The following is a 136,943-nucleotide window of genomic DNA, read 5'->3' on the forward strand; positions in this document are numbered from 1 at the left end:
TATCTGCAAGTGATAAGACGCAGGTGGCTAGCAAGTTAAATCTAAGCATTAGGGCTGGTGACTTCCTGTCAGGGACCAACTCACATCCTGTTACCTCTCCTTCTACTAAATATTGCAGTTTGGCATGGGAAGGTTTTTATTGTTACAGGAAGGTGTGTGTTGCTTAAGATGACAGATAAGGGCAAGTCACGAGAAACATTACAATGTGTTTTTGGAAACTAAAAATGGACTCCATAAGCCTAATAAAATACACAAAATATGGAATAAAACTAAATATCATATGTTCAATTAACTTTTTCTTAAATGGTTCCTATCTCAGACTTAGCATATACTATATGTATCATTTGGCATTATTTATTTAACAGCCTTCGGTTCATTCTCGAGCCACTTTATGGATGAACGCTCTGTAGGAAGATCAATCTTGGCCTAGATAGGTCCACCAGGTTCTTCTCTGCTGTTATTTTGACTATATCAAGCCATCGGGTTGCTCGTCTTTCTCTTTGCCTTGTTTCTTCTATTCTTCCGACCTTGATGTCCTTCTCCAGAGATCCGCATATGTGTCCAAAGTATGCAAGTCATGACTTGGTGATCCATGCTTCAAGTGACATGTCTGGCTTGATTTGTTCCAAAATTGCTTCTCCAGCACCACATTTTGAAGGTGTTGATTCTTCTTCTGTTTTGTTTCTTTATCATCTACCTTTCACATCCATTGCAAACAAATTTGTAGACATGAGATAGAAGAACAGATTGATTACTGATGTGCACCTACCACAATCTTCTTGGACCTACATCGATCACAAGAACGGAACCCCATCTTTCCACCAGAAATAGTGAGATTGTGGTGCAAGTTCTACTCACCACTACTGAAGCATGCTTTATTGACTATTTCCAGAACTCTCATTAAAGTGAATAGAGGAATCCCCACATGGGCATGCACCTCTCCATCCCCAGTGGCATCTTTCTTGTTATAGGAGAAGATCCCAAAAGTAGGATCAGCATCTATTAGACATTTAAGCACACCTTACAACTTTTGAGGAACAGAAAGAGGGACACTGTATGTGGCATGTGTAGCGTGCCACAACAAATTTTGATCATGCCCCTGAACACACCCAAATCGATGCCCATTTACCATTTCTTTCTACCCTGGATGGAGGAGATGTCAAAGGGCTGTTAGCAGCGAGGGACACTCAGCAGACACCCGAGACTGCAGGGCGTAGACCCAAATCCGGGACTGTCCACTTTATCCAGTACTATTGGGACTAGAGATGAGCAGATGGATTCCTGAGTTCTCTGGTCCAGGTCATTGGTACTGGTTGACCCTTTAAGATGTCATGGTATTTTTTAAGTGGTTGCCAGGCGCCTCATGTGCCGATCTCAAAGTTGTTAAACCTGTTTTCTATAGTCAATCTCTAATGATCAGCGGCTGTCAGATATCCTATGTGCCACCTATCTCAGAGTAGAAAAAAATTACAGATAGGAAATTTCAACCTATTCCTATATTCAATAATCAGATTGTTAGTAGATCCTAAAAAATGGATTATCTAATAAGGCTGTTTTAAGGCTATGGTCATTAAAATGTTTTTTTTTGCACCATAGTAAGGGCCACTATACTCAACAGATTAAAGTCAGACGAACACTCCGATTGTGGCGTGACCAGATGACTAACTGGGGTATGTGGACCTCCTAACTCTCCCCAACAAATAATTTCTGGAAAGAGACAGGGATTAGGTATATGGAAGTTCAATGCCCAATCCTTTTGTTTTCAGAGAAGATAAGACACTGCCAGAGCTGTCCAACTATGGCTTTCTCCTCTTTCCTGTCAGAAGTTTTTTGCTATGTAGTCTACTAGCAGCATAATGTAGGGGCTAAGTCCCTGATTCCAGTGATGTGTCACTTGCTGATCTGCATGCTGATACAATCACAATATAGCTTGGAAGGCTGAGCTGTGTATAACCACACCCACATCGCTGATTGGCAGCTTTCTGTGTCCACTGTGCATAAGCTGCCAATCAGTGGTGAGGGTGTGGTTACACAGAGCAGCAGGACTAGGAGACACGAGACACCTAGTCCTCCAGTGAGAATCTTTTTTTGATAAAACACTGATTTTATTTAAATAGCAACAAACAGCCTAGTAAGTGACACGTCGATGGAATCAGGATCTCTACTCCTACATCATGCAACTCTCGGATTACACAGCAAAAACCTGCTGACAGATTCCCTTTAAGAGAATGGATAGAGATAGTCCAAGAACAAAAATCTAAAAGTTCACAACTGGGTCCCCGACAGCCAGAAAGTTATAGAATATCAACTCAATATGGTATAACCTACTTTTTTTGCATTAAAAATTAGAGATCATAAAAAAAATTCTGGGAAATGATCTCAATACTTTCACAAAACATATTTTTAACCTAAGGCTTCTGCAAATCTTTGAATTCCGTGCTTTGGAATTAAAAAAAGGAAGTTGATTTTCAAAATACCAGCCAGAGAGATCCCGTTTGGCAGCCGTGAAGAATTTTGTCTCCCCGAATGCCAATATAAAAAGGATTCACCCACTCACGTGCTGATTCCGAGCTCAGATAGTCTTCAGCATCCTTTGCCCGGGGGAATAGGAATGAAGAATGCAGTCTGGAATGTAGCTGACAACTTACTATATGTGTGTGATGTCTGGGTCTAGGATTCCCCCTTACTCTGTAAATTGGGGATATTATTTGTTTTGTTTTTCCCAGAATTAAATGCCCCCCGAGGTATCATCACCATAAACAATTCTGCCGCACAAATAGACCTAAGACCTCATAATGTCCATAAACAGTATCACCGGATATTATGCAAAAGCGGGATATTTTGTCACCTGCTTCCACCCCCTACCCCCTCACGCTTCTACAACTGCTCGGCTTTCGTCTCAGTTATTTCCTTTGGTTCCTTTAGAACGTTATTGTTACGCTGTATACATTTACGGAGAAAAGTGTTTTTTCCTGTTAAGTCATGTGCAGCTGCTGGAAAGGGGAAGATCCAAGGCCTTCCAGAAAAGTCAGCGTTTGAGTATACGGCAGTATTTTCCTTCTCTGCTGTTCCCCAGGGTTGGAGGATTAGAGGAGTGCCAGCTTTTTCACGTGTTACTGGTCTTATAGTGCATCAAGTACGGAAAATTCAGCCATTACTCTGCTTTATAAGTTATTATGATTAATCAGTGGAGTACACAGAAGAGAGTGGTCTCGTGGCAAAGTCAAGAATGGGCCACCAGGACAGAAGGACCTGGTATTTGTTTCCATCTCTATGTCCTTTCCATAACACTTGGGGTAATTACCACTGCCTTATTTGCAAAAATAAAATGCATTTCCACACTTACCAACATTTTAAAAGCCAAAAGGGGCATGTTTAAGCCATGGCCTGTCCCATGACTACCCTTAGGAATGCCCACTTTTGGCCGGTATTGTCCCAAAGCTTACTCGTTTTTGACTCACAGTAAAATTAGGACTTTTGGCGAGTATACAGTTCCTCTGGAAAAGGGATGAGTCTAAAGGGACATCCTACTCAGTGATTGAAAGCTATCTCTGCATCCAAAGTCATACAGGGAAGACTGTCAGTCACTAGTAGGACCACCTACTGGACTCATATAGATAGAACACCAGGAACTTCAATAAATAAACCCATTCCAACAAAAATGTTCCTCAATCTGATCAGTTCCTCCTGCTCTCCTGCCTGCAGATCAGATACTATTTTCAACATGGCAGGTTCTCTTTAACTTGTCACCCTCTCTTTTTCAGGGGACAGTTCCTCTTCAACAGTATTTTGTCAGCTGAAATTGGTACTAAATGTTCTTTCCCTTATCCAGTCGCATGCACAACCTGTTCTGAATGTCCATGTCTCTCTTATGCATGTATGCAGACAGACAGGAGAGCAAGAGCAAGAGACAAAGACAACTACCACTTTCTGTAATCCGTCTCGGCTTCTTTGTTGCTTGAGACTGATTATACTTAACAACAGACAGTAACAGTAATTTAGACAGAAAGGAGACACCTGGTGTCCAACACTTTTCGGAGGCTGAAAGTATAATTTTTGGGTAAACAATGCAGTTTTGTTAATGCACTGACCATCAGATGAGTTTGTGGTTATCAAGGTGACAGGAGTAGAGCCCAAAGACATACAGAAGCAACCCACCCAGAATGATACCAGAAGCTCTAAAAGGGTATTTGGAAATTAACTTTTTTTCATGAGAGATTCTCTTTAGAGGGCTATAACATAATATATAACCTATATAACAGACTATATATTATTTTATAACAGTCTGTACCCTGCATTGTGCATGTCTTTAGACCTCTAAAAAAAAGTAGTAAGTGATTTTAGCCCCGATATTGTCAAAACCGAAGAACGTGTATAATGATATGGCCTGCAACAATCTTGGCCTTCTCAACCATACAATAGAGAGCTCACTCTCCGGGTCGCTTCTGTGATATCTATGAGAAAGCCCCTGGTAGACATCTCTGGCAGCCTCTTATCTCTAGAGGACAAATGGATCAGGGGTCCGAATTCAGGCATGCCGGATCGTTAACTTCCCAGACAAACATCAGTCCAGCATCGCCATACACATTAGACGGTCGGCTATGGGTCGGTTAGAGTTATAGTGACAAAAAATGTATAATTGGTGGAGAAAGATTGAACTTGATAGACCTAAGTATTTTTTCAACCTATGTAACCCATCAATATCAGTGGGTTCATCCGATGTTACGACGTTAAGTGTATGGGGGGCTTAAAGAGGTTGGCCACTACTTTTTTTATTGATGTCCTATCCTTAAGAAAAGCTATGATCGTGGTGGTGTGTCTCTTGTCACATCCATTGATCAAATGTTGCTGTTGCCATCGGTGGCCAAAAGTTCTCGAACGCTGCCAGAACACGTCAGCTCCATCAATTCTATAATTTTCATGACCAGGTGTTGCACATTCATCTGAACAGTGAGCGGATTTGTAGTACCCGGTCATGGCTACTATAATTTTGATGGAGCTGCTGGGTTCCAGTAGCATCCAATCCAAGAACTTCCATCTTGCACCCCCACTGATGAAATATTGATAAGGATAGGCCATCAATAAAAATGTCGTGGGCAACCCTGTGCACACATTTAGACCCCAAAAGACAAAAAAGTTGGTAAGGTGGAAACTGATGACACAAATGGAGTAGATCCCACCATGCATGTTTATTTCTTGTCAGTTTATTTGTGGCCTGCAAAGCATTATCTGTAAGGAAAAGGGTTTTTTGGAGGATTTTCCTATTTCCAGGAATAATTTCCCTCTAACATGAAGATAAAAATAAAAAAATAAGTTCTCCACTTATGGTTTATGAACGTTCCAGACATATCAGGTTACCTGGAAGATTAGAAGTTCATGTAGATTTCAGTCTTATCTCTCTAATCTGAGATATTCTACAATGTCCCAAATGACATACAATTTTGACGAAACAAGAAATGTCAAAGACCGCCGAGGAAGTGTCTACTATGAATAGCGAGCCCACTACCCTCAACATTTCCGTCAACATCCTACAGACCTTGAATGATGAGAAAAATGCAACCAGAAATAGACTGATAGGACATTCTGATGTTCACAGTTTTTTACGACTCTATGAGCTAAAATAAGCTGAAAAGAACAGAACAATAAGGAACAATTCTGTTAGACATGGTCCTGTAGTCGTTTTGGAACAATTACGGGGAACTGTTATATTTTACCAATTCTATTCGTAGCAGAAAGAGTCATTTTTGTTGGCATTTATTCAAGCAAATTTTTTTTTTACTGTTGATGTCAAATCATCACTATATTAATATTTGTAATGTTATAAGAAAAGTAATGGCAAATCAAAACTAAATCTTTTTTTTAAATTGGTTTAACATCCAAGATAACTCATGATAGGTCTTCAAACAAAATTAAGGATGGAGTAGATTGAGAACATGCTGTCTTTTTTTGGGGTTTTTTCCCCACTGGTTAAACATTCTGGTTTGACATGTTCTTATTTGGAACATTTGGGAGCAGAACTGACTTTTTGATCATTTTTTGTTCAGGTGGAAACAAGGTGGGAATTTTTTAGGCTGCTATGTCAACACAAGCATCAACCAGAAGGAGTGCCAGAAGTGACATGTTGCTAACCACTTAGAGGCTGTGGTCACTTATGAGTACAGTATCCATGGGGGTTAAACTGACTAAACTAAAACTAAAGCTACATTTGACAGCATCAGTTAGCTACATAGTGAGTGTAATAATTTTTTTTATGCGTTAAAGAACAGTGGCAGAATGGGGACATATATATCAGGATGGGGACATATATAACAGGATGAGCATAGAATGGGGGACATATATACCAGGATGGGAGACATTATACCAGGATGGGCACAGAATGGGAGACATACTGTATATACCAGGATGGGAGACATATATACTAGGATGGAGGACATGTATACCAGGATGGGCACAGAATGGGGGCACATATATACCAGGATGTGGGACATATAAACCAGGATGAGAGACATATATACCAGGTTGGGCAACATATATACCGGAAGGGAGACATATTCCAGGATGGGGGACATATATACCAGGATGGGCAGAGAACGGGGGGCATATATACCAGCATGGAAGACATAAATACAAGGATGAGTCCAGGAAGGGAGACATATATACCAGGATAGGAGACATATATACCAGGATGGGAGATATATATTAAAATGGGCACAGAATGGGGGACATACAGGTGCTTCTCACAAAATTAGAATATCATCAAAAAGTTTATTTACTTCAGTTCTTCAATACAAAAAGTGAAACTGAAACTCATATATTATATATTTATTTTCTTTATTTTACTCACTTATATGGCGCTATTAATTCCACAGCGCTTTACAAACATTATTGACACTGTCCCCATTGGGGCTCACAATCTAGATTACCTATCAGTATGTCTTTGGAATGTGTGAGGAAACCAGAGAACCAGGAGGAAACCCACGCAAATACTGGGAGAACATTCAAACTCCTTGCAGATGGTGTTCTTGGTGGGACATGAACCCAGGACCCCAGCGCTGCAAGGCTGCAGTGCTAACCACTGAGCCACCGTGATGCCCGGTGATTCATTACACAGTGATCAATTTCAAGTGTTTATTTCTGGTAATGTTGATGATTATGGCTTACAGCCAACGAAAGCCCAAAAGTCATTACAATAATTAACAAAAAAACACCTGCAAAGGCTTCCTAAGCATGTAAAAAGGTCCCTTAGTCTGTTTCAGTAGCTCCACAATCATGGGGAAGACTGCTGACTTGACAGATGTCCAGAAGGCAGTCATTGACACACTCCACAAGGAGGAGAAGTTGAGTGGAAGGAAAAAGTGTGGTAGAAAAAGGTGCACAAGCAACCGGGATAACGGCAGTCTTGAAAGGATTGTTAAGAAAAGGCCATTCAAAAATTTGGGGGAGATTCACAAGGAGTGGCCTGCTGCTGGAGACATTGCTTCAAGAGCCACCACACACAGACGTATCCAGGACATGGGCTACAAGTGTCACATTCCTTGTATCAAGCCACTCATGACCAAGAGACAACGCCAGAAATGTCTTCCCTGGGCCAAGGAGAAAAAGAACTGGACTGTTGCTCAAGGGTCCAAGGTGTTGTTTTCAGATGAAAGTAAATTTTGCATTTCATTTGGAAATCAAGGTCCCAGAGTCTAGAGGAAGAGTGGGGAGGCCAAAATCCAAGCTGCTGGAGGTCTAGTGTGAAGTTTCCACAATCTGTGATGGTTTGGGGAGCCGTGTCATCTGCTGGTGAAGGTCCACTGTGTTTTATCAAGACCAAAATCAGCGCAGCCATCTACCGGGAAATTTTAGAGCACTGCATGCTTCCCTCTGCTGACAAGCTTTTTGGAGATGGAAATTTCATTCTCCAGCAGGACTTGGCACCTGCCCACACTGCCAAAATCACCAATACCTGGTTTACAAACAACAGGATCACTGTGCTTGATTGGCCAGCAAACTCGTCTGACCTTAACCCCATAGAGGATCTATGGAGTATTGTCAAGAGGAAGATGGGAGACAGCAGACCCAACAATGCAGACAAGCTGAAGGCTGCTATCAAAGCAACCTGGGCCTCCATAACACCTCAGCAGTGCCACAGGTTACTCGCCTTCATGCCACACTATATTGATGCAGTAATTGATGCAAAAGGAGCCCCGACCAAGTATTGAGTGCATTTACTGAACATACATTTCAATAGGCCAACATTTTGGATTTTACAATCATTTTTCAAGCTGGTGTTCTAAAGTTTTCTCTTTTACTGAGATAATAAATTTTGGGTTTTCATTGGCTGTAAGCCATAATCATCAACATTAACAGAAATAAACACTTGAAATAGATCACTCTGTAATGACACTATATAATATACGAGTTTCACTTTTTGTATTGAAAAACGGAAATAAATTAACTTTTTGATGATATTCTAATTTTGCGAGAAGCAGCTGTATATACCAGGATGGGAGACATGTATGTGGGGGTAGTTACATCACTGGAAAGCATCCTCTGAGTTTGGACTCTTGTGGGAATAGGACATGAAGATAGATTACCCAAGGGAAGCAACTCCTTTGATAAAAAATTAAAAATAACTGACGTTCCCAAACAAATGAGATCTTTGTGCCAATTTATGTGGATATCAAAAGCTTCACTCCTAAAGTCCTAGGTGTTTTCCAGGGTAGGATACATCTGATGGGAATGTGCATTTTATCCCTGTATTTCCTTGTCTTCTAATTTTAAGGATAAGTTTAACTTTATAATAATATATACACAAATAAAGCCTAAAGGGTTGTCACACATCTATAACCCTTAATATTCGTTATCACTATTTTATATTAGCATTTAATTTAGTTTATCAAATTTTTATATTACTTTATTCATTTAGCTTTATCAAATTTTAAATATATTTTTCTAATTTTACAATAAAAGCTTCAATGTTTTAAAATTGGTAGGACAGGTGGTATGTATTGATCACCAGTACAAGGTATTTTCAGATGCCCAGGCAGATGCGGTAAAAACACACATACAGTGGCATGTAAAAGTTTGAGCACCCCTGGTCAAAATTACTGCTATTGTGAACTATTAAGCAAGTTGAAGATGAAATGATCTCTAAGAGGCCTAAGGTTAAAGATGACACATTTCCTTTGCATATTAGGCAAAACAATATACTGTATATACTCGAGTATAAGCCGAGATTTTCAGCCCTTTTTTTATTCTGAAAGTGCCCCTCTCGGCTTATACTCAAGTCATTGTCTCAGGTTGTCAGCGGGGGAGGGGGAGCGGCAGCTGTTCATCATACTCACCTGCTCCCGACGCGTCTCTGCACATCCCTGCTTCTCCAGCGCCTACAGCTCTTCCTGTGTTCAGCGGTCATGTGGTACCGCTCATTAAAGTAATGAATATGGATGCGACTCCGCTCCCATAGGGGTGCAGTCGCATATTCATTACTTTAATGAGCGGTACCAGTGACCGCTGAACACAGGAACAAGCTGCAGGTGCCATCGCATCGGAGAAGCAGGGACCGCGCCGGGAGGGTGAGTATAATGGGGGAGGTGAGCCATGCGATATTCACCTGTCCCTGTTCCACCGCCGCGCGCCGCTCCGTCTTCCGCATCCTCTGGCTGTGACGTTCAGGTCAGAGGGCGCAATGACATGTTTAGTGTGCGCGCCACCCTCTGCCTGAACCGTCACTGCAGAGAGACGGAAGACAGAGCAGCACGCGGCGGTGGAATGGGGACAGGTGAATATCGCAAGTGTCGGTGTCCCCGCCTGCTCAGGACAAGAGGTGAGTATGTCATTTTTTTTAAATCGCAGCATATGGGGCAAATGTTTTTATGGCGCATCTTATGGGGCCATTATCAACCTTAATGCAGCATTATATTGGACAAATGTTTCTATGGAGCATCTTATGGGGCCATAATCAACCTTTGTGCAGCATTATATGGGGCAAATGTTTCTATGGAGCATCTTATGAGGCCATAATCAACCTTAATGCAGCATTATATGGGGCAAATGTTTCTATCGAGCATCTTATGGAGCCATAGTCAACCTTTATGCAGCATTATACGGGGCAAATGTTTCTATGGAACATCTTATGGGGCCATAATAAACCTTTGTGCAGCATTATATGGAGCATATTTTTGTATGAAGCATCTTATGGGGCCCATCATAAACTTTATGGAGCATTATATGGGGCGTATTTTGTATGGGGCCCATCATGAACTGTATGGAGCATTATATGGGGTTCCTGATTCAATATGGATATTCAAAAACACTTAACCTACTGATGTCTCAGTTTTACTTTTATTGGTATCTATTTTTATTTTTGAAATTTACCAGTAGCTGCTGCATTTCCCACCCTAGGCTTATACTCGAGTCATTAAGTTTTCCCAGTTTTTTGTGGCAAAATTAGGGGTCTCGGCTAAGGCTTATACTCGAGTATATACGGTATATATTTTCATCTTTTACATTTAAAAAATTACAAAAGGCACCTTGCATGGCTAGTACCAAGTGACACCCCCTTTTGCAAGTATCACAGCTTGTAAACACTTTTTGTAGTCAGACAACAGTCTTTCAATTCTTGTTTGATGGATATTCATCCATTCTTCCTTGGAGAATTCTTCCAGTTCTGTGAGATTCCTGGATCGTCTTGCAGGAACTGCTATTTTGAGGACTGTGAGGACCATTGTAAAATCTTCAGCTTTTGGCTTTTGAAGTCGTCTACTGTGGATTGTGACATGTTTAAGACAACTAATATCCATTTAGAGAAGTCATCCTCCTGAACAAGCCATAACACCAACAGGTTAATCAACCCCTTTCCGACATCGGGCGTAATAGTACGCTGATGTTGAACTTCCTGTTTGGTGTGGGCTCCAGCCCTGAGCCCGCACCTTTCTGGGCACATGACAGCTGATATACACAGCTGACAAGTGCCCACAACAGCCGCAGGTGGAATCGCGATCCACCCGCGGCTGATAACTAATTAAATGCTGCACGCCGGAAATCCCGCCCATCGGTGACCCCCGTCACGTGATCTCGGGTCATCGATGGATTGGCATGACAACCAGAGGCCTCCAGAAGACCTCTATGGTTGTCATAGTCATATTGCTATGACCGCCGACCAGCAGTCGGCGCTCATGGCAAGCGAGCATTTCTGCTACATACAGCTGATCTGATCATCGCCTGTATGTAGCAGAGCCTATAGCACACCTGCAACTTCTAGTCTCCCATAGAGACTATTGAAGCATGCAAAAAGTAAAAAAAATGTTTTTAAAAAAATCTAAAAGTTCAAATCACCCCTCTTTCACCCTATTCAAAATAAAACAATGAAAAAAAAATCAAATATACACATATTTGGTATCGCCGCATTCAGAATCGCCTGTTCTATCAACATAAAAAAATAATTAACCCTTAATTAAACTGCGAAGTGAGAAAAAAAATCAAAATGCCAGAATTACTTTTTTTGGTCGCCGCAACATTGCATTAAAATACAATAACGGGCGATCAAAAAATCATATCTGCTCCAAAGTGGTATCATTGAAAACATCAGCTCAGCACGCAAAAAATAAGCCCTCACCCAACCCGAGAATTGGAAAAATGGAGACGCTACGAGTAACAGAAAATGGCGCCATTTTTTATTTTTAACAAACTTTGGATTTTTTTTTCACCACTTAGATAAAAAGGAACCTAGGCATGTTTGGTGTCTATGAACTGGTAATGACCTGGAGAATCATAATCGAAGGTAAGTTTTAGCATTTAGTGAACAAGGTAAAAGAAAAAAATACTGTTTAATTGCACTTTTTTTGCAATTTCACTTCACTTGGAATATTTTTCCAAATTATGTTTTATTTTGCTGCAACACAGCACTTTTGAATAAAACATAGATGGCAGCAATAATGCAGCCAGTGTTTAATTCATGCTACCTATGGTTAAGGCAGCTTGAATCAACTGACAAGTTCTCTTTAAGGAAATACCTCCCTCCATTTTGGAAGTTCAGGGTACATGGAGGACCTGTGCGATTTATTGTTAGAAAGTTAAAGGGGTATTCTCAAGTTGTCTTGAGCAGCTCACAGTTCTGCCATGTCCATACTTCCTAGCTGCTTTGGGGGCATAAGATACTCCTCCTTCACTGACAGTTCTGGTTGGGAGCTCCATCCTGCTGCTGTCCGTCAGTGCCTGTTCTGAGTCTACACTGTTATCAGTGTTATCTAGATTTGCATACAAGGATTACAGAGGATTTGAACAAGCACACAGCTCAGGAAAGTGAGAGCCATGATTAGGAGAACTGCTCTGGAAACTTCTGATGCGACGGGAGAGGGGTTCCAGAAGATTTTTATTTTACAGAACTGATAAGTACCCTGTCAGAAACTGATAGGAAGGTGAAGGGAGGCCAAAAGCTAATTGCTGTTTAAAAATCAATGGGCTGAAGATGTTAGGAGTTAACGCCTCTCCTGGAATGTAACTACTGCACATGCTCAGAAAGGTTCTTCTAGCCTAGCTCCACAGAAACAAGCTGTGCACTATGTAAGATAAAAGCTCTCACAGCAGAAGAATGAAAACAGAATGAAAAAGCAAGTCAATAGCAAACTTGCTTATTTTCATACTGTTTAAGTAAAGCAATTTAATATCATGAGAATACACCCTTAAGGAACTTACATGTCTGATTTTACACTGCAGTTTCTTGTGTTCTTCTTGAGATAAGCTGCCACCAGACATGTCTTGCACTGACTCTCTCATAGAGAGCACAGGAGTGCTAAGCAGAGAGAGAGATGGCAAAGATAGCTGCCATCATTGGGCCGACAGTGTGTATGGGGTTCATGCCTGTCCTTGCGCTGTTTCTTAAATTATAGCTTATCCACAAGTGAATGCGACTGGTCTGCAATACTTGACATAGCTTATGGTTGCACATGGCTCTGTTTCGGGACAAAAATCAGATTTTTTTATAATACGGCAATATATGGTACTTTAACAATTCCCTTATAGATAGTTTGGTATCTACAGGAACAATGAGAGTCTATGAAAACTATATCTATGGGCAGATAAATCTATATGGAGCCAATATGTCAGTACACAAAGGCTATGCAGCACTTTAGCTGTACAGGATCCTTTGCACAAAGATATTTTTCGGGTAGGGGGTATTTTTTCATGCATATAAAGTCCTATAAAGCATGCCAAGAAATATTCTTTTGGATAGGTACGAAAGTGTTGTAAATGTAAAAATTAAACTGCAAAATGTGAACACAGCCTAAAACTAAACATATATTTAGAGAGGATTATGTAGCATTTGAATCCATGGGGATCTAATGAAGATTCCAGGAAATCCAGCATGCAGTATTTTTCCATCGGCGTTATGCATATCAGCAGCACTGTGTGTTTCAGCAGAAATTGATAATGCGAGCGAAAATACGGCACTATTTCTGTACCATGGGTAATACCAGCCATAAAACCTCATTTCCTGGCTTTTCCCATTAATAAGCTTTCTGTTCATGGAGAGCACGGTAATTACACGATAAAAAGGCTGTAAAGTCCAATTTCCTAATCTTGTATCACAAACATTTTCCTGATGGGATTGTGTCTTTCCTTCCTCTCTCTCTTACCGGCCCGATTCTTCGAACAAAGGTCTTCCCTATTTTCAACCCATGCAACTCAACAACGTGTGCTTGTTCAGAATGTCCGACCTTTTATTCTTTTTTGCTTTTCATTAGCAAAGGTCTTGGTAAGAAGAATGTCATTGTTTTGTAGCTGCCTCTGGAATATATTAAGATCTTTTTTTTTTAGAGTAAAATTTTCAGATTAGTGTCAAGGACATTGAAAAGTTCAACTCAACGATCGGAAATCCAGATGACAGTGGAAGAAGAAACAAAATAGGCTTAGAGATTAGACAGAAACGTGGAACATGGCTAAAATTAACCAGAACACACATTTAGCTAAGATGCATTGGATACAGGGTTGAAAGTTGAAAAAGAAGTATATTTTTCTTTTCCTTCATGGAGAATATCCCTTGCGAAACTCTAATTTATGTAATTCGTTAAAGAGATTGTCCACCTGGGACAATCCATTTTTGTTAGAAGGGCACACAAAAAGCTAATTATATGGTTCCACCTTGTGTTCCCCATACCTAGACACAATAATGGTCCTCAAGGATCCAGAAGGAGACAAATCCATTTGCAGTTGACTTTAGAACCAATCACTTACTATTAGGATTTATTTATTTTAAGCTGATTTAAGAAAAATCTTCAACTGACAGCTAAGTCTCTTGAGTCCCCTATACACCAGGACACCAAGCACCCATGTGTTCTCTATGAGAGCGATAACTCTGGCAGTGGCTAATCTCTGAGAGGAAGAAGAGAATCGGCCAAGAAAGTCAACAGGTCAAATCCTTCTCTCTTCCGACATCATCTGTTTGGAGGAGAGTCCAGAAGCCACCACAATGGATGGTCGCGGATCCCTTCAAAATTGTTGGGTTTGGTGGACTTTTATCTAATGTGCATGAGGGCCTCCAACTTTTTTTTTTCAGTAGATGGAAAGTCTCGTTATGGTATTGGCAGTAGACCGTAAAAGAGGCCTACAATTGCTTCAATCCTTAGGACTATATCTATGTCATGGTCTGATTCATTTTCTAAAGCAGGAAAGAGTATAATTATTTTGAAGATGCAAATATCCCAATTTAGGTCACCAACAGCAAAATGTAAAATTGTCAAGTTTCCCGAGCAAAATATTCAGAGATGTTTGGGTTCATGTCTAACTAAATCAAGCAGAAGACAAGACGGTATACTTTTCACAAAGCTCCTCTTTCATGGATCCAACAGTGGATTATCGTGCCACCAGTACGGCAAAATTCCGGTCTCCAACTGTGAGTTCTGCAATTTGCTTGAGCCACAGACGTCTATTTTCATGACTCAGAAGCCATATTAATAGTTATTTAAGAGGATATTATAACTTTAGGCTGCAGGAAAGCTTACGAAAATAGCTACAGGAACAGAAAAATAATACAAATATATACATACATCACATAATCCGTATAGAAAGTGCATATAAAATGATATATTACTGTCTGAATGCGGTTCCATTTCCAATTTCTATTAATGGATATCCTACAAATGCAAACAGGAACTTGTCCACTCTAGACTGGAAGAGAAACTTGGGCCACTATCATTAATAACGTCGGGAGCATCAGGGGTCATGTAAGTGGGCAATGACATTTTTTGTAAATCAGTCTGATTAAGACTAGACATGACTTCTGCTGCATGTTGGAACGTGGCAGAAACTGTTATATAGGAGTGTGTGTGGGGCAAAGTGGAGCATGCTGGACAATACTGGAGTGAAACCAGTAGCATTGAGTGCATCATATTCTCCAACATGGTGGATACCAATTGAAGAAAATAACGTAACTCATGAACTACACCAGTCGCTACTTTAAAACCTACCTGCCTTTTTCCTACTCTCCTGAAAGAGTGCCATAGAAACACTCAAAAAAATGAATATAAGCATTTCGATGTCAAAACGACTTGCTTTGCATATGTTCAGTCTTTTGATCGTCTTTGCAAATTTCAAACAATGCAAAGCTGTAAAAAGAAGCGACTTGACCATTCTTCTGGTTCCCATAGGCGTACCCTCCCAAAAATGATGCACGGCAGAGGGCGCGTTGACTCTTCCTTCACCATTACAGCCTATGGCACCGTTGGCGAATAGGTCCGAGCTCCGTTTTGCACGGAGCATGGACGTAAACTCTGACGGGACCACTGAATGGGTGCAGAAACGTAATGTGGAAGCTCCCTTAGCTGACTTTTTTATTTTTTATTTTGCTGACCAGAGATCCCCATTTTCATGATCTGTGGTGGTCCCAGAAGTGGTCTCCTGTTGCCATCACTAGGGAGCCGAGAATCTTTTTAATATATTAAATTGAATATAAAAATAATATAAGACCAAAAAGTCAAAATATTCTATAGAAACAAGAGCAACAAAAAATAACAAAACCTTAAAGGACATCAACCTTGTACTTAGCGTGACAAGAAACCTAGGGAATTCTTTGTGTTGCCCTTAAGAGATGAATTTGATTGCAAACTTAATTTTAACGATCAACTTCCTTTCATTTTTCCCAAGCAGTAATAAACCTTATTTAGCTTTATATCATCAAATTGGTTTTCTGATCTGTGTTAAAGTCTTCTTAATGTGGGTCTTTCTCCCATGATATCTTACATTGTAAGGTCCGTGGGAAGTAGATTTCCAAATGGGAACGTGTCAAGGCACAGAAAAAGCAATAGAGAAATATTACCGACAACCTTATACTCTTACATTTTACTTTACTAATGTTTGCGTTCTAAATTGACTTACATCTAGGGCACAGTAGAGATAGGTAAATCTTTTGAATTTTTAATCCGCCATTTTCCCCCAATATTTGACTTGCCGCAAATTAAAACAACTGCGAAGCCCCCAATTGCACTGAAAAGACAAGAGTACCACTCTGAGGTCTCCTAGGACTCAGGGCCGGTTTTAGGCAAAGTGGGGCCCTAGGCAAAGTTTAAAATGGGGCCCCAAATGCTAACATATTGCACGTCACACAGAAGCATTTCGGTTGTATTTACCTGCGCTGATCTCAGGCCGCTAAACGAGTGTGATCGACAATACTGAAGTCGTTGGACGCTTGTTTCCCGGCCTCTTTCCACCATCTGAGAAAGAATGATGGGACAGAACCATCACTAATAGATCACTAACAGATCACCATACAGTATCATGTTATCAGCAGCACATCTACAGTTTACATAGGGTGATGTGCTGCTGAGAACAATGATTTTTATTCCGGCATAAACAATCCAATCACCCAATGAATATGCAGCATTTTACTTGTTTAGTAAAATACACCCCATAGTCCTCCATATAATATAATGTGCTCCACAGTCCTCCATATAGTATAATACACTCTTCATAGTCCTCCATATATTAAAATGCACACGCCATAGTCCTCCATATAGTATACAGCAGAGCCCACAGTAGTATACAGTAGAGCCCCCAGGGGTATACAGCAGAGCCCCCAGGGGTATACAGCAGAGCCCCCAGGGGTATACAGCAGAGCCCCCAGTAGTATACAGCACAGCCCCCAGTAATATACAGCAGAGCCCCCAGTAATATACAGCAGAGCCCCCAGGGGTATACAGCAGAGCCCCCAGGGGTATACAGCAGAGCCCCCAGGGGTATACAGCAGAGCCCCCAGTAGTATACAGCACAGCCCCCAGTAATATACAGCAGAGCCCCCAGTAATATACAGCAGAGCCCCCAGGGGTATACAGCAGAGCCCCCAGGGGTATACAGCAGAGCCCCCAGTAGTATACAGCACAGCCCCCAGTAATATACAGCAGAGCCCCCAGTAATATACAGCAGAGCCCCCAGTAATATACAGCAGAGCCCCCAGGGGTATACAGCAGAGCCCCCAGGGGTATACAGCAGAGCCCCCAGTAGTATACAGCACAGCCCCCAGTAATATACAGCAGAGCCCCCAGTAATATACAGCAGAGCCCCCAGGGGTATACAGCAGAGCCCCCAGGGGTATACAGCAGACCCCAGGGGTATACAGCAGAGCCCCCAGGGGTATACAGCAGAGCCCCCAGGGGTATACAGCACAGCCCCCAGGGGTATACAGCACAGCCCCCAGTGGTATACAGCAGAGCCCCCAGGGGTATACAGCAGAGCCCCCAGGGGTATACAGCAGAGCCCCCAGTAGTATACAGCACAGCCCCCAGTGGTGTACAGCAGTGCCCCCAGGGGTATACAGCAGAGCCCCCAGTAGTATACAGCACAGCCCCCAGGGGTATACAGCAGAGCCCCCAGGGGTATACAGCAGAGCCCCCAGGGGTATACAGCACAGCCCCCAGGGGTATACAGCACAGCCCCCAGTGGTATACAGCAGAGCCCCCAGGGGTATACAGCAGAGCCCCCAGGGGTATACAGCAGAGCCCCCAGTAGTATACAGCACAGCCCCCAGTGGTGTACAGCAGTGCCCCCAGGGGTATACAGCAGAGCCCCCAGTAGTATACAGCACAGCCCCCAGTGGTGTACACCACAGCTCACATCCCCCCCTCTCCTCTCCTCTCCCCTCCTCCCCTCTCCTCTCCCCGTCCAGTAAAAAGAAAAAAAAAAAACACAAGCTCCTCACCTCTCCACACGTGCCCGCGCTGCTCCTGTGTCGGCGGCTGCAGCTGCTCTGCCTGGGACACAGTGAGTGCGCGCGCACCCGCTGTGTCAGAGGCAGAGCGGGGAATGATGGGAGAGGGGGCGTCAGGTGACGCTCTCTCCTCCATCATTGCTTTGAACTGTACCGGCAGATGCCGGTACAGTTCAATGCGGCGGGGGAGTCAGCGCTGGCGGCAGGCGGGCCCCCTGCCTCACAGGGGCCCGGGGCCCCATAGCGGCTGCGTGATTTGCCGCTAGCTGGGGGCCCCTGGGGGAGTGGGGGCCCCAGGCAGCTGCCTGGTCTGCCTGCCCCTAACGCCGGCCCTGCTAGGACTGTAATGAACCCTTTCCAAGCTCTTTCTTTCAAGCACAGTTTTAGTACGGTTAAAGTGGCTTTAACATACAGTGCTCCAGTATAAGTAAGTACACCCTCTTTGAAAAGCAAGATTTTAATTAATATCTCACGGAACACAAGATTTATTTGAAAAATTTTCACAGGACTGAGTTGAATAGAAAAGAATGTAGCCCATAACATATGAAAGTAAATTTAATAACATTTATTTCAAAATCTTCAAAAACAGCTACCGTATATCTAGTATTCTGTATGCTCCTCCCATGAATTTTAAGGATAGCACTAAGTCTTTTAGGCATATTGTCAACATTTTGCAATATCTACTGTATATGTGATGAACCCGCACCTCGCCTCTCCACAGGACGTCACTATTAGGGACCAGGCGGTATGATCTCCTCACCTGCACCAACATTACATTCCGCACCCCTGGGGACATGTAGGGTCATCTTGGTACAGTTTCCACAGACACCCCCTGTCCACATGGGCCCAGAGAGGCACAAGGGTGAAATGATGTGGCCCACGCAATCACCGATGTGGCACCATACTCGCTCACAACACTGACAGGCTGGAAGGCCCCTTTCACTAGCATCAGTGAAACAGAGCGCTGCTGGCCCGGCAGGACTGCCACCAGTTCCTCATCAGATATAAGCCCGGTCCGGGATTATATCAGGCCAGAAAAAAGTCAGTTTCCATTCTTTAAAGAAGCAGTCTCATCAAAATGTTTATCTTATTAATATATTAAATGCATCATAATTTCTAGCACTGTGTACTTACAATTGCTCATTTTGCCTTTCTACCCAGATAATTATTCTCTTTTCCATTAGGTCTGTGACTTCACATGATTAATAACTGACGAGCTGAATCCTTCTAAGCTTTATGTAGAAACAGGAGGTCAATTTTCCCTGCGTGAGTTATCACTGATAAAGTCCCAGGCGAGGAGGAGGAGCAGCTGAGTCAGGACGTGAAGAGGGGAATAATTTCTGCAGGGTCAAGACACTTCCTCTTTCCACAAAGAGCAGAGAAAAGAGAAGAATGAGCTGGGTAGAAAGGTAAAATGAGCAACTGTAAGTGCACAGTGCCATATAATATGATGATAGCAATATATTGAGGAAAAAAACTTTGACTGGAGGAGGGTTCCTTTAAGAACAACCCATTTTAGAGCCTGGGTGCTGGATGGAGAATGATGATTGACAACTTGTCTTTTCAGAATTCCCCATAAGGCTAAGTTCAAACTGGGAAGTTTTGCTGCGTTTTTTTTCCTGTAGCAAAACCTGAGTGCTTATCAGGAAAGAAGCTGTGGCAAAAACAAAGGTTTTGCTGCATTTTTGGTGCCGTTTTTGGCATGTTTTACGGAGTAATGGGAGCATCTTCTCTTTTGATATAGAGCAGTACATCTGTGAATTCATGATATCATCAATGAAATGAAGCACCCGGAGACCAAGAGCACTCATGCAGCGCCACATAAGGACACTGTCACCACCATGCTTCACTGTAGGCACCATGATTTTTTCCACAAATATCATAATCTTTGTCCCCATTGGGGCTCACAATCTAAATTCCTTATCAGTATGTCTTTTGAGTGTGGAGGAAAAGCACATCATCTAGAGGAAACCCATGCAAACTTTTTGCATTTGTTGTCATTGGTAGGATTCAAACCCAGGATTCCAGTGCTACAAGGCTATAGTACTAACCATAAAGCCACCATAGTAATAACCACTGAGGCAATGAGTTTATTTGAAGGAACTAGATGAAGCATTGATTTATTGAGTATTGTATTAACGTTCAGTATTCCTCCAAGGCTAGCTACCCGCTAAGTTTTCTTTTAGAATCAATATATTACCTTTATGAATGTTATTGTATGATTTAGATTTGTTTATAGCGACAGTTTTAAAGACAGTGTTCAACAGTGAATGGGGGCTTGTAGACTGGAGAAGGGGGTCTCTAACTTCATAAAACTCGGAATTCGTCAGTCTTGTGTAGTCAGTTTTGTGGTACTAAATATGATAAGATCTGCTGGGTCCTTTTTACTTTGACTTTTGTGTTACTTTTTGCCCTTTCTCGAGATTCCTACATTATCAGTTACTTGATCAAATGCAGAAAAAAAAACTGATAAGAAATAAAAACAAAGTTCCTTTCTGAGACAAGGAATGTCAGCAAATTACAGGAATGTTGGGACACGACCCGGAATGTCTCCCAATGTTATAAATCTTGTAATATGCCATAGATGAATCCTATTACATATAGATATGTTTTTGTATAAGAAAAGTGGGGACGTTGTCCCTGACAAGACGTTTGAGTGATGTTTTCCTTTTCCTTCCGAAGTGTCACATACAGTACGTCTAGTCTGCAACTCAGGAAGGAGTTCCTTGTCCTATGGGGGTTGTGTGGAGCTCATATCTTAGGTTATATTATTCTACAAGATCCTGTAATATTACGTCTGATAAGATCTGAGAGTGTGTCAAGGTTCTACTGACCTCTGGTTCTCTGTCTCAAATAAATGGATGTGCCAAAAATACTGATATTAAAGTGTATTTTCAGGAATGTGTTCATTCACCAGAAAGTGGCGTTCCTTCGATGATCCATATGTGATCAGTGGAGATCTAAATACTAAGATCTCCACTGATCAGCAGCTGAGAAAGACTGGGCTACAGAGGTGGACACATCCACATGTACCGATGAGCCACCGCGCTTCATCATAATAGGGATGCCCCTTATTTTGCTACTTAATGGCGTTCTTACGGGTTATCCTCCCCCACTTATCACACATTGATGGCCCGATCAACAGAGCAGAGCAGCAGAGAAGGAACTGCATGGTCAACATGACATCACAGGAGGTAGGAGAATCACCGGCAGAAACAGTCCATGACCGATCTGACCTGGGAGAGATCATCGCCGAGCAGCACCGGCAGGCAGTTAGCAACTACCTGTCGATAAGAGGTTAGGTAAAGAAAATTCCCAGATAACGCTTTTAATTTCATTACATTATCACAATATTGATCACAAGTTCAAGTCCCCTATGGGGACTAAAAGAAAAAAGTTACGTTTATTTAAAAAAAAAGTTTTAAAAAATATTAAATACTTATAGGGGTTGTCCGTTCTAATACTACAAGTCTACAGCCACTCCATGTGACTGCAGACTTGTGAATCCTTACATCATGCGCACTGCGCGCTGTGAAGATACCCTGATGCCGGCGTCGGGAGAGGAAGGCGCATGAAAGCAAGTAAGCGATTTACATACATGTTGTCACATGCCAACTAGACTGTTTCCAACCTCACTGATTGCAAATGTCTAGTCGGAATATAGGCTGCAGTATGCAAATTGCTTACTTGCAGTCAAATGAGCACACGCTCCCAGCACAGACATCAGAGAATCCTCCCAACGTGCAGTGTGAGGACTCACAAGTCTGCAGTCACATAGCCTAATGCTGGACAACCCCTTTAAAGAAACATAAACGTTTAAAGTCCCCCTTTTTTTCAACACCAAAATTAAAAAATAAACAAATTTAGTATCACCAAATCTAGAAAGATCCAATCTGTAAAGACATAAGATTATTAAACCACTAGGATACATGCCAGAAAGAAAAAAAAAATCAATACATCAAGGAAAAAACAAAAACACACACATACATATATACACTGCTCAAAAAAATAAAGGGAACACTTAAACAACAGAAACTAAGTCCAAATAAATCAAACTTCTGTGAAATCAAACTGTCCACTTAGGAAGCAACACTGATTGACAATCCATTTCACATGCTGTTGTGCAAATCGAACAGACAACAGATGGAAATTATTGGCAATTATCAAGACACACTCAATAAAGGAGTGGTTCTGCAGGTGGGGACCACAGACCACATCTCAGTACCAATGCTTTCTGGCTGATGTTTTGGTCACTTTTGAATGTTGGTTGTGCTTTCACACTCGTGGTAGCATGAGATGGACTCTACAACCCACACAAGTGGCTCAGGTAGTGTAGCTCATCCAGGATGGCACATCAATGCGAGTTGTGGCAAGAAGGTTTGCTGTGTCTGTCAGCGTAGTGTCCAGAGGCTGGAGGTGCTACCAGGAGACAGGCCAACACCAGGAGATGTGGAAGGGGCCATAGGAGGGCATCAACCCAGCAGCATGACCGCTACCTCTGCCTTTGTGCAAGGAGGAACAGGATGAGCACTGCCAGAACCTTGCAAAATGACCTCCAGCAGGCCACAAATGTGCATGTGTCTGCACAAACGGTTAGAAACCGACTCCATGAGGATTGTCGGAGTGCCCGACGTCCACAGATGGGGGTTGTGCTCACAGCTCAACACCGTGCAGGACGCTTGGTATTTGCAACAGAACACCAGGATTGGCAAATTTGCTGCTGGCACCCTGTGCGCTTCACAGATGAAAGCAGGTTCACACTGAGCACATGTGACAGAGTCTGGAGACTTCGTGGAGAGTTATCTGCTGCTTGCACAATCCTTCAGCATGACCGGTTTGGCAGTGGGTCAGTAATGGTGTGGGGTGGCATTTCTTTGGAGGGCTGCACAGCCTTCCATGTGCTCACCAGAGGTAGCCTGACTGCCATTAGGTACCGAGATGAGATCCTCAGACCCCTTGTGAGACCATATGCTGGTGCGGTTAGCCCTGGGTTCCTCCTAATGCAGGACAATGCCAGACTTCATGTGACTGGAGAGTGTGTCAGCATTTCCTGCAAGATGAAGGCATTGAAGCTATGGACTGGCCCGCCCGTTCCCAAGACCTGAATCCGATTGAGCACATCTGGGACATCATGTCTTGCACCATCCACCAACGTCACGTTGCACCACAGACTGTCCAGGAGTTGGCAGATGCTTTAGTCCAGGTCTGGGAGGAGATCCCTCAGGAGACCATCCACCGCCTCATCAGGAGCATGCCCAGGCATTGTAGGGAAATTATACAGGCAAGTGGAGGCCACACACACTACTGAGCATCATTTCCTTGTCTTGAGGCATTTCCACTGAAGTTGGATCAGCCTGTAACTTCATTTTCCACTTTGATTTTGAGCATCATTCCAACTCCAGACCTACGTGGGATATTAGAAACAAAACCTCAGATACAGAAACCATAACTACATAGAAAATAGTCCTGTCTGGATCATCCAGGACTCATCGGGATAGTACCCTGAGATACTTCAAACTCAAACAGAACCAAAAAACACGAAGTATTATACCTCATAGAAATATAAAAGTATATATGTTTATTATTAAATATACAGAAAAAACAAACAAAACAAAAATAATTACAATCCAGAAAAATAGGCAATAATTATCACAGAGTCATATGAATATTGAGAACTGGGTGCACCAGAACCAGTGTTGCACCATGGACAAAGAGGGGAATCTATAATTTAAAGTGCCAATGCTTAATATACCACAGTAATAGGTATGATAACAGAGTAGGAAGGGATATACCCTATGGTCAAGTGACCGTCATCCTAACAATATAAGAGAGCTAGTCTCATGCTGTCCTCTTACCCTTCTCCTTGTCCATGTGTGGCAACACGCGCCCCTACGCGCGTTTCGCCAACAGCTTCGTCGTTGTTTTTTGGTTCTACGTGGGATATTAGTTGTGATTTACGTTGATCATATTTAGGTTCTATTGTTCATAATACATTCCACTATGTAATGAATAAAGATTTACAACTGGAATATTTCATTCAGTGATATCTAGGATGTGGGATTTTAGTGTTCCTTTTATGTTTTTGAGCAGTGTATATTACCCTATTAGCGATGGAACAGTTGTATTTTTTCAAACTCTACACCCATAAAAAAAAGTTTCAATTTTTCCATATATATAAGGTAGAAGGTGTCATTCAAAACTACAACTCCTGACAACAACAAAAACAAATGCTCATGCAGCTGTATCAATGGAAAAATAAAAACAAAGTCACGTCTCTGGAAAGAATAATCTAAAGCAAAAAATAATGGCTGCAGCTCGAAGGGGTTAAATTCTGGCTTAAAACGTGCTGTATGCCCCGTCCCCCGGAAAGCAGATAGGTGACAGATCAAATTGGTCATCTTCTGATTCTCCTCCAGTCTCAGCAATGAACTCCTTGGTCATGTCTCCCACGTCTTCATTTGTTTTTTATTTTGCTGAATAAAGAATTACTGACGACGTCTGAATGAATCAGAGCCTGGAGCTAATCTCCAAACCTGCAGCTGTCACGTTCCTCACTCTCCGCACGTTGGGACGCAGGATATCCATTATTCAGTCTCACCTTTGTTCTACATATTTTTGGATTTTCTCAGTTTCTCTTATTAGTTCAGTTTGCAATTGACAAAATCTGTTTCCTTCTTTCGTATAATAGCGACATTTGGGGCCGGTAAAAAAAACCCAAAACATTTATTTATTGAGTGCCCTCAGATCACCCAGAGGAAAAATTTGGAGATTTTTTGTGGGAAAGAAAACAATGTAGACAGTAATGGACAATAAAGACTATTTATAATGAAGAATACTTTTAAGAGAAGGAAATGTTCTAAAACCATTAAGCGTATGTCCCGATGCAACGTATTTTCGGTAGAAAAAAAAATCGGCACACATCTTTTTCAGGTGAGTTTGCTCCATAATCCACCTGAGAAAGCACCCAGAAAATTCTCAAAAAATATAAACTTTTCTATGTAAAGACAACTTGCCATACATATGGTCAGTCTCTTGAAAGAAACACGGCAAGTCGTTAAAGAAAAAGACCTGACCGTTCTTCAGGCTTTAACCCCTTCATGACCCAGCCTATTTTGGCCTTAATGACCTTGCCATTTTTTGCAATTCTGACCAGTGTCCCTTTATGAGGTAATAACTCAGAAACGCTTCAACGGATCCTTGCGGTTCTGAGATTTTTTTATCGTGACATATTGGGCTTCATGTTAGTGGTAAATTTAGGTCGATAATTTCTGAGTTTATTTGTGAAAAAAACGGAAATTTGGCGAAAAATTTGAAAATTTTGCAATTTTCACATTTTGAATTTTTATTCTGTTAAACCAGAGTTATGTGACACAAAATAGTTAATAAATAACATTTCCCACATGTCTACTTTACATCAGCACAATTTTGGAAACAATTTTTTTTTTTGCTAGGAAGTTATAAGGGTTAAAATTTGACCAGTGATTTCTCATTTTTACAACAAAATTTACAAAACCATTTTTTTTAGGGACCACCTCACATTTGAAGTCAGTTTGAGGGTTCTATATGGCTGAAAATACCCAAAAGTGACACCATTCTAAAAACTGCACCCCTCAAGGTGCTCAAAACCACATTCGAGAAGTTTATTAACCCTTCAGGTGTTTCACAGCAGCAGAAGCAACATGGAGGGGAAAAATTAACATTTAACTTTTTAGTCACAAAAATGATCTTTTCGCAACAATTTTTTTATTTTCCCAAGGGTAAAAGGAGAAACTGGACCACGAATGTTGTTGTCCAATTTGTCCTGAGTACGCTGATACCTCATATGTGGGGGTAAACCACTGTTTGGGCGCACGGCAGGGCTCGGAAGGGAAGGAGCGCCATTTGAATTTTTGAATGAAAAATTGGCTCCAATCTTTAGCGGACACCATGTCGTGTTTGGAGAGCCCCCGTGTGCCTAAACATTGGAGCTCCCCCACAAGTGACCCCATTTTGGAAACTAGACCCCCCAAGGAACTTATCTAGAAGCATAGTGAGCACTTTAAACCCCCAGGTGCTTCACAAATTAATCCGTAAAAATGAAAAAGTACTTTTTTTTCACACAAAATTTATTTTAGCCTCAATTTTTTCATTTTCACATGGGCAACAGGATAAAATGGATCCTAAAATTTGTTGGGCAATTTCTCCTGAGTACGCCAATACCTCATATGTGGGGGTAAACTACTGTTTGGGCACATGGTAAGGCTCGGAAGGGAAGGAGCGCCATTTGACTTTTTGAATGAAAAATTATCTCCATCGTTAGCGGACACCATGTCAGGTTTGGAGAGCCGCCCCTGTGTGCCTAAACATTGGAGCTCCCCCACAAGTGACCCCATTTTGGAAACTAGACCCCCCAAGGAACTTATCTAGATGCATAGTGAGCACTTTAAACCCTCAGGTGCTTCACAAATTGATCCGTAAAAATGAAAAAGTACTTTTTTTTCACACAAAATTTCTTTTAGCCTCAATTTTTTCATTTTCACATGGGCAACAGGATAAAATGGATCCTAAAATTTGTTGGGCAATTTCTCCTGAGTACGCCGATACCTCATATGTGGGGGTAAACCACTGTTTGGGTGCACGGCAAGGCTCGGAAGGGAAGGCGCGCCATTTGACTTTTTGAATGAAAAATTGGCTCCAATCTTTAGCGGACACCATGTCGTGTTTGGAGAGCCCCCGTGTGCCTAAACATTGGAGCTCCCCCACAAGTGACCCCATTTTGGAAACTAGACCCCCCAAGGAACTTATCTAGAAGCATAGTGAGCACTTTAAACCCCCAGGTGCTTCACAAATTAATCCGTAAAAATGAAAAAGTACTTTTTTTTCACACAAAATTTATTTTAGCCTCAATTTTTTCATTTTCACATGGGCAACAGGATAAAATGGATCCTAAAATTTGTTGGGCAATTTCTCCTGAGTACGCCAATACCTCATATGTGGGGGTAAACTACTGTTTGGGCACATGGTAAGGCTCGGAAGGGAAGGAGCGCCATTTGACTTTTTGAATGAAAAATTATCTCCATCGTTAGCGGACACCATGTCAGGTTTGGAGAGCCGCGCCTGTGTGCCTAAACATTGGAGCTCCCCCACAAGTGACCCCATTTTGGAAACTAGACCCCCCAAGGAACTTATCTAGATGCATAGTGAGCACTTTAAACCCTCAGGTGCTTCACAAATTGATCCGTAAAAATGAAAAAGTACTTTTTTTTCACACAAAATTTCTTTTAGCCTCAATTTTTTCATTTTCACATGGGCAACAGGATAAAATGGATCCTAAAATTTGTTGGGCAATTTCTCCTGAGTACGCCGATACCTCATATGTGGGGGTAAACCACTGTTTGGGTGCACGGCAAGGCTCGGAAGGGAAGGCGCGCCATTTGACTTTTTGAATGAAAAATTGGCTCCAATCTTTAGCGGACACCATGTCGTGTTTGGAGAGCCCCCGTGTGCCTAAACATTGGAGCTCCCCCACAAGTGACCCCATTTTGGAAACTAGACCCCCCAAGGAACTTATCTAGAAGCATAGTGAGCACTTTAAACCCCCAGGTGCTTCACAAATTAATCCGTAAAAATGAAAAAGTACTTTTTTTTCACACAAAATTTATTTTAGCCTCAATTTTTTCATTTTCACATGGGCAACAGGATAAAATGGATCCTAAAATTTGTTGGGCAATTTCTCCTGAGTACGCCAATACCTCATATGTGGGGGTAAACTACTGTTTGGGCACATGGTAAGGCTCGGAAGGGAAGGAGCGCCATTTGACTTTTTGAATGAAAAATTATCTCCATCGTTAGCGGACACCATGTCAGGTTTGGAGAGCCGCCCCTGTGTGCCTAAACATTGGAGCTCCCCCACAAGTGACCCCATTTTGGAAACTAGACCCCCCAAGGAACTTATCTAGATGCATAGTGAGCACTTTAAACACTCAGGTGCTTCACAAATTGATCCGTAAAAATGAAAAAGTACTTTTTTTTCACACAAAATTTCTTTTAGCCTCAATTTTTTCATTTTCACATGGGCAACAGGATAAAATGGATCCTAAAATTTGTTGGGCAATTTCTCCTGAGTACGCCGATACCTCATATGTGGGGGTAAACCACTGTTTGGGTGCACGGCAAGGCTCGGAAGGGAAGGCGCGCCATTTGACTTTTTGAATGGAAAATTAGCTCCAATCGTTAGTGGACACCATGTCGCGTTTGGAGAGCCCCTGTGTGCCTAAACATTGGAGCTCCCCTACAAGTGACCCCATTTTGGAAAGTAGACCCCCCAAGGAACTAATCTAGATGCATAGTGAGCACTTAAAACCCCCAGGTGCTTCACAGAAGTTTATAACGCAGAGCCATGAAAATAAAAAAATTATTTTTCTTTCCTCAAAAATGATTTTTAGCCCGGAGTTTTTTATTTTCCCAAGGATAATAGGAGAAATTGGACCCCAAATGTTGTTGTCCAGTTTGTCCTGAGTACGATGATACCCCTTATGTGGGGGTAAACCACTGTTTGGGCCCACGGCAGGGCTCGGAAGGGAAGGCACGCCATTTGGCTTTTTGAATGGAAAATTAGCTTCAATCATTAGCGGACACCATGTCGCGTTTGGAGAGCCCCTGTGTGCCTAAACATTGGAGCTCCCGCACAAGTGACCCCATTTTGGAAACTAGACCTCCCAAGGAACTAATCTAGATGTGTGGTGAGCACTTTGAACCCCCAAGTGCTTCACAGAAGTTTATAACGCAGAGCCATGAAAATAAAAAATTATTTTTCTTTCCTCAAAAATGATTTTTTAACCCACAATTTTTTATTTTCCCAAGGGTAACAGGAGAAATTGGACCCCAAAAGTTGTTGTGCAGTTTCTCCTGAGTACGCTGATACCCCATATGTTGGGGTAAACCACTGTTTTGGCACACGTTGGGGATCGGAAGGGAAGTAGTGACGTTTTGAAATGCAGACTTTAATGGAATGCTCTGCGGGCGTCACGTTGCGTTTGCAGAGCCCCTGATGTGCCTAAACAGTAGGAACTCCCCACAAGTGACCCCACTTTGGAAACTAGACCCCCAAGGGAACTTATCTAGATGTGTGGTGAGCACTTTGAACCCCCAAGTGCTTCACAGAAGTTTATAACGCAGAGCCGTGAAAATAATAAATGTGTTTTCTTTCCTCAAAAATATTTTATTAGCCCAGAATTTTTAAATTTTTCCAAGGGTAACAGGAAAAATTTGACCCCAAAAGTTGTTGTCCAGTTTCTCCTGAGTACGCTGATACCCCATATGTGGGGGTAAACCACTGTTTGGGCACACGTCAGGGCTCGGAAGGGAAGTAGTGACATTTGAAATGCAGACTTTGATGGAATGGTCTTCGGGCCTCACATTGCATTTGCAGAGCCCCTGATGTGCCTAAACAGTAGAAACACCCCACAAGTGACCCCATTTTGGAAACTAGACCCCAAAAGGATCTTATCTAGATGTGTGGTGAGCACTTTCAACCCCCAAGTGCTTCACATAAGTTTATAACGTAGAGCCGTGAAAATAAAAAATAATTGTTCTTTCCTCAAAAATTATGTTTTAGCAAGTAATTTTTTATATTTGCAAGGGTAACAGGAGAAATTGGACCCCAATAGTTGTTGCCCAGTTTGTCCTGAGTACGGTGGTATCCCATATGTGGGGGTAAACCACTGTTTGGGCGCACGTCGGGGCTTGGAAGGGAGGGCGCACCATTTGACTTTTTGAACGCAAGATTGGCTGGAATCAATGGTGGCGCCATGTTGCGTTTGGAGACCCCTGATGTGCCTAAACAGTGGAAACCCCTCAATTCTAACTTCAACACTAACCCCAACACACCCCTAACCCTAATCCCAACTGTAGCCATAACCCTAATCACAACCCTAACCCCAACACACCCCTAACCACAACCCTAACCCCAACACACCCGTAACCCTAAATCCAACCCTAACCCTAATCCTAACTCTAATCCCAACCCTACCCACAACTGTAACCCCAACACAACCCTAAACCTATCCTTAACCCTAACCACAAGCCTAATCTTAACCCTATTTCCAACCCTAGCCCTAATTCCAACCCTAAGGGTACCGTCTCACATAACGATTTACCAACGATCACGACCAGCGATACGACCTGGCCGTGATCGTTGGAAACTCGTTGTGTGGTCACTGGGGAGCTGTCACACAGACCGCTCTCCAGCGACCAACGATGCCAAGGTCCCGTACAGTGAGAGCAGAGCGCAGCGGTGACGTCACTGCTGTGCTGTGCTCTCACTTTCCGGCCGACAGACAGTCAGAGCGGGAAGCAGACGGCAAGGGACCTGAAGGACACCGAAATCTGAGTATGTATGTTTTTTTTTTTACTTTTACGCTGGTAACCACGGTAAACATCGGGTTACTAAGCGCGGCCCTGCGCTTAGTAACCCGATGTTTACCCTGATTACAAGCGAACGCATCGCTGGATCGCTGTCACAACGATCCAGCGATGACAGCGGGAGATCCAGCGACGAAAGAAAGTTCCAAACGATCTGCTACGACGTACGATTCTCAGCAGGGTCCCTGATCGCTGCTGCGTGTCAGACACAGCGATATCATATGGATATCGCTGGAACGTCACGGGTCGTACCGTCGTAGCGATCAAAGTGCCACTGTGAGACGGTACCCTAACTCTAATTCCAACCCTAAGGCTATGTGCCCACTTTGCGGATTCGTGTGAGATTTTTCCGCACCATTTTTGAAAAATCCGCAGGTAAAAGGCACTGCGTTTTACCTACGGATTTACAGCGGATTTACAGTGTTTTTTTGTGCGGATTCCTATTGAGGAACAGGTGTAAAACACTGCGGAATCCGCACAAAATTGACATGCTGCGGAAAATACAACACAGCGTTTCCGCACGGTATTTTCCGCACCATGGGCACAGCGGATTTGGTTTTCCATAGGTGTACATGGCACTGTAAACCTGATGGAAAACTGCTACGAATTCGCAGCGGCCAATCCGCTGCGGATCCGCGGCCAATCCGCTGCGGATCCGCGGCCAATCCGCTGCGGATCCGCGGCCAATCCGCGGCCAATCCACTGCGGATCCGCGGCAATCCGCTGCGGATTCGCAGCCAAATCCGCACTGTGTGCACATGCCCTAACCCTAACCCTACCCCTAATTCTAACCCTAATTCTAACCCTAGTTCTAACCCTAACCCTAGTAGAAAAAAAATATATATTTTATTTATTTTTATTATTGTCCCTATGGGGGTGATAAAGGGGGGTCATTTACTTTTTTTTTTATTTTGATCACTGTGATAGGCTATATCGCAGTGATCAAAATACATCTGAAACGAATCTGCCAGCCGGCAGATTCGGCGGGCGCAGTGCGTATGCGCCCGCCATTTTGGAAGATGGCGGCGCCCATGGAGAAGCCGGACGGACACCGGGAGGCCCGGTAAGTATGAAAGGGGGGTGATCGGATCACGGGGGGGGGGGGACCGGAGCACAGGGAGGGGGGACCGGAGCACGGGGGGAGCGGACAGGAGGACGGAGGAGCGGACAGGACGACTTAGGGGGGCGGACCACGTAATGGAGCACTGGGGAGGAGATCGGTGGGTGTGGGGGGGGACAGATTAGGTTTTCCAGCCATGGCCGATGATATTGCAGCATCGGCCATGGCTGGATTGTAATATTTCACCGTTTTTTTGGGTGAAATATTACAAATCGCTCTGATTGGCAGTTTCACTTTCAACAGCCAATCAGAGCGATCGTAGCCACGAGGGGGTGAAGCACCACTCCCCCTGTTCCTGGAGATCGGGTGAAATTGGAGTTAACCCTTTCACCCGATCTGCAGGAGCGCGATCCCTCCATGACGCATACGCTGCGTCACAGGTCGGATTGGCACCGACTTTCATGACACAGCGTATGCGTCAAAGGTCGGGAAGGGGTTAAAAAAAATTACCAAAAAGACACGCCAAGACAAAAGATGTAATTATCAGAAGGCATCTTCCTCCTGAAAAAAAATCACAGAGTTTTCAAATGTGTATAGAGTATCCTAATATGATTTTCACCCATTATAGCCTTCAGGGATGGTCACATGTCTATGTTTTATTCCTTGCAGACCATGTGTCCATGCAAAAATTATGGTAATATGTCCGTTTTTGCTGGTATCATGGATGAAAATAATATAAAGTTAAAGGGGTTGTCCTAGACCAGCGTTCCCCAACTCCGCTCCTCAAGAGCCACCAACTGGTCATGTTTTCAGGATTTCCTTAGTATTGCCCAGGTGATTGACTTGTTGCCTGTGCAAGTTTCTGCAATTATCACCTGAGCAATACAATGGAAATCCTGAAAACCTGACCTGTTGGTGGCTCTTGAGGAGCGGAGTAGGAGAACACTGTCTTAGACTAACATTTTCATGATTGATATCGGCTCACTTGATGAAGTGGATTTTAGAAGCCGTGGTTCAGAGAGAACAGCACGGTCCAGAGGCGATGATGCAGTGGATATGGACAGCAAGTGGATCAACGAGGACCAGGACAGCATGCAGGACAGGAGATGGGGAAGAGAAGATGGAAGTAGTAGAAGCAGTTAGAGTTCGGTTATATACAGGAACAGCTGAGAAGAAGTATATGAAATTGGGTATCCTGAGGTAGGAATACATTTAAAGAAGTTGTCCGGACTTATGGTACAAGTCTGCAGTCACTATGTGTCACACTTCGAGGATGCAGGTGCTTGATCACAAGTTTGCAATTTGCATACGTATGGTCACATGCTGACTAGACGTACATGCAAGTGTATTTAGTGAGGTCGGACACATCTAGTTGGAATGTGGCCAGAAGTATGCAAACCGCATACTTGTGGTCCCATGACTGCCAGCTCCGACACCTGAGAATCATTACAGCACGTTGTGAGGATTCACATGTCTACACTCACATCGAGTGACTACAGACTTGCACCATAAGGCCGACAACCCCTTTATCCGAATGAATACTAGAGACGTATCGGCAATCTGAAACTTGCAGCAGTAACACTGGTAGCCAATGGATTAGCAGAGATGTTGGTGCTATCACGTATTTTTCTAGCGGAAAGGAGTTTGCAATTTGTAGTTAGATTCAGCGCAGTAGAGAAAGAAATCTCAACAGGACTCACTGATCTGAGCTAGTTGTAGTAGTAGTTGGATGCTGGAATGCAGACAAGAGTTATAGGAAAGATAATTAGCAAGTTGCCTTCAGCAATGTCTGAAGGAAAATTAAGCTAACTCCTGCAAAAGCATGTGGTAGAAAGGTGCTATAATTTCCTGAACACTCAGGCAAATCAAGGGTGCCTTAGTCAGCCTGAAAAGAACTTGTGTGATAACATAATAGGTGCTTGCCAGGTTACGAAGTTCACAGGGAACCTGCCATAGGAGAAGGGAGCAAGGCCCGGTGCTGGAGCTGGGACTGGGAAGTAACAATGACCTACCGGTAGTATAGATCACCAATGGGAAACTGGAGGGCATTCAACACCCAGTACCTCCATGATGGACTCATATCTATTCTACCAGTACAAGGACGTAAGCATTGTATGGAGCATAACACCACAGGTCCAGACATAGTTTAGTGCCTGCTGCCCAGTTCTGCAGTTTATATCTTTCCGTTATTATTGATTATGATATAAAAGTAAAAGATCACATAGCGCATATGCCCGGTGATGTAAAGGGCAGCAAATTCTGTCACTCAAGACTGAAATTCCTCTATTGTATAGTTGTCTCATTGCCAAATGGGGCCATGCTAGAAATTTCCTTGGCCTATTTGGACAGTTATGTCTTGGAATTGCATTATAGGGAGTCCATCATGATGGACTGATGGACTTGATTTCTTAGGTCAAGTTCTACTGGACCTATGAGAAATCAATCCAAGTAGCAAACTATTGTTTCCAAAGTCAAGTCCAGTTCAACTGGACCTGTGGGACCTACGAGTGTCCCTGGAGTGGATATTTCTTTGTATATGAACTTGAGTGAGACGTATGGCTTGAGAATTGTCCAGGAGGCGGTAATATTGTTTTGATATCATAGTACTTGTCTTCTGAGAATAGACTGAAGAGGGAATACTCATCTGCATGGTCAATGTAAATGTCCTCAAGTTCTTTGTCCCTGGGGGGCAGATACGGATATAGCTTCCAGACCCGGCTTCCAGGTTTTATTGTCTGTTTTGGCTTTGAATACTTTGAGTTTCTATTGTGGAGCGTACCCATCATGTTAATCCCCAGTCATACATTTTCTTCTTACCTGAATGAGTGAGTGTGTTACTGGTAGAAGAACAAAGTAAAACCTTCACAATTCTTTGAAAAGTCCCAAGAACTTCACAAAAATAACAAAATTAAGAGCATTGCATAATGGTTTTGGTGTTCAATGTAACTGGGACTTTCCCGCATGTCGTCTTTATTCTCAGATGACCACATCCTATTTTATAGGCAGTTACGTCTCATGATATTGGTGATTAAATAATCCCTTCTTAAATGAATTGTCCACTTCTTGGATACCCCCTTCTTAAAACAATCAGAGCCCCATTGAAACAGCTTATACTCACCTCCCGGAGCGGCACCATTCCAGCAATGGCGGTGCCTCATCTAATGGTACTCACTTGACATTGTTATCTCACATGACCACTGCAGTCAATCAGTGGTCACTAATAGGCTGCTTCACTAGCACTTCAATCAGACTGAACTCAGGTGTCCAGAGGAGGCATGAACGCTGCAGCCAATTAGAGGGCACTGATTGGCTGCAGCACTCAAGAGACAACAGAATGTCTGCGCAATGCCAGCAGACATGATATTGACATCCCTGGATAGGCACCAATCCAGTAGGTGAGCGTACTCTGAGTTTATTTTCAATGAGCCCTGTTTTATTTAAAAAGATATTGTCCAAGTAGTGGACCATCCCTTTAAGATATATCTATATAATAATATATATATATTCCTAGAGAAAGAACCAATCCAAACAACAATCACTTAACCATGACTGTGGTTAGGGTTGAAGTAGTCAGCTGACCCAAGGAATTTTGAGCCCTGGTCTCGAGTTAGAAAACCTACCCCCTAGATCAGGGAATTGCTTAGAGGCCAAGCTACAAAAAATGCAGAAATGCAACATTTTGGGTAGGTTGATTAGCTTGAGTAAATTGCCACCAAATACCCAGGGTTAGGAAGTGGCTAGATCATACAAAACTAGGAGGTGGAACCAAGGAGTAATCAAGTTGTTGTTAAACGAGCCGAGGGTTAGGCAAAAAGGACCGACAAGTCTAGGATGTGGTACTGTGGCGCTATCATAAGGGTAGTCAAGCAAGTTGTCTTCAAAACAGGAATAACAATGCAATGCAGAGGCCTGTGAAAAGCTTTTGCAAAAATGAAGTTGGCAACCCAATCTACAGGATTGCCATATCTTTTGGAATGGGCTATGGTTGTGATGGAAATACTTTCAGAGTTGTAGCATGTGAGATGTGTCCCAGGTGGAGGTACTGGAGCGCCCCCAGTAGGGCTATGGGGTATTCGGTACCGGGTCCTTCGGTTCTCAGTGGGGATGTCACGGTGGCTGACCCGGTCCGTGGTCCTAGGGACGTCCGTTATAAATGGGGGAAAGGTTTTTAAAAGGATAATGTGGTATTCGGTCAGGGTGACCGACGCTGCTTAGGCGTCCGCTGGGGTGATGTGATGGCAGCTGGATGGTATACCTTCCCACAGGTGAAGTGTATCCCCAGGGCTTTCCAGAGTTTAGATAGTGGATGATAACGAGGACACAAGGTTGCAGTCTCTTTACCTTTACTGAAGGCTTCAGCATCCACAGTCCAGGGTACAAAACACAGGGTAGGCAGAGTCCGGCCGGTCTGAAGGCAAATCCAGAGTCCCCTTATCCATGTGGAAATCAGTAGCCTTCCTCTAGCACCTGGATGTTGTAGTACCTCCCTGCTGAGCTTCTCGGTAAGGTCCTCACAACTATTGTAGATGTAATGTCTCTTTCTCTCTGTCCCCTGATGGATAGGATAGGACAAACCCATATGACTGATGGCCTGAGGCTTTTTACAGGGACTCTAGCACGCCCCAGCCCCCACAAGTTGCCACCGTGCCTCCTGGGTATAAGGTCAGGCAGCTAACGTGGAATTAACTGTCCTGCCGGTCTCTGAAGTAAAGCGTAGAGATCCTTACGCCCTCGGTGTTCCGGCTACCGGATTCTGCGCCTCAGAAGGAGGCAGCATTTTGCAGGGCAGAACTCCTTCTGGTTTCCTCTCCTTGTGCTATTACTTCGTTTCTCACCCTCCGCAACACATTTCTCTTTTGTGTCCCTTTCTTAGGATGCTGCCACACGTGGGGCAGGCACAGCTCCGTGGCCTTCTATCTAGGCCTCTGACAGGATCCCATCCCTGCCAGGGACCCACTACTTGAAAGGAGCTCAGATAGCAGCTTACTGGGTGAAGCCCAGCTCGCTTCTGCCTAACTTCCTGTCCAGACTACCAGTTTTACCTAATTGTGAGGAGTGCCCTAATAGATAGGAGCGTAGCTCCCCCTGGCGGCCTGGAGTGTGAAGTGTGTTGTGTGGTTTGTGATACCTGGTAAAGAGATCTCCTTTATTGCCTTCAGACATAACATCACTCCCCCTGGTGGAAGAATGACATTACTGCAATGACCCGGACTCTGGGGCGCTGCAGTACCATCCCACTAAAGCCAGACCCTGGTTCGGTGGCCAGGTTAGTAATCCAAGGCTAGTGGTGTGACTTGAAACTTGTTGGCTCCAGTGCAAAATCTCTAACAGGGCTCAGAAATATTTCAGGTCTTTAATAATGTTGGACATCTTACAAGGGCCAAAGGGACCTTTTGGGCCACCTTAGGCTCCAGGGCCTGGGTGCCACTTCAACCCTTATACCTACCATACTTGTGTCACTGTCCAGACACACTGGACAAAATCCCTGCCAAAAGCCACCTACGTGCCAGCATTTCCGGCTCCTCTTGTGATTGTGGCTATGGGTCCTGGTTACCACGTTGCTCCATGTTAAGGTGCTGTATGGACTAAAATAGATTTTCTTTTCTTTTTTTATGTTATGGGGATGACTGAATGAAACAGCATTCTAACAATTACTTGGTATTGCAAAGACTCCAATTTAATACCCTGCGAGAAATATGCAGACAGTAGACCCGTCTGGCTCCTATTTGAAACCCTTTCCCTGCCAGAGGCGTGGAATGAGGACCACTGCAAAGCATTCCAAGACCTTATAAGAAAACATTCAATTAATGAGCAGGGTTTCTATATCTTTGAGAAAAAAAGGTTAATCTTGTTAATCTCAATGATAAAGATTTGCCGGAGCAAACATTGAAAATCTCCAATATGATGTATAAATTTCTAACTGTAAAGTAGGGAATTTGATCAATATCTTGGAACTTTCAGTTCTTGCTCCGAAATGTGCACACGACCGATTTTCTTGTACGAGCGTTATCAGTTATTTCACAGAGAGTACTCGTACCTATGATAATCTATGGGGCTATGCACATGTCCAATTTTTTTCTTGGACCGACTGGTCTGTGGAAAAAAATTGGAGACGTATCCGATTTTGATTAGAGCATTGGATAAAAATGTCTATATGAGTCTATTGGTCCGTGAAAAAAATCGGATGACATCCCAATATTGTTAGATTTCCATGGACTAACAGAATGAAAAAGTTGGAGAAACTTTTTTCTCTCTCTCTCTCTCTGCGAGAAAAACTGATGTCACTCTGATCAAATTCTGATCAGAATAATCGGACAATTTTTTTACATCAGTCGTGTGAACATTCCCTTAAACCTCACTTTGACGCTTGTTTTTTTCACATTTGTGAAGAAAAAGGACTGTTTGGTCCGTGTTTCAGTTTTTACCATTAGTGTTTCATCAATGATTTTCTCACATGCAAAAAAAAAATGTGTAAATCGTCTCCTGTCTACAACCTTTGATTTTCACAGACCCGTAGACTTTTTTGGGTAATTTTGATCCGTAACGGAAAAACGTACATGTATCCATGATTTTTTCTGCAGACAATCAGTCTGCAAAAAAACAAGGACGTTTAAACAGCCTCATAGGATATAACAGGTATTTGTTCTATCGGTGGAAAACACAGAGAACATGTACAAGTGCTTCTCACAAAATTAGAGTATCATCAAAAAGTTAATTTATTTCAGTTCTTCAATACAAAAAGTGAAACTCCTATATTATATAGAATCATTACAAACAGAGTGATGTATTTCAAGTGTTTATTTCTGTTAATGTTGATGATTATGGCTTACAGCCAATGAAAAGCCAAAAGTCATCATCTTAGTAAATTAGAATACTTTATAACACCAGCTTGAAAAAATGATTTTAAAATCTAAGACATTTGGTCTACAGTACAGACCAAAAGTTTGGACACACATTCTCATTTAAAGATTTTTCTGTATTTTCATGACTATGAAAATTGTACATTCACACTGAAGGCATCAAAACTATAAATTAACACATGTGGAATTCTATACTTAACAAAAAAGTGTGAAACAACTGAAATTATATCTTATATTCTAGGTTCTTCAAAGTAGCCACCTTTTGATTTGATGACTGCTTTGCACACTCTTGGCATTCTCTTGATGAGCTTCAAGAGGTAGTCATCGGGAATGGTTTTCACATCACAGGTGTGCCCTGTCAGGTTTAATAAGTGGGATTTCTTGCCTTATAAATGGGGTTGGGACCATCAGTTGTGTTGTGCAGAAGTCTGGTGGATACACAGCTGATAGTCCTACTGAATAGACTGTTAGAATTTGTATTATGGCAAGAAAAAAGCAGCTAAGTAAAGAAAAACGAGTGGCCATCATTGCTTTAAGAAATGAAGGTCAGTCAGTCTGAAAAATTGGGTAAACTTTGAAAGTGTCCCCAAGTGCAGTGTCAAAAACCATCAAGCGCTACAAAGAAACTGTCTCACATAAGGACAGCCCCAGGAAAGGAAAAACAAGAGTCACCTCTGCTTCTGAGGATAAGTTTAGCTGAGTCACCAGCCTCAGAAATCGCAGGTTAACAGCAGCTCAGATTAGAGACCAGGTCAATGCCACACAGAGTTCAAGCAGCAGACACATCACTACAACAACTGTTAAGAGGAGACTTTGTGCAGCAGTCCTTCATAATAAAATAGCTGCTAGGAAACCACTGCTAAGGACAGGCAACAAGCAGAAGAGACTTGTTTGGGCTAAAAACCACAAGGAATGGACATTAGACCAGTGGAAATCTGTGCTTTGGTCTGATGAGTCTGATGAGTTTGTGCGATGCAGAAAAGGTGAATGAATGGACTCTACATGCCTGGTTCCCACCGTGAAGCATGGAGGAGGTGTGATGGTGTGAGAGTGCTTTGCTGGTGACACTGTTGGGGATTTATTCAAGGTTGAAGGCATACTGAACCAACATGGCTACCACAGCATCTTGCAGCGGCATGCTATTCCATCCGGTTTGCATTTAGTTGGACCATCATTTATTTTTCAACAGGACAATGACCCCAAACACACCTCCAGGCTGTGTAAGGGTTATTTGACCAAGAAGGAGAGTGATGGGTGCTACGCCAGATGACCTGGCCTCCACAGTCACCAGACCTGAACCCAATCAAGATGGTTTGGGGTGAGCTGGACCGCAGAGTGAAGGCAAAAGGGCCAACAAGTGCTAAGCATCTCTGGGAACTCCTTCAAGATTGTTGGAAGACCAGTCCCGTTGACTACCTCTTGAAGCTCATCAAGAGAATGCCAAGAGTGTGCAAAGTAGTCATCAAAGCAAAAGGTGGCTACTTTGAAGAACCTAGAATATAAGACATAATTTCAGTTGTTTCACACTTTTTTGTTAAGTATATAATTCCACATGTGTTAATTCACAGTTTTGATGCCGTCAGTGTGAATGTACAATTTTCATAGTCATGAAAATACAGAAAAATCTTTAAATGAGAAGGTGTGTCCAAACTTTTGGTCTGTACTTTATGTTCAGTAAATGCACTCAATACTTGGTCGGGGCTCCTTTTGCATCAATTACTGCATCAATGCAGCATGGCATGAATGTGATCAGCTAATGTGGCACTGCTGAGGTGTTATGGAAGCCAAGGTTACTTTGATAGCAGCCTTCAGCTCTTCTGCATTGTTTGGTGTCTCTCATCGGGCTGAACTGTGGTGATCTCGGTGAGATTTTCACGGTGCTAGCGGGGATTTCACAGAGGTCACTGCAGTTCAGCGCGGCTGGGAAACAGCCTCAGTAACCGGCAGTAACTTCTATTACGACACTGCTAGTCACTGTTTATCCCCCAGACATGGATTACGGCGTGGAACAGAACGTCAGAGAGGTGAGGGATATTGTTTTTTATTTTTGCTTTCTTACAGGAGACGAGGGATTCAGTGGAATTAGGTGTTAGGTGAGTATAACTGTATTTGTTATTTTTAAATAAAAAAGTAAAACTGTTTTTTGCTTTATTTCTAATATAGGCATTTATTCTGGCTGTGTCTTTATTTACCATACAACTATAGAATTAGTAATGGATAGTTGTCTTATAAACACTTCTGCATTAGTAATCCGTGGGCTTCATGTCACCAGACAATACAAAGGTGACATCAACCACACAAATATGAACCTCACTTGCCATCGCTACAGGGCAAGTGGGTGGAACCAGACAAAGTGCCAGAATTGGCGCATCTAATAGATGTGCCTTTTCTGGGCGGCTGCTATTTTTAGGCTGGGGGGGGGAATATCCATGGCCTCTTACCAGCCTGAGACTACTAGACCCTGGCTGTTTGCTTTAGCAAGGCTGGTTGTAAAAAATGGGTGGGGACCACATGCCATTTTTTTTTAAATTATTTATTTAAATAATTAAAAAATACGGCATGGGGACCCATCTATTCTTAATAACCAGCCTTGCTGAAGCTGACAGCGGGTTGCAGCCCCCCGCTGTGGGTTTTGCCTGGCTGGTTATTAAAAATATGGGGAACCCACGCCGTTTTTTAATTTAAGTTCGGTGTTCAGGAGGCTGATCTTGAACAGTAACGCAGTCTTCCTGGTGAAGTCTGTGTTCGGTGTCCGTGCCCGAACAGTAGGTGTTCGGTACAGACGTTGAACTTTACTGTTTGGGTTTGTCTTCTCTAGTGAAAAGGAAGAAAATTGCTAATGTAAAATAATGTTATTAGGTCTGATCCAAGTGAATATTTGGTTATGCACAGAGTAGAGGTAAAATTATAATATACCTCCAAGCCATCCGAAATCCAGCCCCGATCTGAATTTGGGGAGCTGTCTCGCTGTCCCTGGAAGACGGAGGTATGTCCTGACATCAGCTGTGTCTGCCCTAAGGTCACATGCCCTTTCACACGAGCTGATGGAAACGCATGGGGGGGTGAATAATTATTAACATGATCCAACAATCTCCAGTTTTCACATTTGTTTACAGCACATTCCCTGTTTTCATGAAGAGAACAATTTGTGAATTTCATGACGGCAACAATCGAGTGATCAGCCAACGTATGAGTGCTTTGCTCATTTTTCGGTGGACCGCTGCCATGTTGACATTGGTCAATGATCAGGAACAAACGTTCCGATAACCTACATAGAAAAGCCTTTAGATTACATTTATATTTATCATTCTAAATCAAAAGTTAACGAGGGCCATTTTGATGAAGTTGAAAACAGTAAAAATGGTGCCACACAAGTATCCTTCATGAATCAAAATGTCACACATGATGATATATCTGTAGATGACATGAAAACACGGCAGAATCCTGTGGATCTAAACATGTGTGACAAGAATCCCCACACCCACCCCACCCTTAGAAGATTGTTTGTATTCACTTTTTGGGATTTTCATTTCAAGCCATGGAAACAAAGTATCCCAAGGGAGGTAACAAGTCTGCATAGGTGGGAAACCCGGCCGTGCCTGCCAGACTACATTTTTTATTAACGTAAGTCATTATCTTTTTCTAGTAGAAATTATAAGCTGATCCATCAATGATGAGTGATCATGCAGGAGGAAGACTGTACGTGACTATCTGCACCTCAACGTGTTCTTCAATGTTATCGTGGAAACTATAGCGAGCACATGATGGGGTCAGTCCAGTGGAAACACAAAGATGTCCTTTTTTTCTCCATTTCTACTGAAAAGACAAAAATTACCTTATTTACCTCTTAAGCTTTGGAGGCCCCAAAAGTTCCTTTGGCCCAATACCATTAAAGACTCGTGATGGTTGAGCTGCTGAAAATTTTGCATTGGGACATGGGAGCTTTGTAAATTAAGCAAAAAATAAATTCCCATAGTGCCATAACTTTTAAACAAAAATACTTTATTAAAGATAACCTGTCATCAGGTCACTTTTAGTTCTTTTGTTATTCCTTCTGAGCATTCCGTTTGCTTTAAAAAAAAAAAAAAATCCACCATACAGTTCCAAAGATATAATACTTTGTATTTAGTCCTCTTGGGATCCTCTGGGGCGTGTCCTTGGGCTACTCTGCATTATTACCCTGTAAGGCACGCCCCCTAGTAAAGAACATAAACATTTTCACTAAACAAAATGGTCCATGTCTTTAGAGCCGTATTAAAAAAATAAAAAAAAATAAAGAGAAGAATACTCAGGGCAGCAATGGGTTAAAAGCAAAAACCTGGCAGTCTTTTAACTTCTGAGATAATAGAGAGGATTTTCACATTTAGGACCTTTAACTACTCATTATCTAAATTAGATACGGCCCACAAAGAGCTTTTCTCACTGTGGAGGACCTAGCAAATTCACCAGTTATATTGACTGCCCATTCATTTTAATAGGAACGGTGTAGTGTGCAATTTCTCCTGTGGTGGCGCTGCAGGTAAATTGAACAGGCATAGTACACTGCAATACCACGGTGGTGCAGGGTACCAAACAAATGCTCCAGCGATCAGAAGGTCGTGTCCTAAAATAACAAAAAAAGTAGGAAAAAAGTAAAATAAAATGTTAAAAAATATATATATATACAGTATTTCCCCAAATTTCTTAAAAGCTTAACATAAAAAAAGTATTTAAAAAGTTTGGTAATACCAACCCATATTGCAAAATGATCCAGTTTTTTAACCAACACCATGAAGACATCATCAAACAAATAAAACAAAATCTAAACTATTTTGGTGTTTTGATAATGCAAAAGCAATAAAGCCTACACAAAATATATATATATATATATATATATATATATATATATATATATCTATATATATAATTGTCTAAGGGTTTTTCCGTCTGTCTGTCTGTCTTTCTGTCTGTCTGTCTTTCTGTCTGTCTGTCTGTCTGTCTGTCTGTCTGTCCTGGAAATCCCGCGTCTCTGATTGGCTGAGGCCGCCAGGCCTCGACCAATCAGAGATGAGCACAGCATGGCGACGATGATGTCATAATGGAAATCCCGTGTCTCAGATTGGTCGAGGCCGCAAGGCCTCGACCAATCAGCGACGGGCACAGTATCGACGTAGATGTCATAATGGTTGCCATGGCGACGATGATGTCATAAAGGTTGCCTCGACCAATCAGCGACGGGCACAGTCTGCCGCAAATTCTGGAATCATCATTGTCCATATACTACGGGGACATGCATATTCTAGAATACCCGATGCGTTAGAATCGGGCCACAGTCTAGTATATATATATACACACACTGCTCAAAAAGAAAGGGAGCACTAAAATACCACATCCTAGATATCTCTGAATGAAATGAAATATTCCAGTTGCAAACTTTTATTCATTGCATAGTGGAATGTGTTCAGAACAATAAAACATAACAATTATAAATGTAAATCAAAATGAATATGCCATGGAGGTCTGGATTTGAAATGATACTCAAAATCAAAGTGAAAAATCAAATTACAGGCTGATCCAACTTCAGTGGAAATGCCTCATGACAAGGAAAAGATGCTCAGTAGTGTGTGTGGCCTCCACGTGCCTGTATGACTTCCCTACTGTACAACGCCTGGGCATGCTCCTAATGAGGCGGCGGATGGTCTGAGGGATCTCCTCCCAGACCAGGACTAAAGCATCCGCCAACTCCTGGTCAGTCTGTGGTGCAACGTGACGTTGGTGGATGGTGCGAGACATGATGTCCCAGATGTGTTCAATCGGATTCAGGTCTGGGGAATGGGCAGGCCACTCCATAGCTTCAATGCCTTCATCTTGCAGGAACTGCTGACACACTCCAGCCACATGAGGTCTGGCATTGTCCTGTGTTAGGAGGAACCCAGGGCCAACCACACCAGCATATGGTCTCACAAGCGGTCTGAGCATCTCATCTCGGTACCTAATGGCAGTCAGGCTACCTCTGGCCTGGCGAGCACATGGAGGGCTGTACGGCCCTCCAAAGAAATGCCACCCCACACCATTACTGACCCACTGCCAAACCGGTCATGCTGAAGGATGTTGCAGGCAGCAGATCGCTCTCCACGGCGTCTCAAGACTCTGTCATGTCTGTCACATGTGCTCAGTGTGAACCTGCTTTCATCTGTGAAGAGCACAGGGCGCCAGTGGCGAATTTACCAATTCTGGTGTTCTATGGCAATTGCCAAGCGTCTTGCATGGTGTTGGGCTGTGAGCACAACCCCATTTGTGGATGTCGTGCACTCAGACCATCCTCATGGAGTCGGTTTCTAACCATTTGTGCAGACATATGCACATTTGTGGTCTGCTGGAGGTCATTTTGCAGGGTTCTGGCAGTGCTCCTCCTGTTCCTCCTTGCACAAAGGCGGAGGTAGTGGTCCTGCTGCTGCGTTGTTGCCCTCCTACGGCCCCCTGCACGTCTCCTGGTGTACTGGCCTGTCTCCTGGTAGCGCCTCCAGACTCTGGACACTACGCTGACACAGCAAACCTTCTTGCCACAGCTCACATTGACGTGTCATCCTGGATGAGCTGCACTACCTGAGCCACTTGTGTGGGTTGTAGAGTCCGTCTCATGCTACCATGAGTGTGAAAGCACAACCAACATTCAAAAGTGACCAAAACATCAGCCAGAAAGCATTGGTGCTGAGATGTGGTCTGTGGTCCCCACCTGCAGAACCACTCCTTTATTGAGGGTGTCTTGATAATTGCCAATAATTTCCATCTGTTGTCTATTCCTTTTGCACTACAGCATGTGAAATTGATTGTCAATCAATGTTGCTTCCTAAGTGGACAGTTTGATTTTTCCTTCCGTATAAAAATGTTAAAAAATTAACGTTTTCAATACATTTTATGTCCCCCAAAAATGGTACTAATATAAACACAACTTAATCTGTTTTAACTACAAGAGTGACCTGAGCTTAATAGATGGATCAGACTTGGCGTTCACTACAATGTAGGTCTGTAACCTTTCCTTCACTGTCTGTTTTAGATTAATGTGATATCCTCCTGTCTGTGCCTTAAGGAGATTCCCAATTTATTTCATTCAGAGGCTAAGAATTACCGGCATTGTGACCTGTCTTATGTCCAGGCATTCAGTACATTGCAAACATTGGCTCTGATTTCGGATGCTGTGCCCCTTCCCGTAGACTTATAAGCTGCCAATCATATTAAGGGACTACCCCGCTTACCGACTGGCGTCCTACGTGCCCCCGGCAGTGTAGACTGTTCCAGGTCAATGAGGACCCTGGCACGAAGATTACAATTTCAATGCAAGAGAGATTTGGAGAAAAATTGAATTAACTATATGAGATACCGAGTCAAGTAGAGCTTCAGCTAAAAATAATAAAAAATATAGGAAAAAAATAGAATATTTGAGAAGTAAAATACTAAATAGATGTCCTACAATTAGACTCTTGGCCATAGATGCAACAATTTTTGAAATGTCATAATACTTGGACCATCTATAGAAGATCAAAAACCAATTCTTGAAGCTTTCAAAGGGACCCAGGATGGGGACATATATTACTGGTAGGGACAAGGATGGGGACATTACACCAGCAAGCACCCAGGATAGGGACATTATTACAGTAAAGGGCTCAGGATGGTGAACACTATAGCAGGAAGGGGGCCAGGTTAAAGGACATTATACCAATAAGGGCCCCAAGATGTTGGACATAATTACTGCAAGGGGCCCAGGTTGGGGACATTACACCAAGGTAGAGGACATTATTACTGAAAGGGGCTCAAGATGGGGGAAACTATAACAGCAAGCACCCAGGGTAGGGACATTATTACAGGAAGGAGCTCTGGATGGGGGACACTATAACAGGAAGCGCCCAGGGTAGGGACATTATTACAGGAAGGGGATCAGGATGGGGAACACTATAGCAGGAAGGGGCCAACATAGGGCACAGTGTACCAGTAAGAGGCCCAAGATGTTGGACATTACTACTGCAAGGGACCCAGCATTGAGGACATTATACCAGTAAGGGGACTATGATTAGTACAGAATGGGAGACATTATTAAGGTATGGGGGGAAGCAACATGTATACTTTTATAGAAATTAGAACACTACAGGGTCTAATACATCTGATCAACATGCAAGTGGGGGCCCAGCCCTGGTGCAAATTTTGTATTAAAGCCCATTGGACTCTAGATACGCCACTGTACAGATCACTCTAAAGTTTGGTCAGATTTTCATCAGTTTTTCCCTCATGAAAAAAACTGTTTCACTACCTTCTATCTATCAGTCCGTGAAAAGCGGACAAGACTCGGATGGCAAATGTTTTAACTTGATTATGTCTGCGCAGTATTGCCAGATAAAACTACAGATCACTACAAAACGACAAAAATCATTTTTAGATGCTTTGTGCGATATTAGTTTTTACAGGGTAGTTACCGTAAGTAAAAAAAATGTAGCTAAAAAGTCAAAAATCCTAATAATTCAGTTTATTACATCCTACAATCTTGGCACCAGGGGCTATAAATTTGGCACCAATCGATTATTCTTTTTTTTAACAAAGTGTGGACTAAATGTGCTTTTTTTCATGATGTAGGCATCTGTTCAAAACCTTATAATTTTGTGAAAATTGATCTTTAAAAAATAATGATACTAATGCATGCAACTGATAATACAGTTGTAAATGTCTATCTAAATCTCCCTCAGTAGGGGTGTTACAGGAGTCTGAAGGGCCCCGTCGCAAGATTTGGACTGGACCCCCCATCCTGATATATAAATATATATATGTCCCTCATCCTGTTTTATATATATACTAGATGGCAGCCCGATTCTAAAGAATCGGGAGTCTAGAATCCATATATACTTTATTTATTCAAATGTAAAAATAATACAATTAATAAATAATAGTAAGAAAGAACAAAAAATGGCTGCACTCACCAGCTCTTGACAATTCTTGTTATTTAAGGTACAGTTACACAGGATCCATGAACATGCTTATGAGGGGAGTGATGAAAGACATCAGACAACAACTTTGCGTGTTGTGGCAAATGCCACAACAACGGTTCTTTGCTTAAGAACAATAATGTAAATAATAAATAATATGTATCAATAACTATGTATATTGGTATGTTCTATGACATTTTAAAATATTTCATTATTATGTGGAAAAGCTCTTAGTACCCATACTGGCGCATACTTGTGTGCCCATCAGGTATTTTCACAGTAAAATTTTCACAGGTGGGGCCCCTCGTCCTCCGATTTGGTGGGCGGGGACCCTCGGCCTCCGATTTGGTGGGCGGGGACCCTCGGCCTCCGATTTGGTGGGCGGGGACCCTCGGCCTCCGATTTGGTGGGCGGGGACCCTCGGCCTCCGATTTGGTGGGCGGGGCCCCTCGGCCTCCGATTTGGTGGGCGGGGCCCCTCGGCCTCCGATGTGGTGGTCGGGGCCCCTCGGCCTCCGCTTTGGTGGGCGGGGCCGGGCCCCTCGGCCTCCGCTTTGGTGGGCGGGGCCGCTCGGCCTTCGATTTGGTGGGCGGGGCTCCTCGGCCTCCGATTTGGTTGGCGGGGCCCCTCGGCCTCCGATTTGGTTGGCGGGGCCCCTCGGCCTCCGATTTGGTGTGTGCTCTGCCTGGGGCCACTGTGCTCTGCCTGGGGCCCCATATGCTGCCTGGGGCCCCTGTGCTCTGCCTGGGGCCCCATATGCTGCCTGGGGCCCCTGTGCTCTGCCTGGGGCCCCATGTTCTGCCTGGGGCCCCTGTGCTCTGCCTGGGGCCACTGTGCTCTGCCTGGGGCCCCATGTTCTGCCTGGGGCCACTGTGCTCTGCCTGGGGCCCCATAAGCTGCCTGGGGCCCCTGTGCTCTGCCTGGGACCACTGTGCTCTGCCTGGGGCCCCATATGCTGCCTGGGGCCTTTGTGCTCTGCCTGGGGCCACTGTGCTCTGCCTGGGGCCCCATATGCTGCCTGGGGCCACTGTGCTCTGCCTGGGGCCCCTGTGCTCTGCCTGGGGCCCCATGTTCTGCCTGGGGCCCCTGTGCTCTGCCTGGGGCCACTGTGCTCTGCCTGGGGCCCCATATGCTGCCTGGGGCCCCTGTGCTCTGCCGGGGGCCCCATATGCTGCCTGGGGCCCCTGTGCTCTGCCTGGGGCCCCATGTTCTGCCTGGGGCCCCTGTGCTCTGCCTGGGGCCACTGTGCTCTGCCTGGGGCCCCATATGCTGCCTGGGGCCCCTGTGCTCTGCCTGGGACCCCATATGCTGCCTGGGGCCCCTGTGCTCTGCCTGGGGCCCCTGTGCTCTGCCTGGGGCCCCTGTGCTCTGCCTGGGGCCCCTGTGCTCTGCCTGGGGCCCCATGTTCTGCCTGGGGCCCCTGTGCTCTGCCTGGGGCCACTGTGCTCTGCCTGGGGCCCCATATGCTGCCTGGGGCCCCTGTGCTCTGCCTGGGGCCACATATGCTGCCTGGGGCCCCTGTGCTCTGCCTGGGGCCACTGTGCTCTGCCTGGGGCCCCATAGGCTGCCTGGGGCCCCTGTGCTCTGCCTGGGGCCACTGTGCTCTGCCTGGGGCCCCATATGCTGCCTGGGGCCCCTGTGCTCTGCCTGGGTGTAGGACACTGGTGACGTCACTTATCTCCGGACATTAGCTCCGGACATTAGCTCCGGACATTATCTCCGGACATTATCTCCGGACAAAGCCACGGAAGTTGGCACAAATTGCAGGAAGTAGTATTCTAGGCAATTATATATTAGATTCCAACTTAAAATATGTATTTAACTAGATGGCAGCCCGATTCTAAAGAATCGGGAGTCTAGAATCCATATATACTTTATTTATTCAAATGTAAGAATAATACAATTAATAAATAATAGTAAGAAAGAACAAAAAATGGCTGCACTCACCAGCTCTTGAAAATTCTTGACAGTACGGCACATTTCTGATTGGTCGCTCGCGGCAGGCGGCAACCAATCAGATAAGTGCCGCGCACCACGAAGGCATATATCTTTGTCCACCCTGAGCGGGTGTAGGACGCTGGTGACGTCACTTATCTCCGGACATTATCTCCGGACAAAGCCACGGAAGTTGGCACAAATTGCCGGAAGTAGTATTCTAGGCAATTATATATTAGATTTTAATGTTATCAGTGTTTACCTTTGAACGTTTATATTGTATTGTCCTGTCACCAGCCATGTGTACGATTATCGGCCGAAAGCCTCTCTGGAACCAATAATCACCCCATGTAAAGGTATCTTTATAAGTTAAAGATTCAGAATACTATGACTTTTATCATATCCTGAACAGTCAAGTTTTTTATGAACCGTTAAGGTTTTCTGGTTGAAGTAAAAAAAACTCTGAGTGTTTACAGTTTGAAACCATAAAATGTTGAAAAATTATGTCATTCTTGAGTATATCACTCAATGGTGCTCATAAACGTGTCAAATTTGATCTATAATATACTTTAATATACGTTACTTTAATCTTTAATATACTTAAGAACAGGGCCCCAGACATCACACAGGGGGTCTGAAACACCGCACAGTGGTCCAAAATATCGCTGTGCTCTGCCTGGGGCCCCATATGCTGCCTGGGGCCCCTGTGCTCTGCCTGGGGCCCCATATGCTGCCTGGGGCCCCTGTGCTCTGCCTGGGCCCCTGTGCTCTGCCTGGGGCCCCATGTTCTGCCTGGGGCCCCTGTGCTCTGCCTGGGGCCACTGTGCTCTGCCTGGGGCCCCATAGGCTGCCTGGGGCCCCTGTGCTCTGCCTGGGGCCCCATAGGCTGCCTGGGGCCCCTGTGCTCTACCTGGGACCACTGTGCTCTGCCTGGGGCCCCATATGCTGCCTGGGGCCCCTGTGCTCTGCCTGGGACACCATGTTCTGCCTGGGGCCACTGTGCTCTGCCTGGGGCCCCTGTGCTCTGCCTGGGACCACTGTGCTCTGCCTGGGGCCCCATATGCTGCCTGGGGCCCCTGTGCTCTGCCTGGGGCCACTGTGCTCTGCCTGGGGCCCCATATGCTGCCTGGGGCCCCTGTGCTCTGCCTGGGGCCACATATGCTGCCTGGGGCCCCTGTGCTCTGCCTGGGGCCCCTGTGCTCTGCCTGGGGCCCCATGTTCTGCCTGGGGCCACTGTGCTCTGCCTGGGGCCCCATGTTCTGCCTGGGGCCACTGTGCTCTGCCTGGGGCCCCATAAGCTGCCTGGGGCCCCTGTGCTCTGCCTGGGACCACTGTGCTCTGCCTGGGGCCCCATATGCTGCCTGGGGCCCCTGTGCTCTGCCTGGGGCCACTGTGCTCTGCCTGGGGCCCCATATGCTGCCTGGGGCCACTGTGCTCTGCCTGGGGCCCCATATGCTGCCTGGGGCCCCTGTGCTCTGCCTGGGGCCCCATATGCTGCCTGGGGCCCCTGTGCTCTGCCTGGGGCCCCTGTGCTCTGCCTGGGGCCCCATGTTCTGCCTGGGGCCCCTGTGCTCTGCCTGGGGCCACTGTGCTCTGCCTGGGGCCCCATATGCTGCCTGGGGCCCCTGTGCTCTGCCTGGGGCCCCATATGCTGCCTGGGGCCCCTGTGCTCTGCCTGGGGCCCCTGTGCTCTGCCTGGGGCCCCATGTTCTGCCTGGGGCCCCTGTGCTCTGCCTGGGGCCACTGTGCTCTGCCTGGGGCCCCATATGCTGCCTGGGGCCCCTGTGCTCTGCCTGGGGCCCCATATGCTGCCTGGGGCCCCTGTGCTCTGCCTGGGGCCCCTGTGCTCTGCCTGGGGCCCCTGTGCTCTGCCTGGGGCCCCATGTTCTGCCTGGGGCCCCTGTGCTCTGCCTGGGGCCCCATATGCTGCCTGGGGCCCCTGTGCTCTGCCTGGGGCCCCATATGCTGCCTGGGGCCCCTGTGCTCTGCCTGGGGCCACTGTGCTCTGCCTGGGGCCCCATATGCTGCCTGGGGCCCCTGTGCTCTGCCTGGGGCCACTGTGCTCTGCCTGGGGCCCCATATGCTGCCTGGGGCCCCTGTGCTCTGCCTGGGTGTAGGACACTGGTGACGTCACTTATCTCCGGACATTAGCTCCAGACATTAGCTCCGGACATTATCTCTGGACATTAGCTCCGGACATTATCTCCGGACATTAGCTCCGGACAAAGCCACGGAAGTTGGCACAAATTGCAGGAAGTAGTATTCTAGGCAATTATATATTAGATATATATATAAACACATACCCAACATCGTGATACATATATATCCCCCATCCTGGTATATATGTCCCTCTTTCTGGCCTCATCCTGGTATATACAGCTGCTTCTCACAAAATTAGAATATCAGCAAAAAGTTAATTTATTTCAGTTCTTCAATACAAAAAGTGAAACTCCTATTATATAGAGTCATTGCAGAGTGATCTATTTCAAGTGTTTACTTCTGTTAATGTTGATGATTATGGCTTAGAGCCAATGAGAACCCAAAAGTCATTATCTCAGTAAATTAGAATACTTTATAACACCAGCTTGAAAAATTATTTTTAAATCTGAAATGTTGGCCTACTGAAATGTATGTTCAGTAAATGCACTCAATACTTGGTCGGGCTCCTTTTGCATCAATTACTGCATCAATGCGGCGTGGCATGGAGGCGATCAGTCTGTGGCACTGCTGAGGTGTTATGGAAGCCCAGGTTGCTTTGATAGCAGCCTTCAGCTCATCTGCATTGTTGGGTCTGGTGTCTCATCTTCCTCTTGACAATACTCCATAGATTCTCTATGGGGTTAAGGTCAGGCGAGTTTGCTGCCAATCACGCAGAGTGATACTGTTGTTTGTAAACCAGGTATTGGTACTCTTGGATGTGTGGACAGGTCCTGGTGGAGGATGACATTTCCACATTGCCGCTTGTCAGCAGAGGGAAGCATAAAGTGCTCTAAAATTTCCTGGTAGATGGCCGTGATGACTTTGCTCTTGATAAAACACAGTGGACTAACACCAGCAGATGACATGGCTCCCCAAACCATCACTGATGTGGAAACTTCACACACGACCTCCAGCAGCTTGGATTGTGGCCTCTCCACTCTTCCTCCAGACTCTGGGACCTTGATTTCCAAATGAAATGCAAAATTTTCTTCCATCTGAAAACAACACCTCGGACCACTGACAACAGTCCAGTTCTTCTTCTCCTTGGCCCAGGTAAGACGCTTCTGGCGTTGTCTATTGGTCATGAGTGACTTGACACAAGGAATGTGACACTTGTAGTCCATGTCCTGGATACGTCTGTGTCTGGTGGCTCTTGAAGCAATGACTGCAGCAGCAAGTCCACTCCTTATTAATCTCCCCCAGTGATTCAGTGCTGGACCAGGGGAAGCAGAAGTTCCTCCTCTGTTTGTTATTTGAAGTATTTTAGAGCATTTGGGGTCCACTGCCCTGAAAGCAGAAATAGCCTTTACCCGGGTGAAGAATCACAAATGCACAACATTTTATTGCAAATATTTCCAAGGGTAAATATTTTTTCGATTGCATGCAGCCTTCTTCACCCGAGTGTCTCAACAATAAACCAATACTGATCGCCACCATCGTGTCCTCTGCTCGGCAGAGCCTGATCATTATGTGCACAAGACAATGCAAACACATTTAATGAGTGATTTTATTGCTGAGGTGTGAACTATTGACAGGGGAATTACAATTTGTACACCAGCATTCAGCTTTATGATTGTTCTCTATTTGTCCAACAATGTCAAATTGACCTGCTACTTTCATATTATACGAACTATCTACTTACACAGTATGCACAAAAGTATTAGGACCCCTACACATTACACCTAGAGGAGCGTTTGTGACCTTCCACTCCAAATCCATTGGCATCAATATGGAGTTTGTAGCAAACTTTCTAGCTAAGATAGGTTCCACTCTTCTAAGAAGGCTTTGTACAAGTAATGTGTGATCCATCACTGCCCAGTACACGTCTCCCCCAGAGTCCAGTGTTGGCGGCTTTACACCACTCCATCCTACAATCAGCATTGTGCTTGGTGATGTACGGCTGCATGCAGCTGCTCGGCCATGAAGCTCCCGGCGGGGTGCAGTGTTTGTGCTGATGCAGAGGCGTAGCTAGGGTTTCAACTTAGGGGGGGCGAAACATCTGAGTGGGCCCCTAACCAGCTAACCCTGATTACAGCTACAGTTGCGCACTTATTGTGAATATAGGGGAACCTCAGAATATGACCGCACTGTTATTGAAAATAAATCTATATACAAAAACGAACATTGACTCTACCGCCATATTGGACCATATGCACAATAATAATGTCCCCTTAGTTCCCCCATGTACTGCTCCATTATACACAGTATCGTGAACTTAAAGCTTCCCTATACACAGTCTAAGGCTCCCACAGCTCCCCTATACACAGTATGATGATTCTATAACTCCCCTGTACACCGTATGATGTTCCCACTGCTTCCCTTTACACAATATGATGTTCCCACTGCTCCCCTCTACACAGTATACCACTGCTCCCCTAGATAGTATGAGCCCAATGCTCCCCTATACACAGTATAATGCTGACAGAAATCCACTATAGAAAGTATAATGCCCCCCAGAGCTCCCCTATATACAGTGTAATGGGCCAACAGCTTCCATATGCATTCACAGTTCCCTATACACAGTATGATGGGCCTGCAGCTCCCGTCAAACAGTATGATGTCCCTCATAATTCCCCTGTACACAGTATGATGGGCCGACAGCTCCCTTATACACAGTATGATGGGCCCACAGCTTCCTTATACACAGTATGATGGGCCCACAGCTTCCTTATACACAGTATGATGGGCCCACAGCTTCCTTATACACAGTATGATGGGCCCACAGCTTCCTTATACACAGTATGATGGGCCCACAGCTTCCTTATACACAGTATGATGGGCCCACAGCTCCCGTATACACAGTATGATGGGCCCACAGCTCCCTTATACACAGTATGATGGGCCCACAGCTTCCTTATACACAGTATGATGGGCCCACAGCTTCCTTATACACAGTATGATGGGCCCACAGCTTCCTTATACACAGTATGATGGGCCCACAGCTTCCTTATACACAGTATGATGGGCCCACAGCTCCCGTATACACAGTATGATGGGCCCACAGCTCCCTTATACACAGTATGATGGGCCCACAGCTTACTTATACACAGTATGATGGGCCCACAGCTCCCTTATACACAGTATGATGGGTTTGCAGCTCCCTTACACACAGTATGATGGGCCCACAGCTTCCTTATACACAGTATGATGGGCCCGCAGCTCCCTTATACATAGTATGATTGGCCTGCAGCTCCCTTATACACAGTATGATGGGCTCGCAGCTCCCTTACACACAGTATGATGGGCCCACAGCTCCCTTATACACAGTATGATGTGTGCACAGCTTCCTTATACACAGTATGATGGGCCCACAGCTCCCTTATACACAGTATGATGGGCTCGCAGCTCCCTTATACACAGTGTGATGGGCCCGCAGCTCTCTTATACACTGTCTGATGGGCCTGCAGCTCCCTTATACACAGTATGATGTGTGCACAGCTCCCTTACACACAGTATGATGGCCTCACAGCTCCCTTATACACAGTATGATGGGCTCACAGCTCCCTTATACACAGTATGATGGGCCCGCAGCTCCCATATACACAGTATGATGTGTGCACAGCTTCCTTATACACAGTATGATGAACTCCCAGCTCCCTTATACACAGTATGATGGGCCCGCAGCTCCCTTATACACAGTATGATGGGCTCGCAGCTCCCTTATACACAGTGTGATGGGCCCGCAGCTCTCTTATACACTGTCTGATGGGCCTGCAGCTCCCTTATACACAGTATGATGTGTGCACAGCTCCCTTACACACAGTATGATGGCCTCACAGCTCCCTTATACACAGTATGATGGGCTCACAGCTCCCTTATACACAGTATGATGGGCCCGCAGCTCCCATATACACAGTATGATGTGTGCACAGCTTCCTTATACACAGTATGATGAACTCCCAGCTCCCTTATACACAGTATGATGGGCCCGCAGCTCCCATATACACAGTATGATGTGTGCACAGCTTCCTTATACACAGTATGATGAACTCCCAGCTCCCTTATACACAGTATGATGGGCCCGCAGCTCCCGTACAAACAGTATGATTGGCCCGCAGCTCCCTTATACATAGTATGATTGGCCTGCAGCTCCCGTATACACAGTATGATGGACCCGCAGTTCCCTTTTACACAGTATGATGGACCCGCAGCTCTGTTATACACAGTATGATTGGCCCACAGCTTCCTTATACATAGTATGATTGGCCTGCAGCTCCCTTATACACAGTATGATGGACCCGCAGCTCCCATATACACAGTATGATGGACCCGCAGCTCCCATATACACAGTATGATGGACCCGCAGCTCCCTTATACACAGTATGATGGACCCGCAGCTCCCATATACACAGTATGATGGACCCGCAGCTCCCTTATACACAGTATGGAGGACCCGCAGCTCCCTTATACACAGTATGATTGGCCCACAGCTTCCTTGTACATAGTATGATTGGCCTGCAGCTCCCTTATACACAGTATGATGGACCCGCAGCTCCCCTATACACAGTATGATTGGCCCACAGCTTCCTTATACATAGTATGATTGGCCCGCAGCTCCCTTATACACAGTATGATGGGCCCGCAGCTCCCTTATACACAGTATGATTGGCCCGCAGCTCCCTTATACACAGTATGATTAGCCCGCAGCTCCCTTATTCACAGTATGATTGGCCCGCAGCTCCCTTATACACAGTATGATGGACCCGCAGCTCCCTTATACACAGTATGATTGGCCCGCAGCTCCCATATACACAGTATGATGGGCCCGCAGCTCCCTTATACACAGTATGATGGGCCCGCAGCTCCCTTATACACAGTATGATGGGCCCGCAGCTCCCTTATACACAGTATGATTGGCCCGCAGCTCCCTTATTCACAGTATGATTGGCCCGCAGCTCCCTTATACACAGTATGATGGACCCGCAGCTCCCTTATACACAGTATGATGGGCCCGCAGCTCCCTTATACACAGTATGATTGGCCCACAGCTCCCTTATACACAGTATGATGGGCCCACAGCTCCCTTATACACAGTATGATGGGCCTGCAACTCCCGTATACACAGTATGATGGGCCCACAGCTCCCTTATACACAGTATGATGGGCCCGCAGCTCCCTTATACACAGTATGATGGACCCGCAGCTCCCGTATACACAGTATACGCCGTATTTTCTGCACCATGTGCACTGCGGATTTGGTTTTCCATAGGTTTACATGGCACTGTAAACCAGACGGAAAACTGCTGCAAATCCGCAGCGGCCAATCTGCACCGTGTGCACATAGCCTGAGAGTGAGAAGGAGGCCAGAACGAGGCTCCCACAGACTCGCATTGATTAGTGACCTCTGCGCTGCTCCATGAAACACTGGAGCCTCGGACAGGCCACAAACTGCAGGAGACGGAGCCGAGCAGAGACAAAAACAGATGAAAACGCCGGAAGGTGAGTATCAGACAGGGGGCAGGGGACGGGGATTTTCAGCACCGCTCCAGCAATGAAATAAAAAATAATGCTGGAGTGGTGCTGTAAATGTGATGCAGCTCTTGGTTACTGTATGCGGGCTCCTTATACTAATACTCATAAAAGACCCAGGTGGTACGTATCAAAAGCCCCCTACCCCCCATCTCCAGCCTCCCCAGACAGCAAATATTACATGTGATGGATCACATATAATATCATAACTAAACATTATAATATTCAGCCCCCAGTGACCTGTCCCCCTCCCCCACCTTCTGCCCTCACAGCCCCCATCATCTCACATCCACCTCTCAGTGCCCTGACCCCCCTCACCCACCTTCTGCCCTCACAATACCCCAACGGTCTCACATTCACCCCCCAGTACCCTGTCCCCCCTCACTCACTTTCAGCCCCCACAATACCCCAACGGTCTCACAGTGACATACCTGAATTTAATAAACCTAATAAGTCCCATCCCCAGCACTTACTGATAAAGTTTGCACTGCAGGCAGGACCAGGAAGTGTGAGTGAAATGCAAGCTGTGGGCACTAGGACCCAGCGTGCCTGAGCCAATCCCAGCGTGCACAGAGGGAAGAATGCTGCAGCCGGGGAAAAGCTTCATGATCAGGTCAGACGGGCGAAACCATTCACTGCAGGGGGGAGACTGCAGCCGGCCACTGTGCTAGTGCTAGTAGGCTGCAGAGTCTCCATCAGACGGGAGCAGACATTATACTGCTCTGCTCCTATGCGGTGTTCTGCCCTGGCTCCCAGTGGGCCCCTTCATGTGACAGGGCCCGGGGCGATGGCCCCCTCTGCCCCCCCAGTAGCTACGCTACTAGCTGATGGTAATACCAGACGAGGTATGGACTCTGCAGTTATGAGGTCAGCAGAACGTTGGTGACTTTTCTGCCCTCTGCTTCTCAGCACTTAGTGACTTAGTGACCCCACTCTGTAATGTTACTTCTACTTCTCCATAATATCACTCACAGGTGATGGGGATATACAGGACCACGTTGGTATCAGTGAGCTCTTTACCATCAACCATTATTTCATATGCTACACACTCAGGGCGAGGGGCCGGCTGTTATATACCGGGGGTGAGGGGCCAAATGTTATATACTGGGAACAAGGGGCCATATGTTATACACTGTGGGCTAGTGGCCGGATGTTATACACCAGGGGTGAGGGGCCAAATGTTATATACTGGGAACAAGGGGCCAGATGTTATACACAATGGGCTAGTGGCCGGATGTTATACACCAGGGGTGAGGGGACAGATGTTATATACCGGGGCAAGGGGCCAGATGTTATACACCGTGGGCTAGTGGAAAGATGTTATACACCAGGGGTGAGGGGACAGATGTTATATACCGGGGCAAGGGGCCAGATGTTATACACTGTGGGCTAGTGGCCGGCTGTTATATACCAGGGGTGAGGGGCCAAATGTTATATACTGGGAACAAGGGGCCATATGTTATACACTGTGGGCTAGTGGCCGGATGTTATACACCAGGGGTGAGGGGCCAAATGTTATATACTGGGAACAAGGGGCCAGATGTTATACACAATGGGCTAGTGGCCGGATGTTATACACCAGGGGTGAGGGGACAGATGTTATATACCGGGGCAAGGGGCCAGATGTTATACACCGTGGGCTAGTGGAAAGATGTTATACACCAGGGTGAGGGACAGGGTGTTATATACCGTCAGGGTGAGGGGACAGATGTTATATACCATGGACTAGTGGCCAGATGTTAATCACAGGGGCAAGGGGCCAGATGTTATACACCAGGGTGAGGGACATGATGTTATATACTGGTGGTGAGGGGCCGGATGTTATACTCCGTGGGCGAGGAACTGGATTTATATAAGGGTGGTGAGGGGCCGGATGTTATATACCGGGGATGAGGAGCCAGATGTTATACTCCGTGGGCGAGGGACTGGATGTTATGTCCCAATGGCAATGGAATGAAAATACTTAATTTAGTTATTAAGACATGTGTCCCAATACTTTTGTTCATTGTCTATCAATCTACGGTATTTATTTTGCTACCCATCCATAATAATCAGACATTCATTTAAACATAATTTCTTTTATGGATTTTTTATTTTCAGATGGTACTCCCCAAAGCTATCACAATATGTTCACACATCCTTTTTTTCTGCAGATCACTTAACTGCTTTGCTGTGTAGATAGGAACAGAATGAGCAGAGTCATCTCATAATTTCATCTCATCCCATGGCACTTCTCTGTCAATTGACTGCCATTTATTTCCGTTGTCATAAAACGGATACACCCCGCCATATTGTCTATACAGGATGTAAGTGTGTGTCTCCAATGTCGCTACCTGCAGGGAAGTTTTCAAAAATGCCAAATAAATGTAAGTAACATATCACGACAGAGCAGCATGTGGATCACCCATAGAGATGGCTCAGTGCTCAGTTTCCAATGTAATGAGTGCTAAGAAAAGCATTTCCACTGACAAATGGACATGTTGGGCTTTGTAGCCTTGCTGGAAAGCCTCAGGTTGGTAGCCACAGGGGATACAACACTTGGGGGGAGACATGGCTTCTTACATCCCAATATGCTGAGATCTACTTCAAAGAGACGTATGGTTATTTTACCTTAAAGACAAAGATGGTAGGAAATGGAGAAAGTCATCAATCGCCTACACACAAGTGGGATGAGTGGGACTCCGGCAATTATATAACATGGTCCTACTGTAAAGCTTATGTTCATCCATATATAATGGCTGTCTCTATTTTGTGTAGTCAACAACAGGCAATTTCATTCCATAACATGTTCGTTCCGTCCACTGGGAGCCGAGCTGCTTAACGATAAGGATCATCATGTACTTAATGTTTCTCAAAACAAGAACATTTACGGCAGCAATGTCTTGTTGGTTGGAGGGGCAATCATACCCAATTATATATAGTGTTCTACCTTAATTTTCTACATTCAGCGGGGGTATGGTTTTAACGTTTTTATTATACTGAATGGTAGGGAGGATTCGTCAACTCTAATGACCAGTCTGTTTTCGTAAATATTTGCACAATTTTTGTCTTGTACCGATCCGGCAAAATTCATTTAGAGCAGGGTGTTAACCATTGATCTTGGGCAGTGTTCCTTCAATCCCTCACATTGTACAATAAGGGATCTAGTGAAACATCCAAGTGACCTGAAGACACTCACACTTGACATTATTTTGTACTTTTCCAGGAGAAACCATAGAAAGGAACAGCACAACGTAAAAGTAGATTCGGAATATAAAATCAGGAACAAACGAGGGAACCAAACAGAAACCAACGTTTCCATTTTTATATTAATTAGTTCGACACCTGTTTCAATACTGAAATTTTTGTTTTCTGTTTTGCATCATTTTTGTTCCATTTTGAACAGATCCATTTTTAATAGAAGGGTCTCTAGTTTTTCGGCAATGCATAGTGCTCGAAAATGGATCCGTTAAAGGTAAGTTGTATTAATAATTATTGATTATACTGTATACCGTAATCAATGTTTTTGAAAGATAATTAAATGTACCACTTTTTTAGTTTTGTATTTATACATTTTTACTTTAATCACTGGGGGCTGTCATTTTCTTTTGGGGGTGTGTAACTGTCTGAGCACGACAGTTATACACCTCAAATATTGCAGCCCCTGGACATAAGAACCTGCAGTTGGACGGTGATCGTATCTTTTGCATTGAGGCCACTTCTCCTGCCTCTTAGCTGTGACCTGGGCACGCCCCGTTGGCTGTCCAGGTCATAGCTGTTGGGGGGAAGTGGAGCCCACAACATATACTGTGGACTCCACAAGGATGGTCATGATCTCCTCCATCATCGCATGCAAATTGTGAATGAAGTGTCATAGCACTACTTATTAGCACTCCTTCAGTGAGGCCTACCAGAGGATTCTCCTGTTCCCCTGTGGGTCAGTCCGAGCCTATATGTGAGGGGAAGGCCCCTTTTCAGGTCAAATCAAAGAGACGCTAAGAAACATGCTTTGCACAGTTGACTATTCATTGAGTGGGTGCTACTTTCTAGTACGTTTCCGATGTAGCAACTCATGTAGAGAAAATATAAAGATTTTACCTAACCCCTAGGTTTCTACAGGCAGGACCCATGGCCATAAGTTGATGTAAAAAAAGTTGTCTTGATGTTCTAGCTTTTGATGTTCTAGCTTTTTACAAAAGGAACAGGAAAAGGAGCCATATAGGTTGACCCCATTTAAATTAGCTGGATAGTAATTGAAAGTTAAGTGCAAACATTTCAACTCTACGTAAAGTGGCTCCCAAAAAATTGGAGACCTCCTGGAGTGGTGCATGCTGAACATTCCCAAACCTTGCCTGTAAAGCCAAGATGCAAAGTCATTAGACAGAGCTCCAATGTCCAAATGAGCATACAGAGGGCATTAAAAAGCGTGAAGGGGGCATATAGTTTCAAACAATGAGGCATAGTTATAAGAAAAATGGAGGCCTACCGGAAAAACAAAAAGTTGTTAAATATCGTAAAGTGCCCTTTAGTAACAGAGCATGATAGTAAAATGTTTTACGGAGTTTCTCAAAAACTAATATAGTCTCACTTCTAAGGACTCATTCAGACATCCGTGGCAATCAGTCCAAACGCAGACCGTCAAAGCACGGACTGTCCGCGGGTCTCCTGATCTGAGTGTGACAGTCTCGTATATTTCTACATGTGTTAATGTGAGACTCCATTTGTAAAGAGGACCCCCCTAGGTCCGGATGGGTGCATAGACTGGCAGTATGGCACGTGGGAAAGAGGACATGGCATACTCAGGAATCTTGGAAGCAGCAAAACTGTTGAAGTAGAAATCGGCAGAGGAAGAAGCAGGTTAAAGGGAACCTGTCACCCCCAAAATCGAGGGTGAGCTAAGCCCACCAGCATCAGGGGCTTATCTACAGCATTTTGAAATGCTGTAGATAAGCCCTCGATGTATCCTGAAAGATGAGAAAAAGAGGTTAAATTATACTCACCCAGGGGCGGTCCCGGTCCGGTCACACGGGCGTCGCGGTTCCGGTCCGGTGCCTCCCATCTTCATCAGATGACGTCCTCTTCTTGTCTTCACGCTGCGGCACCAGCGCAGGCATACTTTGTCTGCACTGTTGAGGGCAGAGCAAAGTACTGCAGTGCGCAGGCGCTGGGCCTCTCTGACCTTTCCCGTGAAGACCAGAAGAGGACGTCATCCTATGAAGATAGGAGGCCCCAGACTGGACCGCGACGCCCATCGGATCGGACCGCCCGCCCAGGTGAGTATAATATAACCTCTTTTTCTCATCTTTTAGGATACATCGGGGCTTATCTACAGCATTACAGAATGCTGTAGATAAGCCCCTGATGCCGGTGGCCTTAGCTCACCTTCGATTTTGGGGGTGACAGGTTCCCTTTAAAGCACGGACACCAAACTAAGGACTAGAATCTCAATCCTAAGAAACAGGTGTGTGTCCTTGCAGCGCCCCAGAGTCCTGGTCGTTGCAGTAATGTAGCTCTTCCACCAGGGGGAGTGATGTTACGTCTGATGGTACTAAAGGAGTTCACCTGACCAGGTATCACAGTTACACACTACACTTCACACTCTAGTCCACCAGGGGGAGCAAAGGTTCTATGTACTAGGCCACTCCTCATAGACGGGTAAAACTGGTGGGTTGGATAGGAAGTTAGACAGAAGCTGCCTGGGTTTGACCCAGAGAGGACCTGTCAGGCAGACAGGGGGAGAAGGAGGAACATCTGAGCTGCAGACAGAGGGTCCCTGTCAGGGGTGGGATCCTGACAGAGGCCAAGCACGAGATAGAACGTTACGGAGCTGCGCCTGCACTTCATAGCGGCAGCATCCTAAGAAAGGACACGAAGCGAAGTATATTGTGGAGAGTGAGAAACGAGATCACAGCACAAGGAGATAATACCGGGAGGAGTCTTGCCTTAGGACCGGCAACATCCTTCTGAGGCGCGTAGCCGGAACACAGAGGGAGTAATAGGCTCCACGCATTACTTCAGAGACCGGCAGGGCAGTTAATTCCAAGTTGGCTGCCCGACCTTAATACCTATGAAGACAACGGAGGCAAATTGTGGGAGAGGGGCGTCTCTAGGGTCCCTATAAAATAACTCCAGGCCTACCCCATCATACGGGTTGTCCTATCCATATCATCTGGGGGACAGAGAGAGAGAACATCAGAAACATCCATGAAAGTTGTGAGGACTATCCCGTGGTGCTCAGCAGGGAGGTACTACAACACACAGGCGCTAGTAGGAAGGCTGCTGATTTCCACCTGCAAAGGGAACTCTGGATGTGCCTTCGGACCGGCCGGATTCAGCCAGCCCTGTGAACGGTACTCTGGACTGTGGATGCTGAAGTCTTCAGTAAAAGGTAAAGAGACTGCAACCTTTGTGTCCTCGTTATTCATTGCGCCGTACATCGTCCACCATCACCACCTACACATCTGGGAAGCCCTGGGGACATACTTCACCTGTGGGAAGGTACACCTTCTAGCTGCCATTCCATCACCCCAGCGGACCCCTAGCAGCGTCGGTCACCCTGACCGAATACCACAGGTGGCGTCATGAACACCGTACAAACAACTATACCTTTAATTGGGCGCCCCTCAGAAGGGCCACGGACCGGGACGGGCCACCGTGATATCCCCAGGACTGACAGAGACAGACCCGGTACCGAGTACCCCGCTGCCCTTACGCGTGGGGGAGCTCCATCCTTATGGGCCTTAGATAGGATCATGGAGGTTATGTCACTGTGCCACACCAGGCAATCTGCAAACCCTGACGTGGAGCACAAAAGAGGGCAGAGGATCAAGGTGAAGGTAGCAGAGCTCAAGATAACCAGGATAGGTGTAAGGTTGTCACACTCATGTCAGGAGATCTATGGCCAGTCGGCGCATTGTGGTCCGATACCCGACTATCCCGATATCAGACCCGATATCAGACGTGAAACGTCTGAATGAGCCTTTATTGACCATTTTGCAAAAATGCCTTTCAAAACTTGATCGAAAAATTATAAAATCTAATAATATCGTACTTTGTCTCCAGCTCTAATTTCAGGTTTCCTAATACATAAAATATGCCCCTCTCAAAGTCTGTGAGGATCCCGGTGGCTCCAAACCCTGCCAGCCCAAATTGTGAAAATGGTGATAATTGCCATCACATCAACCAGCAAGAACATCTCCAGCTTCAAAAATAACCAAGAGCGCTCTGTATGCAGTTGGCAACCCCGGTGTCTGCAAATAGCAAAGAGCTTCTAAGAGATTTTTTTCCAGTTTCGGATGGAGATTAAACAAACCACTTATGTTTCCACAAGTAAATCGCCTGAATGTGATTATGAGGATCCTGCTCAAGTAGCGGTGGAAAATAGCCCTAGAAACGAGGAGCCACCTGCTCTACAATCACTGCTTAAATATTGTCTTTCTGCTGTACGTCGAGAGGCAGGTGCTGCATCTACAGACTGTTTCCATTCTAGGACATTATTATTTGTAACCCTACATCCAATATATTGTTAATGCCTTCGGCCTAAAAAAGCGACCACATTACTGTGTGATGGTGGGAAGCAGGACCTGATAGCAGCCTTCTGCCGTGTCAGTGGGGGTTATAACTGATCCAGACATGGTCTGTGACTGCGGAGCATCATTTACCCCTTGTAGACCCCTATTTCCCAGTCCAGTGTCTCCTTCCTCACCAGCAGGAGTTAACGTCTCCCCTACCTCCAATCCTCCCGTTTCTCTGATCTCGTCATGAGCAATGGTTGTATCTCTGCTGGCTCAAGGTGGCACTGGGAAGCCGGAGCCCGACGACTGGCCTCCAAAGCCGTCATGGGAGCGTTCATCGCTGGCCCCTGGTGCATGGGGGTCTTAACTGGCCGAGGACCCATCTGGAGAGGTGATCTGGCCGGTAATATGAGATGCCTGGCAGGAGCTCCCTTAGCATGTGTTCTCCTAGCACGGCATCCTGGACATACCCCAGTATAAGATTTTTTTTAACTACTTCCCAAGCCATATAATCCAGAAAAACGGGGATCGACAGGTCACCATTTTGCTGGAATGATCCAAAGCAAATCCAAATCAGAAAATTATGGATTTAAATTTTTTTGTTAAATTCGGGGCAAATGTGATTTGCTTCGAACCAATTTGCTAATCTCTACTGGTGACATCGAGGAAAGGAGGAGGTAGCTACTCTTCTATTTAGAGTGGATACATTACCAGATTGCAGATTATATCCCGCATATATTATTGATTACATTTCTCCAACCTGATGAGACTGGTGTACTTACTTTGAAAATCCAAGCAAGAATAGCTTTATTATCCGGATATAAAAAAATTTGCATTTTATAAGTCCAGCTAAGGAGTGAGAGAGCTCATGAATCCAAATGGATTCAGTCTCTACCCACCCAGTCTGACTGACAGCTGCAGCATGTACTGAGTAGTGTGAGATCTCAGCAGGGAGGAGGACCCAGTCTGACTGACTGACAGCTGCAGCCTGTACTGAGTAGTGTGAGATATCAGCAGGGAGGAGGACCCAGCCTGACTGAAAGCTGCAGCTTGTACTGAGTAGTGCAAGATATCAGCAGGGAGAAGGACCCAGCCTGACTGGCAGCTGCAGCTTGTACTGAATAGTGTGAGATCTCAGCAGGGAGGACCCAGCCTGACTGAGTGACACCTGCAGCTTGTACTGAGTAGTGTGAGATCTCAGCAGGGAGGAGAACCCAGCCTGACTGACTGACAGCTGCAGCTTGTACTGAGTAGTGTGAGATCTCAGCAGGGAGGAGAACCCAGCCTGACTGACTGACAGCTGCAGCCTGTACTGAGTAGTGTGAGATCTCAGCAGGGAGGAGGACCCAGCCTGACTGACAGCTGCAGCCTGTACTGAGTAGTGTGAGATGTTAGCAGGGAGGAGGACCCAGCCTGACTGACAGCTGCAGCCTGTACTGAGTAGTGTGAGATCTTAGCAGGGAGGAGGACCCAGCCTGACTGACAGCTGCAGCCTGTATTGAGTAGTGTGAGATCTCAGCAAGGAGGAGAACCCAGCCTAACTGACTGACAGCTGCAGCTTGTACTGAGTAGTGTGAGATCTCAGCAGGGAGGAGAACCCAGCCTGACTGACAGCTGCAGCATGTACTGAGTAGTGCGAGATCTCATCAGGGAGGAGGACCCAGCCTGACTGACTGACAGCTGCAGCTTGCACTGAGTAGTGTGAGATCTTAGCAGGGAGGAGGGACACTGAGTCAACCAGATTTTCACCTAGACTGACATGGGTTTTTTAAGTAATTACACCAGTGTTAGGTCTAAAGTATCTATTATCAAACGTATTAATTTATTGTATTGATGAGCAATTAGTTTTTCTTTACAGATTTTTGTGAAGATTTAGCCTTATTTCTCAGTACAGTTCCCAACATTTGCATATTGGATAGACATATGTAACTCGGCTCTTTTAATTAATAGTTTACAAGCTTCCGTTCAGGTTTTTATGAAGTATTGCGTTACTGGCATCAGAACTGTTCTAGCTGGAAATTTGCTTATTTTTTTTTTTTTTAACTCAGAAGGAAGGAAAGGAAATTGTTACTGGTCGGTTTTACCAGTTATTATAGCAGCAATGTCAATATTAAAATTGTAGGTCAATGCTGGCAAAACAAGGTTTCTTTTTTTTCTATAAAAAGAATATTCCTCATTCCTGTAACAGAAGAATAATGGGATCCATTGTAAATCCACATCGTACAATTGCTAAAAATCTTCTCGGCTCTTAAAGGGGTTTTCCATTAGTTTGATATTCATTAGCCATCCTTAATATAGGTCATCAACATCAGATCGGTGGCGGTCTGACACCCATCACCCCTACGATTAGCGGTGGAAATGGTCGGATGTAAATCAGCCGAGAAGAGCTCAGAAAAAGGCAGATAACAGTTATAAGCTCTCCATCAGACAGTCATGGCAGGCTCACTGACAGATTCTCAGTTAACTCATCCTGCTTTGACATTCACTTAAAGGGGTATTCCCATCTCCAAGATCCTATCCCAATATGTAGTAGGTGTAATAATAATAATAATAATATTAACAAATACTTCCAATTAGAAATGTAGAATAGTTCTTTGCTTACCCCATGTGCAGTACATTGCAGTAGCTTAGGTATCCATGGTTGCAACCATTAACAACTAATTGTCACTAAAGGAGTGGTCGCAACCATGGATACCTAAGCTACTGCAATGCCCTGCACATGGGGTAAGCGACATAGCTAACCAGAAGAACTATACTACATTTCTAATTTTTTGGTATTTGCTAATATTATTATTATTACACTTAGTAGTTATTGGGATAGGATCTTGGAGATTGGAATACACCTTTAAGTTAAAAAAAAATATCCCCAAAGTGGACAACCAATAAGTTATCAATATTAAACTAGTGGATATCCTGTTTCTGGCGCCCATACCCCTTAGATTATAACTGAGCAAAATGCTTGTTCTCTCCCGACACCCCATATACATAAATTCCAAGCACAGACATTCACATTTTTTTTTTTTTGTGAGACCCCCCCATATACAGTAGATGGATGCCATTTCGTCCGTCTCGCCCATGGACAGGAGCTCTCGTTCGGCCGAGCACTTATGTCTTACCATCAGGAGAACAAAGCAATCGGCAGTCCAAAATCAGACACGCCCGATCGACATCTCCCCCTACGATCAGTCTGCCGGTGCCCCATACAAATAGTGTCAAAATCAATGGATGCCGCCGACATTAGTCTAATGTGTATGGGGGGCTGCCGAGAAATAAAAGGGTAGAGCGTTCTAATTCTTTGATATCATCTGTCGGGGGGAGGAGAGTCAGGAGACCCCGAAAGAAAAGAAAATGAGCAGGTTTGGCTGTAATGCGCCAGACTCATAAAACATAAAATGTGATTAAGTCGACCATAAACGATCTGCTGCATCTTTCCGTCTGCTGCATCTTTCCGTCTGCTCCAGTGAATACACTTTCCATGGCTATAAATGAGGGAGGTTTCCATACATTTTATTATTTTATGGCTTTTCTTAGAGCTAATTATCCTATAACAAACAGATTAAGCGATCCCGGACCGATACAGTTCACTGGTCAATGACTTGCGGGATGTTTGCTGTGTACTTTATAGAACAATTCCCTGATAAATACCCGTGTATATCACTTACGTATAGGTTACTTTGGGCATTAATTACTTTATTAAAGAGACCTTTAAAGTTAATTTCTGCTTGGGTAGAACTTCATTCTGCAGGTTTTACCTTTATGCTTTTATTTTATCCTGATTTCTTGGTACAATCATCAACCAATTTTAGAGCCAGTCGCCCTCCAATCATGATCCAGGCTTGGACTGGCCATCGGGAGAACCGGGGAATCCTCCGGTGGGCCGCCAACCTCTTATATGAGCCGCACCTGGCACTAGATACAGTGCCTACAAGTAGTATTCAACCCCCTGCAGATTTAGCAGGTTTACACATTTGGAATTAACTTGGCATTGTGACATTTGGACTGTAGATCAGCCTGGAAGTGTGAAATGCACTGCAGCAAAAAAGAATGTGATTTCTTTGTTTATTTTTTTTTTTAATTGTGAAAAGTTTTTTCAGAGGGTCATTTATTATTCAACCCCTCAACCCCCCAGAATTATGTTTGGTTCCCCTAAAGTATTAAGAAGTAGTTCAGGCACAAAGAACAATGAGCTTCACATGTTTGGATTAATTATCTCTTTTTCCAGCCTTTTCTGACTATTTAAGACCCTCCCCAAACTTGTGAACAGCACTCATACATGGTCAACATGGGAAAGACAAAGGAGCATTCCAAGGCCATCAGAGACAAGATCATGGAGGGTCACAAGGGTGGCAAGGGGTACAAAACCCTTTCCAAGGAGTTGGGCCTACCTGTCTCCACTGTTGGGAGCATCATCCGGAAGTGGAAGGCTTATGGAACTACTGTTAGCCTTCCATGGCCTGGACAGCCTTTGAAAGTTTCCTCCCGTGCCGAGGCCAGGCTTGTCCGAAGAGTCAAGGCTAACCCAAGGACAACAAGGAAGGAGCTCCGGGAAGATCTCATGGCAGTGGGGACATTGGTTTCACTCAATACCATAAGTAACGTACTCCACCGCAATGGTCTCCGTTCCAGACGAGCCCGTAAGGTACCTTTACTTTCAAAGCGTCATGTCAAGGCTCGTCTACAGTTTGCTCATGATCACTTGGAGGACTCTGAGACTGACTGGTTCAAGGTCCTCTGGTCTGATGAGACCAAGATCGAGATCTTTGGTGCCAACCACACACGTGACGTTTGGAGACTGGATGGCACTGCATACGACCCCAAGAATACCATCCCTACAGTCAAGCATGGTGGTGGCAGCATCATGCTGTGGGGGTGTTTCTCAGCCAAGGGGCCTGGCCATCTGGTCCGCATCCATGGGAAGATGGATAGCACGGCCTACCTGGAGATTTTGGCCAAGAACCTCCACTCCTCCATCAAGGATCTTAAGATGGGTCGTCATTTCATCTTCCAACAAGACAACGACCCAAAGCACACAGCCAAGAAAAAAAGGCCTGGTTCAAGAGGCAAAAAATCAAGGTGTTGCAGTGGCCTAGTCAGTCTCCTGACCTTAACCCAATTGAAAACTTGTGGAAGGAGCTCAAGATTAAAGTTCACATGAGACACCCAAAGAACCTAGATAACTTGGAGAAGATCTGCATGGAGGAGTGGGCCAAGATAACTCCAGAGACCTGTGCCGGCCTGATCAGGTCTTATAAAAGACGATTATTAGCTGTAATTGCAAACAAAGGTTATTCCACAAAATATTAAACCTAGGGGTTGAAGAATAATTGACCCACACTTTTATGTTTAAAATTTATAAAAATTTAACTGAGCAACAAAACTTTTTGGTTTGTAAGATTTATGCATCTGTTAATAAATCCTGCTCTTGTTTGAAGTTTGAAGGCTCTAACTTATTTGCATCTTATTAAACCTGCTAAATCTGCAGGGGGTTGAATACTACTTTTAGGCACTGTACGTAAAACACTATGTACTGACAGAGGCGTCATCTTATACATCTAACAATCTACCCAGATCATTGTTATATCAATTTGTGATTGACGATAATGTCACATTTCTGTGTAGCATTTCTGGCTAGGTGCAACAGAGGAGATGCGCCAAATTCATTAGAGCACATCGTACTCCAGAGAGCCCTTCATTAAAGGGAATCTGTCAGTAGGTCTTTGCTATGTAATCCGACAGCAGCATGATGTAGGGGCAGAGAGCCTGATTCCAGTGGTGTGTTACTTACTGAATTTATTGAAACAGAAACACACAGCCCAGTTTTAGGAGATTATCACTAAAGGACTAGGTGTCTGGTGCCTCCTGGTCCTACCACACCTGAACAGTAAACACAGAAAGCAGCCAATCAGGGGTGTGGGCGGGGTGATGCACAGCTCTGCATTCTGAGCTCTGCTACATCTGCAGAAGAGAAAACTGTGATTGTATCACAACTGCTGCACTTAGTAAACTAAGTAATACATCACCAGAATCAAGGTCTCTGTCCCTACATCATTCTGCTGTCAGATTACATAGCAAAATCTGCTGACAAATTCCCTTTAAGACTGAAGTATAAAATGACAGGCTGAATGAATTGGTCCCTTAGTGCCCAAACTGTGCCAGAAACAGGTATCATCTACCATTTGTACAGAGGTGTAATATTTCTCCCATAGAAGAATATTAGGCCATTTCTGCACCTCCATATGCCTCCGATTATATAAGGAGGCATGTACAGCTCTTTTACTGTCAGAATTCATGGCAGACTCCATCAGATGCCATATATATATATGTAGAAATTCTCCCCTCGAAGTATTTCAAATGACTTGGGCTGGATAATACTGTAGCCCCCTGGAGCGTCAGTTCCAGCAAACCTTAATTAGTCGATTCCATTTTGCTAAATCAGTTGACTTATCTATGGTAGCATATTATTATATATGGTAGTCTCTTATTTCCTAAGAAACTGCTAAAAAGATGGGCTCTTTAAGAGATGGACGTCAAATTTCACAGTCGCGAAACAATAGGTTGGATATGAGGGCGCTGTTGCATGGGAGTCTATGAGGAAAAAGGTCCTTCAACAGTGGTGAAAACAGGTACTGCAAGTGAGACGACTAATTAATGAAAATGGCGACCTCGGCATTAAATATTAATAGTATAATTTTATAAGCTGATAATATAAACGGGTTACCGATATGGATCATTTACATGGGATAGGCAGTGACAGACCTGTCAATTGTGCAACTTTAAAGAATCCCAAGAATCTGGTAATAAGCTGGGAGCAGTGACTTCATCGCTTTCTACTGGAAAATGTTTAGCATAAGATAACACGCCATGACCCCTGCTGTAGATTAGAGCACTAAATTACTTTTCAGTAAAATGTTCCACTTCTGCATTAGGAATATCCTCGCTAACTATTATCCTATACATAATGAAGAATTAATTCATTGTGGTTGGGCAGCATTAATTCTTACTAAGGGATTTATAAAGAATATACGTTCATTTATTACAAGTCATCTCTAGTGTTAGCTAGAAAGAACTGGTATTATTAAAGCCTAATCCACTCAGAAAATGAATTTAGGTGCAATTAATATGTGGCATGCAGGTAATTACACATGGTGCTGGAAACCAGAGGTGACCACTCTGGCCCATAGGAAGGGACTGGTACTATAAATGATGCATGCTAGTTGGGGCCACATTTATAGATTTTGTACTAGGAGATCCAAGTTTCTCCTCTACATGGAAGCATCTCATGATGCTAGAGTACTTGGCTCCATTGCCACTATCAGTTTGGGGCTGCACTCCGCGATTCAGCAGGGACCCGAGACCGTAACAGCGCCAGTCTACTAAGCCACCACCTGACGTAAGTTACACTGTAAGACTATTCTGTTGGTGACCACTAAGCTCTTTGCCTCAACTCTGATGTGTAACCGCCAGGTTTTGTGCCGTCAATCTGATATTCACCTGGCAAATTTTGCTTTTCAACCTCGATGTGTAACCTCCAAGTTTTTTCACCTCAGTTCTGACATGTAAGCTCCAAGTTCTGTGTCGTAAATCTAATATTTAACTAGCAACCTTTGCACCTCAATTCTGAGGTTTGTGCTGTAACTTTGATGTGTAACTGAAAACCTTTGCTCCTTAGCTCTGATGTGTAACCTCCAAGCTCTGTGACCTAACTCTGATGTGTAACCTCCAAGCTCTGTGAAGTAACTCTGATGTGTAACCTCCAAGCTGTGTGATGTAACTCTGATGTGTAACCTCCAAGCTCTGTGACGTAACTGATGTGTAACCTCCAAGCTCTGTGACGTAACTCTGATGTGTAACCTCCAAGCTGTGTGATGTAACTCTGATGTGTAACCTCCAAGCTCTGTGACGTAACTCTGATGGGAACGCTCCAAGCTGTGATGTAACTCTGATGTGTAACCTCCAAGCTCTGTGACGTAACTCTGATGGGAACCCTCCAAGCTGTGATGTAACTCCGGTGTGTAACCTCCAAGCTCTGTGACGTAACTCTGATGGGAACCCTCCAAGCTGTGATGTAACCCTGATGTGTAACCTCCAAGCTCTGTGACGTATCTCTGATGTGTAACCTCCAAGCTGTGTGATGTAACTCTGATGTGTAACCTCCAAGCTCTGTGACGTATCTCTGATGTGTAACCTCCAAGCTCTGTGACGTATCTCTGATGTGTAACCTCCAAGCTCTGTGATGTAACTCTGATGTGTGACCTCCAAGCTCTGTGATCTAACTCTGATGTTTAACCTCCAAGCTGTGTGATGTAACTCTGATGTGTAACCTCCAAGCTCTGTGACGTATCTCTGATGTGTAACCTCCAAGCTCTGTGACGTATCTCTGATGTGTAACCTCCAAGCTGTGTGATGTAACTCTGATGTGTAACCTCCAAGCTCTGTGACGTATCTCTGATGTGTAACCTCCAAGCTCTGTGACGTATCTCTGATGTGTAACCTCCAAGCTCTGTGATGTAACTCTGATGTGTAACCTCCAAGCTCTGTGATCTAACTCTGATGTTTAACCTCCAAGCTGTGTGATGTAACTCTGATGTGTAACCTCCAAGCTCTGTGATGTAACTCTGATGTGTAACCTCCAAGCTGTGTGACATAACTCTGATGTGTAACCTCCAAGCTCTGTGATGTAACTCTGATGTGTAACCTCCAAGCTCTGTGACATAACTCTGATGTGTAGCCTCCAAGCTGTGTGATGTAACTCTGATGTGTAACCTCCAAGCTCTGTGACATAACTCTGATGTGTAACCTCCAAGCTGTGTGATGTAACTCTGGTGTGTAACCTCCAAGCTCTGTGACATAACTCTGATGTGTAACCTCCAAACTGAGTGATGTAACTCTGATGTGTAACTTCCAAGCTATGTGGTGTAACTGTAGCGCCCCCACTGCCGCAGGGCCGAGGGGTACCCGGTTCGGGCCTCTGAGTCTCTGCTCTGGGGTTGTCACGGTGGCTGGACCCGGTCCGTGACCCTGCTGAGGGGCGTACAATGAAGGTGGAAGGTGGTGATGATATGGTGCAGTGCCGGTCGCAGTAATTAACGAGGACACCAGGTTGCAGTCTCTTTACCTCTTTACTGAAGGTTTGGAGGTACTCAATCCTGAGCACTGTTAACAGGGCTGGCTGAGGCTGGCCCGTCCAACGGCACATCCGGAGTTCCCTTAGCAGGTGGGAATCAGTGTCTACCTTCTAGCGCCTGTGTGTTGTAGTCCTTCCCTGCTGAGCACCCCAGGATAGTCCTCACAACTAATTCTGTCTGTCCCTGATGTTCGTTCTCTCCGTCCCCCTGATGATATGGTCAGGACGCACCCGTTTGACGGGGTAGGCTTGGAGATCTTCCGGGACTCTAGAGTCGCCCCTCTCCCACCGCTGCCTCCGTTGTCTGCTTAGGTGTTTAAGTGAGACAGCCAACCTATAATTGGCTGTCCTGCCGTGGTTTGAAGTAATGCTTAAAGTCTCTTACTTTCTCGGCGTTCCGGCCACCGACTGTTTGCGCCTCAGAAGGATGTTGCCTCGATCTCACAGCACGACTCCTTCTGGTCCTATCGCCTCTTTGCTGTATTCCCGTTTTCTCACTCTTTGTCCTTCCTTAGGAATCTGTCAGGATCCCATCCCTGACAGGTCCTCTCTCTAGCTCTTCCCAGTTACTTCTCCCTGTTTTCTCGTCCAACCCCCAGTTTTACCAGAGTGTGAGGAGTGGCCTACTAGATAGAACCACTCCTCCTGGTGGCCGGAGTGTGAAGTGTAGTGTGAGTGTTACCTGGTCAGGTGAACTCCTTTAGTGCAATCAGACGTAACATCACTCCCCTTAGTGGCAGAGCGACATTACTGCAACGACCAGGACTCTGGGGCGCTGCACTCCCCCCCGGTTAAATCCAGTTCTCCCGGACTGGGAAAACAAGAACAACAATACATGTTAACAGAAAACACATAATTTTGAAATATCATAAACAATTAAACATAACAGTGCTTCCCTTTATGGGAGGTGAGAACTCTTGAACGTTGCGAAAGTTAGGTCATGCACAGTTTATGACTCTCAGTTCAGTGGTTGAGACAGCGGGGACCCCGGTTAAACAAAGGAGTCCCCTTCTAGAAGTTTTTGGAGCAATCACTGTCCATTACTCCGTTGTCCATTTTAAAACCTGTAACAAAAGATATGCACACAAACATTTTCAACTACATAGCAGCCCTCATTAATACCTCCAAGTTTTGTAGCGGAGGGGAGTTTGATTCTGAGTGCTGCGTGTGGACCTTCGCAGCGCAGGGGTCGCTATTGACCTAACAGGGCCCGCTATGCTTGCTACCGCTGGTGTAGTGCACTGTCTTCTAGCTACACTTCTAGTGAGTCTGGGTAGCACTGGCAGGCTGGAGCTCTCAGAGCTGCGGTTACCAACAGTGGGTACGGCAGGTTCGCCAATAGCAGAGGCAGGACCTGCCGGTTCAACGATTGGCATGGCTTCTTCGGGCGGGATCTGCTGAGGTTGCGGGTCCGGACGATCAGGCACCACCGTTAGTTCTAGTGGGTCCGGTTGATGGAACGTTAGGACAGGTACCACAACGGCCTGATTAATCTGAGTCCAGGACTGGGGAAAATCGCCAAGAACAGTGTGTATCATCTCCTCTTCTACAGGTGGGGAGGTTCTTGGATCTGTTTCCCTCTCTCTCAACTTATCAGGGCATATTTTAAGGTGGTCTCTGGATATGACCGTTGAGGTTTCTCCCCCATCTTTGCTGATGAGACAGACCTTAGTATTGTCAAAATCGGACGGCAGGATGGTATACGGTTCCGCTTCCCATTGGTCGTCAAGCTTGTGCAGCCTTCTCTTCCGCTTGAGTACTTGCTCACCAGGTGGCAAGGGAATCGCAGGAGCATGCTGGTTGTAGTCCCTTTCCTGTTTTTGCCTGGCCTGAGCGAGGCTTCTTTCCACGCACTCCTGTACCTTGCGGTACCTTTGCTGCCTCTCTGTATCCCAATCGGCATCTGGCGAGGTTTCTTCAGGGGTGAGGACCCCCATGTCCAGATCAACGGGTAACTTGCTAGACCTTCCTCGCATCAGGTACGCTGGAGTGCAGTTGGTGGAATTTACTGGGATGTGATTGTATATGTCCACCAAGTCAGGCAACTTTGTTGGCCACAGGTTCCGTTCCTCTACGGGCAAGGTCTTTAGTAAGTCGATCACCACTTGGTTCATCTTTTCGCACATCCCATTGGTTTAAGGATGGTACGGTGTGGTTCTGATCTTCTTACACCCGTACAGTTGGCAGAACTCTTGGAACACTTCTGCTTCGAATGCTGGTCCCTGATCGGTCAGTACCTTCTCCGGGTAGCCATGGGGCCTACAAAAGTACTGCTGGAAGGCCTTGGCGGCCGTCCTGGCCGTTAAATCCTTGACAGGTACAACCACCAAAAATCTGGAGTAGTGATCTACGATGGTAAGAGCGTAGATATAGCCTGACTGGCTAGGTGTCAGCTTCACATGATCCAGCGCGACCAGTTCGAGCGGCCGTTTGGTGATGATAGGCCGCAGGGGAGCCCGTTGGCTGCCACGGTCCTTCCTGCGTAGGCTACATGGACCGCACTCCCGACACCACTTCTCAATGGCTCTCTTCATGCCAATCCAATAGAACCTCCCTAGGAGTAGCCTCTCTGGCTTCCTCCATCTGAAGTGTCCGGCTCCATCGTGCTAGGCTCCCAGAACCATGGGCGCATCTCGCCTTGGCACCACTATCTGCCATACCAATTCATGAGTACGTGGGTCGATGCTCCTCCGGCACAGCTTGCCATCATGGATAAACAGTTTGCTTCTCCCCTTCCACAGCTGTCGTGTCTCCTGTGGGTCATCGGAGCCGGGATGCAACTCTGCCTGCGTCAGGAGCTCTTTCACCCGACGGACCGCGGGGTCACCATCCTGGGTCTCCGCCCATCCGTGATGGGGAAGGGGATTCAGCGTGGCACCCTGTTGGTTCTTGTGCCTATTCTTCACATGATGGGAGTGCTGAGCGGCTTTGGGGCGATGGAATGCAGGCAGTTCTACCTCTTCAAGTGCCTCCGGGTCCTCCCCCGTTTCTGGCAAATTGGGCATTCGAGACAAGGCATCGGCATTCGCATTCTTGCGTCCTGCCCGGTACTTGATGGTAAAGTCGTAGTTGGACAGCCGGGCCATCCACCGCTGTTCCAAGGCCCCGAGTTTGGCGGTATCCAAGTGCGTCAGCGGATTGTTATCCGTGAAGACGGTGAATTTCGCCGAGGCCAGGTAGTGTTTGAACCTCTCTGTCACTGCCCAGACGATGGCAAGGAATTCCAGCTTAAAGGAACTGTAGTTGTCAGGGTTCCTTTCCGTGGGACGGAGCTTCCGGCTGGCATAAGCGATTACCCTCTCCTTGCCCTTCTGGACCTGGGACAGCACGGCCCCCAATCCTACATTGCTGGCATCCATATACAGCACAAACGGTTGGTCGTATTCAGGGTAGGCCAGTACCTCTTCTCCCGTCAGTGCCAACTTCAAGCAAGTGAAGGATCCTTCTAGCCCCTCGTTCCAATCAAATGGGGTGTTCTTCCCCTTGGTCTTCTTTGATTGGCCCACCAACAGGTCTTGCAAGGACGCTGCCTTCTTGGTGAAGTCCTTAATGAACCTCTGGTAGTAGCCTACCAGCCCGAGGAACTGCCGGACTTCGTGGAGGTTGCTGGGCTTCGGCCAGTCCTGGATCACCGTGACCTTGTCGGGGTCTGGGGCCACTCCTTCAGCGCTCACCACATGGCCCAGGTACTGCACTTTGGGTTTCAGCAGATGACATTTGGACGGTTTCACCTTTAAGCCAAAGTTGGACAGAGCTTCAAACACCTCAGCCAGGTGTTTCAGATGGTCTTCGTATGTCTTAGAGAAGACAATGACATCATCCAAATACAGCAGTACGGTTTCAAAGTTCTTTTGCCCCAGACAGCACTCCATCATCCTCTGGAATGTTCCCGGGGCATTGCACAATCCGAAGGGCATGTAGTTGAATTCGCAGAGACCCATCGGTGTCGTGAATGCCGTCTTCTCTTTGTCCGCCTCCGCCACAGGAACCTGCCAGTACCCACTGGTAAGATCTAAGGTAGAGAAGTAGTTAGCAGATTTTAAGGCAGCCAGAGACTCCTCTATCCTGGGCAGTGGGTATGCATCCTTATGTGTAATGCGATTCAACTGCCTGTAATCAACGCACATCCTCATTGTGCCATCTTTTTTTTTAACAAGGACTAATGGAGCTGCCCAGGGGCTACAACTGTCTCTCACCACCCCAGCCTCCTTCATTTCTCGCAACATGTCCTTGGCACACTGGTAATGAGCTGGGGGTACAGGGCGGTACCTCTCTTTTATGGGCCGGTGATCTCCCGTGGGGATATGATGTTGGATCCCCTTCACCTGTCCAAAATCTAAGGGGTGTTTGCTAAATACCCGCTCGTACTCGTGAACCACCCTGTAGGCCCCCTGTTTCTGATGGGATGGGGTGGAGTCAGTGCCCACATGCAATTCCCGACACCAATCTTTCGAGTGCCCCGCAGAACCGTTGTCCTCCGCCAGGTTAGACAGGGCCAAGGGTCCAGGTGTCTGTATCACACTATTATTGACAGCGAACAGTTTGGCAAGCGTGACATACTTGGTGAGGTGGACCTCTTCCTCCCCACAATTAAGGACACGTACGGGCACCCTCCCCTGGCGGACGTCGACCACCCCCCTGGCTGTCAGGAGAGTAGGCCTATTGTCTGAGTACACGGGTTCTACCAGGGCCTGGTAGTCCTTTCCCCGGAGGCCTATGGCTGCCCGACACCATATTAACATCTCACTCCTGGGGGGTATCGCAATAGGGTTTGAATCACTCACAGTGACACGACCAATTTCACCACCAGTCAGCTCTACCTGTTGTCGCTGCATCAGAGCTCTGATTTCTTTTTGCAGGGCGCGTTGTTCACTGTAGCCAGCGGTTTCTGCTACCTGTTGTAACAAGACGATAACTTCTGCAAGACAATTTTCTATAACATTGGTACCAATGGTCATCATGGGATTACATTCACGGCGGTCAATATCAACAATTACAATCCCTTGGGCCTTCAATTCCACCCGCCCCACCTTGATGGTGACCTCTTTATATCCCACTTGTGGCAACAACTGACCATTACTGGCTATGATGGTGAAATCGTCATCAGGGCCACGAGTAATATCGGTGTCCTCCCAATACCGTTTATAAAGCACGTAAGGCATAGTCGTCACCTGAGAACCGGTGTCCAGCAGAGCGTTCATGGGAATACCGTCGATCACAACAGGAAGAACTGGTCGCCCTCCAACGTATTTGGCTCTCCAATGCTGCGGGCCTGATCGTCCTACTCCTGGAGGTTGGCCCTTTGCCCCAGGGGTTGCTCGTTTAAAGGACAGTACCTTGCAAGGTGGCCCACCTGGTGACAGCGGCGGCAGATGGGTCATCCGTCCCGATGGAAACGATCGTCGTCCCGACCTCTGGTCGGCGGAGTCCTCCTCTGTCGCATCCAGGGGACATCTTCTGGTCTGGAAGCCAGCTGGATCTTCTCCTTGGGGGCCTCCTGTAGGGACTGCACCGTCCGGGCCAGGGCAGCAACGCTCTTGGTCAGCTCCTGCATCTGGAGGCGGAGTCCTGCAGGGGAGTCGTCCTCTAGGCTCTGGGCGTCGGCCTCGGCGGCGACTGGGGCATCCGACGCCACCTCCTGGTGGTATGTGAGAGCGGGACGCCTGGGTGGTATTGTGCGGCTGGGTTGTCGCTCCTGCAGCGCCTGGATAGCTCTATCCTTGAATTGCGCAAAAGTCAAGTCTGGATTCTGCATGGCCAGGAAGTGTAATTGGCCCCTTTGGTGACTGCACAGGAGCCCCTCAATGAACCGCTCTTTCAGGAGTTTATCCTCATCTTGCATGCTGCCGGGGTCACTCTGCTTAATGGCCCGCAGCGCCTCTTGGAGATTAAGGGCATAGTCCCGTAAACTATCCTGCGGTCTGTTTGCATCCATAGAAAGTCAATTTAATTTCTGTAGCAGTACGGGTATCGAAGGTGGCTTTAAGCTTTGCAAAAACCTGCTGTGCCGTTCCCTTATCCGCGGCGGGCCAGGATTTCACTTCTCTCAGAGCCGCCCCAAAGAGTTGGCCGATTATCATATGAACCTTCTGAGGCTCTGTCAGGGGATAGAACTCGAGCAGGCTGCAGATCCCTTCCTTAAAGTCAGTGAATGTATGCGACTCCCCGGAGTATCGTGGGAGCCAGGCCGCTCCGGGCAGGTACGGCATAGAGAAGGGCATTATGGCCTTTGTGGTAGCGGCAGCGTCCGACTGGCTGGGGGGGGCAGCGGGTTCTGCGGCAACCAGTGGTGGTATTAGGGCCGCGGCTTCGTCCGCTGCGGGGACCGGAGCTGCCCCTGCGTCCACGGCTGCGACCGCCGCCTCCGCTCCTCCCGACTCGGACATGGCTGTCCCTTCCTCCCGCTAACCTGCTGGAGGTTGGAGTTCCTCTTCCGGAGTTGGCACTTTACCGTGCTTTCTCGCCCGATTCCGCCCACGAATCTAAGGCTCCTCCCTCCGTGCACGGCAATGGCGAATTGTGGCAGGAGCTCTTGGCGGCAATCAGCAATTCACAGTCTTTGCAATAAGTCACAGTCCAAGTACAATAAATCACAGTTCCAAGGCACACATGACCTGATTCTTCAGGCTTAAGTAGATCCTGTTCGTGACGCCAAGTTGTAGCGCCCCCACTGCCGCAGGGCCGAGGGGTACCCGGTACCGGGCCTCTGAGTCTCTGCTCTGGGGTTGTCACGGTGGCTGGACCCGGTCCGTGACCCTGCTGAGGGGCGTACAATGAAGGTGGAAGGTGGTGATGATATGGTGCAGTGCCGGTCGCAGTAATTAACGAGGACACCAGGTTGCAGTCTCTTTACCTCTTTACTGAAGGTTTGGAGGTACTCAATCCTGAGCACTGTTAACAGGGCTGGCTGAGGCCGGCCGGTCCAACGGCACATCCGGAGTTCCCTTAGCAGGTGGGAATCAGTGTCTACCTTCTAGCGCCTGTGTGTTGTAGTCCTTCCCTGCTGAGCACCCCAGGATAGTCCTCACAACTAATTCTGTCTGTCCCTGATGTTCGTTCTCTCCGTCCCCCTGATGATATGGTCAGGACGCACCCGTTTGACGGGGTAAGCTTGGAGTTCTTCCGGGACTCTAGAGTCGCCCCTCTCCCACCACTGCCTCCGTTGTCTGCTTAGGTGTTTAAGTGAGACAGCCAACCTATAATTGGCTGTCCTGCCGTGGTTTGAAGTAATGCTTAAAGTCTCTTACTTTCTCGGCGTTCCGGCCACCGACTGTTTGCGCCTCAGAAGGATGTTGCCTCGATCTCACAGCACGACTCTAGATAGAACCACTCCTCCTGGTGGCCGGAGTGTGAAGTGTAGTGTGAGTGTTACCTGGTCAGGTGAACTCCTTTAGTGCAATCAGACGTAACATCACTCCCCTTAGTGGTAGAGCGACATTACTGCAACGACCAGGACTCTGGGGCGCTGCATAACTCTGGTGTGTAACCTCCAAGCTCTGTGACGTAACTCTGATGGAAATCCTCCAAGCTCTGTGATGTAACTCTGATGTGTAACCTCCAAGCTCTGTGATGTAACCCTGATGTGTAACCTCCAAGCTGTGTGACATAACTTGATGTGTAACCTCCAAGCTGTGTGATGTAACTCTGATGTGTAACCTCCAAGCTCTGTGATGTAACCCTAATGTGTAACCTCCAAGCTCTGTGATGTAACCCTAATGTGTACCCTCCAAGCTCTGTGAAGTAACTCTGATGTGTAACCTCCAAGCTCTGTGATGTAACTCTGGTGTGTAACCTCCAAGCTCTGTGATGTAACCCTGATGTGTAACCTCCAAGCTCTGTGAAGTAACTCTGATGTGTAACCTCCAAGCTCTGTGATGTAACTCTGGTGTGTAGCCTCCAAGCTGTGTGATGTAACTCTGATGTGTAACCTCCAAGCTCTGTGATGTAACTCTGATGTGTAACCTCCAAGCTCTGTGAAGTAACTCTGATGTGTAACCTCCAAGCTCTGTGATGTAACTCTGGTGTGTAACCTCCAAGCTGTGTGATGTAACTCTGATGTGTAACCTCCAAGCTGTGTGATGTAACTCTGATGTGTAACCTCCAAGCTCTGTGATGTAACTCTGATGTGTAACCTCCAAGCTCTGTGATGTAACTCTGGTGTGTAACCTCCAAGCTGTGTGATGTAACTCTGAAGTGTAACCTCCAAGCTCTGTGAAGTAACTCTGATGTGTAACCTCCAAGCTATGTGATGTAACTCTGATGTGTAACCTCCAAACTGTGTGACATAACTTGATGTGTAACCTCCAAGCTCTGTGAAGTAACTCTGATGTGTAACCTCCAAGCTCTGTGATGTAACTCTGATGTGTAACCTCCAAGCTGTGTGATGTAACTCTGAAGTGTAACCTCCAAGCTCTGTGAAGTAACTCTGATGTGTAACCTCCAAGCTATGTGATGTAACTCTGATGTGTAACCTCCAAACTGTGTGACATAACTTGATGTGTAACCTCCAAGCTCTGTGAAGTAACTCTGATGTGTAACCTCCAAGCTCTGTGATGTAACTCTGATGTGTAACCTCCAAACTGTGTGACATAACTTGATGTGTAACATCCAAGCTCTGTGACGTAACGCTGATAGGAACCCTCCAAGCTCTGTGACGTATCTCTGATGTGTAACCTCCAAGCTCTGTGAAGTAACTCTGATGGAAACCCTCCAAGCTGTGTGACATAACTTGATGTGTAACCTCCAAGCTCTGTGATGTAACTTAATGTGTAACCTCCAAGCTTTGTGCCTTAACTCTGATGGGAACCCTCCAAGCTCTATGATGTAACTCTGATGTGTAACCTCCAAGATCTGTGACATAACTCTAATGGGAACCTTCTAAACTTTGTCTTAACTCTGATGGGAACCCATGAAGGCCTGTGACGTAACTCTGATAGGAACCCTCCAAGCTCTGTGATGTAACTTAATGTGTAACCTCCAAGCTTTGTGCCTTAACTCTGATGGGAACCCTCCAAGCTCTATGATGTAACTCTGATGTGTAACCTCCAAGCTCTATGACGTAACTCTGATGTGTAACCTCCAAGCTCTGTGACGTAACTCTGATGGGAACTCTCCAAACTTTGTGCCTTAACGCTGATGTGTAACCTCCAAGCTCCATGCTTCAACCATGATATGTAACCTTCATTCTCTTTGACTCAGCCCTGATGTGTAATCTCAAAGCTCTGTGCTGTAACTCTGACAATTAACTGACAAACTTTACTTCTCAGCCCCGAAGTATAACCTCAATGCTTTTCACCTCAATTCTGAGGTGTAAATTCCAAGCTGAGCTATAAATCTCATGCTTAACTGGCAAAATTTGGACTTCTACCATGATGTGAAACCTAGAAGCTCTCTGCTGTAACTCTGATGTTTAACTGAGAAACTTTGTTCATCAACTCTGATGTAAAACCACCAAGCTTTTTGCCTCAATCCCCATTTGTAACCTCCAAGCTCTGTGCCATAACTCTGATGTTTACCAGCCAAGCATTGAATCTCCGCTCTTATGTGGGGCACAGCACTGCGACACATCTGCCATGTGTGATTATACCCTTGGGATGAATCTGATAATGTTGTCAATTTCCAGTTACAACCAGCAGGGTAGTGAACACAGCTCTGGATGAGAAAACAGGCTGAATTTACAGTACCCTCATTTTTGGGAATTTCCTCATCATAGAAGTGTTTCTCCATATGAAGCATCTTCCTCACATAATGAATTACTCTTATTTTGCATTCTTTAAATTTGATGTGATGAGATCATAAAAGTGAAGCCTAAATTTGGAACCTGCATCTTGAAAGCTTCTCATTAAAGGGGTTGTCCAGGTTTGGGGTTAAAGTCTGCAGTCACTCTATGTGACTGCAGACCTGTGTATCCTCGTAGCTCACAGTGTCCGCGCTATGAGGATTCACCAGTGACCGTACCGGAAGTAGGCAAGTGTGTGACGAAAATATGTGATTTGCATAGATGCAGTCACATGCCGACTAGACGTGCAGGTGTACTGAACTAGGCTAGACAAGTCTAGTTGGAATGTGACCATAAGTATTCAAATTGGCATCAAAACCAACTTATAGCAAAGATTGTCTTCAAGTTACACCAAACTCAGGTGAAGAATATCCCCCAGTCCAGGAACTCGACCAGCAGTAGAAAAAGCTACTTTTTACAGCCCAACTTATCTTCTTGGGGCACAGATAAGTCTTTGGAGGGCGAGTGGAAACCAGAGAACCAGGAGGAAACCCACACACACACACGGGGAGAACATACAAACTCCTTGCAGATGTTGACCTTGGTGAGATTTCACCCCAGGACCCTAGCGCTGCAAGGCTGCAGTGCTAACCACCGAGTCTCTTTAAGGTCAACAAGTTCAAACAACCCGGCAGAGTCGGTTTCTACAGAATTTTGTGACAAAACACATATGAGTAATGCCGAAACTTAACAGATAAATGTTCAAAAAGTTATGTTGCAGGTCAAAAAGTTCTAACCTGTACTGAAAGGAATTGTCCGGTCCGGAGTTTTCAGAGCAGAAAGTTAACTCAACTAACGTTTTGGAGGAGTTTTGAGATTTGGAAGAGGATTTGAAGAGTTTCCTTCTCAGCTTCTGCTCCAAAAACACAACATGGCCTTAGGCCTTCTTCACATGTCCGTTTTTTGTGGCCGTATAACCAGCATTGTTTTTTTCTGTACAGGAATCACCAGGATGTGTGAAGGAGGCCTTATAAAGTTTTGTTCCTGAAACGTCTTTTAAGAGCCTTTTGTTTTGGAGCATTTTTCCATCAGAAGACACATTCCAAGAAATGACATGTACTTTATTTTCTCCTATCAGGTGTCTGTCAATATCTAAAGCTGAAGTAAAAAGCTCAAAATAGTGAACATATGACCAGAAAGTCATTTTACCAAAAAAAAAAAATGAATAGGAAAAGCCTTTTCAAGCATTTTTTTGTGATTTTTCCAAGAGTTTTTTTTTTTCAGCAGATCTACTTTAAAAGAATCATCAAAAAACTCTATGTGCGTGTACCTTTATCCGATCTTGCTGCGTAGCTGCTTTTTAGCTTCCACTTAAACTCTCCTTGAGGCATTTACAAGCTGCCAGAATTTTTATTTATTTAAAGGGATATAACGAACTTTGAGATCTGTATCACAAAACTGGAATTAAAGGGATTTTTAAGATAGGTCATCAATGTCACTTGAATAGGGTGTTCTTATTTTTCTCACCTTTATAGAGAAGATTTTGTTTTTTAAAAACAGCATCATTCCTTTTCACTTAAATGGAGATGAGCTGCAATACCAAACATCGCCACTGGGCAAGGGTGGTGCTGTTTGTCTAATTGAGGTTGATTTCATTTTCTACAATCTTAATTGAGAAGCAAGGGTGGTGCTGATTGTAGAAAATAAAATCAACCTAAATTAGGCAATCTTAACCCCTTCACCCCCGGAGCTTTTTCCGTTTTTCCGTTTTCGTTTTTCGCTCCCCTCCTTCCCAGAGCCATAACTTTTTTATTTTTCTGTCAATTTGGCCATGTGAGGGCTTATTTTTTGCGGGACGAGTTGTACTTTTGAACGACATCATTGGTTTTACCATGTCGTGTACTAGAAAACGGGAAAAAAATTCCAAGTGCAGTGAAATTGCAAAAAAAGTGCAATCCCACACTTGTTTTTTGCTTGCCTATTTTGCTAGGTTCACTAAATGCTAAAACTGACCTGCCATTATGATTCTCCAGGTCAGTACGAGTTCATAGACACCTAACATGACTAGGTTCTTTTTTACCTAAGTGGTGAAAAAAAATTCCAAACTTTGCAAAAAAATAAATAAATAAAATTGCGCTATTTTCCGATACCCGTAGCGTCTCCATTTTTCGTGATCTGGGGTCGGGTGAGGGCTTATTTTTTGCGTGCCGAGCTGGCATTTTTAATGATAGCATTTTGGTGCAGATACGTTCTTTTGATCGCCCGTTATTGCATTTTAATGCAATGTTGTGGCGACCAAAAAAACGTAAATCTGGCGTTTCGATTTTTTTTTTCATTACGCCGTTTAGCGATTAGGTTAATGCTTTTTTTTTATTGATAGATCGGGCGATTCTGAACGCGGCGATACCAAATATGTGTAGGTTGGGTTTTTTTTTTATTGATTTATTTTGATTGGGGCGAAAGGGGGGTGATTTAAACTTTTATATTTTTTTTATTTTTTTCACATTTTTTTTTACTTTTTTTTTTAACTTTTACCATGCTTCTATAGCCTCCATGGGAGGCTAGAAGCAGGCACAGCCCGATCGGCTCTGCTACATAACAGCGATCATCAGATCGCTGTTATGTAGCTAAAATGCAGGTGTGCTGTGAGCGCCGACCACAGGGGGGCGCTCACAGCCACCGGCGATCAGCAACCATAGAGGTCTCCAGGACCTCTATGGTTACAATGTACAAGCATCGCCGACCTCCGATCATGTGACGGGGGTCGGCGATGCGCTCATATCCGGCCGCACGGCCGGATGCGGTAGTTAAATGCCGCTGTCTGAGTTTGACAGCGGCATTTAACTAGTTAATAGCGGCGGGTGATCGCGATTTCACCCGCCGCTATTGCGCGCACATGTCAGCTGTAAAAAACAGCTGACATGTCGCGACTTTGATGTGCGCTCACCGCCGGAGCGCACATCAAAGCGGGGGTCCCGACATGTGACGTACTATTCCGTCACATGTCGGGAAGGGGTTAAGTTAGGAGCAGAAGAGTTTGTGTTTTCTCATCTGAAAAAAATCAGGTCGATTATGCTAATCACACACTGATCAGAGTGTGATCACACTGTGATCAGATTCTCTTGAAGGAGGAGAAGATGGAGAATAAAAGTCTCCATCTTCTCCATTCTGTCAGTCTATGGAAACCGGACTGCACTCAGATGTCATCCGAGTGCAGTTCAATGGTTTGCACAGACTCATTGACTTGCAATGGACGAGTACGATCCAAATAGATCAAATTTAGGCGTGCAGTGATTTTTTTTTATAGGACGGAGCCAGTCTTTTAAAAATGATCATCAATGATCTGATGTTTTGTTAGATTGAACTAAGACCAAAAATAGGGCAATGTGCCCTTAGGACTCGTGCACATGGTCATCCGACAAAATATCAGACTAATGTTATTCTATGGGGCCTCTCACATGTCCGATTTTGTTCTTGGACCGAGCAGGCACAATTTATATATATATATTATCTTAAATTTTGTGGTTTAGCCTTTTTTTATTTTACTAACGCCTCTAATTTTAAAAAGATGATGAAAATAATAATGAAAATAATAATAATATATACTGTATATAATATATATATATTTCTTAAATTTTGTGGTTTAGCCTTTTTTTATTTTACTAACTCCTCTAATTTTAAAAAGATGATGAAAATAATAATGAAAATAATAATAATATATACTGTATATAATATATATATATCTCTTAAATTTTGTGATTTAGCCTTTTTTTATTTTACTAACTCCTCTAATTTGAAAATGATGATGAAAATAATAATAAAAATAATAATTATAATATATAAATATATATATAATATATATATATTTTTTTTTTTTATTTTGTGATTTAGCCTTTTTTTTATTTTACTAACTCCTCTAATTTTAAAAAGATGATGAAAATAATAATGAAACTAATAATAATAATAATTATTATTATTATTATTATTACAAAGATGTATATTTTTTCAGAAGTTGGACATGTCTGCCTTTTCGGAGATGAGATAAATGAACTTGACGGGAATTCTGCCTTAATTGAGACTTAGTCAAACACTGTTGTTCTTTGCCTCCCTGCGTGACGTCATCCTCATCATCATCACCATCACCATCATCATCATCATCATCCTGCACATGACCTCCCCTGCAGGTCAGGCAGCATATAAAGGAGTCCCAGGCACAGCTGCAGTCAGGGGGGACAAAGCCTTATAGAACAGCACTTATTTCTTGGACTGAACACTCTGCCAGGGAAAGAAAACCCAAAAAGGAGAATTTCTGAAGACAAGACAGCCAAGCTATAAATAAGAAGGTGAGTGGCGCTCATCCAAAATTTTACTCTTTTAATTCAATTCATAACTGAATTCTAAAAATTCTATTTTTTTTTAACATCATGCCCATTGGACTTACAGCTTATTATACTACTTGATACAATGTATTCACAGTTTTGTAAATATTTGTTCTTTTTTTATTTACCATTTGTATCTTTTCCACATTTCACATCTTTTCCCTGGATGTAGAAGAGCTGAAATTGCTACTTAAGTCTTAAGAGATACTTTATTTGCCTGTCATAATATTAAGCTTATAACTTTGGATATTGAAGTAGTTTTACGTGCAGTCCCATGTAAAAGTCAAGCTTGCCAAAGGCAAACGCTATCTGCATTTCACATCTGTTAGGCAGGAATTAAAGTTTTACACTGGACGCTAAAAACAGATGCATAGTGTTCAGTTTTCATTGCCAAGTTGTAAAACAGTCTGCGCCTAATTTCCCCATGGCGGGCAGAGACTTGCAAATTCTACTGGGCTTTCTGATGCAATGTAATATAAGGGTTGCAGTGTGCCGGCTCTGCTTGTCCCTAAGGCAATGTAATCCTCCCAGCACGTAGTGGGCTTCCTTATCCTTACTACTACTTTTAAATCCCAGGTTTAAAATATAGAAAAGTAACAAGACGTGCCCTAAGATAGAACCAATAATGATCCAACCACTAATTCTGATATCTAAAATGATCCAACCTCCAGTTCTTATATCTAAAACGATCCAACCTCCAGATCTTAAATCTAAAATGATCCAACCTCCAGATCTTATATCTAAAATGATCCAACCTCCAGATCTTATATCTAAAATGATCCAACCTCCAGATCTTATATAAAAAATGATCCAACCTCCAGATCTTATATCTAAAATGATCTAAACTCCAGTTCTTATATCTAAAATGATCCAACCTCCTGATCTTATATATAAAATGATCCAACCTCCAGATCTTATATCTAAAATGATCCAACCTCCAATTCTTATATCTAAAATGATCCAACCTCCAGATCTTATATCTAAAATGATCCAACCTCCAGATCTTATATAAAAAATGATCCAACCTCCATATCTTTTATCTAAAATGATCCAAACTCCAGTTCTTATATCTAAAATGATCCAACCTCCAGTTCTTATATCTAAAATGATCCAACCTCCAGATCTTATATATAAAATGATCCGACCTCCAGTTTTTATATCTAAAATGATCCAACCTCCAGATCTTATACCTAAAATGATCCCACCTCCAGTTCTCATATCTAAAATGATCCAACCTCCAGATCTCATATCTAAAATGATCCAACCTCCAGATCTTATATCTAAAATGATCCAACCTCCAGTTCTTATATCTAAAATGATCCAACCTCCAGTTCTTATATCTAAAATGATCCAACCTCCAGATCTCATATCTAAAATGATCCAACCTCCAGTTCTTATATCTAAAATGATACAACCTCCAGTTCTTATATCTAAAATGATCCCACCTCCAGCTCTTATATCAAAAATGATCCCACCTCCAGTTCTTATATCTAAAATGATCCAATTTCCAATTCCGATATCTAAAATTATCCAATCTCTAGTTCTCTAAGGCACTAAAATAGTGAGGCGAGATATATATATATATATATATATATATATATATATATATATATATATATATATATATATATATATATATATATATATATATATATATATATATATATACATATTTTTTATTATATATATATATATATATAATATATATATATATATATATATATATATATATATATATATATATATATATATAGAGAGAGAGAGATATCAGTGTATAGTTCATAACATATGCAATCTGGCACATTCAGCTCTGCTCCATCCAATACTTTAGGTACTAATGCAATAGTAATAAGTTGTGCTCCCATGTTGGATAGTAAAATGCATCTTAAAAGGAAAGCATGGGTGTAAGCCAAGTCTAGCTATGCACTATCCTTTAGTACATGGCTTATGTAGCAAATTTTTATTTTAGGCTGGCCGTGCTTATAAATAGCCATGGTATATGTAAATTATCTGTAGGAGAGAAGTAATACTCCGCAGTGGTGACAGATACATGTATTAGTAGATAAAGCCTGCCGGAATATTATCAATGAATATTTGGGAAAGGGTCATAATGACACATAGGAAACCAGTGCTATAGGTAATATTCCATGTCTGGTATAAGCTGAGATATGGGGCGCTGATTGCAGGGACTGCAGCAGAGCTTCTCTAATTTTTTGTGTGCCTGCATGTGACTTCCATGACCAGAAAGGAGTAACTGGCCCAAAATTAATTTTTTTTGGCTTGTTGTTATAAAATCAATTGGATCTGGCTAAATTATGGAGGTCAAGTTCAGAGATGCCTACTTTGCAATTTTCTGATATATCAGGAGAGAATTTATTGTATTTGTAATCGACATAGCACCAAGATAAAATCTTGATATCGGGGGCTCACAATCTAATCTCCCTGTAGTAATGGTGGTCCATGATTAGAATAAAAAAAGAAACTATGCGTCTACAGAAATAGCACCACTCTAGTCTAGTGGTCATATCTGGTATTGCAGCTTTCCCGACGACGCGTACGCTTCTTGGGTTTGTGACTTTCCCTTTTCAGTGAAGTATGCAGGTGTATCATTGCCGTCAGGCAGGGAGTGTTTCCATTACATTAGTCATTGCTTTTTGCCGCTGCTCTCCCACAGTCTTGTCATTACTTGATGCTTCAATTAAGGAGCAGACGGAGGCTAAACTCTTCTGTATGACCCAGGTTATTGTGTTACTTTCTTAACAATAGCGCATGGCTCAGACTACTTCCTCTATTATATTATGTCCCTTGCATTTACTATTTTTGCTCTGTCCCAATGCCAAAATTTCAGAAAACAATGAGCCCAAAATCATAGTATAAATTTAGCCCACTTGGAGGACATTGTGGGCATTGTGTACTGATCATGTTGTTCTCTTTCCCGCAGTCATGGCTCTTCGTGGATGTCTGATCTTGTCTTTCCTTGTGATGACAATCAATGTGTGCTGCGCTCACTGGATGGGGAACAGGGACAGGTGAGATTATTGTAAAGTCTTTACTAATATCCCATTTATTTACTAATTAGGAATGCCTGTATCAAACCTTGGTGGCTAGGATCTGAAGGGGGGATCTGTCACCAGGTCAAGAATATTCTGTGTTTGCTTTTAGTTTATTCCCATTACTCCCCTTGAGTATTACATTTTTTGTTTTCTTTTAATCCACCGTACGGTTCCAGAGATATGGGCTTTTTTCTATGGCACTAATTTTTATAGTATTTACGAGGGGGCGTGGCTCACAGGGTAATTATGCAGAGCAGCCTACAGACACGCCCCAGAGGATCCTGTGAGTGACACATCCCTGGTAAAAGCCATAAAAATGTGAGCAGAATAAAAAGGCAAATATCTCTGAAACCGTGTAGTGGATTTAAAACAAAAAAACAAACTGAATACGCGGAACAGCAGAAATAAAATAACACCGAAAACTGGCCACTTTTGACCTGGTAAAATGTCCTCTTTAAAAGTGTTAGAATATAAAAAAACACATCATACATTGTCAGACTGAAGAACACCAGAGGATTTGATTTTGAGGGCCCACGTTTCTCCCCCACTGAAGAGCCCCATAGCAGTTGTAAGGTTTGCACTATGAACTCTCCTGAAGGAGAAGCAAGGGCCTACCAGATGATTCTCCGGTTCTCTGGTGGGCCAGTCCAACCCTGATTTCATATGATCATTAGGGTCCCAGGATCCCTACTGATCACTTAAATGTGGGTTCAGTGACCTCTGTTGGAGTGAGGCAGTCATGCCTACTAATCTATTGATGGTCTATAGGATGAAATGTATAGTGCTTGGCTATCTCTATCAATCTCATAGACCATGAATGGTCCAAAGATGCTCATACACTTTAGACAAGTTAGTCAATAAACAATTACTCCACCACATTACTCTTACTCATGTATTCAATCAGGTGTAAAGGATTAAGCTTGTTTAATTCCAAAATACTCAAACCTTTTTTCACATTAGTGGTCAAGGGAAAGAAGAGTTGAGACACCTCCACAAACATTAGATAGTGCACCAATCTCTTCTAAATTGATACAGTTGGCTTTACGGATCACATCCACATTAAGTGAAAGTTGGCTGAACTTGTCCATTTTGGTCAACCACCTGACATGTATGGAGGCCTTCCAACTCTCCCCCCGACAAATGATGTTGGGTGAGAAAAGGATCATGCAGTTTAGAGTTTTAATGGTGATCTTTTCGAGATAAAGTTGACCTGACCACTCTTCTATATGGAGGAGTCAGCCTGACAGCTATCTCATGTTTATGGCCAGCTTTACTCTGACAAGTCAAAAGGTGTCTGTAAAAATAGGACCATTCTCAAGTTGTTTCAAATCGTGACCTTCAACCAAAGGTCCGTACGTCCTAATAAAGATTAGAGTCTGCATGCACCATTTGTAACTGTTCCGATGTCTATGACCACCTTAAGGCTAATATCTTGTATATTACGTTTGTCTCAGAAATTTTCAATGTTCTATCTCCCAAAACATTACTTGAGGTCCTTCAGCATCTGGATCTTAGTGTTCCAACACAATTGGCTGGTATGGACCAGTGATCATTAATCATACTCAATAAATATGGGTCAGAGTAAGAGTTAAAGATCAAGTGTGGATCTGAGATTAGTAGGAAATGGCAGTAGGAGCCCCCAAAGAACTCATTTTTGAAGGTCAAGAGGATGATCTAGGGAAACAATTTTTTAACAGTCACTTACAGTAATAGTATGGCCGATGCTTTCATCAACGTAGATAAGAGAGATAAGCGAAGCTCTGATTATTATCATGACTAATGACGTTCCTTTTTCTCGTAGGCGAATGCCACCTCCGATAGAATCATTCCTGGAAAAGCTAAAAGACCTTTCAGACCAGAGACAAAAACGAGATGTAGGAGACAGCAACAATGATGTATCTACTGAGGAAGTCACAAAAAAAGAAGAAGCACCAACTGGTCAGAATGCCTTAAGGTAAAGGAAGACAAATGTTGTTGGCAAATTAACTGTTCTTTTAGCGGATAGTCTTTATTTGCCACCTTGACCGTGATCAATAAAATTTATATTCTTTTTTTTTCTAGTTCATTGTTGCACCTGAGAGAGAAGCGTTACGCCGCACCCAGCAGCAATCGCGGCTGTCATTTAGGAACCTGCCAGATTCAGAATTTAGCCAACATGCTTTACCGACTTGGGAACAACAACTACAAAGAAGGGTCAAACAGAGACACCAATGACCCCTTAGGATATGGCAGAAGACGTCGTTCCTTACTCCGGGAGAAGGAATGGACTGACTCATCCGAAACTTTACTAGCCACATAGATAATCTGCATCTTACTTGCTCACTCCACAAGCCAAAGAAGAAACTATACTGGTAATTACAATGACATAGAGAGCTGAATTTCGTGGTCTTTAGGTCATCCTGTGGAGTAAATCCAAAAGCCAAGCTCGGAGATGTATGCTCCTGTGTGGTCAGGCTGCAGGCGATCTGTCACAGAACCTGAAGATTACGCCAGCGTGTAGTGACGCACATGCTTTATTCTAGACGGAACCAAGATTTGTGCACTGATCCGAGTGTTAGTAAAACTATCCCTTCTGCTACACCTTTCCCCGTATAGAAAATCGAAAAACTACTATCCCCAGGACTATGCTTTCCAACAATAATAATGTAATGTGCTTTAAAGCTACTGTGTAACTCCGTGTGCCAAGAATAATATTATAAAGTTGTATCTAGAGTGACGTCAATGTCGTTGCTTTGCAATTTTCATGAATGATACAATGACCTTAGTGCTTTCAGCGTGCCCACAGGATGCAGGTGGGGAAAAAAGAAGGGAATTGCTTTCCACTTGTGTACTGTTCTTTTTTTAAATGTTTGCTTGGCAAAAGGAGATAGATGTTTACATCGAGAAGAGAGGTCGATTCCAAAACAAAACATTTCCTCCTTTTTCTTTGTTTTCTACCTCTTGGAAGAAGGCCACAAGTCATGACTTTTTTTTCCTTTGCACTAGATATTATAAGAAAACGGGTATCGGCATGAAGCATAACCATACCGTTCAAGGTCTTAAAGCCCCAGAAAAATACATGTCCACTATAATTATTGTAAACATCAAAGACACTCAGGTTTGAGTGGAATTTCTGAGGACCTATCACAAACCATAAATATGTAATTTATTTAGTTTTTTTGCATTTGGTGTAAATGCTGCCGTTCTCCTGAATCCGTTGTTGTTTTTCTTTTGTTTCTGCACATCTCCGTTCCTGAGATATGGCCCTTTTATCTCTGCATATAAATCTAGTCTTGTTAGCCAAGAAGGCGTGTCCTCAACGCTTCTCTGTGGGCAGGTTTCTGAGGACCACACCCTCTTGGCTACCAAGGGTAGATTTGTATACAAGGAAGAAGGGGCCATATCTCGGGAACGGAGAGGCGCAGGAAAAAAAGAAAAACAGCATCGGATTCAGGAGAACAGCGGTTTTTACACCAGATAAGAAATTTACATATTATTGGTAAGTGACAGGTCATCATTAAATAGGATACCAAAAGAAATTGTCCTTAATGAAGTTGTCAAGACTTAGACTTTCTTTTTCTTTTTAGACAAAGCACTGCATTTTTGCATTTTTTTTTTCTAGCCATTCATTGATATTATAGCTTAGCTCCATTCACTTGCATAGTGATGAACTGCAATATCAGACGTGGCCTGTGATCAAGAATGGCACTGTTTCTGGAAAAAAAAAGATTTTTTTTTCCCAATTTTGTGCCAGTACTTTAAGTTTATTGCATCACACTGGAGTATGCTTAGTTAAAAGAAAGTAGTTCACTAATTTACTAGCTGGAAATTAAAGGAATGCATGGTGACAGATAATGATGGTGTCAGAATGGTTGGACCAAAGGACATAAGGTATGCTGCAACCCTATGGATCTCAATATGGCGGTCAGGACCAACTCATAAAACCCCCAGATCTGAAGACGTATCCCTTGCATTAGACAATTCCTTTAAGGCGTCGTTCATGTGATGTGAAGACGAGGAGATGTAGTCAGAGCACTTTGTCGTAGGTTTCACTGTACTACATGAGATATTCCGGTCAGGAAAAGTATATATATATTGTAAACATATCGGAGATGTAAATATATCTATCCACATTCTGCAGATATTTATAGTTTTTACATTTTATTTTATAAGTATTTTAAATTAATATTTCTAAGTTATAAATGGTTGGGATTGATGATGATTTTATAAAACTAATTATTATTATGTGCTGAATAACGTGTGTTTGATGTTCACCGATTAAAGGATGTTTATGCAATCCAAGGCGTAGTGTGATGTCTAGATAAATGCTACAAGGAGGGTCAATATATGGGTTGTGGGTCGAGACGAGCAAATCTATTTGCAGGACCCTCGTCCAGAGGCCGCGTCCATATTCCGTACAAACCGCCTCCTTTCTGGTGACATCCGCGGCTCTCTTAGCCGGCATGGAGTGATATCATGAGCGCAATGATGACATCACGCCAGGCCAGCTAGTGAAAAGATGATCCGAGGAGGCAGTTTGCAAGGCTCCCGTCTACGGAATAATGACTTGGCCACTTGATAAGGGTCTTGTAAATCAATACTCTCTAATTATGGGTGTTTGTTATGAACACATTGCATATACAGTGGTGGTGGTAACTATTTCCCACAGTATTATACTTGATCGTAGCCCAGAAAAGATTCTAAGATTGAAAGCAGACATCACTTTTTAACAGTGGGAAACCCCTTTAAATCATAAAAAAGTCCCACATTGTAGCTCAGTCCCACATTGTACCTCAGTCCCTCGTTGTTGCTCAGTCCCACGTTGTAGCTCAGCCCCACGTTGTAGCTCAGCCCCACGTTGTAGCTCAGCCCCACGTTGTAGCTCAGTCCCACATTGTAGCTCAGTCCCACATTGTAGCTCAGTCCCTCGTTGTTGCTCAGTCCCACATTGTAGCTCAGTCCCATATTGTAGCTCAGTCCCACATTGTAGCTCAGCCCCACATTGTAGCCCAGTCCCACATTGTAGCTCAGTCCCATATTGTAGCTCAGTCCCACATTGTAGCTCAGCCCCACATTGTAGCCCAGTCCCACATTGTAGCTCAGTCCCACATTGTAGCTCAGTCCCACATTGTAGCTCAGTCCCATATTGTAGCTCAGTCCCACATTGTAGCTCAGCCCCACATTGTAGCCCAGTCCCACATTGTAGCTCAGCCCCACATTGTAGCTCAGTCCCTCGTTGTTGCTCAGTCCCACATTGTAGCCCAGTCCCACATTGTAGCCCAGTCCCACATTGTAGCCCAGTCCCACATTGTAGCCCAGTCCCACATTGTAGCCCAGTCCCACATTGTAGCCCAGTCCCACATTGTAGCCCAGTCCCACATTGTAGCTCAGTCCCATATTGTAGCCCAGCCCCATTGATGTCAATAGAGCTGAGCTACAAAATCAAGCACAATCCACACTCTTGCTGTTTCTGGAAGAAAGCCGCCATTTTTCTCTCACTTTTAATAGTAGGAGATGACAATTGTAGGCACGCATGACGCAATTTATTAGCGTGTGTACAGAGAAACTTTCTCGAAAGGATTAAAAAAAAATATGGCTGCAACTCAGCCCTATTGACGTGAATGAGGATGGGCTGCAATACCACACACAACCTGTGGATAGATTTGGCACTGTTTTAATAAGTAATAAACAATGTTTTCCCAATCCTCAAACCCCTTTAAATTTTTCTCTTAAAGTGGTTTTCCAACTTAGTTAAATGCATGTATTTAGGACTAAAAATTATTTATGCAACTGAGTCTCATTAATGCACCATTTGGCTTTTACAGGCTCTTGGTTTTCCTGCACATTTAATGTTGATATGATCTGTGGTCGATTCAGAAGAAATAAATGGGAAAAAAAGACACATAAAAGAGTTACCAAATACCCATTAGAGTGAGAATGTACTGACTGATGGATTCTCAGTTAACTCATTCTGCAGCCAGTGAAGCGCAGAGGTTATAGGAGGCAAAAGGTGCAAAATTTGAAATGAAACCCAATTACAAATATTTATTTAATCAGAAAGAAAAAAAAAATAATGAAAGATCTTCTGCCCATCATCCAATAGCATTAGTCCACACTCTGTATAATGGCCTTCGCATTAGTCCACACTCTGTATAATGGCCCCTGCATTAGTCCACAAGCTGTATAATGGCCCCTGCATTAGTCCCCAAGCTGTATAATGGCCCCGGCATTAGGCCAGAAGCTGTATAATGGCCCCTGTATTAGGCCACAAGCTGTATAATGGCCCCTGCATTAGTCCCCAAGCTGTATAATGGCCCTCGCATTAGTCCACACTCTGTATAATGGCCCCTGCATTAGTCCACAAGCTGTATAATGGCCCCTGCATTAGTTCACAAGCTGTATAATGGCCCCGGCATTAGGCCAGAAGCTGTATAATGGCCCCTGCATTAGGCCACAAGCTGTATAATGGCCCCTGCATTAGTCCCCAAGCTGTATAATGGCCCCTGCATTAGTTCACAAGCTGTATATTGGCCCCGGCATTGGGCCAGAAGCTGTATAATGGCCCCTGCATTAGGCCACAAGCTGTATAATGGCCTCCGCATTAGTCCACAAGCTGTATAATGGCCCCTGCATTAGTCCCCAAACTGTATAATGGCCCTCGCATTAGTCCACACTCTGTATAATGGCCTCCGCATTAGTCCACAAGCTGTATAATGGCCCCCACATTAGTCCACAAGCTGTATAATGGCCTCCGCATTACTCCACAAGCTGTATAATGGCCCTGCATTAGTCCCCAAGCTGTATGATGGCCCCTGCATTAGGCCACAAGCTGTATAATGGCCCCTGCATTAGGCCACAAGCTGTATAATGGCCCCTGCATTAGCCCACAAGCTGTATAATGGCCCCTGCATCACTCCACAAGGTGTATAATGGCCCTGCATTAGTCCCCAAGCTGTATAATGGCCCCTGCATTAGTCCCCAAGCTGTATGATGGCCCCTGCATTAGGCCACAAGCTGTATAATGGCCCCTGCATTAGCCCACAAGCTGTATAATGGCCCCTGCATCACTCCACAAGGTGTATAATGGCCCTGCATTAGTCCCCAAGCTGTATAATGGCCCCTGCATTAGTCCCCAAGCTGTATGATGGCCCCTGCATTAGGCCACAAGCTGTATAATGGCCCCTGCATTAGCCCACAAGCTGTATAATGGCCCCTGCATCACTCCACAAGGTGTATAATGGCCCTGCATTAGTCCCCAAGCTGTATAATGGCCCCTGCATTAGTCCCCAAGCTGTATGATGGCCCCTGCATTAGTCCACAAGCTGTATAATGGCCCCTGCATCAGTCCACAAGCTGTATAATGGCCCTGCATTAGCCCACAAGCTGTATAATGGCCCCTGTATTAGGCCACAAGCTGTATAATGGCCCTTGCATTAGGCCACAAGCTGTATAATGGCCCCTGCATTAGGCCACAAGCTGTATAATGGCCTCCGCATTAGTCCACAAGCTGTATAATGGCCCCCGCATTAGTCCACAAGCTGTATAATGGCCTCCGCATTAGTCCACAAGCTGTATAATGGCCCCCGCATTAGTCCACAAGCTGTATAATGGCAACGGCATTAGTCCACAAGCTGTATAATGGCCCCTGCATCAGTCCACAAGCTGTATAATGGCCCTGCATTAGTCCCCAAGCTGTATAATGGCCCCTGCATTAGTCCCCAAGCTGTATGATGGCCCCTACATTAGCCCACAAGCTGTATAATGGCCCCTGCATTAGGCCACAAGCTGTATAATGGCCCCTGCATTAGTCTACAAGCTGTATAATGGCCCCTGCATTAGTCCATAAGTTGTATAATGGCCCCTGCATTAGTCCACATGCTGTAAAATGGCCCCTGCATTAGTCCACAAGTTGTATAATGGCCGCTACATTAGTCACCACGCTGTATAAGGGCCCCTGCATTACTCCACACGCTGTATAAGGGCGCCCGCATTAGTCCACATGCTGTATAAGGGCACCCGCATTAGTCCACATGCTGTATAATGGCCCCTGCATTAGGCCAGAAGCTGTATAATGGCCCCCACATTAGTCTACAAGCTGTATAATGAGGCACATGAGGTTTCAGATGAGGCACAGAGCTTTGCAGTTACACTTCAAAATTGAGGCACAGAGATAAAGCACAGAGCTTGTCACTTACACAAAGATGAGGCACAGAGCTTGGCGGATACACATAAGAGATGAGGCACAGAGCTTGGTGCTTCCACACCAGAGACAAGGCACAGAGCTTGGCTATTATACATCAGAGATGAGGCACAAGGCTTGGTGCTTACACATCAGAGATGAGGCACAGAACTTAGTTATTATACATCAGAGATTAGACAGGAAGCTTGGCAGTTACACATCAGAGATGAGGCCCAAGGCTTGGTGGTTATTCATCAGAGATGAGTCACAGAGCTTGGTGCTTACACGTCAGAGATGGGGCACAGAGCTTGGCTATTATACATCAGAGATGAGGCACAAGGCTTGGTGGCTACACATTAGATATGAGGCACAGAGCTTGGTGCTTACACACCAGAGATGAGGCACAGAAATTAGTTATTATTCATCAGAGATGAGGCACAGAGCTTGGCAGTTACACATCAGAGATGAGACATAGAGCTTGGTGCTTACACGTCAGAGATGAGGCACAGACAGGGGCGTAATTACCACGGTCGCAGCGGTCACCGCTTCGACCGGGTCCGGCGGGTCAGGGGCCCAGAAGGTCCGAGGCACCCAACACCATGTTGCAGTGCAGGAGATTTCTCCCTCACGGCAACAGTCAGAGGTTTATCTAGGGGGAGGGGGCAGCCAGGGCATGTGAGAGATAGGAAGCAGCTCCAGTCAGCACAGTGAGACAGCTTCTCCTGCTCTGCAGCCCCGGGACAGAAGGCAAGAGCAGGGGGGAAGTGCGGGACAGGACCGAGCTGCTGTAGTCAGGAGAAGCTGAGGAGCTGCACCTTTATATCAGCCTCCCCTGTACCAGAGAGGAGAGTGTGAGATGTGTGCATGAGCTGGTATCGTGTGTGTGTGTGTGATCTGTAGTATGTGTGTGTGATCTGTAGTGTGTGTGATATCTGTAGTGTGTGTGTGTGTGTGATCTGTAATGTGTGTGTGTGATCTGTAGTGTGTGATCTGTAGTGTGTGTGTGATCTATAGTGTGTGATCTGTAGTGTGTGTGTGATCTGTAGTGTGTGTTCTGTAGTGTGTGTGTGTGTGATATCTGTAGTGTGTGTGTGATCTGTAGTGTGTGTGTGTGTGTGTGTGAGATCTGTAGTGTGTGATCTGTAGTATGTGTGTGATCTGTAGTGTGTGTGATATCTGTAGTGTGTGTGTGTGTGTGTGATCTGTAGTGTGTGATCTGTAGTGTGTGTGATCTGTAGTATGTGTGTGTGTGTGATCTGTAGTCTGTGTGTGATCTGTAGTGTGTGTGTGATCTGTAGTGTGTGTGCGATCTGTAGTGTGTGTGTGATCTGTAGTATGTGCGTGATCTGTAGTGTGTGTGTGTGATCTGTAGTGTGTGTGTGTGATCTGTAGTGTGTGTGTGATCTGTAGTGTGTGTGTGTGTGATCTGTAGTGTGTTCGTGTGTGTGTGATCTGTAGTGTGTGTGTGTGATCTGTAGTGTGTGTGTGAGGCAGGGGCGTAACTACCACGGTCGCAGTGGTCGCCGCTGCGACTGGACCTGGCAGGTCAGGGGCCCGGCAGGTCAAAGGCACCCGACTGCCCCCGCCGCCGCATTGAACTATACTGGCGTCTATGACGCCCGTACAGTTCAAAGAAATGATGGCGGACAGAGCGTCAGCTGACACTTCCTCTCTCATCATTCCCCTCTGCCTCTGACACTGCAGGTGATGACATCACTTCATCGTGCACCCACTGTCTGCAGGACCCAGGCAGTGCAGCATCTACACAGGTGATGGTGGCAGCCATATTAGCAGAGCCTGTGGTGGCTGCTGGGTCCGAGGAACATTCGGCTCTGGATCTGTCGGGGGGCACGTGGACCTATCCGCCTAGGAGGGGCATGCCACAGCCACTCAGCCATGTGGATGATCCAGGGATGAACATGGAGGTGTATGGGACCAGCGGCAGTGAGGTGTGCCTGCTGCCCGTGTGTCGCCGTCTTCGGCCCCCAGCGTCCCTGGCCCCCTGCGACACTAGCCCCGTTTCCTCCCTGCTCTCCCATGCCTCATGTCCTCGTAGGTCCCCAGGTTCAGGTCATTGTGCGCCTCCAGGCGCCCGTATGCGCCTTGTCTCTCCTCCCCTGGTCCCCCAATGCTCCCCATCTCCCATGCCCCGAGTCCTCCTGCTCCTCCCATGCATTCCCAGCCCCTTGTCCCCATGTGACCCGTCTGCCCTGCTCTCAAGTCTCCCCTGTTCTCTTTCTCACCATGTGTTCCCCATCTACCCTGTCCTCGTAATCCCTGTGCCCCCTTCTTCCCTGCTCCTAAGCCTCCCCGTCTTCCCCTGTTCCCTTGCAACTCCGTCTACTTGCCTCCCTATCTACTCTGCCCTCGGAGTCCCCTTGTGTCCTCTTGTGCCTGTCTCCCTTGCCCCCTAGTCTCCGTGTGTCCCCTTGTGCCCTTCTCCTCTTCTTCCTGGTCCCCATGAGTCCCCTTGTGCTTGTGTCCCTTGTTCCCATGTGTAGCCTTGTGTCAGTCTCCCTTGCCCACTAGTCCCTGTGTGTCTCCTTGTGCCTGTCTCCTTTGTCCCCTTGTGCTTGTGTCCCTTGTCCCCGTGTGTCCACTTGTGTCAGTCTCCCTTGCCCACTAGTCCCCTTGTGCCCTTCTCCCCTGCCTCCTAGTCCGCATGTGTCCCCTTGTGCCTGTCTTCCTTGCTCCCTAGCCCCCCTGTGTCACCATTGTGCCTGTCTCCCGTAGCCCCCTTGTGTCCTTCTCCCCTGCCCCATTGTCACCATTTGCCTGTGTCTTTCTCAATGCACCTGCACCTGCATTATACTATGAGGGGGGCTGCATTATATTCTATGGGGGTTACATTATATTCTATGGTGGGGCTGCATTATACTTTTGTGGGGTGGCTGCATTATACTCTGTGGGGTGGCTGCATTATACTATATGTGAGCTGCGTTATACTGTATCGAGGACTATGGGGAATACATTATACTGTATGAAGAACTATGGGGTGCATTATACTATGAGAAGTGAATTGTACAGCATGGATGATGATGGCGGTGCATTATACTATATGGAGCACTATGAGGAGTGTATTATACTATATGGAGGACTGAGCAGTGTATTTTAATATATGGAGGACTATGAGGAGTGTATAATACTATATGGAGGACTGAGGAGTGTATAATACTATATGGAGGACTATGAGGGATGCATTATACTATATGGAGCACTATGAGCAGTGTATTATACTATATGGAGGACTGAGGAGTGTAGTATACTATATGGAGGACTGAGGAGTGTATAATACTATATGGAGGACTATGGGGGATGCATTATACTATATGGAGCACTATGAGCAGTGTATTAAACTATATGGAGCACTATGAGGAGTGTATTTTAATATATGGAGGACTATGAGGAGTGTGTTATACTATATGGAGGACTGAGGAGTGTATAATACTATATGGAGGACTATGGCGAGTGTATTATACTATTGTACTATATGGAGGACTATGGAGAGTGTATTATACTATATGGATGACTATGAACTGTGCAGAATATTATATAGAGGACTATGGGGGTGCATTATATTATAAGGAGTACTATGGGGGTGTATTATACTTCTTATATGGATCCCCATGACTTCTATGTAAGCCCCTGATCAGTATAATGGTTTATTTTCTTTTATAAATTACATAACAATGGCAGTACGGGGGACAGATATATACCAGGATGGGGCACTGGATAGTTACACCACTGAGGTCACACTATACAACTTTGCAATAAAGCTATATTGTGCGAAATGAATAGGGAAAATCTGAATTTGGGTGGAAAATATGTTTGCATGGTTGGGGAGGCCCCATTTGAAAGTTCGCATCGGGGCCCATAACTTTCTAGTTACGCCACTGGGCACAGAACTTAGTAATTATACATCAGAGATGAGGCACAGAGCTTGGCGGTTACACATCAGAGGTGAGGCCCAAAACTTGGTGGTTATTCATCAGAAATGAGGCACAGAACTTGGCAGTTACCCCCTGAAATGAGAACAGTGTCTTACCACAGCTCACAATGTAACTCACTGGGTTCAGTAAGTTGGATCAGTCTCAGTCTCAGGTCACTCAGTTAAAGTAGGGTAATATGGCGTATACAAGTCCACCAAACAGGCTGCACGCTTGAAGCGGTTCCCAAATACTTGCAATATTTCGGGTCGTCCTTGTATTCACAGAGTGCTCACTCACCTCTGCCCAATAGTAGCAGCAGTTTAGAGCAAGTTGACAGTGTATGTAGCAGTCCAAAACCACCATGTTGGATCTCAGGGTCTATATATACTCAATGATCTGATTGTGTGGTATGAACTTCTTCATTGTTGACTGCGCCCATCTTCTTTCACCGAGTATCTCACTTTGGTGTTTTATGAGCAACGGAACAAGATGCAGCCCATATAACACTGGTGGATCTGTGACTAATGGACCCAAAGAAAGCTGAGAGGATGAGTAACCGCTATGGAATTAAAAACATGTTGAAAATTGTTTTCCAAATAAGCCGATGTATCTCATATACTGTTAGAAGGCATGCAACAGCACTAGAACATGGCAAAAATTCCTTCAATCTGGTCTTCACCTTCCATGGTAGAAAAATGTTAGAGAGAATTAAAAGCAATTTGCTGAAGTTGTCAGGTTTAGAGGTGAATTTTACACCCAGTAAATTACTGCGATCAGACAGACACAGGACCTGAGCAAGTCAATACTGCATATAGTGATACAGCCCTATGGTTAATGCTAGTACTCAATGTTGAGCTGTGGTTCCTTGGGCTAAAAATTGTGTTGAGGGCTCATCCACCAGCTCTATCTACAGCTCTTGATCCACTTTAACAGGTTGGACCAAGATCATCACTTATCCCTTAATCATTGGGCTCCATTTAAGCAAGGAATTTGGGACATAATCAGTGGAGGTCCAAACTGTGGGACCCCAATGATCACAAATACAGGGGTTATGAATCTTGCATGAACGTAGCAGCAGTTGAGCATGCAAAATGGCGTTCCATTCACACTGGGAACTTGGGACATCCATTCAGTGAGATAATGACTGCTGGTACAATTAGACACTTATCACCTATGCTGTGGAAAAGTGAAAAGTGTCAATCTTGGGGTACCGTCACACTAAGCGACGCTGCAGCGATAGCGACACCGATGTCGATCGCTGCAGCGTCGCTGTTTGATCGCTGGAGAGCTGTCACACAGACCGCTCTCCAGCGACCAACGATGCCGAGGTCCCCGGGTAACCATCGGGTTGCTAAGCGCAGGGCCGCGCTTAGAAACCCGATGTTTACCCTGGTTACCAGCGTAAAAGTAAAAAAAACAAACAGTACATGCTCACCTGCGCGTCTCCCAGCGTCTGCTTCCTGACACTGACTGAGCTCCGGCCCTAACAGCACAGCGGTGACGTCACCGCTGTGCTTTCACTTTCTCTTTAGGGCCGGATCTCAGTCAGAGCAGGAAGCAGACGCTGGGAGACGCGCAGGTGAGCATGTACTGTTTGTTTTTTTTACTTTTACGCTGGTAACCAGGGTAAACATCGGGTTACTAAGCGCGGCCCTGCGCTTAGTAACCCGATGTTTACCCTGGTTACCAGTGTAAAACATCGCTGGTATCGTTGCTTTTGGTGTCAAACACAACGATACACGGCGATCGGACGACCAAATAAAGTTCTGGACTTTATTCAGCGACCAGCGACATCACAGCAGGATCCTGATCGCTGCTGCGTGTCAAACTAAACGATATCGCTAGCGAGGACGCTGCAACGTCACGGATCGCTAGCGATATCGTTTAGTGTGACGGTACCTTTGGACCAACCCTTGTTAGAAGTATAAGGTGGCTATCCGACACCTAGCGGTTGGAGATAAACTTTTAGTAATGGCTTTAGTACATATTGGACTAAAAGGGGTTAATCGGCCATGACAGATTGATTGTGAGCAGCTGATGAGTTGGCTGCTCACCGTATCTCCACCCCTGGGTGTGGTTCACTTTGTAAATTGAGAGCACTTTGTCTCACACATGCCTGTAGGTATGGAGGTCTGCAGATCTTCTGGGTTAAGTACCTTTGCTAAAAGGACTAAGAACCTGAACTCTAAGCCAGGTGGGCTAACCAGCACTACTATATGGACTAGTTAATTTATGTTTAGCCTTGTGTCTGACAAAGGCTTTAAGTTTTTTGGTGATGTAGCAATAAACCAGCCGGACGTTAAATATAAACGGTTCTTTGATGAAGGCACTAGCCTGAGGGTTCAAATGAAATATGACAGTGTCATAATGCAGTCATGGGCATATACAGTGGGGGAAATAAGTATTTGATCCCTTGCTGATTTTGTAAGTTTGCCCACTGACAAAGACATGAACAGTCTATAATTTTAAGGGTAGGTTACTTTCAACATTGAGAGATAGAATATCAAAAATAAAATCCAGAAAATCACATTGTATAAATTATAGAAATGTATTTGCATTTTGCAGTGAGAAATAAGTATTTGATCCCTCTGGCAAACAAGACTTAATACTTGGTGGTAAAACCCTTGTTGGCAAGCACAGCAGTTGGACGTTTTTGTAGCTGATGATGAGGTTTGCGCACATGTCAGGAGGAATTTTGGTCCACTCCTCTTTTCAGATCATCTCTAAATCATTAAGATTTTGAGACTTTCGCTTAACAACTCGAAGCTTCATCTCCCTCCATAAGTGTAATAATTATGGGGGATAACCCAGGAGACTCTTTGCATGGAACAAGACACCTACAGGACACAGTTTTATAAGTGGTAAAGTCTATATTATCATACGGTGATTCAAACAGGTGCAGAGAGAAACTCAAGTCCACAACACTTGGTGTAAATATTAAACGCAGTTTAGCAGTCTATAGGGAGCTTCAGAGGAATCACGCAGAAAGTCTATGAAGCACAATTAGTCTTGAGGATACTTGACACGATTAAGTCCTTGCTTAGTCCAAAACACAGATAGATATGCTTATAAGGCAGTTCAAATAATATCTTAGCTCAACCAGGGAGGCCTGGGTAATAGTCTCAGGTTTTTGCAGAGCAGCAAAAGCTTACATGTCCAGCAAATGCAGATGGAAGTAAACACGAGCAGCAGATGAAGGAGGATTACTGGAAACTGATTTATGCAGCAGAAACTCAGAGCAGAGTAGCAGGATCACCACACAGGTTCACAGGAGCAGGTATACAGCCAGGGAGTAATCAGAGTCAGGAGCTGGATGCAAGGCAGAATACTCTAGCACAGACTGAAGGCTGGGGTGGAGTTTTATAGCAGGAAGACATAGTGCACATGAGACCAAAGACGCCATCTTGGAAAAGGGCAGGAATACATAAAAGGTAAAAAAAATGTTCAGAGTCCTGACATTACTCCTTCCTTAGAAGCGGCCTCAGGACGATCCTGGACCTGGTTTCTCAGGGAATCTCTGATGAAAACGAGAAATCTTCTGTTGGGCATTGATGTTTTCCACAAGTTCCCAAGAGTCTTCCTCAGGGGGATATCCCTGCCATCTTATCAGATATTGGAGCCGATTCCTGCGCATCCTGGAATCAACAATTTCCTCCACCACAAATTGTTCTTGCCCATCAATCACCACAGGCTGCGGAGGTGGCACAACACGTCCCTGGAAGGTATTAGGAGATACAGGCTTTAGTAAAGATACATGAAAAACTGGATGTACCTTCATAGTCCTAGGCAGCTTCAACCGGCAGGCCACAGAGCTCACAATACCGTTGACCTTGAAAGGGCCAATGAATTTCTGTCCAAGTTTTTGGGAAGGAACGTTTAACTTCAGATTCTTAGTTGCTAACCACACGGAATCTCCTACCTTGAACATGGGTGCAGGTTTACGGAATCTATCAGCCGATCTCTTATAACGTTCTTGAGCTGTGGTCAGGGATTCCTTCAGAACCTCCAGATTTTGCCTCATCGCAGTCAGCCTTTCCTCCACTGCCGGAACCGGAGAATTAATTGGAGACCTAGGTAAGATACACGGATGATAACCCAGATTGGCAAAGAAAGGTGTAAATTTAGTGGAGGTGCTCTGAGAATTGTTATAAGAAAATTCGGCTAACGGCAGCATCTCCAACCAATCATCCTGGAGATGGCTGGCATAGCATCTTAGATATTGTTCCAGCGTCTGGTTGGTACGCTCAGTCTGACCATTTGTCTGGGGATGGTAGCGGAAGAGAGACAGACATTAATATTGAGTGCAGAGCAAAACCCCTTCCAGAATCTTGAAGTGAACTGTACTCCACGGTCAGAGATGATCTCATCCGGAACCCCATGCAACCGAAAGACATTCTGTATAACCAAGTTCACTGTATCTTTAGCTGAGAGGAGGCCGGTGCACGGAACAAAATGAGCAGCTTTAGTCAGGCCATCAACTACCACCATGATTGTATTTATGATGTAGGCAGCTCCACAATAAAGTCCATTGATATAGACCCCCAAGGCCCGGACGGAGCAGGTAATGGTTGTAGAAGACCCGTAGGTGCCACATGAGGAGTCTTGTAACGGGCACATACCTCGCAAGAGAGAACATAGTCCTTGGTATCCTTCAGGCAAGTTGGCCACCAGAAGAATCGGCTCAGGAACTTCTGTACCCCCCTGTGACCAGCCAACTTGGAGTCATGTACCAACTTGAGGATCTGCAGACGGATGACCTCAGGGACGTAGATACGTTGATCTCTGAACCACATGCCACCCCTTAAAGGCAAGATTAATATCCACAGGTGGGTTGGCCAGAAATACATCACCGTCATAGGCCTCCCTGTACTCCTTCCACAAGTCCTGATCGTGGATAACTCCGATGAAATTGGCATCAGATAGAATGGTCTTGGACAGGGCTCCAGGTACGGAATCCGCAGCATGGATTCGGGATAAAGCATCAGCCTTCCCATTACGAGAACCTGGACGGTACGAGATAACAAAGTTAAACTGATTTAAAAATAAGTTCCAACGAGCCTGACGAGGAGAAAGACATCTAGCGGATCTAAGGAACTCTAAATTGCAATGGTCAGTTAGCACTATGATCTGTTGTGCAGCTCTTTGCAGATGATGCCTCCATTCTTTGAAAGCCGCAATAATAGCCAGTAATTCCTTGTCTCCCACGTCGTAATTCTTCTCTGCTGAGGTTAGTCTATGGGAAAAGAAAGCACAAGGATGTAGCAGACCCTTCTCTCCAGTTCTTTGGGAGAGAATAGCCCCCAAAGCATTATCAGAAGCGTCCACCTCCACAATGAAAGAAAGTGTTGGATCTGGGTGTATCAACAGCAGTGCTGATGTGAAACAGATCTTAAGCCGATCAAAAGCTTCTTGAGCCTGTGATGACCACTTAAAGTGCTTTTCCTTCTTTGTCAAGGAAGTAAGGGGACGGACAATATCAGAAAAATTTCGAATGAAGCGTCTGTAGAAATTTCCAAAACCAATAAAACAATGGACCTCCTTAACGTTCTTGGGTACCGGCCAGTCAAGGATAGCCTGAATCTTACCAGATTCCATGTTCAGCCCCTGGGGAGAGATGATATAACCTAAGAACTGTATCTCAGAAAGATGGAACTCACATTTCTCCGGCTTAATATACAGATGGTTCTCTTTCAGACGTCTTAAAACAGTTTTGACATGTTCTTCATGTTCCTGTAGAGAGTCAGAAAAGATTAGTATATCGTCCAAATAGATCACCACAAACTGGTCCAACAAATCTCTGAAAATGTCATTAGCAAGGTGTTAAAACGTTGCAGGGGCGTTACAAAGCCAGAAGGGCATCACAAGATATTCAAAGTGTCCATATCGGCATCTGAATGCTGTCTTCCACTCATCCCCTGGACGAATACGCACCAAATTATAAGCCCCACGAAGATCCAGTTTAGAGAACACCTTAGCATGGCGGACTCTTTCCAGTAATTTGGGAATCAGAGGCAAAGGGTAACAGTTTCGTATGGTTACCTTATTGTGTTCCCGATAGTCAACACAGGGTCTCAGGGTCCCATCCTTCTTTTTTACAAAAAATATAGGTGCCCCTGCTGGTGAGGAAGAAGGACGTATGAAGCCTTTGGCCAGATTTTCATCAATATACTCCTTTAAGACTTGAAGCTCAGGTGCCGCCAAAGGGTATACGTTACCAAAAGGAATAGCTGCCCCAGGAAGCAGCTCAATGGGACAGTCATAATGCCTGTGTGGAGGAAGCTGATCTGCATTCTTCTTGTCACAGATGTCAGAGAACTCTTTATATGCTGGAAGTAAAGTAAATACCTGTACATGTGGTTCCGTAGCCGTGGACTCAGGTACAGCTTCTGTTAACGCTGAGTTGCTCCTTGTTGGAAAGATAATCTCCTTGGTCTCCCAGTTGATAATTGGGTTCTGAGAACGCAACCAAGGAATGCCTAAAATCACAGGAAAATGAGGAGAAGAAATTAGCAAGAAAGAAAGTTGCTCCTGATGATTAGGCTCCAACAAAATTTCAAGGGGTACGGTCTCCTGATCCACAGGCCCAGAGTGTCAGGACTCTGAACATTTTTTACCTTCTGTGCATTACTGCCCTTTTTCAAGATGGCGTCGTTGGTCTTATGTGCACTGTGTCTCCTGCTATAAAACCTCACCCCAGCCTTCAGTCTGTGCTAGGGTATCCTGCCTTGCATCCAGCTCCTGACCTCTGATTACTCCCTGGCTATACACCTGCTCCTGTGAACCTGTGTGGTGATACTGCTACACTGCTCTGAGTTCCTGCTGCATACACAAGTTTCCAGTAATCCTCCTTCATCTGCTGTTCGTCTTTACTTCTATCTGCATTTGCTGGTCATGTAAGCTGTTGCTGCTTTGCAATAACATGAGACAATTAACCAGGCCTCCCTGGTTGAGCTAAGATATGATTTGAACTGCCTAATAAGCATATCTATCTGTGCCTGGACTAAGACAAGGATTTATTCGTGTCAAGTATCCTCAAGAATAACTGTGCTTCATAGACTTTCTGCTTCATTGCATTTTCCTCTGAAGTTTCCTATAGACTGCTAAGCTGCGTTTATTATTTGCACCAAGTGTTGTGGACTTGAGTTTCTCTCTGCACCTGTTTGAATCACCGTGTGATAATATAGACTTTACCACTTATAAAACTGTGTCCTGTAGTTGTCTTGTTCCACGCAAAGAGTCTCCTGAGTTATCCCCTATAATTATTACACAGAGATTAAAGGTGACCCATCCACTGTTTCCATGGAAATTGGAGAGGCTCTTTGCTGAATTTCAATACCATGTTCCTTGGCAAATGCAATATCCATGAAATTGCCACCTGCCCCAGAGTCAATCATAGCTGCACTGGAAATCCACTGTCCTGAACACAGGATCTTAATAGGGAGAGAACAGTGAGAGTTCTTTTCCTTCAGCTCCTTGGGGGGTGAAGTCATAGAAAGTGAATGGAATACAGCGTTTAAAGGCAGGCTACATTCAGAGATGTCAGACATCATCATCACAGTTGTCATACTCCCCTACTGCTGCTAGCACCTTGTTAGGCCGTCTAGGACACTTAGGACAATTGATCAAGAAGTGATCAGACTGGCCGCAGTAGAAACATAGACTTTCACGAAGGCGATGCTCCCGGCGCTCATTGATCTCACGCCTCTGAACGGAATCAATTTGCATGGGCACCTCCTCCACCTCCCGAGATGTTTTACCTGCAGGCTCTTTGGAAGGAAGGGAAAAGTTAGAAATACGGTTATATGCAGCAAACTTCTCCTGCCTACGCTTAGTAAGGCGAATGTCAATGCGCACTCAATGCTGTATAAATGTCTCTAGCTCTTGTGGTGACTCAGAGCGAGCTAGTTCATCTTTTACAATACTAGACAGACCCCTTTTAAAAATAGGCAATTGTGCATAACTGTCCCAATTGGTATCTACCGCTAATCTCCTGAATTCAGTAGCATACTCAATAACAGAACGTTTAGCCTGGCGTAAAGACAATAAAGCAGATTCAGCGGTTGCACGGCGATTAGGATCATCAAACATTAATGCCACAGCGGCCAAGAAATCATCCAAGTTATTTAACCGTGGGTCACGAGACTCAATCATCGGATTCGCCCAGGCGAGCGCTCGTGAGGTCAGGAGCATTATTACACACAATACTTTGGATATATCATTAGGAAAACGGTCAACATGCACATCAAAATATAACATACATTGATTCACAAAGCCCCGAAATTTGTCGCGATCACCATTAAATCTGAATGGGGGCAACTTAGGTGGGCTAGCTGGTGGCAGTTGCCCAGAGGGTAAAATCGCTTGTGCAGCTATTTACGTGCTTATGTCCTGAAAAGTCCGTCCATACTGGGACTCTTATGCCAACAAGTTTATTTTCCTGCAAAACAACAGAACAGAGTATACAAGTCCCAATACGCATTTTATTTAAAAATTGTATAATTTTATTTATATTATCAAAATATATAATTCAAACTGAGTAATCAAATATAAATACAATACATATAAATAACAGGATTAGTGGAGGAGGAAACACTATAATAGTGGCGGAGCGGATGACAACACCTATCACATCATATCACAAGGACTGCTATTGTGGGAGCCATAGTATGAGAAAAAAAAAAAAAAAAGTTGCAACAGTGCAGGTTATATCACTAGCTAAAGTGCCATAGTGCCTACAGGACTCATCACCTCATATCATATAAAGCAGCTTACCCATTAGGTCTGAGATGTCTCACCACGCTCCACACACCACCCCCTTGACGCACGTTTCGCGGTCGCTTTCTCAAAAAGGGGTTTGTTGCTAGCTCACTCTCTCACCGGTTAAAATAGGGCGCATACAGGAAGTCTCATCAAGCGCATCGGCGCACATGTGTCCAAGGTCCAGATCCATCATACCCGGCGGTCGTCAGAGCCGCACACACAGGGGGCGGAAAACCGCTCAGTGACGTCACATGGTGTGTGTGCGGCATCTAATGATAACCGCCCAGGAAGTCAGGTGCATAGACTCTAGAGCACGTGTGCGCACAGCCTGAGACCCTCCCACCGAAGTCCATGGCGGCCGCCATTTTCTAAATGATATCCAGTATGTTACAAAGTAACATGTGAGTAAATAAAAGAAAGTCTTTGACCAGAGACCATCAGAAGCACGAATCACCGCAAAGTAAGTAATACTACTAAGCCTGCTGTGAATTACATAGTTTAACTCCCCAGATCACCATATCGGGGACCACAAGAAAAGTGCTTAAAGTGCTGTAAACAAAGTGACTGCCTACATAAATAAATCCAAAACCCACCCATGGATAACCATGGGAATCGCTATATTATAATGGTGAGATATAACGTGCATAAGCACGATTAAAATAGTGAAATATCATTAATGGAGATCATACAACCCCTCCTGCTATACTAAATAGAAACTCATACTTGGTGAAAACATAACAGTGTGCACCATGACAGGGGCCCATCAGAAAACATGATAAGTGATATACAAAAACTAAACATAAATTCATATGTGAATACATAAGTAATTACAGACGTGTACACATACATATAAATGCAACACAGCAGGAATAAAAAAAAATAATAAAATATAGTAAATATATAATACTAATAAATAATATGCATAAATAATAATAGAAAAAAATATAAAGATATAATAAGACAAATAATCAATAATGAATATATAAATATATATGAGTAATTGAATAATACGAAAAAAATAATACAAGAACGATATCTAATATAATAATAATAACGAAGAAAAATAAACACATCAAATAATAAAAAAAATAAATAAAATAAAATGAAAATAAAAAATAACAAAATAATAAAGTTGAAATCCGGTTTCATTCATAGAAGGTCTCAGGCGAATCCGGTGAGAGATCGCATAACAGGTCACATTGCGGCAGCGTCCCATACTAATAAAAACTAAAGACAAGAGAACAAACTTATTAGAATAAAACTTAAAAACACAGAAAGGAATCATCTGGAAAGAGGATAAACAACAATAGTCAGAATTGTACTGAGTGCTGGGACAGCACAAAAGTATTACCAATGAGGACGAAGTCGTGGTGGAACAGCAATCGCACATAAGAGGTGGGAAAGGCGTGTCATAAAAATGGAACAAAACTCAATTGTTCATTAAGTCCCTTGGGGGACATGGTGTCAAGGGTGGCAATCCACCTGCATTCACATTGTGCAAGCAGTTGCTTCAGATTGCCACCCCTGATGCCGCCATGAATCCTATCAATTCCCCTCACTTTTAGACCGGTGGGATCAGACCCGTGGTACATGCGGAAATGCCTAGGTAGGGTTTTCAAAGTTGATATATCCTTTGTTTCTTTTGCAGCCAGAATGTCACGAACATGCTCGCGCGTCCTAACCTTCAGTTCCCTAGATGTGAGACCGATATAAATCAGGGAGCAGGGACATGTAGCGTAATATACCACATGGGTGGAATTGCATGAAATATAATCACGAATTGTATATTCCCTGCTCCCATCAGATGATAAAAAGGTCCCACATCTAAGGATATTAGGACACGCGACACATGACCCGCAGGGGAAGCAACCCAGTCTGGGATTTATTTTCGCCAAGAAGGTATCACATTTTGCCACATAATGGCTTTTCACCAGACTGTCTTTAAGATTTCTTCCCCTGCGCTGTACCATACATGGGGCTGGAGACAAATGTTTCGCCAGAACATTATCCGTCATTAAGACCGACCAATGTTTGGTCAAAATATCACGGATCCGATCCCACCGGCAATTTGCTGTGGAAATAAACCGTATCTCAGGATCCCGTGCTTTGTTGGTCTTTTTAGATGGTACCAACAGATCCTCTCTCCGGGTCTGTTTCGCCCGTCTATAACCTGCCTTGATGCACCGACGACTGTACCCCCTGGCCTTGAATCTGTCCGAAAGAGTCGCGGACTGTCCCTCAAAGCGGGCCTCGGTGGAGCAGACACGCCTATTCCTCAAGAACTGACCAACTGGGATGGCCTTAATAGTTGAGTAGTTATGTGCTGAAGAGGCATGAAGTAAAGAATTGACGGCCGTCTCTTTGCGATAGAGGTCCGTCTCAATAGAGCCATCTGCGGCAACACAAAGAGTGATATCCAAAAAATTAATCCGAGTTTTGTGCCAGCAATAGGTAAACTTCAAATTAAAACAATTTTGATTAAGGTACTGCATGAACTGGGTCAGGCTGGTCTCGTCACCGTTCCAGATCATAAGTACATCATCGATGTAACGAAACCAGCCCACCACCTGGTCCGCGGCATGTGCCCCGTCGCCCTGGAAGATGGTTCTTTCCCAGTACCCCAAAAATAGATTAGCATAAGACGGGGCACACGCCGCGCCCATTGCAGTACCTTGTAACTGTAAAAAAATGTATCCTTAAATACAAAAAAAATTGTGCTTCAAAATAAATTCCAATAATTCTAAAATAAATTCCGAAAAATGTCCATCCCAGTTGGTTGTCTCAAGAAAGAAGCGTGCCGCCCTTAACCCATCGCTGTGTCGAATTGACGTGTATAATGATTCGATATCGATGGTAACCAGAAGCATACCCGCCTCGAGGGACAGGCCATCGACCCTTGTTAGAACATCCGTAGTGTCTCTGACATAGGAGGGGAGCGTTTCCACGAGTGGTTTTAGATAGTAGTCAATAAATTTACACACATTATCGCACAACCCTCCCATGCCAGAGACAATCGGTCTGCCAGGGGGATTAACAGCGTCTTTGTGCACCTTCGGCAGTAAGTAGAAGGTGGCTATCTTTGGAAATTTTGGAAGCAGGCCATCAAGGACCTTCTTTGGAATAATCCCTGACTCCCCAGCATAGGATAGAATCACCTCTAATTCATTAGTGAAGGATTGTAAAGGGCTGTGGGGCAACACACAGTAAGTGGTTTTGTTCCTCAACTGTCGAAATGCCTCCTTCTCGTATTTGTCGGTTGGCCAGATAACCACATTCCCTCCCTTGTCTGCTGGTTTAAAAACCACTGAATCCAATGATTGTAGTTCCTTCAGAGCTCTCCTCTGTGTCTGTGTAAGATTGTCATTACATCTAAATTTTGATATCTTCTTGAGATCCTCCGTTACAAGTCTACAGAAGATCTCAACTTGTGGACAGAGAGACAAGGGAGGGAATGAAGAGGATCTGGACACAACCGACAGGGGAAATTTACCTGGAAGTTCAGACTCCTGCTCCCTCAAAAGATCTTCCAATGCCTCCAAGGCTTCACGTTCCGCATCCACAGGTAGATCTTGATTGGAATCCCTTTGACTATATAGCTTCTTAAGTATCAACTTACGACAAAAGAGATGGGTATCTTTTAGGACTGTAAAAAAGTCAAAGTTATTACAGGGTACAAAATTTAAACCCAATTTCAACAGTTCCACCTGTGTTTGGGAGAGATGATGGGATGATAAATTAATTACCTCCAAGTCAGAGGATTTGGATTTCCAGTCATATATCCCTGTTGGTGAAAATTTATTCTTATTAAAATTTCGTTTCTTGGCAACTCTGCCCGGTTGTATCTTTCTGGCTGGCTGCTTATTCCTTGAGTGATCAGATATAATACTTGATTCATCAATAGAAGTTACGGATGAGATAGAGCCGGATCGGGACTGAGAGTACGGGCGACCCCTTTTATTGTTATTTCTCCACCGGTACACTTTATTGTCTTGGTAATCAGAGTTATCCCTCTGTAGTTTTTTGGTTTTAACTGCACCAATCTCCTGTTCCCACCTTAAAAAATCTTTGTCTAAGTCTCCATTCAATTTCTCCAAGGCCTCTGATGTCAGGTCATCCTTGATTTGGGATTGGAGGGTATCAATATCCCTCTCAATTTCTCCCAATTTAGTCTCGTCCAATCCCATCAACAATTCAATAAACCCCCTAGAGCATTTGGTGGCCAGATCCTCCCATTTTCCTTTAAATACTTCATCATCCACTGTAAACGAAGGGAAGATCTGGACCCGTAGGCCCCTAGGTATTAGATTGCGAGCCAGGTACTGGCCCAGGGAAGCCCTATTCCACCACAGCTTCGTCCTCCTATACAAGAGTGACTTCAATTTAACAATCCTCTCCCCAGAGTCCCCTCTGTCAGAAGTTAAAACAACATTAGCGTCCTCCTTGAACACCTCCTGTAACCGGGATAACCAGGTTTGGTCCCGGGTACGAAAATCCATTTTGTAGTTAGATGCTGTGAAAAACACAGAACAATTAGACTCAATACAAAACTCACAAAAATTAATACATATGCGTGGCCGAGAGACAAGGATTGTTATATCTCTCCCAATATTTCTGTCCGAAACAATAGGACAGTCTAGGAAACTCCCCAATAAATACAAAACAACAGAACGGAGTATACAAGTCCCAATACGCATTTTATTTAAAAATTGTATAATTTTATTTATATTATCAAAATATATAATTCAAACTGAGTAATCAAATATAAATACAATACATATAAATAACAGGATTAGTGGAGGAGGAAACACTATAATAGTGGCGGAGCGGATGACAACACCTATCACATCATATCACAAGGACTGCTATTGTGGGAGCCATAGTATGAAAACAGTCTGTGGCAATAGCCCTAATCATCATAGCTATATTGCTCAAAAAGAAAAGAAAAAAAAAAAAAAAAAAAAGTTGCAACAGTGCAGGTTATATCACTAGCTAAAGTGCCATAGTGCCTACAGGACTCATCACCTCATATCATATAAAGCAGCTTACCCATTAGGTCTGAGATGTCTCACCACGCTCCACACACCACCCCCTTGACGCACGTTTCGCGGTCGCTTTCTCAAAAAGGGGTTTGTTGCTAGCTCACTCTCTCACCGGTTAAAATAGGGCGCATACAGGAAGTCTCATCAAGCGCATCGGCGCACATGTGTCCAAGGTCCAGATCCATCATACCCGGCGGTCGTCAGAGCCGCACACACAGGGGGCGGAAAACCGCTCAGTGACGTCACATGGTGTGTGTGCGGCATCTAATGATAACCGCCCAGGAAGTCAGGTGCATAGACTCTAGAGCACGTGTGCGCACAGCCTGAGACCCTCCCACCGAAGTCCATGGCGGCCGCCATTTTCTAAATGATATCCAGTATGTTACAAAGTAACATGTGAGTAAATAAAAGAAAGTCTTTGACCAGAGACCATCAGAAGCACGAATCACCGCAAAGTAAGTAATACTACTAAGCCTGCTGTGAATTACATAGTTTAACTCCCCAGATCACCATATCGGGGACCACAAGAAAAGTGCTTAAAGTGCTGTAAACAAAGTGACTGCCTACATAAATAAATCCAAAACCCACCCATGGATAACCATGGGAATCGCTATATTATAATGGTGAGATATAACGTGCATAAGCACGATTAAAATAGTGAAATATCATTAATGGAGATCATACAACCCCTCCTGCTATACTAAATAGAAACTCATACTTGGTGAAAACATAACAGTGTGCACCATGACAGGGGCCCATCAGAAAACATGATAAGTGATATACAAAAACTAAACATAAATTCATATGTGAATACATAAGTAATTACAGACGTGTACACATACATATAAATGCAACACAGCAGGAATAAAAAAAAAAAAATAAAAAATATAGTAAATATATAATACTAATAAATAATATGCATAAATAATAATAGAAAAAAATATAAAGATATAATAAGACAAATAATCAATAATGAATATATATATGAATATATAAATATATATGAGTAATTGAATAATACGAAAAAAATAATACAAGAACGATATCTAATATAATAATAATAACGAAGAAAAATAAACACATCAAATAATAAAAAAAATAAATAAAATAAAATGAAAATAAAAAATAACAAAATAATAAAGTTGAAATCCGGTTTCATTCATAGAAGGTCTCAGGCGAATCCGGTGAGAGATCGCATAACAGGTCACATTGCGGCAGCGTCCCATACTAATAAAAACTAAAGACAAGAGAACAAACTTATTAGAATAAAACTTAAAAACACAGAAAGGAATCATCTGGAAAGAGGATAAACAACAATAGTCAGAATTGTACTGAGTGCTGGGACAGCACAAAAGTATTACCAATGAGGACGAAGTCGTGGTGGAACAGCAATCGCACATAAGAGGTGGGAAAGGCGTGTCATAAAAATGGAACAAAACTCAATTGTTCATTAAGTCCCTTGGGGGACATGGTGTCAAGGGTGGCAATCCACCTGCATTCACATTGTGCAAGCAGTTGCTTCAGATTGCCACCCCTGATGCCGCCATGAATCCTATCAATTCCCCTCACTTTTAGACCGGTGGGATCAGACCCGTGGTACATGCGGAAATGCCTAGGTAGGGTTTTCAAAGTTGATATATCCTTTGTTTCTTTTGCAGCCAGAATGTCACGAACATGCTCGCGCGTCCTAACCTTCAGTTCCCTAGATGTGAGACCGATATAAATCAGGGAGCAGGGACATGTAGCGTAATATACCACATGGGTGGAATTGCATGAAATATAATCACGAATTGTATATTCCCTGCTCCCATCAGATGATAAAAAGGTCCCACATCTAAGGATATTAGGACACGCGACACATGACCCGCAGGGGAAGCAACCCAGTCTGGGATTTATTTTCGCCAAGAAGGTATCACATTTTGCCACATAATGGCTTTTCACCAGACTGTCTTTAAGATTTCTTCCCCTGCGCTGTACCATACATGGGGCTGGAGACAAATGTTTCGCCAGAACATTATCCGTCATTAAGACCGACCAATGTTTGGTCAAAATATCACGGATCCGATCCCACCGGCAATTTGCTGTGGAAATAAACCGTATCTCAGGATCCCGTGCTTTGTTGGTCTTTTTAGATGGTACCAACAGATCCTCTCTCCGGGTCTGTTTCGCCCGTCTATAACCTGCCTTGATGCACCGACGACTGTACCCCCTGGCCTTGAATCTGTCCGAAAGAGTCGCGGACTGTCCCTCAAAGCGGGCCTCGGTGGAGCAGACACGCCTATTCCTCAAGAACTGACCAACTGGGATGGCCTTAATAGTTGAGTAGTTATGTGCTGAAGAGGCATGATGTGCTGAAGAGCGATTCCCATGGTTATCCATGGGTGGGTTTTGGATTTATTTATGTAGGCAGTCACTTTGTTTACAGCACTTTAAGCACTTTTCTTGTGGTCCCCGATATGGTGATCTGGGGAGTTAAACTATGTAATTCACAGCAGGCTTAGTAGTATTACTTACTTTGCGGTGATTCGTGCTTCTGATGGTCTCTGGTCAAAGACTTTCTTTTATTTACTCACATGTTACTTTGTAACATACTGGATATCATTTAGAAAATGGCGGCCGCCATGGACTTCGGTGGGAGGGTCTCAGGCTGTGCGCACACGTGCTCTAGAGTCTATGCACCTGACTTCCTGGGCGGTTATCATTAGATGCCGCACACACACCATGTGACGTCACTGAGCGGTTTTCCGCCCCCTGTGTGTGCGGCTGACGACCGCCGGGTATGATGGATCTGGACCTTGGACACATGTGCGCCGATGCGCTTGATGAGACTTCCTGTATGCGCCCTATTTTAACCGGTGAGAGAGTGAGCTAGCAACAAACCCCTTTTTGAGAAAGCGACCACGAAACGTGCGTCAAGGGGGTGGTGTGTGGAGCGTGGTGAGACATCTCAGACCTAATGGGTAAGCTGCTTTATATGATATGAGGTGATGAGTCCTGTAGGCACTATGGCACTTTAGCTAGTGATATAACCTGCACTGTTGCAACTTTTTTTTTTTTTTTTTTTTCTCATACTATGGCTCCCACAATAGCAGTCCTTGTGATATGATGTGATAGGTGTTGTCATCCGCTCCGCCACTATTATAGTGTTTCCTCCTCCACTAATCCTGTTATTTATATGTATTGTATTTATATTTGATTACTCAGTTTGAATTATATATTTTGATAATATAAATAAAATTATACAATTTTTAAATAAAATGCGTATTGGGACTTGTATACTCCGTTCTGTTGTTTTGTATTTATTGGGGAGTTTCCTAGACTGTCCTATTGTTTCGGACAGAAATATTGGGAGAGATATAACAATCCTTGTCTCTCGGCCACGCATATGTATTAATTTTTGTGAGTTTTGTATTAAGTTTGTTTTCCTGGACTGCCATGCGGGTGCTTAAGGGTACCTTCACACTGGTCGATTCTGCTACGATTACGACGCATTTGCGTCATATTCGACATCGCAGTACGAGCTCGTAGCCAGCGGTCACACTCTACGATGTTAACGCTTTTTCTGACGTAGTTGCGATGTGAACGTCACGCGTCGCAATCGTACGCTACCCTTCACACCGCCATAGTCCTACGACTCCGAGCGTGACGTATTACCAGCATGGGCGTGCTAAAACGTCACGCCCAATCAGGAGACAGGTATGCGGAAGCCCAACCCACGTAGTCGCATTACGAGCTCGTATGACCGCCGTCACATACTACGATTTCGACCGCCACAGCGAGACATTTACGACGAAAGAAAGTTCTGCTCTTTCTTTCACATCGTACGATGCTGGGCTGCGTCGCAAATCGTAACGCCATGTCACACTTTGCAACCTCGGAACGAGGACGGATAAACGTCACAAATCGAACGCTCGTTCAGACTTTGATTGCACAGTGTGAAGGGGCCCTAAGTCCTGCAAAGTCTGTCCAAACACTTGTTGATTGTGTTCAAAGCTTCCAAACTTCTTTTGCAGACCTTCCACATCTTTCTGCAGTAATCTAATTATGGAAAACACCTGCTCTAATCTGCTTTCTGCAGTCATTGTTCCAGCAGTCTCCTCTTTTCTGGCTAGGTCTTTGCAGAGCAGCAACTACTTACATGTCCAGCAAATGCAGATGGAAGTAAACACAAGCAGCAGATGAAGGAGGATTACTGGAAACTGGTGTATGCAGCAGGAACTCAGAGCAGAGTAGCAGGATCACCACAAAGGTTCACAGGAGCAGGTATACAGCCAGGGAGTAATCAGAGTCAGGAGCTGGATGCAAGGCAGAATACCCTAGCACAGACTGAAGGCTGGGGTGGGGTTTTATAGCAGGAAGACACAGTGCACATGAGACCAAAGACGCCATCTTGGAAAAGGGCAGTAATGCATAAAAGGCAAAAGAAAAATGTTCAGAGTCCTGACAATAAGTTTTCTATGGGAATAAGGTCTGGAGACTGGCTAGGCCACTACATGATCTTAATGTGCTTCTTTTTGAGCCATTCCTTTGTTGCCTTGGCTGTATGTTTTGAGTCATTGTCTTGCTGGGAGACCCAGCCACAACCCATTTTTAATGTCCTGGCGGAGGGAAGGAGGTTGTCACTCAGGATTTTACGGTACACGGCTCCATTCATTCTCCCATTGATGTGCTGAAGTAAGCCTGTGCCCTTAGCAGAGAAACACCTCCAAAACATGTTTCCACCTCCATGCTTGACAGTTTGGACAGTGTTCTTTGGATCATAGGTAGCATTTCTCTTCCTCCAAACACGGCAAGTTGAGTTAATGCCAAAGACCTCAATTTTGTCTCATCTGACCACAGCACCTTCTCCCAATCACTCACAGGATCATCCAGGTGTTCATTGACAAACTTCAGAGAGACCTGCACATGTGCTTTCTTGAGCAGGGGGACCTGGTGAGCACAGTAGGACTTTAAACCTTTATGGCGTAATGTGTTAACAGTGGTTTCTTGGTGACTGTGGTCCCAGCTGCCTTGAGATCATTAACAAGTTCCCCCTGTGTAGTTTTTGGCTGATCTCTCATCTTCCTCATGATCAAGCATACCCCACGAGGTGAGATTTTGCATGGTGCCCCAGATCGATGTCGATTGACAGTCATTTAGTATTTCTTCCATTTTCTTACTATTGCACCACCAGTTGTCTCCTTCTCACCCAGCATCCTACTTATAGTTTTGTAGCCCATTCCAGCTTTGTGCAGGTCTATGATCTTGTCCTTGACATCCTTAGAAAGCTCTTTGGTCTTGCCCATGTTGTAGAGGTTAGAGTCTGACTGATTAATTGAGTCTGTGGACAGGAGTCTTTTATAAAGGTGACTATGTAAGACAGCTGTCTTTAATGCATGTAATGAGTTGATTAGGAGCATCTAACTGGTCTGTAGGAGCCAGAACTCTTAATGGTCGGTAGGGGATCAAATACTTATTTCTCACTGCAAAATGCAAATCAACTTCTATAATTTATACAATGTGATTTTCTGGATTTTATTTTTGATATTCTATCTCTCAATGTTAAAATTTAACCTACCCATAAAATTATAGACTGTTCATGTCTTTGTCAGTGGGCAAACTTACACAATCAGCAAGGGATCAAATACTTATTTCCTTCACTGTATGTAGGAGGCTAGTGTTACAAACGTATTTGAAAACAAGGGGGCCTTATGGCAGAGTAGGTAGGGGCTTTGCACCAGCATTACATTTATGTTTGTTACATAAAACTACTTTTTTCTTCATCCTCTCACGTTTCAGCTATTAATAGTTTATTACTAAGCCGTTTATAATGTAGCAACACAAACCTGTGACATATGAGCGCCATCTAGTGTTTAAAGGTGGCTACATTGGTTGGTGAGCCCTGAAATCTGAAAAAAAGGGTTGGCTCATAAAAAGCCATGACGAAAACATGAACATTTGTCATTGGCAATGATAGGAAATACGTAGCCTACAGTGGGGAAAATAACAATTTGATGCACTGCTGATTTTGGAAGTTTTCCCACCTACAAAGAACAGAGAGGTCTGTAATTATTATTGTAGGTACAATTCACTTGTGAGAGACAGAATCTAGAAATAAAAAACAGAAAATCAAATTGTAGGATTTTTACATAATGAATTAGCATTTTATTGCATGAAATAAGTATTTGATACAATAGAAAATCAGAACTTATTATTTGGTCCAGAAACCTTTGTTTGCAATTACAGAGGTCAGACGTTTCCTGTAGTTCTTGTCCAAGTTTGCACACACTGCAGCTGGGATTTTGTCCCCTCCTCCATACAGATCTTCTCCAGATCTCTCAGGTTTCGGGGTTGTTCCTGAGCAACATTGAGTTTCAGCTCCCTCCAAAGATTTTCTATTGAGTTCAGGTGTGGAGACTGGCTAGGCCACTCCAGAATCTTGAAATGCTTCTTACGGAGACGCTCCTTAGTTGCCCTGGGTTGTTGTGTTTCACGTCATTGTCAATGCTGGAAGTCCCAGCTACAACCCATCTTCACTGCTCTTACTAAGGGAAGGAGGTTTTTGGACAAAATCTCATGATACATGAGCTCATCCATCCTCCCTTTAATATGTTGCAGTTGTCCTGTCCCCTTTGCAGAAAAGTACCCTCAAAGTATGATGCTTCCCCCACCATGCTTCATGGTTGGGATGGTGTTCTTAGTGTTGTACTCATCCTTGTGATGGTCATTAGTGAACTTCAAAGGGGCCTGGACATGTGCTGACGTGAGCAGGGGGACCTTGCAGGATTTTAATACATGACAGTGCAGTACTAATGGTAATGTTTGAGACTGTAGTACCAGCTCTCTTGAGGTCATTGACCAGGTCCTCCCGTGAAGTTCTGGGCTGATTCCTGACCTTTCTCAGAATAAACCTTACACCACGAGGCAAGCTCTTACATGGAGCCCCAGACCAAGAAATATTGACAGTCATCTTGTGTTTCTTCCATTTTATAACAATTGTGCCAACAGTTGTTGCCTTCTCACCAAGCTGCTTGCCTATTGTTCTGTAGCCCATCCCAGCCTTGTGCAGGTCTACAATTTTGTCCATGGTGTCCTTAGACAGATCTTCGGTCTTGGCCATGGTGGAGAGGTTGGAATTTTTAGATTTTAACTTTCACAGTTAAAGAGTACCTAAAGATAAAACTTACAAAATTGGCAATGTATCAAATTCTTATTTTCCCCACTTGGTTTGGTGAGGTGAATTTGCCAAACCAAGATGGACAGCACAAAGCAGAGAAGTTGATGCAGCGGAGTTAGATAGGTCAGAACAGCGAGGAACAGCAGAGATGAATATGCTGGACGGTACATGTAACTGCCTGGAACACTAGAACTGGATATGCAAGATGGTGCTTTGAAACAGCAGAATCAGATTGGCAAACAGGCACCTAGATATAGCAGAGTAGAGTGTGCAGACAGCACTTGAAATAGCACAGACAATTTTCCAGTCGGAGAGCACCTTATGGAGAGTGACAAGCCAGGCCGACTATGTCCGAGTGACAAAACTTGTACATCATGCATGGCATGCTCCTTACCCCTTAGATCCCATAGACTGACTCTCACCCAGCCAAATCAGATCTCATACTTTGCACTGATGAAACACCATGTCTGCAAATTGAGATTCTGGTTTGGCTTATATCATAAGTCATATGGCAAGGGTCACTAAAGGGTCGATATTGACTGTTAGGATTGCTACTTCCAATAGGTGGCGCTAGAGGTCGAGACCTCTTCCTCTCTGAGGAGACAATTTGCATAGAGGGCACCTGGTAACAGCAGAGTTTGATTGGCAGAATGGCGCCTTGATAGAGCAGAGCCGAGTGTGCAGACAGCACCTTGAAAGAGAAAACTTGGTTGATGTAGAAAGAATCCAGGAAATTTGGATTTCCCTCATAAAGTATAGTTTGGGTAACTCCTATTTTCGAAAATGTGTTTTTGTGGAATGATCGGCAGGTTTGGTAGCGGGGCCTGTCATTAGTGATTAGTCACTATATCTCGGTCCCTGCCTCCTCAAGGTGTTTAAATCATTGATTCCAGGAGGCTTTGTGCAGATTTTTTGGCGCCTGGGTTACGCAGTGACATAGCATGAAGCTTGTGGATCAAATGCAAAATCTCCAACAGGGCCCTCAACGACCAAGAGTTTTTAGGAGCATTGGTCTTCGTCAATGACTTTTTGGGACACCGTAGACTCCAGAGTCAAGAAGCAACTGCAACCTCTGCATCCACTATAGCTCTTTGATTTGCCAAATTTCAGTGTGACGCTACTCACTACTTCACTACTTACGGACAAGCCGAGAGGCTGGGTAGTCATGTACTCTGAGGTCAAAAGCCAGGAGGGTACGTTATAGACAGAGGGGTGAGATAAAGGCGTAGTTAGGTAAAGGTACCTTCACACGAAACGATATCGCTAGCGATCCGTGACGTTGCAGCGTCCTGGCTAGCGATATCGTTTAGTTTGACACGCAGCAGCGATCAGGATCCTGCTGTGATGTCGCTGGTCGCTGAATAAAGTCCAGAACTTTATTTGGTCGTCCGATCGCCGTGTATCGTTGTGTTTGAAAGCAAAAGCAACGATACCAGCGATATTTTACACTGGTAACCAGGGTAAACATCGGGTTGCTAAGCGCAGGGCCGCGCTTAGTAACCCGATGTTTACCCTGGTTACCAGCGTAAAAGTAAAAAAAACAAACAACACATACTCACCTGCGCGGCCCCTGCCGTCTGCTTCCTGACACTTACTGAGCTCCGGCCCTAAAGTGAAAGTGAAAGCACAGCGGTGACGTCACCGCTGTGCTGTTAGGGCCGGAGCTCAGTAAGTGTCAGGAAGCAGACGGCAGGGGCCGCGCAGGTGAGTATGTGCTGTTTGTTTTTTTTACTTTTACGCTGGTAACCAGGGTAAACATCGGGTTACTAAGCGCGGCCCTGCGCTTAGCAACCCGATGTTTACCCTGGTTACCCGGGGGCCTCGGCATCGTTGGTCGCTGGAGAGCGGTCTGTGTGACAGCTCCCCAGCGATCAAACAGCGACGCTGCAGCGATCGGCATCGTTGTCGCTATCGCTGCAGCGTCGCTTCGTGTGAAGGTACCTTAACAGTTCCGAGGTCAGAATTCCAAGAAGGTAGCGGATCACGAGAAAAGGGCTAGGCAAACGGATGGTCAAGGCAAATCCAAGGTCGAGCAGCAAAGATCAGAATACAAGCAAGCACACACCACTACAATTGGCAGCAAACAAAGGAGGACACAGGAGACACATGGAGACGGACCCGGCAAACCCTGGCCCTGATTGTGGACGGCTAAGCTGTCACTCAAGACACTGACCCTTCAGCCCGCCCTGGCTCTTGATTGGAAGGCTGAGCTGTCAATCACCATACTGACAGCTCAGTACACCCCTGCCTTAGATTGGACTGCAGAACTGTCATTTCCAAACACACCGACAGGCATAATCGTGACATTCAGAAGGTCTTTTCTTTTTTGGCACAACCCCCAGGACTTTCCCGGAGAGTTGGTGAATATCCTCTAGCCATGGCGGCTGGGGATTGCATTGGCAATTCAGCTTTTAAGAAACTTTTTAACATGTGACAATCATTACCATAAGAGGAGCGTTGAGGCCTATGGCGCAAGCTTCTCAGAGTCGCAGACCTCATTAATCGCCTGCAGTCTGTCGACATGACGTCAGTGCTGCAGCCAATAACAGACATATGGATCAGTGAAAGAAACTCAACGGGGAGGTTGAATAAAGCAAATTGCAACCAGGGGGCGAGCATTTCTAAAACTGAAAAATCCCTTTAACAAGGTAAAGGGGCCAGAACATCTATACAAAACTCTCTGCAATAATGGTGGCCCCAATACAAAAAAGTCTATGCATAGTCTGCTGGAGAAAAGGGTTCTGCCCTTGAGGATGACATATAAGATTTAGATTCTAAGGAATCTGTCAGCAGGTTTTTGCTCTGAAATCTGAAAGGATCATGATGTAGAGGCAGAGACACGGTTTCCAGAGATGTGTCACTTACTAGTCTGCTTTGTGCAGTTTTGCTAAAATCCCGGTTTTCTCTGACACAGATCTAGCAGTTCTCTGAATGCTGAGCTGAATATAACCCCGCCCACACCACTGATTGGCAGCTTTCTGTGCACACTGTGCAGGGCCGGCTCCAGGTTTTTGAGGGCCCCGGGCGAAAGAGTCTCAGTGGGCCCCCCCTTTAAACACATACCACGATTCATGATTACATATATACACAGCCATGTAGTATATAGCAAAGCCACGTAGCATATAACACAGCCATGTAGTATATAACACGGCCCACGTAGTATATAGAACAGCCATGTAGTATAATACAGCACAGCCCACATAGCATATAACAGCCCATATAGTATATAGCACAGCCACATATTATATAACACAGCCCACGTAGTATATAGAACAGCCATGTAGTATAATACAGCACAGCCCATGTAGCATATAACAGCCCATATAGTATATAGCACAGCCACATATTATATAACACAGCCCACGTAGTATATACAGTAGAACAGCCATGTAGTATAATACAGCACAGCCCACGTAGCATATAACAGCCCATATAGTATATAGCACAGCCACATATTATATAACACAGCCCACGTAGTATATAGAACAGCCATGTAGTAAATAACACAGCCCATGAAGCATATAACAGCCCACGCAGTATATAACACAACCCACGCCGTATATAACACAACCCACGCCGTATATAACAGCCCATGCCGTATATAACACACGCAGCCCACGCCGTATATAACAGCCCACGCCGTATATAACAGCCCACGCCGTATATAACAGCCCACGCCGTATATAACAGCCCACGCCGTATATAACAGCCCACGCCGTATATAACACACGCAGCCCACGCAGTATATAGCACAACCCATGCCGTATATAACAGCCCACACTGTATATAACACACACAGCCCACGAAGCATATAACAGCCCACGCCGTATATAACAGCCCACGCCGTATATAACACACACAGCCCACGCAGTTTATAACACACACAACCCACGCCGTATATAACAGCCCACACTGTATATAACACACACAGCCCACACTGTATATAACACACACAGCCCACACCGTATATAACACACACAGCCCACGCAGTATGTAGCACAGACTGCCAGCCATTTAGACAGACAGTCTAGGCTAGGACTAGTCAACCAGGCCTGGCTCACAGCAGGCTGCAATTACGACCCCCCCGCCCGCCCCCGCAATGCGTTGGGACCAGGTCCAGGAGCTTGGAGGAAGACTCACTCGCCGTTGCTTCCGTTGTGTGGACACAGCCTGGGACCAGGTGCACCGTCCGTGCACCTGACTGCTGCTCCTGCCTCCTGCCCGCTCCTCTTTCTGCTTGCCGCTGTGCCTGTGCTGCCGCTGGACGCCTGGACCTGTCCTGGAAGGTGGATGCTTGGATGACAGCAGCCGGATCTCTTCTCACCGCCGGCCCGGAAGTGACTCGCATCCATGTTGATGGCGGCGCCGGCGGTGACTGGTGAGTATTGCAGGTGCAGCTGTGTCCCAGCAGCAGGCCCGGCCCGGAAGTGACTCTGGCTGCGTCGTATCCATGGTGACGGACCGTCCCGACTCCCGGAGGGTGAGTATTTCGGCTGCAGCTGCGCACCGTAAATGGGCCCCCCCGTCTCGCCAGGGCCCCGGCACTTGTCCGGGTACGCCGGGTGCTGATGCCAGCCCTGACACTGTGCATAGGCAGAAAGCAGCCAATCAGTGGATAGGGCGTGGTTATACTGACAAGGAGGACTACATAGCACATGACAGCTAGTCCACTAGTGATAATCTCCTGTTGAGAAGACACTGAATTTATTGAAACAACAGGTTAGATAGCAGAAAAGTAGTGTCAGATTTGCTTTAAACAAATACCTATTATTTTCTTCCCAATATAGTGAGGATAATCCTCAGCAATCATTCACTAGGCTCAAAACTGGAAGAATTGTTAACAAATCTTCCCAAATTGGAGCTGTCACAGCTCCCAGGTAATACTGATGTGGGAAACGCTGCACACAGCAGCAAGGAAGCTGAGCAAAACGGCGGGTTACTAATCAGGTACAAACAAGACCTGAGCCATATGACAGAGTGGGAGGTGATCGTGGGCGGAGCCAGACACCGGGGAACAGAGAAAGGATAAACACAAGAAAATAGTCGAATTGTTAGAAGTGAAGCCAGAGGTCAGAAATGCAGAAGAACAAACCAACAGAGTAACGCATGGAGAGCAAGAAAAACAAATGCAAACCGGGCACACCCTCCAGGGGCCAGGCACACAGACTAGAACAGAAAGTATAGCTGACAGCGAATCCCAGTCTGGAGTGAGTATAAATACCCCTCCCAGATCGAAAGAGAGGCCAGCAAAATTAACCCTGAGAGAACAGGACATTAACCATGTCCTAACCATGACAGAAGCTGCACCCAAAACTTATTGCTGACTTTCCTGCAGCGCCCCCATAGATGTCTAGGAGGCATACACCTCCCACGCAAAAAGTAACCACAATTTTAATTTTAATTGTTTTCATAATTCAATAGTACATGTGAAAATAAGAAATTTTGTATATCAGAGAAATCTGCTTCTTTCTACTCTGTGATTGATCTTTCATTCTCAAAAGTCACAATTCATGGTTTAAACCTGCCTTCAGTGAAGACAGATTTTCCAGTTACTGAGATAGGAGATGACAGTTGGTGCTCATAAGGTTCTATGGAGAACAGTGTCTCCGCCTCTAGCTCCTCCCACCTCCATAGAATTTTCAAAGCACCAACTGTCATCTCAGTAAGAGAAAAATCTATCATCACTGTATACAGATTTTCACCCATAAAATGAGAATGAAAGATCAGTCCAGGAGGAGAAAGAAGCAGATTCCACTAATAAGATATATTACAAAGTTTCTGATTGTCATGTGTACTATTGATTTGTCAAATAAAAAATTAAAAGTCGATGAAACCCATCAATACTGACAAGATCGGCCAACCATTTAATGTCTAGGGTTGGTGCAAGTGTTCCCGTGTATTTGGGAGTTGGGGAATAAAGTTGTCGGCCGAACAATTGTTATTCCGACAGCTACCTTATGACTATGGGGCCTTTACTATGATGCAGGTGGGGTTTGGCATCACTTTTACAAAACAAGGTTTACAGATTCATATATATATATATATATATATATATATATATATATATATATATATATATATATATATATATATATATATGTATATATATATATATATATATGTGTGTGTGTATGTGTGTATGTATATATATATATATATATATATATATATAAAAAAATAAAAAACTTTTAAATTGAGAAATATAAGTTTTTGTGAAGAGCTGAAACACAGGCACACTGATGTTTAGTAGCCACTAGAGGGCACCAGTGCACACCAGACCTTCCCACCGATGTAGGGTTAAAAAAAAAAATAAAAAAAGTAAACAAAAAAAGAATAATAATAAATAAAAGAAATGTAAAGTAGTCTAAGGGTATGCTCACAAAATGCGATCTAACTGCATTCTTCCAAAAATGTTGGAAAATCGAGGCAAAAAATAAAAAAAAAGTAGATCGATTGAGTTATGTGAATATATCCCAAAACTGTTGTGGTTGTTGCTTCTTTAATTTTCATATCCGGGATTTTTTTTTTTTTTTTTTTTTGCTGCTTTTCTCATTACAAGTAACTGGGGTAATTGATCATAGAATCACATTGAAAAAATGAAACAAATAAACCTGACAAAAGTCACATTAAACACATGTGACAAAAAATTAGCTTTTTTTTTTTCAAAGGGTCATGATTGTTATGTTTTCACGTGTCCCGTGATTAAGCGCTGCGCCTGTGGGAACCAACAGTTTGTGACTTTGTTTATTTAGTATTATTTACAGATTTATTATTACATAGTAATTGAATGTAGGATTGAGCCTATAATCCCGTGTAACCCTTTACCCCAAGCATACAGACATTATCCTTCGGTATGTGTTCACATTTGGACAGGGAGGTCAGGTACCCATCAGTTTAATGAGACCACCTTGACGATGATTGATGGGCTCACACTATTTGGCCAAATTCTGTGCTACGCGTCTCAAAAATTTTTTCCTAATGTTCAAAAAGCCATTTTGCTATTCATATTTCATGTATTTCATATTTGACGTGTTTTGGCACGATAGAGTACAACCTTTTTTGGTATAGTAAATTAGGAAAGGTCAGGGGATGTGGGACATTATACCAGGAAGAGGCTTGGGATGAGGGTCATTAAACCAGGAAGTGGTTAAAGATGCGAGACATTATACCAGGAAGGGACTCGTAATGGAAAACATTATGTGAAGAAGAGGCTTGGAATCGGGGACATTATACCAGGAAGGGGTTCAAGATGTGGGAAATTATATCAGGAAGAGGCTTGGAATGGAGGACATTATGCCAGGAAGGGGTTCAAGATGTGGGAAATTATATCAGGAAGGGGCTCGGCATGGAGGACATTATACAAAGAAGAGGCTTGGAATGGAGGACATTATGCCATTATGCCAGGAAGGGGCTTGGAATGGTGGACATTATATGAAGAAGAGACTTGGAATGGGGGTCATTATACCAGGAAGGGGCTCAGGATGCTGGACATTATACCAGGAAGAGGCTTGAGATGAGGGACACTATACCAGGAAGTGGTTAAAGATGCGAGACATTATACAAGGAAGGGGCTCGGAATGGAGAACATTATACGAAGAAGAGGCTTGGAATGGGGAACATTATACCAGAAAGGGGCTCAGAATGGAGGACATTATACAAAGAAGAGGCTTGGAATGGGGGACATTATACCAGGAAGGGGGTCTTGGAATGGAGGACATTATACGAAGAAGAGGCTTGGAATGGACATTATAACACTAATAGGTTCGGAATGGGGACATTATACAAGAAAGGGGCACGGAATGGAGGACATTATACCAGGAAGTGGCCCGAGATGAGGGACATTAATACAAGAAGGTACTAGGATGGGTGACATTATTATAGGAAGGCACCAGAATGAGGGAAATCATTATATGGGGGCGGGCACATATGTCTTTATAGGACCTATAATGCTAGAAGGGCCCATGTAACTGACCAACGTGCAGACGGGGGCCCAGATCCAAGTTTTGCAGTGGGGCCCATGGGACTCTAGTTACGCCACTGCTGCCACGAACATAACTGGAGGTACTATAATACACTCAGGTTCACCAGCCAATACACAGTGTTGGGGAATTATATACATAAGGGGAATTATGGGGAGGATCTTTGCCTATTTTCAATAACTGCCTGCGTGACTTTACCCAGAGGATGATGAGGATGTGAGTCACCTGTGCAGCCTAGATCTCCAGTCAATGATAAACAGGCAGGCACTTGACTCCTGTGAATCAGTGACAGGGATGATGAGCGCTCCCGCTTCTCTCATTACAAATTACTTAGAAGCAGAGATATCTCCTGTAAATTATTTTCCATCTTGCATGGTAAATGATTAGATCATGCACAGATTATGGTCGCCCCCCTTGAAGTGTTTGCTGCTTTGAGAGTATAGTAGGCAGCGGCTAGTTCCGGAAATACCTTCCATGCTAGTGTGCCATGCTCCAGTGTTGGTTGCGCCAGAATCAGTGAAATCTGCAATGGCAAATTCATGAGTTATGTGGATTTTGGAGCTGATTTTACTGCAGAAAATAGCAGCATGTAAGCAAAAAATGGCTATACTCATCTCTCCCAGAGGTTAAAAGACTCCATTGATTGTTCCCCTTCTGGTCTCTGTACAACCAGGTCTCCAGCAATGATGTCCTGTCTCATCTGAGTGGTGCAGCCTCTAACCTTAACTCTATTGCACATATATATATATATATATATATATATATTGCAAAGGAAAGAAATCTATCATTTTTCAAACTAACCATAAGGCCTCGTACTAGAATTATACTTCCTGTTTTGTATAGACCTCTATAAAGAGCTGATAACACAGGATCCACCATTTACAATAGATGATGTCACAGCTCACCTCCTCCTCCTGTACAATGACTGATAAGACCTCTATATACAGTAGATAAAACAGGATCCACCATTCACAATAGGTGATATCACAGCTCACCTCCTCCTCTTATACAATGACTGATAACACCTCTATATACAGTAAATAACACATGATCCACCATTTACAGCAGGTGATGTCACAGCTCACCTCCTCCTTTACAATTACTGATAACACCTCTATATACAGTAGATAACACAGGATCCACCATTCACAATAGGTGATGTCACAGCTCACCTCCTCCTCCTGTACAATGACCGATAACACCTCTATATACAGTAGATAACACAGGATCCACAATTCACAATAGGTGAAGTCACAGGTCACCTCCTCCTCCTGTACAATGACTGGTAACACCTCTATATACAGTAGATATCACAGGATACACCATTCACAATAGGTGAAGTCACAGCTCACCTCCTCCTCCTGCACAATGACTGGTAACACCTCTATATACAGTAGATATCACAGGATACACCATTCACAATAGGTGATGTCACAGCTCACCTCCCCCTCCTGTACAATGCCTGATGCACAGGAAGTGCAAAGAATTCTGATTTATATATATAAATATATATAGTAGCAAATATTTTATTGTTTTATATTTCATGGGCAAAATGGGGGTGATTTGAACTTTGTGTATTTTTTTGTATTTTTTTCATATTTTTAATAACTCTTTTTACTTTATGTTAGTCCCCTTTAAGGGACTTAAAGCTGGGATCATCCAATCGGTTGTGCTATACATAGCGGTGCATCAGCACTGCAATGTAAAGTGGAAATCATGATCTATGAATGGCGGCCACGGGCTGGCTCTCACAGGATGATCATAATGACAGGCCCCCCACGGCTGTCATGACAATCAATCGGTGCCCTGCGATCATGTCACGGGTGCGCTGATGGGAGCATGGAATGACACCCCCCCTGTTAAATCCCGTTGACAGAGATTGACAGCAAGATTTAACAAGTTATCGACTGCGGGTCCAGGGCAAAAGATGCCAACTTGACGTGCGAGCCGTCATCAAAGGCAGGGACTTGATATGATGTACATGTGCGTTATATGTCATGAAGGAGTTAACATAGGAGCTGCTACCTACCTGCCTGGTCTGTCCAGCAAACGATCTATTTTGGCTTAGAGGGGTCCTGGACAGGCAACAACCTGCCAGTAAATTCTTACCCCAATAGGAAAAAAAACCTTTAACTATGGACTGCACATGGATTGCACACATATGGCATCCGTGAGCTGTCTGTGATTTTGCATGGGTGACTTGGATCCAAGACTTGGAGGTTTTGTTGAGGACTTGGTATAAATTTCACTTTTTCCACAGCAACAAAAATGAAGTCTGCTCCGAATGTAGATTTAAAAAAAGCAACAAAAGCCAATTTCTGCATACACACAAAAAAACCACAACATGTGGATGAGATTAAAGAGATCGTCAGTTAGTGGACAATCCTTTCTTAATAGCTAAATTGCCCATCATAAAATAATAAAAAATATTCGTACTTATCTCCTGGACAGGCTGTTGCTGTGATGTCAGGGACATGAAACATTATGTTATGCGGTCAATGTGGATTTTTTTTTTATTTATTATGACTAATTTAGCTGTTGAGAAGGGGTTGTGGTAGTGGATTACCCCATTAAATTAAAACTCGTCCACTTTGCTGGTATTTTAAAATGCTGTGGGTTTTATCTATGGAAAATCGGAGCCACTTATGCGATCGGTGTGCCCAGCTTCAAAAGTTTTCGAAAACTGCGATGAGAAGGCAGCTGTGCAAATACCGGAGGTCTCGCCTTCTTTTATAGCCACACTGTCCTTTCTGACCCTGCCCTGCAATAAACGACATTAGCACCTGGAAGGAACAAGAAAGCGTCACTGTCCCTTCTAACATGCTGGCCCTTCTCAAATGCTGGCCCTTCTCAAGTGCTGGCCCTTCTCAAGTGCAGGCCCTCCTCAAGTGCAGGCCCTCCTCAAGTGCAGGCCCTCCTCAAGTGCAGGCCATCCTCAAGTGCAGGCCATCCTCAAGTGCAGGCCATCCTCAAGTGCAGGCCATCCTCAAGTGCAGGCCATCCTCAAGTGCTGGCCCTTCTGCAAGATCTGGTCCTCCTCAAGCGCTGGCCCCTTCTCAAGAGCTGGCCCTTCTCAAGCGCTGGCCCTTCTCAAGTGCTGGCTCTTCTCAAGTGCTGACCCTTCTCAAAGGCAGACCCTTCTCAAGTGCTGGCCCTTCTCAAGTGTGCCGGCCCTTCTCAAAGGCAGACCGTTCTCAAGTGCTGGCCCTTCTCAAGTGCTGGCCCTTCTCAAAGGCAGATCCTTCTCAAGTGCTGGCCCTTCTCAAGCGCTGGCCCTTCTCAAGCGCTGGCCCTTCTCAAGTGTGCCGGCCCTTCTCAAGTGTGCCGGCCCTTCTCAAGTGTGCCGGCCCTTCTCAAGTGTGCCGGCCCTTCTCAAGTGCTGGCCCCTTCTCAAGAGCTGGCCCCTTCTCAAGAGCTGGCCCCTTCTCAAGAGCTGGCCCCTTCTCAAGAGCTGGCCCCTTCTCAAGTGCTGGCCCTTCTCAAGTGCTGGCCCCTCTCAAGCGCTGGCCCTTCTCAAGTGCTGGCCCGTCTCAAGTGCTGGCCCTTCTCAAGTGCTGGCCTTCTCAAAGGCAGACCCTTCTCAAGTGCTGGTGGAGCGCCCCCACACCGCCGCAGGGCCGAGGGGTACCCGGAGCCGGGCCTCTAGGTCTCAGTCCTGGGGTTGTCACGGTGGCTAGACCCGGTCCGTGGCCCTGTCTGTCAGTGGGGGACGTCCGGTGCAATAAGTGATGTTATAGCGGTGCAGTTGTGGGGTGCAGGTCGCGGTAAATAACGAGGACACCAGGTTGCAGTCTCTTTACCTCTTTACTGAAGCTCTCTGGGTCCTCAGTCCGGAATACGGCTCACCAGGCTGCGCAAGTCCGGCCGGTCCAATGGCACTTCCAGAGCTCTCCTTGCAGGTGGAAATCGGTGCCTTCCTTCTAGCGCTATGTGTTGCAGTCCTTCCCTGCTGTGCTTACGGAAAGTACCCCACAACTGTTGTGTCTGTTTCTCGTGTTCCCTCACAACAACTTAATTCGCAATGATCTTCCTCGTCCCTCCAGATACTATGGTAGGAACGCACCCGTATGACGGGGAGGCTCGGAGATCTTCCGGGACTCTATCTGCGCCCCTCTCCTGTTGGTACCCCCCTTTGCCTTCCTGGGTGATGCGTGAGACAGTCCGCCTCAAGCTAACTGCCCTGCCGTAGGTCTGAGGTATGGCTTGAAACTCTTTACCTCCTCGGCGTTCCGGCCACCGGTAGTGCGCCTCAGTAAGGTGCTGCCTCTTTCAGCACAACCCTCACTGGTATCTCCTTTCGCTTGATTTCGTTTCTCACTCAGCACAATCTATCTCGCTTCTTAGTCCTTCCTTGGGCACCGCCGCTATGCTGAGCAGGCACGGTCCCTTTACGTTCTTTCCATGCCAAGCCTCTGCCAGGATCCCACCCCTGGCAGAGACCCTACAGTCTCTCCCTTCACAACACCCTCTGCCACCAGGTGTTGCTCCGTTCAATCCCGTCAGCGTTCTCTCTAACTTCCTGCCTGACCCCCAGTTTACCCACTATGGTGGGGAGTGGCCTAATGAATAGCACCCTTAGCTCCCCCCGGAGGCCCAGCTGTGAAATGTATTGGTGACTGTGATACCTGCTCAGAGAACTCCTTCCGTGCCATCGAACGCAGCATGGCCCCCCTTAGTGGCTGAACCATGCTACTGCAACGACCAGGACTCTGGGGCGCTGCACTGGCCCTTCTCAAGTGCTGGCCCCTTCTCAAGAGCTGGCCCTTCTCAAGCGCTGGCCCTTCTCAAGTGCTGACCCTTCTCAAAGGCAGACCCTTCTCAAGTGCTGGCCCTTCTAAAGTGCTGGCCCTTCTCAAGTGTGCCGGCCCTTCTCAAAGGCAGACCTTTCTCAAGTGCTGGCCCTTCTCAAGCGCTGGCCCTTCTCAAAGGCAGACCCTTCTCAAGCGCTGGCCCTTCTCAAGCGCTGGCCCTTCTCAAGCGCTGGCCCCTTCTCAAGCGCTGGCCCCTTCTCAAGTGTGCCGACCCTTCTCAAGTGCTGGCCCCTTCTCAAGAGCTGGCCCTTCTCAAGTGCTGGCCCCTTCTCAAGTGCTGGCCC

At 44.8% G+C, this 136,943-nt stretch overlaps 1 protein-coding gene across 2 annotated transcripts; it reads left to right on the forward strand.

Annotated features, from left to right (window-relative positions):
- The first annotated feature begins 19,571 nt into the window (after positions 1 to 19,571).
- Positions 19,572 to 95,106, forward strand: LOC143770236 (uncharacterized). Of its 2 annotated transcripts, XM_077259657.1 has the most exons (5): positions 19,572 to 19,593; positions 87,405 to 87,738; positions 90,716 to 90,803; positions 92,629 to 92,781; positions 92,889 to 95,106. In XM_077259657.1, the coding sequence occupies exons 3-5, from the start codon at positions 90,718 to 90,720 to the stop codon at positions 93,124 to 93,126; spliced, it is 477 nt and encodes a 158-aa protein (XP_077115772.1). In that variant the 5' UTR covers positions 19,572 to 19,593; positions 87,405 to 87,738; positions 90,716 to 90,717; the 3' UTR covers positions 93,127 to 95,106. The 2 variants fall into 2 exon arrangements, with proteins under 2 accessions (XP_077115772.1, XP_077115773.1); XM_077259658.1 differs by lacking the exons at positions 19,572 to 19,593; positions 87,405 to 87,738 and adding an exon at positions 90,472 to 90,513.
- The last annotated feature ends 41,837 nt before the right edge of the window (positions 95,107 to 136,943 follow it).

Source organism: Ranitomeya variabilis, chromosome 4, assembly GCF_051348905.1.
Source record: "Ranitomeya variabilis isolate aRanVar5 chromosome 4, aRanVar5.hap1, whole genome shotgun sequence".
NCBI lineage: Eukaryota > Metazoa > Chordata > Amphibia > Anura > Dendrobatidae > Ranitomeya > Ranitomeya variabilis.

What these genes read in the sequence shown, in the direction of transcription:
- LOC143770236 (XM_077259657.1), top strand. Translation starts at nt 90,718, where the DNA reads ATGGCTCTTCGTGGATGTCTGATCTTGTCTTTCCTTGTGATGACAATC. An exon ending in TGGATGGGGAACAGGGACAG is followed by an intron (nt 90,804 to 92,628) that starts GTGAGATTATTG and finishes TTTTTCTCGTAG; the next exon opens with GCGAATGCCACCTCCGATAG. An exon ending in ACTGGTCAGAATGCCTTAAG is followed by an intron (nt 92,782 to 92,888) that starts GTAAAGGAAGAC and finishes TTTTTTTTCTAG; the next exon opens with TTCATTGTTGCACCTGAGAG.